The sequence below is a fragment of the Oncorhynchus tshawytscha genome, linkage group LG17 (genome assembly GCF_018296145.1).
Source record: "Oncorhynchus tshawytscha isolate Ot180627B linkage group LG17, Otsh_v2.0, whole genome shotgun sequence".
NCBI lineage: Eukaryota > Metazoa > Chordata > Actinopteri > Salmoniformes > Salmonidae > Oncorhynchus > Oncorhynchus tshawytscha.
In genome coordinates, this window is record NC_056445.1 from 19,291,849 (window position 1) to 19,422,450 (window position 130,602).

Sequence of the window (130,602 nt, forward strand, 5' to 3'; positions counted from 1 at the left end):
CAATATAATACAATAGGGACTGATTGTACTGAAGTACTAGTATAATACAATAGGTACTGATTCCACTGAAGTACCAATATAATACAATAGGGACTTATAGTACTGAAGTACTAGTATAATACAATAGGGACTGATGGTACTGAAGTACTAGTATAATACAATAGGGACTGATTGTACTGAAGTACTAGTATAATACAATAGGGACCGATAGTACTGAAGTACTAGTATAATACAATAGGGACTTATAGTACTGAAGTACCAATATAATACAATAGGGACTGATTGTACTGAAGTACTAGTATAATACAATAGGGACTGATTGTACTGAAGTACTAGTATAATACAATAGGGATTGATAGTACTGAAGTACCAATATAATACAATAGGGACTGATTGTACTGAAGTACTAGTATAATACAATAGGGACTGATAGTACTGAAGTACTAGTATAATACAATAGGGACTTATAGTACTGAAGTACCAATATAATACAATAGGGACTGATTGTACTGAAGTACTAGTATAATACAATAGGTACTGATTCCACTGAAGTACCAATATAATACAATAGGGACTTATAGTACTGAAGTACTAGTATAATACAATAGGGACTGATGGTACTGAAGTACTAGTATAATACAATAGGGACTGATTGTACTGAAGTACTAGTATAATACAATAGGGACCGATAGTACTGAAGTACTAGTATAATACAATAGGGACTTATAGTACTGAAGTACCAATATAATACAATAGGGACTGATTGTACTGAAGTACCAATATAATACAATAGGGACTGATTGTACTGAAGTACTAGTATAATACAATAGGGACTGATTGTACTGAAGTACTAGTATAATACAATAGGGATTGATAGTACTGAAGTACCAATATAATACAATAGGGACTGATTGTACTGAAGTACTAGTATAATACAATAGGGACTGATTGTACTGAAGTACTCGTATAATACAATAGGGATTGATAGTCCTGGGTTAGGAGTATAATCTACTGAAGAATGAAGATAATACAATTTTCATATTGGATCACTGATTTACAGTATAAGGTATTTACAACATTATAAAATAGTCTGTGTCTGTATAATCTGTAAATAGTTACATGTTTAACAGTTCTGAATGTGGGGCCTTAACAGGAATATTATTTACATAAAACACTTTGCATTGGCAGCACATGCTTCAGTGCTCTGGGAGTGTTTATAGCCCTGTGAGTTTAACACTTAACGACTGAGAGCTGTCCTTCATGACAACAGAACCCACAACAACCATGACATTTTTGGTAATGTAATGGTTGTCGTCAGGAGAAAGAGAGGACCAAGGTGCAGCGTGGTAAGTAATTCATTGTAATTTAATAAAGAATGAATACTGAAACAAAAACAATACACTACAAACGAAAAGTCCTGAACGGTGCAACAAAACACAGAACAGAAGATAAACACCCACAACTCAAAAGTGAAACCAAGTTACCTAAGTTTGGTTCTCAATCAGGGACAATGATTGACAGCTGCCTCTGATTGAGAACCATACCAGGCTGAACACAGAAAATCCCAAATGATAGAAAAAAGAACATAGACAACCCACCCAACTCACACCCTGACCATACTAAAACAAAGACATAACAAAGGAACTAAGGTCAGAACGTGACATCCTCATTTGCACACTGGCATTCAACATCAAGGGTAAAAAAAAAAAAGTTCTACAGTATGTTTGTATACTGAAAAGTAAACAGTGAGTTAACTGGACAGTTGTTGATATTGTTTTATTTATTCCTGGTGATGTATAATTACTAGTTTTCTCTTTGTTTCAGAATCTAGAGGTCAGTACACTGGGACTCAGACTCCTGCTGTGAAAGCTGGTCTCCCAGGACAGTCAGTCTCTCTGAACTGTAAAACCAGCAGTAATGTGCATGGCGCAGGAGGCACTTATCCCCGCCTAGCCTGGTATCAACAGAAAGCTGGAGGAGCTCCTAAACTCCTTATTTACTATGCTAAAACACTTCAGTCTGGGACTCCATTTAGATTCAGTGGCAGAGGAACTCATAGTGACTTCACTCCGACCATCAGTGGAGTCCAGGCTGAAGATGCAGGAGATTACTACTGTCAGAGTGACCACACAGGTGCAGTGTTCACACAGTGACAAGAGCCGTACAAAAACCTCCCTCAGTCAGACTGCACAGTGACTGTCCTGCTACAGCTGGGCTCTACTGCAGGTGCTGAGGGAAGGAGATGGTCCAGTACAATGACACAGTGTGTGGTAGCGTTGAACAACAATAGAGTCAAACTAGAGCTATGTCTAGAAGACCTTTAGACCATAACTGATCACCAAATCTTTCACTTGATCATTAACTACATGTTGACTCTGTTGAGTAACTCAAGGAGAATCATCAGCCATCCTTCTCCAGGAACCCAAGACTATCTTCCTGCTTCTTGATCGTCCCGTCCACTTTCCAACTCATGATCCAGTCTGAGAGGAAGCCCTTGATGGCCAGGCACATCAGTGTGGCCGTTGTCTTACTGGACAGCTCCACACTAGAGGGGGGCAGGACAGTCAGGGTGGGGCAACTGTTACCAAGGAGAAACAACACATCAACTACATCAAAATAAAGCACTTTGGAAATGACTTCTAAAACGGTAAATGGATATAAAAGTTAGATTGCTAAAAGATGTGAAGAAAACAAACTTTTTATAAAGCAGATTACGAGAATAAAGTATACAATCAGAAAACATACAGAGTGGTGAGTGGTGAGAGGAAGAGAGAGAGCGAGAGAGAAGGAATCTGAGCGGTCTCGGAGCAGTCTCGGTTTTGTTATGGGAAAAAAGGTTCTCTTGTGACAAAGTCAAATGGAACACATTCTTTATTCAACACAGACACAATGACTCCTCCATCCCTTTGCAGGGGTGGGGGATGAACAGTGGACTCCCTCACATGAAGTGCAGGGTTCTCACCCCCTCGTCCCGTCGTGGGCGTCGCCTCTTCTGACTGCCTCTCGGCTGCCAGGGCGCCAAAATAAACGGGGTCTCTCTCGTCGGTTTCACCGCCGCCTTCTCTGGTGCTGCCGGAGGGGCTGGGCCCGCTCTCGGTACTCCAGGTGCAGCCGTTCCACGGGCTCTTCGTCTGGCCATAGACCCTGGTCTACTGGAGACGATGGAGCGATGGGGATCTTTCGTAGCTGTTCTAGACCCTCCTGCCAAAGGCAGGTGTCTAGCCAGCTGCTTTCTCTCCTCCTCAAGCTTCCCAAAATGTGCCTTCGCATCTGTGACGGCGGCTCCAAAGAGACCGCGGGTCAGAGATGGGGGCGTTCAATAGGGCGGCTTCTCCTTCATAGCCGTCAAGGACAGCCATAGGTGTCGTTCCATTACCACCGAAGTGGCCATGGCTCTCCCCGCACATACAGCCGATGCTTGTGTGAGATGGAGAATGGCGTCGGAAATCTTCGACGCTTCCTCCATCTCCTCTCCCGACAGTCCCTCTCTGCCCGTTGTGGGATGGGATAGAGAGGCTGCCAAGAGGGCAATATTATTCGCTGCTGCTACAGGTTGTGTATTCAGAACATAGGACTTCTCCGCCAGCTGTGCTGTGAGGCGATCCTTAGTCGTTGGTAATGTGGGTCTCGTGGCAGACGACCAAGAGCTCGAACCCAGAACGAGGTACGCCGCAAAAGCGGCCTCGAGCCTAGGGATCTCCTGGGGCCGTCCTCCGTCAACGTTAGTGAATGGGATATACGCCTTCACCGGCGCTCTGGCCGTCAAAGGCGTTTCCCATGCACCCTCCACATATTTGGTGAGCGAGGGCACGGTCGGTACGAAAAGTACCGCTGCCCGTCCTGGTCTGGAATAGGGGCCGCCCACCATCAAATCCACTTCCGAAACGGAGGGAATGAGGGGCAGTGTAATCTCTAGCCTGCTCGCAGCCGCTCAATGAGCCCTGTAAAATCAGAGTTCAGAGAGGCCACTGCGTAGGAGGGGGCTGATGAAAATTCAGAGCCCATCTCCTCCTCGCCTAAGGATGAGAAAATCCCTAGGGAGGGGGCTCTTTTCAACGTCGGTCGGTAGACTGGATGCTTTCAGAGAAAAACCCAGACACTTCCCAACATCCTCATCCTCTCTAGAGGCGCCGTCATCATATGACGCCTCAGAATCTGAGGCTATCATAGACACAGCGTCTTCTAGAGGGAAATCCTCACTGAAAAATGCCCATCACTGTTTCCTCTCCTTTAAAGAAAGGAGTGAACAGCTAGCGCATTCCGGAGGATCTGGGGGGCCGCCCCTAGCATGCTTTGAACCTAAGCACACAAAACATTGTTTGTGCGAGTCCAAAGCCGCCATAGTGGAGCAGCTACACTGAGCTCTTAAAAGAGCTTTTGGGGGTGGAAAAGATGTGCTCATTGAAGGGCGACGTCAACAACAGCATATCGATGACGGGTTCGTCCTGAGATTTCTTCTCTTCTAGGCTTCTTCAGTCCAGTCCTGTTGCTGTAGATAATGGGAGGCTGATTGAGGGGAAGCGTCCCCTTATATAGGGACCCCTGTACTCCTATTGGCTGCAGGTGTGTGCATAATCTCCTCTCAGGCGATTCGCTGCCTAGGCAGCGGGGTAAACCACTAGGAGCAGAGCTCCCCTATGGGACGGAGCTCCACGATGTAGAACTGCACAATGCAGCTGTTGCAAGAGCGCATTTTTCACTGGCTGTCCACTGGTTTCAAAAACAATGATTGATAGGCAGCTTAAACTTCTTGAATTCAACCATTATTGGGATCAAATACACATTTAGATTTGTGAACAGCCATCCACAACAACCACAATCCGTAAGTCGTAAATAGCTAAATGAGAGAGCAGCAGTGTCATTCACATCAGTGCGCTATGTAAATATTAATAATAATTTATCATTACACACACCTGGTTCCAATCCTCACTCTATAACTGTATTTATACTCCCTCTGTCATTTGTCTTTGTCGGTCATTGTAAATGTCACTTGTTTCCCTGAGAGGACTGTCGCCTACTATTTCCTCAGTACTTTATATTTTCACTTTGGGTTTTGCCCTGTGCCTGTTTGTTAATGACGATATATTTTGAGCACAACAGCGTTTGGGTTTCGTCCCGCTTTGATCTATGGTGCTTAAATAAATGCAGTAGTTATAAATCTGCTACCGCCTCCTGCCTACTCCTCTCTACACCAGTGACAGTGTTTAATCAAAATATGTTTTATATTTTAGATTCTTCAAAGTAGCGCCCTTTGCCTTGATGACAGCTTTGCACAATCTCGGCAATCTCTCAACCAGCTTCACGAGGTAAATGTGCTGCCTATTCATGAGATAGTGATCACCGGAATGCTGATGAAATTTACTATTGGGGTTATTTCTCAATCAAAACAAGATTTATTTGAACTCCGAGTCAAGAAGACATGTACAATTTAATCTCAAAACAGTTAATTTAACACACAGCACTACTGATATTATTCACTATTATACTATAACACTCAGCTGTAAAACACTTGTTTTACAAAACTGTTTCCAGAACTAGCACCATGTGGGGACTCTCTAATCCCCTTACAATGGCTTCTCTAGTCTCTACAAACTACAGGGACTTCAAATCAAAGTTTATTTGTAACATGCGCCGAATACAACAGGTGTAGACCTATACAGGTGTAGACCTTACAGTGAAATGCTTACTTACAGGCTCTAACCAATAGTGCAAAAGGGTGTTAGGTGAACAATAGGTAAGTAAAGAAATAAAACAACAGTAAAAAGACAGGCTATATACAGTAGCGAGGCTATATACAGTAGCGAGGCTACATACAGACACCGTTAGCCAGGCTGATTGAGGTAGTATGTACATGTAGATATGGTTAAAGAAACTATGCATGAACAGAGAGTAGCAGTAGTGTAAAAGAGAGATTGGCGGGTGGTGGGTGGTGGGACACAATGCAGATAGCTCGGTTAGCCAATGTGCGGGAGCACTGGTTGGTCGGCCCAATTGAGGTAGTATGTACAGGAATGGATAGTTAAAGTGACTATGCATATATGATAAACAGAGAGCAGCAGCGTAAAAATAGGTGTTGGGGAGGAACACAATGCAAGTCCGGGTAGCCATTTAAAAAAATAAAAAGTATTTATTTGTTATTTTACCAGGGAAGTTGACTCAGAACACATTCTCATTTACAGCAACCACCTGGGGAATGGGGAGAGGAGGGGGGATGAATGAGCCAATTGTAAACTGGGGATTATTAGGTGACCATGATGGTTTGAAGGCCAGATTGGGAATTTAGCCAGGACTTACCATGGGATCTTTAATGACCTCTGAGAGTCAGGACACCTGTTTAACACCCCACCCGAAAAACAACACCCTACACAGGGTAGTGTCCCCAATCACTGCCCTGGGGAATTGGGATATTTTTTAGACCAGAGGAAAGAGTGCCTCCTACTGGTCCTCCAACACCACTTCCAGCAGCATCTGGTCTCCCATCCAGGGACTGACCAGGACCAATCCTGCTTAGCTTCAGGAGCAAGCCAGCAGTGGTATGCAGGGTGGTATGCTGCTGGCCGGTTTTACCCCCAAGCCATTTGATTACCTGTTCACAGAGTCTTTTAGCTTGGGGGTAAAAACTGTTGAGAAGCCTTTCTGTCCTAGACTTGGCACTCCGGTAGCGCTTGCCATGCGGTAGTAGAGAGAACAGTCTATGACTGGGGTGGCTGGGGTCTTCGACAATTTTTAGGGCCTTCCTCTGTGGTGGATTAATTTTTGTATTACCAAATGAGGAGAGAGAGACAAACTTCACACACCAGTCAGAGTTATACTTAAACTACATAATGATAATTAAGCTTTGCAATAGCATATGACTTTCAACAATTCTCTATCTTGTCGCGATACGAAACCTTCAGCCCCGCCCCTTGGCCGGCAGCGGGGTGCTAGAGGTGGTTAGCATCCCGTTCCCTGGATTGGACAGGGCACTATAGATACTTCAGGTTATCTCGGTATAACCAGGACCGCTCGCGTAGCCCTGCCTCTCTTTCTTTATCGATACGTTGTCCGCGTAGAGAGGTCTTTTGCCTTGTCACTCTCAACGGTCTAGCTCTAGCTGGGATGTGTGAACCCCACGTTTATCCTCTAGACTCCTTTTACACCACTAATGGATCCTTGAGTTGTTATTAAGCCTTCTTCCTACCAGTCTCTATATGATTTCCCTCAGGTTGAGTATTTCCCTTCTGTGATGTATCTAGTTTAAAGTGTGAAGACCTTTAGTCAACTTAGTCTCACTACTCTGCCCGTCGGCTATGTATCACTTGGATAATAAAACTTAGATAGATCGATAAGACAATTAATGAATCACTACTGGACACACCTTCCTCCTTGTCTTTTAATGGTAACTCACTTTGTCATGGAGTATTGGTCTCCGTTTCCAGTGTCCCGGTAGAGGGGAGTGTCAGAGTTGTTATCTCCCGTGCCGTTAACTGTCTTGGGAGGGCGTTTTACTCGAGACAAAATAAGACTACCGTTTATTTCTGGAAACACTGTTTTTTGTCTTTTACAATCAAACACACTTCAAAGTACACAATTTGTTACTTGGTTACACACAGCGTTAATCAAAAACACGCAAATGCCTTAATGCTCTACAATGCCTGGTACAATGATAACACTTATCTCTAATCAAATATATATAATACTTCAACTTAATTACCTTTAAAAGATGACAGGGAGACCCACGAGCTCAGGAGCGGTGTTTCAATCGGTCAGAGTTCTTTAAGAATTTAGTTAGGTAGCGACTCCCCTCTACTGGCTGAGAGGTTGAATTGGAGTCGGTGGTTTACTAAATTTAGAGATTCAAGTTTGGACTGGATGAGAGAACCCGCTGGTGATTCCCTGCCCCAATGGAATATCAAAGAGTCTGTGGCACGCAACGAGGCCGAGGTACTGAGCTCAATCGAGAGGTTAAGTTACTGAGACTTTCTCTGGATGTAATTTGCATCAGTATACACGCACCTGGTCAGTAGGCGACAGGGTCAATTCAGATAACCATAGGTATAAGCAAGGGGTCAACTAAAGGACTAGAGTGCCTCTCAGTCCCGTTGAACTACCGCAGCGTCCGTGGCACACAACGAGGCCGAGGTACTGAGCTCAATCGAGAGTTTAAGTTACTGAGACTTTCTCTGGATATAATTGCAATCAGTATACACGCACCTGGTCAGTAGGCGACAGAACGGCTGTTCAATAGTTAAACGGTACATCGGAGAGTCACTTCTCAGATCCAACAAGTTAGAATCTTTAAGTAATTTGAGTCAGGTGCCAATTACCCGAAGTCAAATGGTTGTCCAAATGAATTCAGAATTCAAGAAGTCAGCGCTGAAGTATCGGCAGTTTCTCTATATATACCTTTTTATCCCTCACTCGAGGTCACGTGAGTGTCCTCCCCTCTACAAACTTGGAGGACACACAGCTGCTTTACCACACATTAACAGCAGTTCATATATGGGCATCCGTTTATGATGGTGCCCTTACTCTATCAGCAATGAGTCTAACAGCTGTTCCCATTCAGAGGTGTCACTTGAGGCAGAGGGTGGTTCTTCCTGACACCAGTCTTGTTCAGTAGTTGGTTGGCTTGAGTCATCTTCTGGTGACGTTGCCCAATCCGGTATTTCAGTAGGCGTGGTCATCTCTGTCTCTACCATTGGTGGGTAAGGCAGGGGAAGAGGACCAGGAGGTAGATCCATTTGGCGTTTCACTACAATCTCTAATGAATTGTTGAGAGTGTCAACATAATGGCAACTGAGATCTTTTAAAGCAAAGATCCACCCCCCTAGTCGACATGACAAACCACAGATAATAGGAACTGTTCACAAAGAAAGACTTTTACTTGAGAGAGGAGTATCCCATAGCCAGATAGCATTCGCTATAAATTATCATTCAGTTTGATCTCTAAGACGAGGTTCTAATCTCGTTCCTGGTACTTCATAGTACAAAAACACAGACTCATCCAATGGCATATATCAATTGTCAACTTTAGATACTCCCATCTCAAGTAAAACCCCTCTTGACCCCACTCCTGGACAAGCTCACTGAGGGGAGTGAGCCTTTAGGTCATACACTGTCCCAGGATAAGTGTAAGATCAGAGAGGACATACAATGTTTCCAGACACTGCCATACACCTCCCCAATGGGAAAAGGAGGGAGTGAACGGCGCACAGACATGGTGGAGACAAGTAATTGGTTCCCCATTAATCACGCCATCCCTTCACATGGTTTAAGAATAGGTAAAGACACATTCACATATGAAAACAATGTTCCATTCGGTCCTCTTCCCTTTCTGATATTCTGCATAGCACCAGGGACATGTGAAAGACAAGCCTGACCTCTCCCCTCTCTGGGTAGATGTCCCTCAGCTGGTGACTGTCCACCAGCTGAGGGAAAAGTTCAACTGCCAACACTTTAGTCCAAAGGGATACATTCTAATGACAATTATCTCACATAAGCATATTATGCAAAAACCCATCTTAATTATCTATGTTACCCAACTAATTCTGATTCATCCGCCACACCTCTGACACCGCCTGGTGTAGAGGTCCTGGATGGCAGGCAGCTTAGCCCCAGTGATGTACTGAGCCGTACGCACTACCCTCTGTAGTGCCCTGCGGTCAGAGGCCGAGCAATTGCCGTACCAGGCAGTGATGCAACCAGTCAGGATGCTCTCGATGTTGCAGCTGTAGAACCTTTTGAGGATCTCAGGAGCCATGACAAATCTTTTTATTTGCTGAGGGGGAATAGGCTTTGTCGTGCCCTTTGTTGTTGATGTGGACACCACGGAACTTGAAACTCTCAATCTGCTCCACTACAGCCCTGTCGATGAGAATGGGGGGGTGGCATGCACTGTCCTCCTTTTCCTGTAGTCCACAATCATATCCCCTTAGTCTTGGTTACGTTGAAGGATAGGTTGTTATTTTGGCACCACCCGGCCTGTCTCGTCGTTGTCTGTGATCAGGCCTAGCACTGTTGTGTCGTCTGCAAACTTAATGATGGTGTTGGGGTTGTGCCTGGCCATGCAGTCATGGGTGAACAGGGAGTACAGGAGGGGACAGAGCACACACACCTGTGGAGCTCCAGTGTTGAGGATCAGCGTGGCAGATGTGTTGCTACCTACCCTCATCACCTGGGGGCGGCCTGTCAGGAAGTCCAGGATCCAGATGCAGAGGGAGGTGTTTAGTCCCAGGATCCTTAGCTTAGTGATGAACTTTGAGGGTACTATGGTGTTGAACTGTTATGGGATTTTTAGCAATAATGACTAAATTAGGTATACTGCACTATAACTGGCAAGAATTCTACCCTGTCTTTCTTGTAGTATTAAATAATGTTTGTTCATTAGGAAGGGGTTATATGGCATGTACCTAGGAAGAAAGGAATGTATGTGGAGATAAGAGTAGGACAGGGAGAGCTCCTCCAGAGCCTGGAACTGTCAGCTGAGGGGTTATAAACTGTGGTTAGACTCATGAGAAAATCCATGTTGGTGTGTATGTATGTGTGTAGTTTAGGATGGTATAAGAAGGAAGGTATTTGTGAAAACTTGAGAGCTCTCGCAAATAAATTGGGATCTGATCAATTGTGAGCTGGGAATTCTGTCTGTTTTATTTAAGACCAGAACTTTACAACCTCTGGGTATCAGACAGATAAATATAATTGGAATTTATAAACACTGATTAAATAATTACATGACAAATTGGTCATTTGAGCGGATTTCCAAACCTGCATCTGTCGTCCGAAGGTAGTACGCCAAAAACCGTGCACGGGTGGGTCTTGACCCGTTATTTAAAGACTTGGCCCCTGAAAAAGGTTGACAGAGACGGTGGCGGAATCTCACGAACATTGCTTTTCCCATCCTACGAACAAGGTCAGTAAAACTTTATTTGCAGATTTGGGGAATTGACGGTTAGGCTACATTTGGAGAAATATGGTTAACCTCTCTGCGCACGGAACCCGCTAGCGGGCTGAAATTCCACAACATAAGGTAATCGTTACATAAATAGTCATATTAAACATTCAGGAAAATACAAGTGTCTCACATGTATCGAAAGCCTAGAATCTTGCTAATCCAACTGCATTTTCAGATTTAAAAAAGGATTTACTGCGAAAGAATACGATGCGATTATCTGAGCATAGAGCCCCATAAAAAACAACAATTTCAACCACCACAGGCGTAACATAATCACAAACTGCATTAAAATAAATCGTTTACCTTTGACGATCTTCGTCTGTTTGCAATTCCAATGCTCATTGTTACACAATGAATGATCTTTTGTTTGATAAAATCAGTTTTTATAGCCTAACACGAAACATTTTGTGAACCGCTTGTGTCATGAATTCCGTCTCATTCCATTTTCGACGACACATTCCAGGTAAATAACCCACACAGAACGTGACTTTTCCAGTCATGTTTGGTTTCACAGCAAATCAACTGGTTTGTTTGTAACACAATCAAACGTGATGGGCCATTTCGTGGGACGTATTGACTGAAAGAAACCGATTTGAAGACAACAAGTCATGACATCATTGTGCACCAATGATTTGCCCACTGTTTCATTGATTGACTGTATTTTAATCCAATGACCACTGATCGTCTTGAAATCTAGCTGGGTAGATAGCCAATGAGCTGAGGTAAACGGCAATAGTACATGTTTATGTGTTGCAAGACCAACCCATGTAGTAAGCTCCAGCGTAAAGAGAGTCATTCGCTATTGAAGTTTCATATCGGAAGGAGAAACACATATTACGCACTGCATTGTTTGGTAAACGCGCAGATTTAGCTGTTTATATATCAATCATTATGGCGACTAAGTCAGGGAAAGCTACATTTAAGTCTAGATATACAGATGTACACACAATTTTAGAATAAATTGATTGGGAAAGTGAGACAGAGATTGTTGTAGGACGATTAATTTAGCGATTGTGGAGGAATATTTTTTGAACGGGAGAGGACATCGTTTTGGACTGGTAAGTTCTTATCATGCCAATGCCCTTGTTTGAAATTAATAATAAAAAAAGAATAGTCCGTGTTGCCCAGCAACAGCCCGAAAACATCACTGCTCTAGAGGAGATCTGCATGGAGGAATGGGCCAAAATACCAGCAACAGTGTGTGAAAACCTTGTGAAGACTTACAGAAAACGTTTGACCTCTGTCATTGCCAACAAAGGGTATATAACAAAGTATTGAGATAAACTTTTGTTATTGACCAAATACTTATTTTCCACCATAATTTGCAAATAAATTCATAAAAAATCCTACAATGTGATTTTCTGGATTTTTTCCCCCATTTTGTCTGTCATAGTTGAAGTGTACCTATGATGAAAATTACAGGCCTCTCTCATCTATTTAAGTGGGAGAACTTACACAATTGGTGGCTGACTAAATACTTTTTGCCCCACTGTACCTAGGTGTCTGGTTAGACTGTCTACTCTTTTCAGACTCACATTGAGCATCTCCAATCCAAAATGAAATCTAGAATCGGCTTCCTATTTCGCAACAAAGCCTACTTCACTCATGCTGCCAAACATCCCCTCGTAAAACTTACTATCCTACCTGAACCTTGACTTCGGTGATGTCACTTACAAAATAGCCTCCAACACTCTACTCAGCAAATTGGATGTAGTCTATCACAGTGCCATCCGTTTTGTCACCATAGCCCCATATACTACCCAGCACTGCGACCTGTATGCTCTCGTGTCCGGCCCTCGCTACATATTCGTCGCCAAACCCACTGGCTCCAGGTCATCTAAGTCATTGCTAGGTAAAGCCCCGACCAGCTCACTGGTCACCATAGCAACACCCACCCGTAGCACGTGCTCCAGCGGGTATATTTCACTGGTCATCTCCAAAGCCAACACCCCCTTTGCCCGCCTTTCCTTCCAGTTCTCTGCTGCCAATGACTGGAACGAATTGCAAAAATCCCTCACTAACTTTAAGCATCAGCTGTCAGAGCAGCTTACCGATCACTGCACCTGTACACAGCCCATTTGTAAAAAGCCCATCCAACGACCTCATTCCCATATTGGTATTTATTGTTTTGCTCTTTTGCACCCCAGTATCTCTACTTGCACGTCATCATCTGCACATCTATCACTCCAGTGTTAATGCTAAATTGTAATTATTTCGCCACTATGGCCTATTTATTGCCTTACCTCCCTAATTTTACTACATCTGCACACACTGTACATATATTTTTCTATTGTGTTATTGACTGTACGTTTGTTTATCCCATTGTAACTCTGTGTTGTTTTTGTCGCACTGCTTTGCTTTATCTTGGCCAGGTCGCAGTTGTGGAAAATAATTTGACGTTGGAGGACGTGTGATTTCTATGATACTTTCCAACCATTTTCAAAGTTGCCCTCTACTGATCAGTGTTCCATGTCAGTGTCTTCCCCTCAGCACCTGCAGTAGGTCCCTGTTGTAGCAGTACAGTCACTGTGCAGTCTGACTGAGGGAGGTTTTTGTCAGGCTCTATATCACTGTGTGAACACCCAGGCACTTAAGTAGTGTGCACTCTGACTGTAGTAATCTCCTGCATCTTCAGCCTGGACTCCACTGATGGTCAGAGAGAAGTCACTCCTAGATCCACTGCCACTGAATCTAGATGGCATCCCAGAGTTACGGGTACTAATGAAATATGTAAGGAGTCTAAGAGTGTCTCCAAGTTTCTGTTGATACCAGGCCAACCTCTGTCTATGTCCGTAAAGGTTTACAGCCCTGCTGGTCTTACAGCTGAGACTGACTGAGTGACCCACTGAAACAGTTTTCACCTGGCACTCCTCCCCAATAGATCCACAGACATTGCAATCACCATCGCACTGCACACTGCCCTATCCCATCTGGACAAGAGGAATACCTATGTAAAAATGCTGATCATTGACTATAGGTCAGCCTTCAACACCATAGTACCCTCCAAGCTCATCATTAAGCTATGGGCCCTGGGTCTGAACCCCGACCTTGACACTGAATAGTAAATCTTAAATCTGAATCTGTTTACCTCATGTCTTTGTAGACTTAGGGGCAGTTTCCTGGACACATTCATCCTAGTGCTGGACTGAAAGCAAGCTCAGTAGATAATCTTCATTGAATGTTCTTTTTAGTCTAGGACTAGTCTTCATCTGTGTCCAGGAAACCTCCTCCTAGTGTTTTACTGCTCTTGGTGGGCTAAACTGTAGAGCATGAATGTGACTTACATTGTTTTGTCTAAAAATATTTTCAGAGTGTCTTTTTGCCTTTATCTTTATAGATTCATTGTTATTTGGTAGTTCTCGGTATTGTAGCTAATTGTTTATCTTGTGTGTATTGCCTCTCTCTCTCCTCTCTAGCTGGCCTATCTGTCAGGCCCACAGTGTCTCTGCTCCCCCCGTCCTCTGAGCAGCTCTCTGGGGGCTCGGCCACACTGGCCTGCCTGCTGAGTACCCCCAGGGGGTGATGGTGAGCTGGGATGTGGACGGGGAGGAGGGAAGGAGGGGGTCCTGACCACCACAGACGAAAAGGGCTGCCGCTACAGCCGAAGCAGCTCCCTGACCCTGAGCAAGGCATGCTGGGAAGAGGGAGAGGTGTATAACTGCACGGTGACATCAATTATGACCATGATGACATCAATTATGGCAGCAATTATTCAGCAACCTTCCGTAGAAGTCATTGAGGAGTACACCACATCAGTCACTAGCTTTATCAATAAGTGCATTGAGGACGTCGTCCCCACAGTGACTGTACGTACATACCCCAACCAGAAGCCATGGATTACAGGCAACATTCACACTGAGCTAAAGGGTAGAGCTGCCGCGTTCAAGGTGTGGGACTCTAACCCGGAAGCTTACAAGAAATCCTGCTATGCCCTGCGACAAACCATCAAACAGGCAATGTGTCAATACAGGGCTAAGATTGAATCATACCACACCGGCTCCGATGCTTGTCTTACGTGTCAGGGCTTGCAAGCTATTCGCGAGAAGCTCGCGGGAAGCACATCCGCGAGCTGCCCAGTGACACGAGCCTACCAGATGAGCTAAATCACTTCTATGCTCGCTTCGAGGAAAGCAACACTGAGGCATGCATGAGAGCATCAGCTGTTCCGGACGACTGTCTGATCACGCTCGCCGTAGCCGACGTGAGTAAGACCTTTAAACAAGTCAACATACACAAGGCTGCCGGGCCAGACGGATTACCAGGACGTGTTTTCCGGGCATGTGCTGTCCAACTGGCACGTGTCTTCACTGACATTTTCAACATATCCTTGATTGAGTCTGTAATACCAACATGTTTCAATCAGACCACCATAGTCCCTGTGCCCAAGAACACAAAGGCAACCTGCCTAAATGACTACAGCCCCGTAGCACTCACGTCCGTAGCCATGAAGTGCTTTGAAAGGTTGGTAATGGTAACACCATTATCCCAGAAACCCTAGACCCACTCCAATTTGCATACCGCCCAAACAGATCCACAGATGATGCAATCTCTATTGCACTCCACACTGCCCTTTCCCACCTGGACAAAAGGAACACTTATGTGAGAATGCTATTCATTGACTACAGCTCAGCGTTCATGTCATGTAATTATTTAATCAGTTTTCATAAAGTCCAATTATATTTATCTGTCTGATACCCAGAGGTTGTAAAGTTCTGGTCTTAACTTCTTATGGTATAGGGGACGGTTGTGTCCCACTTGAAAAAAAAACAGGGAAAATGCAGCACGGCAAATTCAAAAATGGACATAAAAATCAAACTTTCATTAAATCACACATGTAAGACACTCAACTAAAGCTACACTCGTTGTGAATCCAGCCAACATGTCAGATTTTAAAAAGCTTTTCGGCGAAAGCATAAGAAGCTATTATCTGATGATAGCACAATGTCAACAAAGAGAAGCATATTTCAACCCTGCAGGCACTACACAAAACGCTGAAATAAAATATAAAACATGCATTACCTTTGACGAGCTTCTTTTGTTGGCACTCCAATATGTCCCATAAACGTCACAATTGTTCCTTTTGTTCGATTAATTCCGTCCATATATATCCAAATGTCCATTTATTTGACGCGTTTGATCCAGAAAAAAAACAGCTGCCAAAAAACGCAACGTCACTACAAAACATTTCAAAAGTTGCCTATAAATTTTGCCAAAATATTTCAAACTACTTTTGTAATACAACTTTAGGTATTTTAAACGTTAATAATCGATCAAATTGTAGACGGGGCTATCTGTGTTCAATACAGGAAGTAAACAAACCATGTTTTGCGCAACTCTCAATAGTGTAACGTTGTTCCAGGATGTGCTTCTTCTTCGTTGCACAAATAAATAACCTCAACCAAATTCCTGTTACGGTTTTCTTCTGTTGAAAGATAGGAGGACCAAAATGCAGCGTGGTTATCTTTATACATCTTTAATAAAGATGATAACGAACAATTACAAAAACAATAAACATAACGTGAAAAACCGAAACGGCCCTATCTGGTGCAACAAACACAGAGACAGGAACAATCACCCACGAAACACTCAAAGAATATGGCTGCCTAAATATGGTTCCCAATCAGAGACAACGATAAACACCTGCCTCTGATTGAGAACCACTCTAGGCAACCATAGAATTACCTAGACTACTCTACTAAACACAACCCCATTAATCTACAAAACCGCTAGACAAGCCAAACACATAATCACCCATGTCACACCCTGGCCTGACCAAAATAATAAAGAAAACACAAAATACTAAGGCCAATGGCGACCCTCGCCGCCGACCTTGGCCTAGTAACCCTAACAAAGGGCCCCACTGGACTGAGGGCAGCTCCGGACTGAGGGACAGCTCGGGACTGAGGTAGCTCGGGACTGAGGGGTAGCTCGGGACTGAGGGATAGCTCGGGACTGAGGGGTAGCTCGGGACTGAGGGGTAGCTCGGGACTGAGGGGTAGCTCAGGACTGAGAGGAAGCTCGGGACTGAGAGGAAGCTCAGGCAGGTTGATGGCTCTGGCAGATCCTGGCTGAGTGGTGGTTCTGGCAGATCCTGGCGGACTGGCGGCTCTGGCAGATCCTGGCAGACTGGCAGATCCTGGCTGAATGGCAGATCCTGGCTGAATGGCGGATCCTGGTTGATTGGCGGATTCTGGCTTACTGGCGGATCCTGGCTGATTGGAAGATCCTGGCTGACTGGAAGATCCTGGCTGACTGGCGGCTCTGGAAGATCCTGGCAGACTGGTGGCTCTGGAGGATCCTGGCAGACTGGCGGCTCTGGAGGATCCTGGCAGACTGGCGGCTCTGGCGGATCCTGGCAGACTGGCGGCTCTGGCGGATCCTGGCAAACTGGCGGCTCTGGCGGATCCTGGCAGACTGGCGGCTCTGGCAGATCCTGGCTGACTGGCGGATCCTGGCAGACTGGCGTATCCTGGCAGACTGACGGATCTGGCGGATCCTGGCTGACTGGCGGCTCTGGCTGCTCCATGCTGACTGGCGGCTCTGGCTGCTCCATGCTGACTGGCGGCTCTGGCTGCTCCATGCAGACTGGCGGCTCTGGCGGCTCCATGCAGACTGGCGGCTCTGGCGGCTCCTTGCAGACTGGCGGCTCTGGCGGCTCCTTGCAGACTGGCGGCTCTGGCAGCGCTGGACAGGCGGGAGACTCTGGCAGCGCTGGACAGGCGGGAGACTCCGGCAGCGCTGGACAGGCGGGAGACTCCGGCAGCGCTGGACAGGCGGGAGACTCCGGCAGCGCTGGACAGGCGGGAGACTCCGGCAGCGCTGGACAGGCGGGAGACTCCGGCAGCGCTGGACAGGAGGAAGGCTCTGACAGCGCTGGACAGGCGGGAGACTCCGGCAGCACTGGAGAGGAGGAAAGCTCTGGCAGCGCTGGACAGGCGAAGCACACTGTAGGCCTGGTGCGTGGTGCTGGCACTGGTGGTACTGGGCCATGGATACGCACAGGAAGCCTGGTGCGGGGAGCTGCCCCTGGAAGGCTGGTGCGGGGAGGTGGTACTAGATAGACCGGACCGTGCAGGCGCACTGGAGCTCTTGAGCACTGAGCCTGCCCAACCTTACCTGGTTGAATGCTCCCGGTCGCCCTGCCAGTGCGGCGTGGTGGAATAGCCCACACTGGGCTATGCAGGCGAACCGGGGACACCGAGCGCAAGGCTGGTGCCATGTAAGCCGGCCCAAGGAGACGCACTGGAGACCAGATGCGTAGAGCCGGCTTCATGACACTTGGCTCGATGCCCACTCTAGCCCGGCCGATACGAGGAGCTGGTATGTACCTCACCGGGCTATGCACCCGCACTGGAGACACCGTGCGCTCCACAGCATAACATGGTGCCTGCCCGGTCTCTCTAGCCCCCCCCGGTAAGCACAGGAAGTTGGCGCAGGTCTCCTGCCTGGCTTCGCCATACTCCCTGTGTGCCGCCCCCCAAGAAATTTTGGGGGCTGACTCTCGGGCTTCCATCCACGCCGTCGTGCTGCCTCCTCATACCAGCACCTCTCCGCCTTCGCCTCCAGCTCTTCTTTGGGGCGGCGATATTCTCCTGGCTGTGCCCAGGGTCCTTTACCGTCCAAGATTTCCTCCCATGTCCAGAAATCTGGATTTCACTGCTCCTGCTGCCGCTGCCTGTCACCACGCTGCTTGGTCCTGTTGTGGTGGGTGATTCTGTTACGGTTTTCTTCTGTTGAAAGAGAGGAGGACAAAAATGCAGCGTGGTTATCTTTATACATCTTTAATAAAGATGATAATGAACAATTACAAAAACAATAAACGTAACGTGAAAAACCGAAACAGCCCTATCTGGTGCAACAAACACAGAGACCGGAACAATCACCCACGAAACACTCAAAGAATATGGCTGCCTAAATATGGTTCCCAATCAGAGACAACGATAAACACCTGCCTCTGATTGAGAACCACTCTAGGCAACCATAGACTTACCTAGACTACTCTACTAAACAAAACCCCATTAATCTACAAAACCGCTACTGTATCCAAATCCGGCTTTAAACTTCTTCACAACAGTATCTCGGACCTGCCTGGTGTGTCCCTTGTTCTTCATGATGCTCTCTGCGCTTTTAACGGACCTCTGAGACTATCACAGTGCAGGTGCATTTATACGGAGACTTGATTACACACAGGTGGATTGTATTTATCATCATTAGTCATTTAGGTCAACATTGGATCATTCAGAGATCCTCACTGAACTTCTGGAGAGAGTTTGCTGCACTGAAAGTAAAGGGGCTGAATAATTTTGCACGCCCAATTTTTCAGTTTTTGATTTGTTAAAAAAATTTGAAATATCCAATAAATGTTGTTCCACTTCATGATTGTGTCCCACTTGCTGTTGATTCTTCACAAAAAATACAGTTTTATATCTTTATGTTTGAAGCCTGAAATGTGGCAAAAGGTCGCAAAGTTCAAGGGGGCCGAATACTTTCGCAAGGCACTGTATGGTGTCCAGGGCACAGCTGGGGGCTGAGGGTGGTCTATAACAAGCAGCAACAGTGAGAGACTTATTTCTGGAAAGGCGGAATTTTAAAAGTAGAAGATCGAACTGTTTGGGCACAGACCTGGATAGTTTGACAGAACTCTACGGGCTATCTCTGCCGTAGATTGCAACTCCGCCGCCCCCTTTGGCAGTTCTATTTTGACGGACAATGTTGTAGTCGAGGATGGTGGCCTTCCTAAGCCAGGATTCAGACACGGCTACGACATCAGGGTTGGAGGAGTGTGCTAAAGCAGTGAATAAAACAAACTTAGGGAGGAGGCTTCTGATGTTAACATGCATGGAACCAAGGCTTTTACGGTTACAGAAGTCAACAAATGAGAGCGCCTGGGGAATAGGTGTAGTACTGGAGGCTACAGGGCCTGGGTTAACCTCTACATCACCAGAGGAACAGAGGAGGGGTCGGATAAGGGTACGGCTAAAGGCTATAAGAACTGGTCATCTAGTGCGTTGGGAATGGAGAATAAAAGAAGCAGATTTCTGGGCATGGTAGAACAGATTCAGGGCATAATGTACAGAAGGGTATGGTAGGATGTGAGTACAGTGGAGGTAAACCTAGGCATTGAGTGACGATGAGAGAGGTTGCATCTCTGGAGGCACCATTTAAGCCAGGTGAGGTCTCCGCATGTGTGGGGGGTGGGTCAAAAGAGATCTCTAAGCCATGATGAGCGCTACTCTACAGTGAAATAAAACAATAAGAACTAACCGGAATAGCAGTAGACAAGACATATTTACATTAGAGAGACGCATAATGCAATCACAGGTGTTGATCGGGAGAGCAAAGACGACAACGGGTAAATGGTGATGAATGGGCAGAGAGGGTCAGTTAGGTATACCTGAGTTCGAGGCTGGGGCCGACAGATAAACTAAATGAGGTACCGTGGTAGTGAACAGTCCAGCAGGCATCATCTCTGTAGCCGAGGGATCATAGGGTCTAATGAGCAGCAATAGATGAGTCAGGGAGCCGTTCAGTAGTCGCTACTACGCTAGGTGAGCGGGAGACATGGTGTTCAGAAAGCATGCGGACTGGGGCTAGCAGATGGGTCATTGGTGTCTTCTCAACGGAAAAGCCTGTTGAAGCCACATCGGACGATTACGTCGGCAGACCAGGCGTGATGGATCGGCGGGGCTCGGTGTCGACAATAAAGGGTCCAGGCCAAATGGCAAAAGAGGTATTCTAGCCCAAGAGTTAGCTGGTATACTTTGTCGGCTTACTATCCTGAGTAACCTGTATATTTAGATCGTAGATGGAAAGCGCGATTAAAATATATACGAAAGAAACAGAATATTTACATGGGACAAGACAAACATATGTCACAACCACATCATGGTTGTGACTCGTTATATTTTTTATGACTTCAAAGATCATCTAAAAGTTATTTGAGGTTTTGAAAACACAATACCAGTCCAAATGCAAAGTAGGAAGTAAAACAAAATATGTTTTTACAACATTACCTCAATGCTATAATCACTTCAGCCCCCAAAACAAGTCACGAAATGGAGCTCACAACCAAATGTCTGATTTAAATGGATTTGATCTAAAAACATTATATTAACTATTTTCTTGAGCAGGTTCCTGACTGTTAGATCTGTGAATGAGACATGATGCTGGGTTCAAACATGAGACAAATGTTCACTACATGCTTCAAACCTAGTCTAGTCCCTCAAATCTGGCTCAGTCCAGGGTACTTCAGGCAGTGAAACTGAGATTTGCATAGACAGGGCAGGGTGGTTCTGCTTGCCCCAGAATAGAGCAGCACTGTCACCATATTAGGAATTAAACATTATGAATATATATTTCATGGAAAGTAATAATTTAGCAGTGTGAGTTCTGAGAGCAGATCTTACATGTTTATTATCAAATATCACACATTTTTCTCCATAGTATTGGAGCTACAGTATAACAGGATCATTCAGTTGTAGAAATGATTGCAGAGTATTTGTTTTATCATATGCCTTTTAAATTATGTTTGAAATCATGAGAGTAGCTAAATGCTACAATTCTGAAATTATAAATGTAGCTGATTGATCTAAATTAGTATGAAATGTGCTGCATATTCATGAGATAGTGATCACTGGAATCATGATTAAATTAAGTATTGGGGTTATTTTTCAATCAAAACAATCTTTATCTCAGAGGCAAGAAGACATATACAACATAATCTCAAAATAGTTAATTTAGCACACAGCACTACTGATATTATTCACTATTATACTGTAACATTCAGCTCTTAAACACTGTTTCCAGAACTAGCACGATGTGGAGACTCTCTTGCCCCCTACAATTTCCTCTCCAGTCTCTAGACACTACAATGACTTCTCCGGAAGGCGGCCAAATCACTGGTGTCATTCTGAGCGACCCAGCAGGTGTACACCTCCCCCTCTTCCCAGCGTGCCTTGCTCAGGGTCAGGGTGCTGCTGCGGCTGTAGCGGCCGCCCTTATCTTCTTCTGTGGTGGTCAGAACCCCCTCCTTCACCTCCGCTCCGTCCACCTCCCAGCTCACCATCGCCCCCTGGGGGGAGTAGCCACTCAGCAGGCAGGCCAGAGTAGCCGAGCCCCCAGAGAGCTGCTCAGAGGATGGGGGGAGCAGAGACACTGTCGGCCTGGCAGAGGGACCAGCTGGAAGAGAGGAGGGAGAGGAGAGGAGAAATGCAGTAAACAGATATCACATATTCAGATTTAATAATCAGGTTCAATATTCACAGTGTAAATTTCCATATCAATTTTGTCAAATCTACTCTGAGACACAAGCCAAAATGACCTCAAAATACTGGTCAAAACTATAGATGACGTTCACTTTTAAACCATGTCAGTGTTAACATCTACCATAAATAAAATACAAAGTGTTGCTCTTATTATAGAAATAGTAGTTGCTACATGTCTACAGAAAGATGAGCTGACATGCAATACTGTATTTCAAAATGTGCTCTTTTTAAATCATATGTTAGAATACTTATGATTTTATTGCCAAATTAACTTGGTGGTATGTGAATAATTCTTTCACTTTAGCCTAAGAGTCTTTCCTCTGAACGTTGTTCAATAGCATGATTACATTTTGTTTAATGAGAGAATACAAAAATATACTTATTTTTCAGCAACAGTTTTTTGCCGCTTCCAAAAGTATACAACAGTGATTCATTGTGGTGTAGTCGCTGTTCAAAAACCTCCACACGAGTGAGAACCTTCACACACAGAGCACTCTCAGTACCACCCTAATAGTGCTGAAGTACTAGTATAATACAATAGGGACTGATAGTACTGGAGTACTAGTACAATGCAATACAATAGGGACTGATAGTACTGAAGTGCTAGTACAATACAATAGGGACCGATTGTACTGAAGTACTAATATAATACAATCAAATCAAGCTTTATTTATACAGCACATTTCAGACATGGAACGCAACACAATGTGCTTTACAGGAAAAAATATATAAAAAACAATGAAAATAAAAGCTGAAATATTTACTACACAGCAAACATAAGATATAAACAAAATAATGACACAAACTGAACAACAAAGAAGCACCATAAGGAAAGGTAAAAATGTGTTTTAAGACCTCTTTTAAATATGTCCACATTTTCAGTCCCCCTCAGGTTCTCTGGCAGGTTATTCCAGAGGCTGGGGGAATAATAACTAAAGGCTGCCTCTCCATGCCACTTGGTCCTAGGTTTTGGGATAGTTAAAAGGCCAGTACCAGAGGAACGGAGGGACCTACTGGGTACATAACTTAAAAACATGTTTGACATGTATAGGGGTGCACAATAATGGATTGATTTTTTAAAAAATCTTCAAATGAATTCTAAAACTCATAGGTAGCCAGTGCAGAGACCTTTAAAATCAGTGTAATGTGTACTCTCCGTCTGGTCTTGGTCAGGACCGTGCTGCAGCATTTTGGTCACATTCCTAATTTGTGATTTAATATTGTGTTCAGAATCTAAAATAACAACTAGGTTTTTTACCTGGTGAGTGGATGGTTTGGGATTGGGCCAATCTTTCTCACACACTCTTTCCCATTGACTACGATCCATCCAGAGGCTTCGGTGGGCGTGCCAGAGGACAGGAAGAAGCTCACCTGGGCGGATGGCGAGATGGTGATCCTCCTGGAGCTCTGGGGAGAAGACACTGTGCAGCAGAACCTGAAGCGCTGCCTGCACAACAGTCACATATACTCAGAGATTTCGGGAAAGCTCAACTTCCGTGGTTATTACAGAACTGCAGATCAGTGCCACACCAGGATAAAGTGTTTGAAAGCCAGCTATCGGCAGTGCCAGGAAACCATCAGCTAACCACTGCATTTCAGTTTCTGTTATTGATACATTTGTAATTTAGCTCATGTGAATTGGATTACAGATTGATTCTAATTTTGCAATCTCTCTAACTGTGCACTTCCTAGTTCATCTGGATCTGAGCAGGTTGATTTGAAGTTCTAAGCTAATACTTGAGATGCAGCCTCCCTCCACCAGCACAGTGGTGACAGACTTGACCAATGACATATCAGAGGAATCAGACAGTGACTCACTTCAAGGTAAAAGTTCAGCTCATTTCAAACTATGCAAACTTTCTAATGACACTGTGAGTTTATCACTTCATGACTGAGAGCTGTCCTTCATGACGACAGAACCCACAACAACCATGATTTTTATCACCATCTTCATCTGGACACTTGCTTTCTGCTTTCAAGGCGATGATTGTATTTGCTTGGTTTTATGTTAAACTATTTTGGTACACTGAAATGATGATATGATTTACACACTAAGATGTGTTAAAGGATTAAAGGAGGTACTTGCTAATTGTTTGATGTCTTTTTTTCAGAATCCAGAGGGCAGAACACTTTGACTCAGACTCCTGCTGTGAAAGCTGTTCTCCCAGGACAGATCGTCTCTCTGGGTTGTAAAGCTAGCACTGATCCAGTTGGGAATTGTGGTGGTTCAGGTAAACTGTGTCTAGCTTGGTACCAACAGAAACCTGGAGCAGCTCCTAAACTCCTCATTTACTATATAAGCACACTTCAGTCTGGAACTCCGTCTAGATTCCGTGGCAGCGGATCTGGGAGTGACTTCACTCTGACCACCAGTGCAGTCCGGGCTGAAGATGCAGGAGATTATTACTGTCAGAGTTTACACATCCCCAATAGTAAATATGTGTTCACACAGTGATACAGAGCCGTACAAAAACCTCCCTCAGTCAGACTGCACAGTAACTGTACTGCTACAGATGGGACCTACTGCAGGTGCTGAGGAGGAAGAGACAGAGACATGGAACACTGACTGAACTAAAATACACTGAGCTAAATATATCAGTGATGCTGACAATATGTCAACTCTTTCACCCTCATGCTAAAGCATTTCTGAACTGATAACACTCACAGGTCCAGACTACATAAATATTACATCCTTGCAGCTATGGCCAACAAACTTTTTTGTAACGTCACACAATAAGTTGAATGGACTCCATCTATGTGCAATAATAATGTCTCACATCATTTAAGAATAAATGACCTAGCTTCTGTAATGTCCCTCAGTCAGTTATAAATGTGGGTGCTAACCAGGAAGATGATTAACTTTTTTTTGTATTGTTCTGGGAAATACCATAAGCTTATTTACACAGTGATGATACTCTGCATAGACAGCACATGTTTCAGTGCTCTGGAAGTGTTTATAGCCCTGTGAGTTTATCACTTCATGACTGAGAGCTGTCCTTCATGACAACAGAACCCACAACAACCATGACTATTATCACCATCTTCATCTGGACACTTTCCCTCTGCTTTCAAGGTTACAATGTTAAGATTTGTTTTATATTGTAGAAAGAAATCATTCAATATGCACAAAATCAATATGCACAAAATAATAATATAGATGGCTTTAATATGTATATTCCAAACTATTTATTACAATATGTATTTAATAATTAAATGTGTTTTTAATATATTTTCAAGTGGACAGTACACTTTAACTCAGACTAGTGCAGTGAAAGCTGTTCTCCCAGGACAGACAGTCTCTCTGAACTGTAAAACCAGCAGTAATGCGCATGGAAATAACCATCTAGCCTGGTATCACCAGGAACCTGGAGGAGCTCCTCAACTCCTTATTTACTATGCTACAACACTTCAGTCTGGGACTCCATCTAGATTCAGTGTCAGTGGAACTAGGAGTGACTCTGACCATCAGTGGAGTGAAGGCTGAAGATGCAGGAGATTGCTACTGTCAGAGTTACCACAGTGGTCCAGTATTCACACAGTGATTAAAAGCAGTACATAAACCTCCCTCAGTCAGACTGCACAGTGACTATACTGCTACCGCTGGGACGTACTGTAGAGGAGATCAACTCTGGCATTTGACAATGTGATTAGAAAGCGATAATGTTCTCTGTTATCATTAGCATTATCATCATCATCATTATCATCATCATCATTATCATCAGTGATCCTGATTAAATTACAGATCAAATCAAATCAAATCAAATTTTATTTGTCACATACACATGGTTAGCAGATGTTAATGCGAGTGTAGCGAAATGCTTGTGCTTCTAGTTCCGACAATGCAGTAATAATGAGCAAGTAATCTAACTAACAATTCCAAAAAAAACTACTGTCATACACAGTGTAAGGGGATAAAGAATATGTACATAAGGATATATGAATGAGTGATGGTACAGAGCAGCATAGGCAAGATACAGTAGATGATATCGAGTACAGTATATACATATGAGATAAGTATGTAAACCAAGTGGCATAGTTAAAGTGGCTAGTGATACATGTATTACATAAGGATGCAGTCGATGATATAGAGTACAGTATCAACGTGTGCATATGAGATGAACAATGTAGGGTAAGTAACATTATATAAGGTAGCATTGTTTAAAGTGGCTAGTGATATATTTACATCATTTCCCATCAATTCCCATGATTAAAGTGGCTGGAGTAGAGTCAGTGTCATTGACAGTGTGTTGGCAGTAGCCACTCAATGTTAGTGGTGGCTGTTTAACAGTCTGATGGCCTTGAGATAGAAGCTGTTTTTCAGTCTCTCGGTCCCAGCTTTGATGCACCTGTACTGACCTCGCCTTCTGGATGGCAGCGGGGTGAACAGGCAGTGGCTCGGGTGGTTGATGTCCTTGATGATCTTTATGGCCTTCCTGTAGCATCGGGTGGTGTAGGTGTCCTGGAGGGCAGGTAGTTTGCCCCCGGTGATGCGTTGTGCAGACCTCACTACCCTCTGGAGAGCCTTACGGTTGAGGGCGGTGCAGTTGCCATACCAGGCGGTGATACAGCCCGCCAGGATGCTCTCGATTGTGCATCTGTAGAAGTTTGTGAGTGCTTTTGGTGACAAGCCGAATTTCTTCAGCCTCCTGAGGTTGAAGAGGCGCTGCTGGGCCTTCCTCACGATGCTGTCTGTGTGAGTGGACCAATTCAGTTTGTCTGTGATGTGTATGCCGAGGAACTTAAAACTTGCTACCCTCTCCACTACTGTTCCATCGATGTGGATGGGGGGGTGTTCCCTCTGCTGTTTCCTGAAGTCCACAATCATCTCCTTAGTTTTGTTGACGTTGAGTGTGAGGTTATTTTCCTGACACCACACTCCGAGGGCCCTCACCTCCTCCCTGTAGGCCGTCTCGTCGTTGTTGGTAATCAAGCCTACCACTGTTGTGTCGTCCGCAAACTTGATGATTGAGTTGGAGGCGTGCATGGCCACGCAGTCGTGGGTGAACAGGGAGTACAGGAGGGGGCTCAGAACGCACCCTTGTGGGGCCCCAGTGTTGAGGATCAGCGGGGAGGAGATGTTGTTGCCTACCCTCACCACCTGGGGGCGGCCCGTCAGGAAGTCCAGTACCCAGTTGCACAGGGCGGGGTCGGGACCCAGGGTCTCGAGCTTGATGACGAGCTTGGAGGGTACTATGGTGTTGAATGCCGAGCTGTAGTCGATGAACAGCATTCTCACATAGGTATTCCTCTTGTCCAGATGGGTTAGGGCAGTGTGCAGTGTGGTTGAGATTGCATCGTCTGTGGACCTATTTGGGCGGTAAGCAAATTGGAGTGGGTCAAGGGTGTCAGGTAGGGTGGAGGTGATATGGTCCTTGACTAGTCTCTCAAAGCACTTCATGATGACGGATGTGAGTGCTACGGGGCGGTAGTCGTTTAGCTCAGTTACCTTAGCTTTCTTGGGAACAGGAACAATGGTGGCCCTCTTGAAGCATGTGGGAACAGCAGACTGGTATAGGGATTGATTGAATATGTCCGTAAACACACCGGCCAGCTGGTCTGCGCATGCTCTGAGGGCGCGGCTGGGGATGCCGTCTGGGCCTGCAGCCTTGCGAGGGTTAACACGTTTAAATGTCTTACTCACTTCGGCTGCAGTGAAGGAGAGACCGCATGTTTCCGTTGCAGGCCGTGTCAGTGGCACTGTATTGTCCTCAAAGCGGGCAAAAAAGTTATTTAGTCTGCCTGGGAGCAAGACATCCTGGTCCGTGACTGGGCTGGGTTTCTTCCTGTAGTCCGTGATTGACTATAGACCCTGCCACATACCTCTTGTGTCTGAGCCGTTGAATTGAGATTCTACTTTGTCTCTGTACTGGCGCTTAGCTTGTTTGATAGCCTTGCGGAGGGAATAGCTGCACTGTTTGTATTCAGTCATGTTACCAGACACCTTGCCCTGATTAAAAGCAGTGGTTCGTGCCTTCAGTTTCACACGAATGCTGCCATCAATCCACGGTTTCTGGTTAGGGAATGTTTTAATCGTTGCTATGGGAACGACATCTTCAACGCACGTTCTAATGAACTCGCACACCGTATCAGCGTATTCGTCAATGTTGTTGTCTGACGCAATACGAAACATCTCCCAGTCCACGTGATGGAAGCAGTCTTGGAGTGTGGAGTCAGCTTGGTCGGACCAGCGTTGGACAGACCTCAGCGTGGGAGCTTCTTGTTTTAGTTTCTGTCTGTAGGCAGGGAACAACAAAATGGAGTCGTGGTCAGCTTTTCCGAAAGGGGGGCGGGGCAGGGCCTTATATGCGTCGCGGAAGTTAGAGTAACAATGATCCAGGGTCTTTCCACCCCTGGTTGCGCAATCGATATGCTGATAAAATTTAGGGAGTCTTGTTTTCAGATTAGCCTTGTTAAAATCCCCAGCTACAATGAATGCAGCCTCCGGATAAATCGTTTCCAGTTTACAGAGAGTTAAATAAAGTTCGTTCAGAGCCATCGATGTGTCTGCTTGGGGGGGGGATATATACGGCTGTGATTATAATCGAAGAGAATTCTCTTGGTAGATAATGCGGTCTACATTTGATTGTGAGGAATTCTAAATCAGGTGAACAGAAGGATTTGAGTTCCTGTATGTTTCTTTCATCACACCATGTGACGTTGGCCATAAGGCATACGCCCCCGCCCGTCTTCTTACCAGAAAGATGTTTGTTTCTGTCGGCGCGATGCGTGGAGAAACCCGCTGGCTGCACCGCTTCGGATTGCCATGTTGTCATGACACCTCAGTGTAAATATAAAAAGTAACCCCACCGAGTCGCAGAAGTCCAAAAAATGTGAAACATTTCAGCCTCCACTTCCCCCCATGTATGAAAGAAAAAGATGTGGAGCTCAGACATTAATCAAATCAAAATCAAATCAAATTTATTTATATAGCCCTTCGTACATCAGCTGATATCTCAAAGTGCTGTACAGAAACCCAGCCTAAAACCCCAAACAGCAAGCAATGCAGGTGTAGAAGCACGGTGGCTAGGAAAAACTCCCTAGAAAGGCCAAAACCTAGGAAGAAACCTAGAGAGGAACCAGGCTATGTGGGGTGGCCAGTCCTCTTCTGGCTGTGCCGGGTGGAGATTATAACAGAACATGGCCAAGATGTTCAAATGTACATAAATGACCAGCATGGTCGTATAATAATAAGGCAGAACAGTTGAAACTGGAGCAGCAGCACGGTCAGATGGACTGGGGACAGCAAGGAGTCATCATGTCAGGTAGTCCTGGGGCATGGTCCTAGGGCTCAGGTCCTCCGAGAGAGAGAAAAAAAGAGAGAATTAGAGAGAGCATATGTGGGGTGGCCAGTCCTCTTCTGGCTGTGCCGGGTGGAGATTATAACAGAACATGGCCAAGATGTTCAAATGTTCATAAATGATCAGCATGTTCGAATAATAAGAAGGCAGAACAGTTGAAACTGGAGCAGCAGCACGGCCAGGTGGACTGGGGACAGCAAGGAGCCATCATGTCAGGTAATCCTGGGGCATGGTCCTAGGGCTCAGGTCCTCCTCCGAGAGAAGGAGAGAATTAGAGAACGCACACTTAGATTCACACAGGACACCGAATAGGACAGGAGAAGTACTCCAGATATAACAAACTGACCCTAGCCCCCCGACACATAAACTACTGCAGCATAAATACTGGAGGCTGAGACAGGAGGGGTCAGGAGACACTGTGGAGGATATAACCCCACCCACTTTGCCAAAGCACAGCCCCCACACCACTAGAGGGATATCTTCAACCACCAACTTACCATTCTGAGACATTAGACTCATGTCAGTAACTGTCAATGCCTGTCGTTAGTAATACTGTCACACCCTGACCATAGAGAGCCCTTGTTTCTCTATGGTGTAGTAGGTCAGGCTGTGACTGGTGGTATTCTAGTTAATTATTTCTATGTGATGTTCTAGTTTATTTTTCTATGTTGGTGATTTGTATGATTCCCAATTAGAGGCAGCTGGTAATCGTTGTCTCTAATTGGGGATCATATTTAGGTAGCATTTTCTCCACCTGTGTTTGTGGGTGTCACGCCCTGACCTTAGTATTCTTTGTTTTCTTTATTATTTTGGTTAGGTCAGGGTGTGATGTATGTGTTTTTGCCCCTGTCTAGGGGTTTTGTTTGTCTATTGGTGTTTACTAGACTAGGTGTTATGTATGTCTATTGTTGCCTAGATTGGTTCTCAAATAGAGGCAGCTGTTTATCACCATATTTAGGCAGCCATATTCCTTGGGTATTTTGTGGGTTATTGTCTATGGTTAGTTGCCTGTGTCTGCACTTGTTTATAGCTATAGCATCACGTTTGTTTTGTGTAGTTTGTTAAGTGTTTCTTCATTAATAAATAGAAGAATGTATTCACATCACGCTGCACCTTGATCTCCTCCATTCAACGAACGTGACAGTGGGATATATTTTGTGTGCACCACGTAGTCACGTTTTGTTGTTAGTTTATTCATTTATTGTTTTTTTGTTTTTGCTAAGTTTCACTTTATAATAAATATGTGGAACTCAACATCTGCTGCGCCTTGGTCCGTCTCTCCTCACGTTCGTGACAAATACCCATCTTATCTCATCTATTAAATTGTGTTATTCAGTGTAAGAAAGTCCCCTTCCTTGAATCCACCTCAGAGGTTACAGTAAAACTAGTTCACCCACTCACATCTGGCCCAGTCCAGGCAGTGAAACTGAAACTAGACTGGGGACTGTGGCAGTGAAACTGAAACTAGACTGGTAGCTCTGGGAGTGAAACAGATGGAAATAGACAGGGCTGGGTGGTTCTGCTTGTCCCAGAATAGAGCAGCAGTGTCACCAGATGTTCATTCTGTTCCCGGGGCTTGGACGTAGAGGAGACCCCCACATTGTTGAAAACCATAGCAAAAACATTGAATTTAGTAAAATCATATTAGGAATAAAACATGAATATATATGTTATGGAAAGTAACTGTTTGGCAGTGTGAGTTCTGAGAGCAGATCTTAGAGGTTTATTATCAAATATTACTAATTATCATCACTGGTATTGGTGCTACAGTATAACAGGATCAATCAGTCGTAAACATTATTGCAGAGTATTTGTTGGATCAGATGTGCTTTAAATTATGTTTGAAAACATGAGAGTAGCTATATGCTAAAATGCTGAAACAATAGAACCTGATTGATATCAATTAGTATGAAATGTGCTGCCTATTTAAGAGGTAGTGATGACTGGAGTGATGATTAAATGAACAATTGGGGTTAGTTTTCAATCAAAACAAGCTTTATTTTAATTCAAAGGCAAGAAGACATGAACAACTGAGTCTCAAAATAGTTCATTTAGCACACAGCACTACTGATACTATTCACTATTATGCTGTAACATTCAGCTGTAAAACAGTAATGTTTCCAGAACTAGCACCATGTGGGGACTCTCTAGACCCCTACAATGGCTTCTCCTGTTTCTAGACACTACAGTGACTTTTACGGAAGGTGGCCGAATCACTGGTGTCATCATGGGCGACCCTGCAGGTGTACACCTCCCCTCTTCCCAGCGTGCCTTGCTCAGGGTCAGGGTGCTGCTGCGGCTGTAGCGGCCGCCCTTCTCTTCTTCTGTGGTGGTCAGGATCCCCTCCTTCACCTCCGCTCTGTCCACCTCCCAGCTCACCATCGCCCCCTGGGGGAGTAGCCACTCAGCAGGCAGGCCAGAGTAGCCGAGCCCCCAGAGAGCTGCTCAGAGGATGGGGGGAGCAGAGACACTGTGGGCCTGACAGAGGGGCCAGCTGGAGGAGGGGAGAGATGAGAGAGGAGGGTCAGCTAGTACTACTCCTTGATGGAATATATTAGGAGAGGAGACGAGAGCATATGAGAGAGAGAGAGAGAGAGAGAGAGAGAGAGAGAGAGAGAGAGAGAGAGAGAGAGAGAGAGGAGGCGAGGAGAGGCAATACACACAGGATAAACAATTAGATACAGTACAGAGAACAACTGACAACAACAAAACCAGGAATCTATAAAGATAAAGGCAAAAATATAAATATTTTTGGACAAAACAATCCATCAGAAAAATGCATGTTGCATTCATGCTCTACAGTTTAGTCCACCAAGAGCAACAAAACACTAGGAGGTGGTTTCGAGGACACTAGGAGGGGGTTTCCAAGACTTAAAAGCACTTTCAATGAAGATTATCCATTGAGCTTGCTTTTTAGTCCAGGACTAGGTTTAATGTGTCTGGCAAATGGCCCCTATTTATACAGAGACATGCTGTAAAGAGATATCACATATTCAGATTTACTAATCAGAATGACTATTCACAGTGTAAATCTCCAAATCAATTTAGTCAAATCTGCTCTGAGACACAAGCCACAATGACCTCAAAATACTATTCAAAACTATAGATGACGTTAAACTTTAAGCCATGTCAGTGTTAACACCGACTGTGATGACAATACAAAGTGTTGCTTTTAAATTAGAAATAGTAGTTGCTACATCTTGACAGAACAGTGAGGAGATATGTAATCCTGTATATCAAAATGTGCTCTTTTTAAATCGCATGTCAGAATACTTTATTGCCAAATAAACTTGGTGATATGTGAACAATTCTCTCACTTCTCTGCCCTCTACCAATCTGCCAATCTGTCCACAGACATTTCTAAAAAGATATAGCCTAAAAATATTTCCTCTGGAGAACATAACATTTCCTAACTTTGTTCAATAGCAAGATTTCATTTTTTTGTATAATAGAAGACAAAAAGTGTACTTACTTTTCAGCACCAGTTTTGTGCCTCTTCCAAATGTCCACCACAGTGATTCATTCTGGTGAATTCACCGTAGTACAAAAACGTCCTTCACACAAGAGTGAGCACCTACACACAGAACACTCTCAGTTCCACCCTAATAGTTCTGAAATACTAGAATAATATAATAAAGACTTATAGTACTGAAGCACTAGAATAATACAATAGGGATTGATAGTACTGAAGTATCAATATAATACAATAGGGACTGATTGTACTGAAGTACTAGTATAATACAATAGGTACTGATTCCACTGAAGTACCAATATAAAACAATAGGGACTGATTGTACTGAAGCACTAGAATAATACAATAGGGATTGATAGTACTGAAGTATCAATATAATACAATAGGGACTGATTGTACTGAAGTACTAGTATAATACAATAGGTACTGATTCCACTGAAGTACCAATATAAAACAATAGGGACTGATTGTACTGAAGTACTAGTATAATACAATAGGGACTTATAGTACTGAAGTACCAATATAATACAATAGGGACTAATTGTACTGAAGTACTAGTATAATACAATAGGGACTGATTGTACTGAAGTACTAGTATAATACAATAGGGACTAATTGTACTGAAGTACTAGTATAATACAATAGGGACTGATTGTACTGAAGTACTAGTATAATACAATAGGGATTGATAGTACTGAAGTACCAATATAATACAATAGGGACTGATTGTACTGAAGTACTAGTATAATACAATAGGGACTGATTGTACTGAAGTACTCGTATAATACAATAGGGATTGATAGTCCTGGGTTAGGAGTAAAATCTACTGAAGAACCAAGATAATTACATTTTCACCTTGGATCACTGATTTACAGTATAAGGTATTTACAACATTATAAAATAGTCTGTGTCTGTATAATCTGTAAATAGTTACATGTTTAACAGTTCTGAATGTGGGGCCTTAACAGGAATATTATTTACATAAAACACTTTGCATTGGCAGCACATGCTTCAGTGCTCTGGGAGTGTTTATAGCCCTGTGAGTTTAACACTTAACGACTGAGAGCTGTCCTTCATGACAACAGAACCCACAACAACCATGACATTTTTTACCATCCTCATTTGCACACTTGCATTCAACATCAAGGGTAAGAAAAAATAAAGTTCTACAGTATGTTTGTATACTGAAAAGTAAACAGTGAGTTAACTGGACAGTTGTTGATATTGTTTTATTTATTCCTGGTGATGTATAATTACTAGTTTTCTCTTTGTTTCAGAATCTAGAGGTCAGTACACTGTGACTCAGACTCCTGCAGTGAAAGCTGTTCTCCCAGGACAGACAGTCTCTCTGAACTGTAAAACCAGCAGTAATGTGCATGGCGCAGGAGGCACTTATCCCTGCCTAGCCTGGTATCAACAGAAAGCTGGAGGAGCTCCTAAACTCCTTATTTACTATGCTAAAACACTTCAGTCTGGGACTCCATCTAGATTCAGTGGCAGTGGAACTCATAGTGACTTCACTCTGACCATCAGTGGAGTCCAGGCTGAAGATGCAGGGGATTACTACTGTCAGAGTTTACACTACCCCAATAGTAAACATGTGTTCACACAGTTATACAGAGCCGTACAAAAACCTCCCTCAGTCAGACTGCACGGTGACTGTACTGATACAGCTGGGACCTACTGCAGGTGCTGAGGAGGAAGAGACAGAGACATGGAACACTGACTGAACTAAAATACACTGAGATAAATATATCAGTGATGCTGACATTATGTCAACTCTTCCACCCTCATGCTAAAGCATTTCGGAACTGATAACACTCACAGGTCCAGACATAAATATTACTTCCCCGCTGCTATGACCAACAAACTTTTTCGTAACGTCACACAATAAATTGCATGGACTCCATCCATATGCAATAGTAATGTCTCACATCATTTCAGAATAAATAACCCAGCCTCTGTAAGTTATGTCAGTCAGATAGTGAATTTCAAGCTACGATTCGACCACATGTATTGAGATAAACATGATTGTAACTCCCTAAAATGTCCCGTGGTTCTGTCAAGTTAAAATGTCTCTCCTGCCAACCTTTCAGCATCTTCCCAGCCTTTCATTGAGCCCAGCTGAGGCTTGTTTACCAATGAAGACCATGACATTGATGAACCTCAACCTTATTTAATTGCTGCTAATCACACAGATCTCTTCAACTACAGTTTCCCAGGGGGATCAAGAAAGTCTGTTTGCAAATAGAGGACACTTTGCATAGACAGCACATATTTCAGTGGTCTGGGAGTGTTTATATTCCTGTGAGTTTAACACTTCATGACTGAGAGTTGTCCTTCATGACAACTGAACCCACAACAACCATGACTTTTATCACTATCTTCATCTGGATATTTGCCATCTTACTCCAAGGTAATATATTTGACAGAAAATGACCCGGATAATAGCAATACATTTATGACCTCATTACAGTTTTAGTGAATATGCTAAATTGACAAATTAATTAACAATTCATTGCTAATGATACATTTCATCTCTGTTTCAGAGTCCAGAGGCCAGATCACTGTGACTCAGACTCCAGTAGTGAAAACTGTTTCAGTGGGACACTCAGTCAGTCTCAGCTGTAAGACCAGCAGTGCTGTATACAGTGAGGGCAATGGACACTATTTGCACTGTTATCAACAGAAACCTGGATGAGCTCCTCAACTCCTGATGCACACTTCCAACCAACGTCAGTCTGGGACTCCATCTAGATTCAGTGGCAGTGGATCTGGGAGTAACTTCACTCTGACCATCAGTGGAGTCCAGGTTGAAGATGCAGGAGATTACTACTGTCAGAGTGCACACTACTTAAGTGCCTGGGTGTTCACACAGTGATACAGAGCCGTACAAAAACCTCCCTCAGTCAGACTGCACAGTGACTCTACTGCTACAACAGGGTGCTGAGGGGGAAGACAGTGACATGGAACACTGATAGAGGAGAGCAGGGGAGGTCAACTTTGGAAATGGTTGGAAAGTATCATACAAATCACACGTTCTCCAACGTCGTCATCATCGTCTTCATCATCATTATTATCATCATCATCATGGCTGTAACTTGTTATATTGTTCATGAACTGAAAGTGTATATAAAAGTTATTAGATGTTTTGGAACACATTACCAGTCCATATGTAGAATACAATCTACCAATGTTAAATCAGCATCAGCCCACCAAACCAAATCCCTACATGCACTTCACAACCAATTATTGATGTGACCATCTAGCATGTATTAATTAGCTGTTAGATCTGTGAATGAGACATGATGCTGGGCTCAAACAGGAGACACATTTATGTTGAGACATACACAACACACTGTTATCATAAAGTTTAATATCCATTTGATCTGTTATTAATTCCCCCATAGATGTTAAACCTGTCCACTCTCTCACATCTGGCCCAACCCAGGGTATTTCACTCAGTGAAACTGGTCAACTGCTAGACTGGTAGCTGTGTGAGTGAAACTGAGATTTACATAGACAGGGCTGGGTGGTTCTGCTTGTCCCAGAATAGAGCATCACTGTCACCATATTAGGAATGAAACATTATAAATATAAACTCAGCAAAAAAGGAAACCTTCTCTTACTGTCAACAGCATTTATTTTCAGCAAACTTAACATGTGTAAATATTTGTGTGAACATGATAAGATTCAACAACTGAGACATAAACTGAACAAGTTCCACAGAGATGTGACTAACAGAAATGGAATAATGTGTCCCTGAACAAAGGGGGGGTCAAAAGTAACAGTCAGTTTCTGGTGTGGCCACCAGCTGCATTAAGTACTGCAGTGCATCTCCTCCTCATGGACTGCACCAGATTTGCCAGTTCTTGCTGTGAGATGTTAACCCACTCTTCCACCAAGGCACCTGCAAGATCCCGGACATTTCTGGTGGGAATTTCCCTAGCCCCCACCCTCCGATCCAACAGGTCCCTGTCGTGCTCAATGGGATTGAGATCCGGGCTCTTTACTGGCCATGGCAGAACACTGACATTCCTGTCTTGCAGGAAATCACACACAACACGAGCAGTGTGGCTGGTGGCATTGTCATAATGGAGAGCCATGTCAGGATGAGCCTGCAGGAAGGGTACCACATGATGTCTTACATGTAATGCACAGCGTTGAGATTGCCTGCAATGACAACAAGCTCAGTCCGATGATGCTGTGACACACCACCCAAGACCATGATGGACCCTCCACCTCCAAATCGATACCGCTCCAGAGTACAGGCCTCGGTGTAACGCTCGTTCCTTCAACGTTAAACGCAAATCCGACCATCACCAGAAAAAGGGACTTTTCTTTTTTTGCTGAGTTTATCTGTTATGAAAAGTAATTGTTTAGCAGTGTGAGTTCTGAGAGCAGATCTTAGAGGTTTATTATCAAATATCACTAATTATCATCACTGGTATTGGAGCTACAGTATAACAGGATCATTCAGTTGTAGAAATGACTACATAGGATCAGATGTCCTTTTTATTCTGTTTAAAAACATGAGAGTATGCTACAATGCTGAAATGAAAAAAGAAGCTGATTGATCTAAATTAGTATGAAATGTTCTGCATATTCATGAGATAGTGATCACTGGAATCATGATTATATTAATTATTTGAGATATTTTCTAATAAAAAAAGCTTTATTTGAACTAGATGACATGAACAACTTAATCTCAAAACAGTTCATTTATCACACAGCGCTACTGATATCATTCACTATTATACTATAACATTCAACTCTAAAACACTGTTTCCAGAACTAGCACCATGTGGGGACTCTCTTGCCCCCTACAATTTCCTCTCCAGTCTCTAGACACTACAGTGACTTCTCCGGAAGGCGGCGGAATAACTGGTGTCGTCATGGGCGACCCTGCAGATGTACATCTCTCCCTCTTCCCAGCGTGCCTTGCTCAGGGTCAGGGTGCTGCTAACGACCACCCTTCTCTTCTTCCCTTCCCTCCTCCCCCATTTCCTCCCTGTCCACCTCCCAGCTCACCATCGCCCCCTGTGGGGAGTAGCTACTCAGCTGGCAGGCCAGTGTGGCCTAGGCTTAATATGTCTGGCAAACAGCCCCTAAGTCTACAAAGACATGCGGTAATAATAACGTGCAATTTTTTTCAATTGCACGTTATTATTGCCAAATAATCTTGGTGGTATGTGAACAATTCTCTCACTTCAGTGACTCTGCCATTTACCATTCTACCAAGGTGTCCATAGAGATCTCTAAAATGATATAGCCTGAAAGTATTTCCTCTGGAGTAGATGATAACATCTCATAACGTTGTTACAGATGATTACTACTGTCAGAGTGAACACTACCCCAACAGTGTCTGGGGTTTCACACAGTGATATAAAACGTACCTCTGCTTTCACAGTGACTTCACTTGTTGAGTATGACTGCAGGTTTATTTTTGTATTTAACCTTTATTTAACTAGGCAAGTCTGCTTAGAACAAATTCTTATTTACAATGACAGCCTACCCTGGACAAACTATAACCCAGATGACACTGGGCCAAATGTGCACCGCCCTGTGGGACTCCCAATCACAGCCTGGAATCGAACCAAGGTCTATAGTGACGCCTCTAGCACTGAGTAGCAGTGCCGTAGAAATCTGCGCCACTCGGAAACCCCTAAACTCCTGAGTTTGAAGAGACAGTGGCCAAACTGGCCATGTCCGAATACTAGCGTACTAAATAGTAATAGTTTTATTGAATGTTCAATTTGGAAAATAGTAGGCCTACTACGCATGCATCATCTAATGCGCTACTGCATTGACTCCCGTTATTCATTCATTTTGGTACAGCGCGTCAATTTATCTGATTATCAGCTGTTGTCAAACATGTGAGTCGGAAAAGAGGAGTGAATTCTACTAGATCAAACGCCGAAAATAGTATGCAGTTTAAGTATGTAGTACGCTAGTATGGATATATTTGTACACGGCCACTGACCTGGAACACTAACTGAACTAAAGTACACTGAGCTAAATACACTGAGTGTACAAAACATTAGGAACACCTTTGTAATATGGAGTTTCACCGCCTTTTGCCTTCAGAACATCCTCAATTTGTCGGGGCATAGACTGTACAAGGTGTCGAAAGCGTTCCACAGGGGCTCTGGCCCATGTTGACTACAATGCTTCCCACAGTTGTGTCATGAAGGCTGGATGTCCTTTGGGTGGTGGCCCATTCTTGATACACACAGGAAACTGTTGAGCGTGAAAAACCCAGCAGCGTTGCAGTTCTTGACACAAACCAGTGCCCCCTGGCACCTACTATTATACCCGAGCATCTTTGTGACACCCAGCATCATAACCATGTCATAACAGCTGACATAACTTGTCATAACCTGTCATAATTGGTAATAACACTATCATGACCCATATATTTACACCTGTTGTGACATATATTGCATTATTTCGTCGCTGGTTTTGACACCTACATAAGAGTTTGTTTTGTTTGGTAAATCCTTTGTTATTGTTGTAATGAATGCTTTACAGTCATGTTTTGTTTGGTAAATCCTTTGTTATTGTTGTAATGAATGCTTTACAGTCATGTTTTGTTTGGTAAATCCTTTGTTATTGTTGTAATGAATGCTTTACAGTCATGTTTTGTTTGGTAAATCCTTTGTTATTGTTGTAATGAATGCTTTACAGTCATGTTTTGTTTGGTAAATCCTTTGTTATTGTTGTAATGAATGCTTTACAGTCATGTTTTGTTTTCTTTGTATTTGAAATAACTTGTCGGAGATAACGTTACATTTTGTGACTATCATGAAGCATTATGACTATCCTGTGTCACTTTACATGAACTAAGAAAATGCACTTTATGACACTGTCGAGAAGCATTACGACCGTCATAATCGAATAAGCCAGATAGGCTTATGACGAACATGCCCTTATGTCAGTCATCAGTAAAAAGATGGTGTCTTGTCCTGCTCCTGAAATCTGCTCCTGCATTTATTCCGGTCATCAGCAACAGAGCATTTGGTACAGTAGGTGCATGTCTGACATCAACATGTGTGACATCAATTTCAGACAATGTTATACAACATAAACCTACTGTTGACAAGTAGGCTATGGTGTAATGGAATGCTTTGCCTTGTGTGGTAGGTTGTGTGGGTTTTGGCACTCTTGTGTAGGTGTCAAAACCAGCCATAAAATAAAGCAATATAAATGTCACAAGCGGTTAAAATATATGTGTCATGACAGTGTTATGATCATGGTCATGACATGGTTATGACCGTGTCATAGTGTTAAGACACTAGGTGTCAAGTAAAGTCTTACAACACAATCCGTGTCTCAAAATCCTTGTTTAACCTGTCTCCTCCCCTTCATCTACATCGATGGAAGTGGATAAGGGAAAAATGGCAACATAAGGGAAAAAAAGCTTTCACCTGGTCAGTCTATGTAACGGAAAGAGCATGTGTTCCTAATGTTTTGTACACTCAGTGTATATCAGTAATGATGACAATATGTCAACTCATACACCGTCATGTTAAATCATTCCTGAAGTAATAACAGCCTAGTCTTCCTACGCTGAATTAGTTGATATGCAAACATTGCCTCAAAATGTCACACAATATTTTGAATGGACTCCATCTGTGTTAAATAAGTGTCTCACATCATTTCAGAAAAAAAGTCTCTGTAAGGTCCCTCTGTCGAAGAGTTAATTCCAAGTAAAAATTCAACCATCATTGTACTTCCTGATGGCCATGTCGAAACACATCAGAATTTGAGAGATTTTAAAAACAAGTTATGATCCAATAGGCTTTGATTAAATTTCCAATATCCTCGCTCACGTGAAAATTCTATAACAGTATTATATATGCCAATTACAGTGGGGCAAAAAAAGTATTTAGTCAGCCACCAATTGTGCAAGTTCTCACACTTAAAAATATGAGAGAGGCCTGTAATTTTCATCATAGGTACACTTCAACTATGACAGACAAAATGAGAAAAAAAAAATCCAGAAAATCACATTGTAGGATTCTTTATGAATTTATTTGCAAATTATGGTGGAAAATAAGTATTTGGTCAATAACAAAAGTTTATCTCAATACTTTGTTATATACCCTTTGTTGGCAATGACAGAGGTCAAATGTTTTCTGTAAGTCTTCACAAGGTTTTCACACACTGTTGCTGGTATTTTGGCCCATTCTTCCATGCAGATCTCCTCTAGAGCAGTGATGTTTTGGGGCTGTTGCTGGGCAACACGGACTTTCAACTCCCTCCAAAGATTTTCTATGGGGTTGAGATCTGGAGACTGGCTAGGCCACTCCAGGACCTTGAAATGCTTCTTACGAAGCCACTCCTTCATTGCCCGGGAGGTGTGTTTTGAGATCATTGTCATGCTGAAAGACTCAGCCACTTTTCATCTTCAATGCCCTTGTTGATGGAAGGAGGTTTTCACTCAAAATCTCACGATACATGGCCTCATTCATTCTTTCCTTTACACAGATCAGTCGTCCTGGTCCCTTTGCAGAAAAACAGACCCAAAGCATTATGTTTCCACCCCCATTATTCACAGTAGGTGTGGTGTTCTTTGGATGCAACTCAGCATTCTTTGTCCTCCAAACACGACAAGTTGAGTTTTTACCAAAAAGTTATATTTTGGTTTCATCTGACCATATGACATTCTCGCAATCTTCTTCTGGATCATCCAAATGCTCTCTAGCAAACTTCAGACGGGCCTGGACATTTACTGGCTTCAGCAGGGGGACACGTGTGGCACTGCAGGATTTGAGTCCCTTCGCGGCGTAGTGTGTTACTGATGGTAGGCTTGGTTACTTTGGTCCCAGCTCTCTGCAGGTCATTCACTAGGTCCCCCCGTGTGGTTCTGGGATTTTTTCTCACCGTTCTTGTAATCATTTTGACCCCACGGGGTGAGATCTTGCGTGGAGCCCCAGATCGAGGGAGATTATCAGTGGTCTTGTATGTCTTTCCCAATAATTGCTCCCACAGTTGATTTCTTCAAACCAAGCTGCTTACCTATTGCAGATTCAGTCTTCCCAGCTTGGTACAGGTCTACAATTTTGTTTCTGGTGTCCTTTGACAGCTCTTTGGTCTTGGCCATAGTGGAGTTTGGAGTGTGACTGTTTGAGGTTGTGGACAGGTGTCTTTTATACTGATAACAAGTTCAAACAGGTGCCATTAATACAGGTAACGAATGGAGGACAGAGGAGCCTCTTAAAGAAGAAGTTACAGGTCTGTGAGAGCCAGAAATCTTGCTTGTTTGTAGGTGACCAAATACTTATTTTCCACCATCATTTGCAAATAAATTCATAAAAAAATCCTACAATATGATTTTCTGGATTTATTTTTCTCATTTTGTCCGTCATAGTTGAAGTGTACCTATGATGAAAATTACAGGCCTCTCTCATCTTTTTAAGTGAGAGAACTTGAACAATTGGTGGCTGACTAAATACTTTTTTTGCCCCACTGTATGTGATGGTCTGACAGCATTCTGTCCCCTATCAACGCTTTTTAAACGTTTGGTGCCAGAGAGAATTACATAACAAAGTAATGAAGATGACTAGCTTGATTGAGCCTCTGCCATGCATATCTCACAAGGTCAGGATATTTAAGCCTCCATATATCCACTAGTTCCAATATATCCATGACATTCATGATTTCCTTATTTATTTATTTTATTTTTATTTCACCTTTATTTAACCAGGTAGGCCAGTTGAGAACAAGTTCTCATTTACAACTGCGACCAGGCCAAGATAAAGCAAAGCAGTGCGACAAAAACAACAACACAGAGTTACACATGGGATAAACAAACTTAGTCAATAACACAATAGAAAAATCAATGTACAATGTGTGCAGATGTAGTAAAATCAGGGAGGTAAGGTAATAAATAGGCCGTAGTGGCGAAATAATTACAATTTAGTATTAACACTGGAGTGACAGATGTGGAGATGATGGTGTGCAAGTAGAGATACTGGGGTGCAAAAGAGCAAAACAATAAATACCAATATGGGAATGAGGTAGTTGGATGGGCTTTTTACAGATGGGCTGTGTACAGGTGCAGTGATCGGTAAGCAGCTCTGACAGCTGATGCTTAAAGTTAGTGAGAGAGATATAAGTCTCCAGCTTCAGTGATTTTTGCAATTCGTTCCAGTCATTGGCAGCAGAGAACAGGAAGGAAAGGCGGCCAAAGCAGGTGTTGGCTTTGGGGATGACGAGTGAAATATACCTTCTGGAGGGCGTGCTATGGGTGGGTGTTGCTATGGTGACCAGTGAGCTGAGATAAGGCGGGGCTTTACCTAGCAAAAACGTATAGATGACCTGGAGCCAGTGGGTTTGGCGATGAATATGTAGCGAGGGCCAGCCAACGAGAGTATACAGATCGCAGTGGTTAATTTTGGATTGGAGATGCATAATGTGAGTCTGGAAGGAGAGTTTACAGTCTAACCAGACACCTAGGTATTTGTAGTTGTCCACATATTCTAAGTCAGAACCGTCCAGAGTATTGATGCTAGTCAGGCGGGCGGGTGCGGGCAGCAATCGGTTGAAGAGTATACATTTAGTTTTACTTGCATTTAACACAGTGTCCAAAGAAGGGCCAGAGGTATACAGAATGGTGTCATCTGCGTAGAGGTGGATCAGAGAATCAGCAGCAGCAAGAGTGACATCGTTGATATATACAGAGAAAAGAGTCGGCCCGAGAATTGAACCCTGTGGCACCCCCATAGAGACTGCCAGAGGTCCGGACAACAGGCCCTCCGATTTGACACACTGAACTCTATCTTAGATAACTGCCTCTATCCAGGCGATGCAGTTATTTGAGAAACCAAGGCTATTGACTCTGCCGATGAGAATGCGGTGATTGACAGAGTCGAAAGCCTTGGCCAGGTCGATGAAGACGGCTGCACAGTACTGTCTTTTATCGTTGGCGGTTATGATATCGTTTAGGACCTAGAGCGTGGCTGAGGTGCCCCCATGACCAGCTCGGAAACCAGATTGCATATTGGAGAAGGTAAGGTGGGATTCCAAATGGAGATTAAAATATATACGAAAAAAACAGAAGAAACCATCTACTTACATGGGACAAGACAAACACACATTCGACTGCTATGCCATCTTAAGTGCTTGAGGTGATAGTTTGTAGTGTGATTTCCTTTACGGTCCATGGAGGTATTTAATACCGGAATTGTATCGCCAACCATAATAAAAATAGAGTCTGTATTGCTTGTAGAGTTTATAAATTATTATATATACTGTATTTTCAAAGAAGTGTGGATAATCATTATTTGGACTATATAGGTGAATGGGCCATATCTGTTTATGGTCCACCTTGAGGATCTGTTTGGACAATTTGTACATTTGGATCAAAATTACTGTTAATTAATATCATCACTCCTATCATCACTCCGGGTTGGCATCCCCCCTCCCTCGGGTCATGCCGTGGGGGAGATCTTTGTGGGCTATACTCGGCCTTGTCTCAGGATAGTAAGTTGGTGGTTGAAGATATCCCTCTAGTGGTGTAGGGGCTGTGCTTTGGCAAATTGGGTTGGGTTATATCCTGCCTGGTTGGTCCTGTCCGGGGGTATCGTCCTCCCAACCCCTCCTGTCTCAGCCTCCAGTATTTATGCAACAATAGTTTATGTGTCGGGGGCTAGTGTCAATCTGTTATATCTGGAGTATTCCTCCTGTCTTATCCGGTGTCCTGTGTGATTTTAAGTATACTCTCTCTAATTCTCTCTCTCTCTTTCTCTCGGAGGACCTAAGCCCTAGGACCATTCCCCAGGACTACCTGGCCTGATTACTCCTTGCTGTCCCCAATCCAACTGGTCGTGCTGCTGCTCCAGTTTCAACTGTTCTGCCTGCGGGTATGGAACCCTGACCTTTTCACCGGACGTGCTACCTTGTCCCAGACCTGCTGTTTTCAACTCTCTAGAGACAGCATGTGCGGTAGAGATACTCTGAATGATCGGCTATGAAAAGCAAACGGACATTTACTCCTGAGGTGCTGACCTGTTGGAACCCTCTATAACCACTGTGATAATTATTATCTGACCCTGCTGGTCATTTATGATCTTGGCCATGTTCTGTTATAATCTCCACCCGGCACAGCCAGAAGAGGACTGGCCACCCCTCACAGCCTGGTTCCTCTCTAGGTTTCTTCCTAGGTTTCGGCCTTTCTAGGGAGTTTTTCCTAGCCACCGTACCTCTACACCTTCATTGCTTGCTGTTTGGGGTTTTAGGCTGGGTTTCTGTACAGCACTATTGGGCGGCAGGTAGCCCAGTGGTTAGAGCGTTGGACTAGTAACTGAAAGTTTGTAAGATCGAATCCCTGAGCTGACAAGGTAAACATCTGTTGTTCTGCCCCTGAACAAAGCAGTTAACCCACTGTTCCTAGGCCCCCATTGAAAATAAGAATTTGTTCTTAACTGACTTTCCAAGTTAAATAAAGGTCAAATTAAAAACATCAGCTGATGTAAGAAGGGTTTAATAAATACATTTGATTGATTGCTTTTGAATTTCTTTGCCCATGGGAGAAATATATTTTGTCCCCCCCAGTCATTTTTCTAAAATTGTTGAATAGATATTATAGATATAGATATTATATTCCTTCTCTTTTAGCCAGGGGAATACTGATTGTCTTTACTTATTATCTGTTAAGCCATTATAATTATAACTGGCTATACTTATTTCACCATTTACCATAATGAGATTCAAGTCTCATTAAGTTTCAAATCTGTTTATCGTAACATATGTTTGTAAACTCACCAGTAAAAAGTAGCATGCTGATTGAGTGCCCTATACCATGATAATTGCATTGCTACAAAGTAAACCTCCAATTGTTCCCCACTATTCCTCCCACTAAAACCCCTCCCCATCCCAAGTTGGGTTGTCATCCCAGTGACCAGCAGACCACCCCCGTATCCCCGGGTCCCTGGGCCCCCGAGCGACCGGGACCCATCCTTGAAAAGAGCACACAGTTCCACCTACATAACAGAAGCAGATAAACAGCCAAAAGCATTTCCATCACCCTCACCACAATTTGCATTATCTACAGCTATTAACAAATGTATTAATATTAAAAATCCTGCTTATCTTCCTTTCCATAATTAACAAATAATTTTCATAATAATGGAGGCAGTTCATGCTAAGGATTGTTACCTGTAACCAGGATTGCCATCACAAAAATTACATTATTGGTAAGAAATTATTATTTTAGCAAACAATTATTGTGATTCATCCTATATTGTCCCAAACATCTTTACTTCCTAGCAACAGTTGTGGGATACTTACACACACACAAACACATACACACGGAACCCCTTTCCCCCACAAACAACCATAAACTCAGATGCTCAACAGTTGTTCCATCCCAGAGCCCAACTCAAGAAAGGACTTGATTTACGAATGCATATACAGTTGCAGATGTTTGAGAAGGCATGCAAATTTGAGCATAAACTGTAAAAAATTGGGAGATTTGATTAAAAACTTCTTATGGATCGATTCAAATGAAATTATTAGAAATATTTAATATTTAATATTCATTCGGACGTGAAAATACTGCCCCCTATCCCAGAGAGGTTTTAACCACTGTCAAGTCCTCGGTGACTGAGATCAGATACACCCCCATCCCCTGAAACACATACACAAGGGTCCCCCGTTGTGACCATTTTCCCAAGCATCTCTGTGCAGTCAGACCTTTGATTATTTTGTGCCACCAGGGCCACAATAATATGCCCCCTCTCTGAATGTCTGAGTGTGACCTCCTCCCCATGGGTTACTGCAGATAGTGTTGCCAGCACTGCCACTACCTGGGTGGGGGAACCCCACCGGAATCCCCACCAGCTAGGTACAAGGTCGTAAAGGTTCTCATTAGCAGCTTTGAGAATTTCCTTGTATATTATGCTATCCCATCAGGGGGCTTTGGCTTTGTAGGACAAACCCTGCCAGGCAGGCTCAGAAACTTGAGAGGGCAGTGCTGCTTTAGTAGGTCCATGACCACATTCATCTTTCTGATTTGGCTGCGTATAGGGTACTTACAGCAGGCCCATAACACAGATAAGGATTTCTCCTTAGTATATGGGTTGCTCAGGTGGGTGTCCATGGTATAGGGTTGACACCATTCCATCATGATAGAACAATACATAAATAAACAATATTTATAATTCATTTAAAAATGTATATCTCACATCTGCACAAAATTGAAAGCTCTCTGGCAATACCTCTGCTCACAAACACACATGGGCTCTGGGATTTGCAAACTTTATCCTTCTTCACTCACTTAACACTTGTCCAAACACAAAAAACACACCCCACCTTCCATCACAATACATCTGCACATACCCACACATTGTGCCTTCTATGTCCTCTGTTTGCTGTGTTTTATCTCTCCCATGTTGATTGAGTACTTTTGTGTTCCAGTTCCTTATATTTAATAATGCATTATTTCTCTAATTATCCTTTCCTCTAATGCTGTCTTATCAATTTATGAAATACTATAAACAGAAACTCTAAAACTAATTATTTTCCAACATTCTGCTTATCTAGAATGGTATAGCGTAGTTGTAGTTTGATGTATTTTATTGCTTTTCTATATATTTTTTAAAATTACAATCTCTAACTTGGCTAGTATTGGGTGTTGCAACATAACCAATATCCCACTGTATCTTTAATAGGGGCTGAGTTGAAAACCGACAAGCCTCAGATTTCCCACTTCCTGTTTGGATTTCTTCTCAGGTTTTTGCCTGCCATATGAGTTCTGTTATACTCACAGACATCATTCAAACAGTTTTAGAAACTTTAGAGTGTTTTCTATCCAATACTACTAATAATATGCATATATTAGCAACTGGGACTGAGGAGCAGGCAGTTTATTCTGGGCACCTCTGGGCACCTTTTTCATCCAAGCTACTCTATACTGCCCCCAGCCATAAGAAGTTAAAGATTGGGTACAGAAATTTGCGGCGTTCTGGAATTTCATTCATGCCTATTTTCATGCCATTAAGACCTTTACCCAGGTTTTTAACCATTATTTTATCTTTAAAAAAAGCAAATTTGGCAACGTTTGGGCGCTCTTATCTCTGTCGTCTCAGTTTGAAACAATGTACATTTTGAGTTGGATTTTGTCGACAGCTTCGCGTGGGATCTGAAGCGCTGTAAGGAGGAACTCCCTCACTACACCCTCAGGAATTCTCCTTCTTTCTCTTGGATACCAGTAAGTACCAGATTTTCTCTCATAGTTCTAGTCTGTATGTTAAGTAAGGCTTCTCTCAGAAAGAGGTTCTCCTTTTTAAGTTCATTAATGTTCATTTCAATCTTACTGACTGTCCCTTTTAGCTTGTTTTTTTCTTTCTCCATTGTTACAGCTTTTTTGTCACTAATCTCGAGGCTCGCCTTCAACTCATTTATATCATTACTGGGTAATTCAATTATGCCCAGGTTGTCACTTATTGATTTTAACAGATAATTTTCCACCCTTACCATTCCCCGGGGTGAAAAGCTTGAATCGTCTGTGTCCATCGAGAAGTGGCGTTTTCTTTTGGAGATTGGTTCTCTTTGTTTACTCTCCGTCATGTTTGGGTGTCGCTTGTTTTCCTAATATTTGTAGATACATTTCTCTAGCCTTATGATTTGTTTTGTGTTGTTATCCAGATTGAAGGTTATTACCAGTATTAGGTGTTAATATTGAGTCTAACTTATAGATATTGAATATTAAGTTTTTATCTTGAGTTGTTTTGCACTGCTGTGTTCAGTCCGCCATCTTGCCACCTAGCAGTTGTGTCTTTAGTAATACCCATTTTATATGTAATCTATTACATGCTGGTTTATTCATTGTAAGAAAGTCCCCCTCGTTGAATCCACCATAGAGGTTACAGTAAAACTAGTCAACACACTCAAATCTGGCCCAGTCCAGGCAGTGAAACTGAAACTAGACTGGTAGCTGTGGGAGTGAAACAAATTTGCATAGACTAGGCTCGGTGGTTCTGCGTGTCCCAGAATAGAGCAGCACTGTCACCAGATGTTCGCCCTGTCCCCAGGGGCTTGGAGGTAGGGAAGATTATTATTCTACCATATCTTGAAGTAGTGGCACATGTAATGTTAGTCATTTTTATTATGTATTTAGCTTCAAATCATAGACTATAACACACGTCCAAGATACCGGTAGACTGTGTGATAGTTCTTATTTTATTGCTGGAAATCTGTCTAATTAAACATGTCTGACACAGACTCAGTATCCTGATGAATACAGATAGTCATCAACTACTACCACGGCAGAACCTCTTCTATTATATCATAGTATATTGTGATGGTATTAATTACTGGTCAATGATGATGTTCAGTGAGAATGAGGTTTAGGCCTAACAGTTTTCAAAGACACCATGAAACAGCCTTACTGAATGCATTTATTTTTCCAAATATTCCAAATATATATATGATCCAGTTAACTAATAGAAACAACACAAATATGCATTGCAAAAATACATCTTTATTTGAATCCATTATTACATAATTGAAGCATCAAAGCAAACATGATAGTGAATAAAACACATCACATCAAATCTAAATCTAACAAAATCTCAGTCTACAGAATGGATTGACACATGAACTCAAGCCAAGCCCCCTGTTAGTCTATACGAGAGTGATCACTAAATCAGAGAATGAAGCAAGTCAAAGCAGAGGAACCAGCAATCTCTCTCCACAGGGGTGTGTGACTGGTGGGTCCTACCCAGAACAGTCAGCCTTCCTCAGGGTCTTGGTGACTGGAGTCTGGGATTTCTGCTGGGCTTCACAGGTCACCTCTCCTGCATTGGTCCACTCCTGGGCAGTGAGAGTCAGGGTGCTGCTCCAGCTGTACAGACCATCCTTCTCCAGGACCCCGGGACTGGTGTCCTGCTTTTTGCTGGTCCCATCCACTTTCCAGCTCATGGTCCAGTCTGAGGGGAAGCCCTTGTTGGCCAGACACATCAGTGTGGCTATTGTTGTACTGGACAGCTCCTCACTAGAGGGGGGCAGGATGGTGAGGGTGGGGGCACTGTTGCCTGGAACAAACAGAACACAACAACTTATTAACTACATCAAGTACAACTACAGTAAGAGCTCATCTTCAGCAAAGTACACATCAAAATAAAGTGAATTGGAAATGCCCTCTAAATATGAATGTAAAAGTTAGATTGTTTAGTAATATGATAAAGCAGATTTATGAACCGAACAAGTATTAAATAAGTAGAGTTATTAGTTACACGACGTCAGTTATACATGTCATACAGATATTATTTAGGAATGGATCTGATGTGAATGGCCTAGTCATTTTCATAGTATTTGCATAGTAACAACCATGTTAGTTCATGAACTTGGTTACAAAAATAACTGAGACCCTTTGTCTTCACACTAACAGTGAAGGCTACCATGAACTCAATGCAACAATAATGACTACTATATCCAATACTGTTAAATAATGGTCACACCAGAACAACAGTTATATTCTGCAATCATACAAATCAGACATAAATAAACCTACAATTTAACATTTTGATTCAATAAAATGTTTGTTGAAAGAAGGCCCAGTCAAAAGCAATTAAAACATTTAGAAAATCTAAAATCGCAATATTTTCATAGAGACAGAGTGTAAGAATAATATACTTGGTGTAATCAGAAAGAAATATCAAGAGATCTTGTTACTTACTTCCAACATCTAGTCTGGTGCCGCTACCAAAAGTGTACCACAGTGATACAATCCCTATTACTGCTGGTACAAAAACATCCTGACCATTGGACAAGCTGAATTTCTTTAGATTGTGGTTCAAATCATTGACTCTAATATGGTATGAATACTTGCCAAAGATGATTTTATCTTGTTCATTTGAAATAAAGTGCTTTTTCTTTTGTTTTTGATGAAACTACTGTTTATTGAACATTTCCTACAAGGTGCAGTATGTTTATTCATACACCTAATCTAGAATGTAGGCTAATCACTCTCATCTCTGAAAGGCAGGTCAAATTGAATATGATGTAATAACATACTTATGAAAATTGTCCATATTATGTGTAGGCCTTGTATATTGTTTCCCAAAAACATGTAGAAAAGGTAAGTACAAAAATCCTCAATATTGAGGCTAAATTGATAGAGAAATTGACTCACAAGATCAAAAAGTGAACAAAACAGTTCATTTAGTTGTTTACTTACTTCCAACATCTAGTCTGGTGCCGCTTCCAAAAGTCCACCACAGTGATACAATCACTATTACTGCTGGTACAAAAACCTCTCTGTGTTGTGTTGCTGCAGCTGTTACAGTGAAGATCAGTCATACAGAATCATAATCAACACAGATACACTTTAACATCTTCCAGGTAGAACAAACACTTCATATTAGCTGTTTCTAGATAATACAAATGAATTGTATCTTAAATCCAGATAATAGTATGTTTTCCTTCCTCTGTGTATCAGGTGTTCTCCTAGTCTGTAGATACAGTCCAGCATTAGATCAGTGTTGCTAGTATTCCTCCATATTGTCCATATGAAAGACAACAGCAGCAGCAGTAGTGATAGTGATCCATGTTGTATATTCCTTTATTAAACACGTTGATCTCACATTTAACAGTGGAGGTAAAGTCACAGAGGACAGACAACACTACCAGAGGAATCCTAGCAGCTTTAGTTTAGAGAAGTGTTCACTAACTGATTAGAGGAACTTACATGAGAGACCGAGCATGAGTGAACAGACAGTTCATTATATCTGATCATCATCAGAATAACAATACAATGGCGGTGTGACATAAAAGGTACCATACATTACTGATCTGAGTAAACAGTTACTGTTTAATGATATTATAGGGGTGGCAAGTAGCTAGCGGATAGAGCATTGGCCTAGTAACCAAAAGGTTGTTAGTTCAAATCCCCAGGCCGACACAGTGAAACATCTGTCAATGTGGCAATTAGGCACTTAGCCCTAATTGCACCAGGGTCGTCGTTAATAATGCCAGATGCTGGCCTTAACCACAGTAGTGGAGTGTATAATACATGTGTTTGAAATAGGACAAATATAAGCACCCACCTAATTACTGTTATTATTAAAGCAAGCTCATGCAGGACAAAATATATTCTAATGATGGGAGCCTACATTGACACTGAAATAGAGTTGAAGCACTCATTTGCTAATGCATCTGACCAGGTGCTATACGAGTGTTCATAGCCCTGTCAGTTGAACGCTTCATGACTGAGAGCTGTCCTTCATGATAACCCACAACAACCATGACTTTTATCACCACCTTCATCTGGACACTGGTTCTCTGCTTGGAGTTGTACCTGTGGATGTATTTCAAGGCCTACCTTCAAACTCAGTGCCTCTTTACTTGACATCATGGGAAAATCAAAAGAAATCAGCTCAAGATCTCAGAAAATAAATTGTAGACCTCCACACGTCTGCTTCATCCTTGGGAGCAATCTCCAAATGCCTGAAGGTACAACGTTCATCTGTACAAACAATAGTGCGCAAGTATAAACACCATGGCACCACGCAGCCGTCATACCGCTCAGGAAGGAGACGCTTTCTGTCTCCTAGAGATAAACGTACTTTGGGGCGAAAAGTTCAAATCAATCCCAGAACAACAGCAAAAGACCTTGTGAAGATGCTGGAGGAAACAGGTATCTATATCCACAGTAAAACAAGTCCTATATCGACATAACCTGAAAGGCCGCTCAGCAAGAAAGAAGCCACTGCTCCAAAACCGCCATAAAAAAGCCAGACTACAGTTTGCAACTGCACATGGGGACAAAGATCAGCATCATGTTCTGAATCATGTTCTGAATGTTCTGAGTACTATGGTGTTGAAGGCTGAGCTATAGTCAATGAACAGCATTCTTACATAGGTATTCCTCTTGTCCAGATGGGATAGGGCAGTGTGCAGTGTGATGGTGATTGCATCGTCTATGGATCTATTGGTGCAATAGTCATTTAGTTCAGTTACCTTTGCTTTCTTGGTTACAGGAACAATGGTGGCCATCTTCAAGCAAGTAGGGACAGCAGACTGGGAAAGGGAGAGATTGAATATGTCCATAAACACTCCAGCCAATTGGTCTGCACAGCCCAATTCAGATCTTTTTTTCACTAGTTGGTCGTCTGACCAATTCAATCAGCTCTGATGTCAAAAGATCTGATGTGATTGGTCAAGAGACAAATGAATGGGAAAAAGATCAGATTTGGTCTGTCTGTGTAGACGCACCCAGTGTCCCTCTGGGATCATGAAGGTATGTTTGCATAGAGAGGACACTTTGCATTGGCAGCACATGCTTCAGTGCTGGGCGTGTTTATAGCCCTGTGAGTTTAACACTTCATGACTGATAGCTGTCCTTCATGACAACAGTACCCACAACAACCATGACTTTTATCACCATCTTTATCTGGACACTTGCTTTATGCTTTCAAGGTTAATATTTTCTGAATCTATTTTTGAACAATTATGAAATCTACACCATCGACATATATCAATGTTAATATTTCTATTCAGAACTATTCATTACTATGTGTAATATTTCATTCATATACATGTTTTTATTCTATTTTTCAGAATCCAGTGGACAGCACATTGTGACTCAGACTCCTGCAGTGAAAGCTGTTCTCCCAGGACAGTCAGTCTCTCTGAACTGTAAAATCAGCAGTAATGTGCATGGAAATAACTATCTAGCCTGGTATCAACAGAAACCTGGAGGAGCTCCTAAACTCCTAAACTTTTCAGTCCGGGACTCCATCTAGATTCAGTGGCAGTGGATCTGGGAGAGACTTCACTCTGACCATCAGTGGAGTCCAGGCTGAAGATGCAGGAGATTACTACTGTCAGAGTTTCCATGGTGATACAGTTCACACAGTGATACAGAGCCGTACAAAAACCTCCCTCAGTCAGACTGCACAGGGACTGTACTGCTACAGCTGGGACCTACTGCAGGTGCTGAGGAGGAAGAGACAGAGACATAGAACACTGATCAGTAGATGAGGTCAACTGTGACATGTGACAATATGGTTAGAAAGACATTATTCAGATCACATGAAAATTATTAACATTATCATCATGGTTATAACTTATATTATCTTTCATCATGGTCTGAGAGTATATATAAACGTTGTTTGAAGTTATGAAACACATTATCTGTCCATATGTAAAGCAAGATCTACAGGAGTAAAACAAAAGGTGTTATGACCTCAACATTACTTCAAAGTTACAATCACTTCAGCCCCCCAAAACAAGTCCTCATATGGACCTCAACCAAATGTCTGATTTAAATGGATGTGATCTTCTAGCATTATATTAACTGCTTTTATGAGCAGATTACTGACTATTCGATCTGTGAATGAGACATGATGCTCAGCCATGAGACAACAATAGACACTACATACACCATATACCAGGGTTAGGGTAAATTCCATTTACATTCCAGTCAATTCAGGAAGTATACTGACACTCCAATTCCATTTTTTTATTTCAATTGGAGTTTGGTTAACTTTTTGAGTTGACTGGAATTTAAATGGAATTAACCTCAACCCTGCAATCTACACTACACTATCTACACTACATACACTATCCTAATATATAAAGTATAATATCCATTTTATCTGTCATTAATTACATGGTGGCATATCTGTTATGTCTCCCTCAACGAATCCACGAGATAGATGTAAAATCGATCCACTCCCTCACATCTGGCCCAGTCCAGGGTATTTCAGGCAATGAAATTGGTCAACTGCTAGACTGATAGCTTTCGGAGTGAAATTGAGAGTTTCATAGACAGGGATGGCTGGTTCTGCTTGTCCCAGAATAGAGCAGCACTGTCACCAGACGTTCACCCTGTCCCCAGGGGCTTGGAGGTAAAGAAGACTCTACTCTATACCTTGAAGTAGTGGCACATGTAATATTAGTAATTTTTAAAAATGTATTTATCTTAAAATCACAGACTATAACACACGTGAGAGTCCAAGATATCGGTTGACTGTTTGATAGTTATTTTATTATTGTAAAGTCTGCCTAGTCAAACAGGTCTGACACAGACTCAGTATCCTGATGAATACAGACAGTCATCAACTACTACCATGGCAGAACCTCTTCTATAATATCAAAGTATATTGTGATAGTAGTAATTTCTGGTCAATGATGATGTTCAGTGAGAATGTTTTCAAAGACCATTAATCAGCCTTACTGAATATATTTATTTTTTCCAGAATATTACAAATATACAGTATATTTTATGCAGTTTATTAATAGAAACAACACAAATATGCATTCCAGAAATAAAAATTTATTTTAATCCATTATTACATAATTGAAGCATCAAAGCAAACCATGATAATGAATAAAATCAGATCACATCAAATCTAAAACAAACAAAATCTCAAGCTACAGAATTGATTGACACATGAACTCAAGCCCCCTGTTAGTCTACACTAGAGTGATCACTAAATCAGAGAACGACGGATTTTAGAGCAAAGCAGGTCAAAGCAGAGGAACCAGCAGCCTCTATCCACAGGTGTGTGACTGATGAGTCCTACCCAGAACAGTCAGCCCTCCTCAGGATCTGGGTGACGGGAGGCTGGGAGCTCTGGTGGGCCTCTCAGGTCACCAACAACACCATGGTCCACTCCTGGGCAGTGAGAGTCAGGGTGCTGCTCCAGCTGTACAGGTCGTCCTTCTCCAGGACCCCGGGACTGGCCTCCTGCTTCTTGCTGTTGCCGTCCACTTTCCAGCTCATGGTCCAGTCTGAGGGGAAGCCCTTGTTGGCCAGACACATCAGTGTGGCTGTTGTCTTACTGGACATCTCCTCACTAGAGGGGGGCAGGACGGTTGAGGGTAGGGGAACTGTTACCTCGAAGAAACAAAACACATCAACCACATCAAAACAAAGTACTTTGGAAATGACTTCTAAAATTGTAGATGAATATATAAGTTACATTGCAAAAAGATATGAAGAAAACACAAACAGTAACATGATATGAAGTAGATAGCAAGTATAAAGTTTACGAGCAGAAAGCGTACAAGTATGCAACTACTAGGCAAAACTGGTTGAATCAACGTTGTTTCCACTTAATTTCAACTCTAAAAATCTATGTGATGATATTGAATCAATGTGGAAAACTGATTGGATTTGCAAAAATTCATCAACGTAACGGCATTGTCTTTTTTCCCCAAAACTTTTGACCTAAATCCAATGACGTGATATTTCTTGTTGATTTCACATTGAATTCAATTTAGTTGACAACTCAACCAAATGTAAATCTAAACAAAACGTTGAACTGACGTCTGTGACCAGTGGGAAGTGTTATATTTGTTTCTGATCAGAATAACCTCATATTTATAGTATTTTGTAGAATCCACATTGACAGTGAAGGCTATCATGAACTGATTGCAATAATGACTACAACAATTCATACTATAGTTATCATACCAGAATAAGAGTTATATGGTCTGCAATCACACAAATCAAACCAACAATTTAACATTTTGATTAAATAAACTGTTGAAAGAAGGCTCAGTCAAAAGCAATAAATATAACAATCTTTTTGGAAAGTGAAATATCTCAAGCCTAAATGTTTTAATTAGGGATTAAAGAGTTTAAGAAAAAAAATGGAATCAGACAAATGTCAAGAAACTTACTTCCAACATCAAGTCTGGTGCCGCTACCAAATGTGGACCACAGTGATACAAACCCAATTACTGCTCGTACAAAAACCTCCCATTCATTGAGCAAGCTGAACACTTACAAGTTTTAGACTGTGGTTTAAATCATCAACTCATATGAATACTGGCCAAATATAATGCTTTATTCTTAATTTGAAATCTTTATCTAAATAAAAAAAATACAGTTTTATTAATTAAAATATATAAAGTCATAAAGCAAAGAAAAAATGTCTCAACATAAAGTAATACAATACAGTGACCGCTCTTTCCTGTGGATTTCTGAACATAACGCGCCAAACAAATGGAGGTATTTTGGATATAAAAATAATCTTTATGGAACAAAAGGAAAATGTATTGTGCAACTGGGAGTCTCGTGAGTGAAAACATCTGAAGATCATCAAAGGTAAACGATTCATTTGATTGCTTTTCTGATTTTCGTGACCAAGCTACTTGATGCTAAGTGTACTTAATGTTTTGTCGAGCGATCGATAAACTTACACAAACGCTTGGATTGCTTTCGCTGTAAAGCACATTTTCAAAATCTGACACGACAGGTGGATTAACAAAAGGCTAAGCTGTGTGTTCCTATATTGCACTTGTGATTTCATGAATATAAATATTTTTTGTAATATTCATTGAATGTAGCGCTATGCAATTCAGCGGTCGTTGATGACAATTATCCAGCCATAACAAGTTAAACAATTTTAAGGCAATGCCACCAAATACTAATTGAGTGTATGTAAACTTCTGACCCACCGGGAATGTGATGAAGAAATAAAAGCTGAAATAAATTCTTCTCTCTACTATTATTTTGACATTTCATATTCTTAAAATAAAGTGGTGATCCTACCTGACCTAAGACAGGGATCCTTTACTAGGATTAAATGTCAGGAATTGTGAAAAACTATCGTTTGTTAACAAGAAATTTGTGGAGTGTTTGAAAACTTCCGACTTCAACTGTGTATTTCACTGGTCATCCCCAAAGCCATCTCCTACTTTGGCTGCCTTTCCTTCCAGTTGTCAGAGCAGCTTACCGATCATTACCCACCCAACTACCTCATTCCCATATTGTTATTTTTTTCTCCTTTGCACCCCAGTATCTCTACTTGCACATTCATCTTCTGCACATCAATGACTCCAGTGTTAATGCTAAATTTGAATTATTTTGCCACTGTGACCTGCCTCCCTAAAATTACTACATTTGCACACACTGTGTATAGACTTTTCTATTGTGTTATTGACTGTATGTTCGTTTATCCCATGTGTAACTCTGTGTTGTTTGTGTTGCACTGCTTTGCTTTATCTTGGTCAGGTCGCAGTTGTAAATGAGAACTTGTTCTCAACTGGCCTACCTGGTTCACTAAAAGTTAAGTATTTTTAGTATTTTTATAATGTCTGACATAAGTTGGAGTGCACAATCGTGGATTGATTTAAAAAACAATCTTCAAATTAATTTTAAACCTCAGCCAGTGCAGAGACCTTAAAACTGGTATAATGTGTGCTCTCCGTCTGTTCTTGGTCAGTACCCATGCTGCAGCATTCTGGATGTTTTGCAGTTTACCAATGGCCTTCTTCGGTAGACCAGACTGTAGCTCATTACAGCAGTCATGCCTGCTTGTAATGAAAGCATCGATGAGTCTCTCTGTAGTAGCATGAGAGAGAAGGTCACACCTTGACAATGTGGTAAAAAGCTATTTTGGTCACGTTCCTAATGTGTGATTAAATATTTTGTTCAGAATCTAAAATAACACGTAGGTTTTTTTACCTGGTGTTTTATCTTTAGTGCCCGTGAATTCAAATGTGCGGCTAGATTGTCACGTTCTGACCTTTATTTCCTTTGTTTTGTCATTATTTAGTATGGTCAGGGCGTGAGTTGGGGTGGGCAGTCTATGTTTGTTTTTCTATGATTTGGGTATTTCTATGTTTCGGCCTAGTATGGTTCTAAATCAGAGGCAGGTGTCATTAGAAAGTCTCTGATTGAGAATCATACTTAGGTAGCCTGGGTTTCACTGTGTGTTTGTGGGTGATTGTTCCTGTCTCTGTGTTTGCACCAGATAGGGCTGTTTTAGGTTTTCACGTTTCTTGTTTTTGTTAGTCTGTTCATGTATAGTTTTCTTCATTAAAGAACCATGAATAGAAACCACGCTGCATTTTGGTCCGCCTCTCCTTCACCGCAAGAAAACCGTTACAGAATCACCCACCACAACAGGACCAAGCGGCGTGGTAACAGGCAACAGCAACAGCGGCGCAAAGAGGAATGGACATGGGACGATGTATTGGATGGCAAGGGTTGCTACACATGGGAGGAGATCCTGGCGGGAAAAGATCGCCTTCCATGGGAACAGGTGGAGGCAGCTAGGAGAGCAGAGGCAGCCGGAGAGAGGAGCCGGCGATATGAGGGAACACTGCTGGCAAGGAAGCCCGAGAGGCACCCCCAAAAATGTCTCGGAGGGGGGCACACAGGAGGTGTGGCGAAGCCAGGTAGGAGACCTGAGCCAACTTCCTGTGCTTACCGGAGGGCGAGAGAGACCGGGCAGGCACCGTGTTATGCGGTGGAGCGCACAGTGTCCCCAGTGTGGGTGCATAGCCCGGTGCGGTACATTCCAGCTCCGCGTATCGGCCGGGCTAGAGTGGGCATCGAGCCAAGTGCCATGAAGCCGGCTCTACGCATCTGGTCTCCAGTGCGTCTCCTTGGGCCGGCTTACATGGCACCAGCCTTGCGCACGGCGTCCCCGGTTCGCCTGCATAGCCCAGTGCGGGCTATTCCACCTCGCCGCACTGGCAGTGCGACCGGGACCATTCAACCGGGTAAGGTTGGGCAATGCTCAGTGCTCAAGAGCTCCAGTGCGCCTGCACGGTCCGGTCTATCCGGTACCACCCCCACGCACCAGCCCTCCGGTGGCAGCTCCCCGCACCAGGCTTCCTGGGCGGGTCCTCGGCCCAGTACCACCAGTGCCAGCACCACGCATCAGGCCTACAGTGCGCCTCGCCTGTCCAGCGCTGCCGGAGCCTTCCTCTCCAGTGCAGCCGGAGTCTCCCGCCTGTTCGTTCGGCGCTGCCAGAGCTCCCGCCCCTCATTCCAGAGGCGCTAGAGCCCCTCATTCCAGAGGCACCAGAGCTACTCAGTCCAGCGCTGCCAGAGCCTTCCTCTCCAGCGTTGCCGGAGCTTCCCGTCTGCCCAGCGCCATCTGAGCTACCCGTCTGCCCAGCGCCGCCTGAGCCACCCGTCTGCCCAGTGCCGCCCGAGGCGCCAGAGCTCCTCAGCGCCGCCTGAGGCGCCAGAGCTCCTCAGCGCCGCCAGAGGGGCCAGAGCTCCTCAGCGCCGCCAGAGCTCCTCAGCGGCGCCAGAGCTCCTCAGCTGCCTCTCTGTCTAGTGGGGTCATTTAGTAGGGTCGCCGTGGTTAGGAGGCGACGGAGGCGGACAATAAGGCGGACTAAGACGATGGCGAAGTGGGGTCCGCGTCCTGCGCCAGAGTGCACGCCCAATTTTTCAGTTTTTGATTTGTTAAAAAAGTTTGAAATATCCAATAAATGTCGTTCCACTTCATGATTGTGTCCCACTTGTTGTTGATTCTTCACAAAAAAATACAGTTTTATATCTCGATGTTTGAAGCCTGAAATGTGGCAAAAGGTCGCAAAGTTCAAGGGGGCCGAATACTTTCGCAAGGCACTGTATAAACTGAACAGTACCGGACCGAATCGAAGCTTGTGGAACGCCACGTGATGAATGGTCAAAATCACTGATTTACAGTAGAAGGTATTCAAAGCATGATAAAATAATCTGTATAATCTGAATCAACATGACCTATTACCAAATGTTGACAACATTATCACACAAATAATGATGAAATCTTAAATGTATCTGTTTCAGAATCCAGTGGACAGGTCACTGTGACACAGACTGCTTCGGTCACCAACAACACCATGGTCCACTCCTGGGCAGTGAGAGTCAGGGTGCTGCTCCAGCTGTACAGGTCGTCCTTCTCCAGGACCCCGGGACTGGCCTCCTGCTTCTTGCTGTTGCCGTCCACTTTCCAGCTCATGGTCCAGTCTGAGGGGAAGCCCTTGTTGGCCAGACACATCAGTGTGGCTGTTGTCTTACTGGACATCTCCTCACTAGAGGGGGGCAGGACGGTGAGGGTAGGGGAACTGTTACCTCGAAGAAACAAAACACATCAACCACATCAAAACAAAGTACTTTGGAAATGACTTCTAAAATTGTAGATGAATATATAAGTTACATTGCAAAAAGATATGAAGAAAACACAAACAGTAACATGATATGAAGTAGATAGCAAGTATAAAGTTTACGAGCAGAAAGCGTACAAGTATGCAACTACTAGGCAAAACTGGTTGAATCAACGTTGTTTCCACTTAATTTCAACTCTAAAAATCTATGTGATGATATTGAATCAATGTGGAAAACTGATTGGATTTGCAAAAATTCATCAACGTAACGGCATTGTCTTTTTTCCCCAAAACTTTTGACCTAAATCCAATGACGTGATATTTCTTGTTGATTTCACATTGAATTCAATTTAGTTGACAACTCAACCAAATGTAAATCTAAACAAAACGTTGAACTGACGTCTGTGACCAGTGGGAAGTGTTATATTTGTTTCTGATCAGAATAACCTCATATTTATAGTATTTTGTAGAATCCACATTGACAGTGAAGGCTATCATGAACTGATTGCAATAATGACTACAACAATTCATACTATAGTTATCATACCAGAATAAGAGTTATATGGTCTGCAATCACACAAATCAAACCAACAATTTAACATTTTGATTAAATAAACTGTTGAAAGAAGGCTCAGTCAAAAGCAATAAATATAACAATCTTTTTGGAAAGTGAAATATCTCAAGCCTAAATGTTTTAATTAGGGATTAAAGAGTTTAAGAAAAAAAATGGAATCAGACAAATGTCAAGAAACTTACTTCCAACATCAAGTCTGGTGCCGCTACCAAATGTGGACCACAGTGATACAAACCCAATTACTGCTCGTACAAAAACCTCCCATTCATTGAGCAAGCTGAACACTTACAAGTTTTAGACTGTGGTTTAAATCATCAACTCATATGAATACTGGCCAAATATAATGCTTTATTCTTAATTTGAAATCTTTATCTAAATAAAAAAAATACAGTTTTATTAATTAAAATATATAAAGTCATAAAGCAAAGAAAAAATGTCTCAACATAAAGTAATACAATACAGTGACCGCTCTTTCCTGTGGATTTCTGAACATAACGCGCCAAACAAATGGAGGTATTTTGGATATAAAAATAATCTTTATGGAACAAAAGGAAAATGTATTGTGCAACTGGGAGTCTCGTGAGTGAAAACATCTGAAGATCATCAAAGGTAAACGATTAATTTGATTGCTTTTCTGATTTTCGTGACCAAGCTACTTGATGCTAAGTGTACTTAATGTTTTGTCGAGCGATCGATAAACTTACACAAACGCTTGGATTGCCCCTCATTCCAGAGGCGCCAGAGCTACTCAGTCCAGCGCTGCCAGAGCCTTCCTCTCCAGCGTTGCCGGAGCTTCCCGTCTGCCCAGCGCCATCTGAGCTACCCGTCTGCCGAGCGCCGCCTGAGCCACCCGTCTGCCCAGCGCCGCCTGAGGCGCCAGAGCTCCTCAGCGCCGCCTGAGGCGCCAGAGCTCCTCAGCGCCGCCAGAGGCGCCTGAGCTCCTCAGCGCCGCCAGAGGCGCCTGAGCTCCTCAGCGCCGCCAGAGGGGCCAGAGCTCCTCAGCGGCGCCAGAGCTCCTCAGCTGCCTCTCTGTCTAGTGGGGTCATTTAGTAGGGTCGCCGTGGTTAGGAGGCGACGGAGGCGGACAATAAGGCGGAATAAGACGATGGCGAAGTGGGGTCCGCGTCCTGCGCCAGAGTGCACGCCCAATTTTTCAGTTTTTGATTTGTTAAAAAAGTTTGAAATATCCAATAAATGTCGTTCCACTTCATGATTGTGTCCCACTTGTTGTTGATTCTTCACAAAAAAATACAGTTTTATATCTCGATGTTTGAAGCCTGAAATGTGGCAAAAGGTCGCAAAGTTCAAGGGGGCCGAATACTTTCGCAAGGCACTGTATAAACTGAACAGTACCGGACCGAATCGAAGCTTGTGGAACGCCACGTGATGAATGGTCAAAATCACTGATTTACAGTAGAAGGTATTCAAAGCATGATAAAATAATCTGTATAATCTGAATTATAGTTAACAGTTGAATGTGGGTCCTTACCAGGAAGAATATTTACATATGACACTTTGCATTGGCAGTGCATGCTTCAGTGCTCTGGGAGTGTATATAGCCCTGTGAGTTTAACATTTCATGACTGGGAGCTGTCCTTCATAACAGCAGAACTTTAACTATGACTTTTATAATGAGCTTTGTGTGGATATTGATGTCTTTAATTCAAGGTAAGATTTTACAATTTGTTGGTCTCAAATCACTTTCTTATTGAAATGTCTATTCTTAATTTTGCCTCAATATTGGTAATGTATCTCAAAAGAGAGACATTACCAAATGTTGACAACATGACCTATTACCAAATGTTGACAACATTATCACACAAATAATGATGAAATCTTAAATGTATCTGTTTCAGAATCCAGTGGACAGGTCACTGTGACACAGACTGCTTCGGTGAAAGCTGTTCTCCCAGGACAGACAGTCTCTCTGAACTGTAAAACAAGCAGTGATGTGCATCCTAACTGTGGTTCATCTTTGCCCTGTATGGCCTGGTACCAACAGAAACCTGGATCCATTCCCGAACTCCTTGTTTATCAAGGAAGTACTATTAACTCTGGGACTCCATCTAGATTCAGTGGCAGTGGATCTGGGAGTAACTTCACTCTGACCATCAGTGGAGTCCAGGCTGAAGATGCAGGAGATTACTACTGTCAGAGTTTACACTACCCCAACAGTGTCTGGGTGTTCACATGGTGATACAGAGCTGTACAAAAACCTCCCTCAGTCAGACTGCACAGCTGGAACCTACTGCAGGTGCTGAGGGGAAAGAGAAAGTGACATGAAACACTGATTAGTAGAGGAGGTCAACTTTGAATAAGGTTAGAAAGTATCATTCAGATCAAACGTTCTCCAACGCTGTCACCATAGCTCTCATCATCATCATCATCATCATAATTTCATTATTATCATCTTCATGGCTGTAACTTGTTATATTGGTCATGAACTGAAAGTGTATATAAAAGTTATTTGACGTTTTGGAAGACATTACCAGTTCATATGTAGAGTAAGAACTACTGAAGTAAAAAGAAAAGTGATGTTAAATCAGCATCTACCCCTCAAACCAAATCCCTACATGAGCTTCACAACCAATTATTGATGTGATCATCTAGCATGCATTAACCCTTTTCTTGAACAGTTAGATATGTGAATGAGACATGATGCTGGGCTCAAACACATCAGGATAAAGGTAAGACCCAGATGCAGACCGTGTCGAAGTAACAATGTTTATTACAGCAACGGGCAAAGGTACAGGACGGCGAGCGGGCTCAGGGTCAGGACAGGCAAGGGTCAAAACCAGGAGGATGAGAAAAGAGAGGCTGGGGAAAAGCAGGAGCGGATACAAAAAACACTGGTTGACTTGACAAACAAGACGAGCTGGCAACAGACAAACAGAGAACACAGGTATAAATACACAGGGGATAATTGGGAAGATGGGCAACACCTGGAGGGGGTGGAGACAATCACAGGGACAGGTGAAACAGATCATGGCGTGACAAAACATGAGACACATTCCTGTGGAGACATACACTACACACTATTATCATTATGTAGAATATCCCTTTTATCTGTCATTAATTACATGGTGGAATATCTGTTGTCTCCCTCTCTGAATCCACTATGGAGGTTAAACCAGTCCAATCCCTCACATCTGGCCCAGCCCAGGGTATTTCAGGCAGTGAAGCTCTTCAACTGCTAGACTGGTAGCTGTGGGAGTGAAATTGAGAGTTTCATAGACTGGGCTGGGTAGTTATAATATATATATATTTATAATGTTTAAACTATTTTATGATTTTCAACAATGTGTGGTCTAAACTTCTCCATTATATTTCTTTACCTCCAACCCCCTGATAACGGAGTGAACATCTGGTGACAGTGATGCTCCATTCTGGGACAAGCAGAACTACCCAGCCCAGTCTATGAAACTCTCAATTTCACTCCCACAGCTACCAGTCTAGCAGTTGAAGAGCTTCACTGCCTGAAATACCCTGGGCTGGGCCAGATGTGAGGGATTGGACTGGTTTAACCTCCATATATGTTATGGAAAGTAACAATGTAGCAGTGTGAGTTCTGAGAGCAGATCTTAGAGGTTTATTATCAAATATCACTAATTATCATCACTTGTATTGGAGCTACAGTATAACAGGATCGTTCAGTTGGACAAATGATTGCAGAGTATTTGTTGGATCAGATGTACTTTTTATTCTGTTTAAAAACATTAGAGTAGCTATATGCTACAACATTGAAATTATAAAAGAAGCTGATTGATGTAAATTAGTATGAAATGTGCTGCATATTTATGAGATAGTGATCACTGGAATCATGATTAAGTAACCTTGTGTGTGCCTGATCAAAACCTTACAAAGAGCAACAAGTGAGTGATTTGTCACGAGTTGTACTTTCATCCTCCTCCATGTTGTCTGACTCGTATATTCAACCACTCTCAACGAGCAGCTTTTGTTGTCACTCTCTCTCTCGCTCGCGTGCACACACACACACACACACACACACACACACACACACACACACACACACACACACACACACACACACACACACACACACACACATACACACACACACACACACTATGTGACTGAGTGACAGTGGACTGGTACACAATACTGTCCTTGTGCCGTACACAAAAGGTCAGATGAATCAAAGCATATGAATCACAGACAGCTGTCTCTCCTCTCAGGCTCTCAGACTCACTTCTAATCCACATCACAGCCAAATATCCTCCTCATATTCTTGGATACTACACTGGATATTGATTCACAATCCATTTGATAACATTTATGATAAATATTTAGCTGGAAATGTTAGCGAAACAGCACAGAAACGTTTTGTGAGATGACGGCATGGTGCTTGAAGAGGCTCAGGGCAGGTTATGAATGGATAGGGGACTACAACTCTTTAAAAAAAAACGTTTGTCCCCATTTAGATAGAACACAAATATCAAACAAGTAAGAATTTCTACAATGTGTGCGTGCGGGTGAGTGTATGAATGGTAGTGACAGACAGTAGTGCCCGTAGGCGGCCCTTGTGACACTAGTCCGCCGGACCCTGGTCTATAGTATTCACATATCATCATGACAAGTCCTCTGCCTGAAGAAAGAAACATTGGATTTCAAGTCTTCCTTGTTAACTTCTCAAGTTCCATATGAAGAGCAAAGTGAGTAAAAATCCATATTTTTATGTATGATATCAGATTTTCCTGAATATTATTATTATTATTTTTTAGAACGTTTCTAGAATTAACTTGAGGTTTGATGAGAAAGTGAAGCCATATACAGATTCAGAAAAGAAAGCAATGTACGGAGGGGTTGGGAAAGGAAAATCTTCCCTTTCTGATGTGCTTCCTCTGTCAGATTCGGACAACTACGTGTGTACTCCTATTTCTATTCACAAGTCTTGGAGTATGCTCAGGAGGATTTGGGAATCCTGTAACAGATGATGTGAGCAGGCTGATCTTATTGGTAAGAACTTCTACATCTAACCTGAACTGTACTATACAAAACTAGTCTGGTGATAGTTTATAGTTTATTTAATCATAAAAACTACTTTAAATCTCTTCTTTTGATGCAGAAAATGGGCCAAACTGGGCAAAAAATAAATGACCAAATAATCCTAATTTATTTTTACAGAAACACAATATTCCAAAGGATTATAACATTTCTATACATTATATTCCCAAAGAGAGGGTGAGTAGAATTTCTCAAAAACAAAACATCATGCAGAAACTTTTTTCACAAGAGAAGTTGCGCTGGGTGGTCTTAAACTTTGGCAGCATTTTTGTTGATGAACATTTTTGTTTTATTTGGAATCTGTAGAATGGAATTATATGTAACCTAGTCGGTTTTCTCCCTTTTCTTACTCCAGAGTGGTGTGTGCTGCGTTCTATTGAATATCTATCCACTGGAACAAAGCCTTAGGGAACTGGCCCGAGTGTTTGGTGCCATTTCTTCCAACAAAGATAATATTATGATCTTCATCACCATGCTGCAAAATCTACGTTTCCAATTTGATCATGAGGAGCTGGTAATGCCTGTCAGTTCTGCCAAATGTAGACCCAGTTACTGTAGACCCAGTTACTGTAGACCCAGTTTATTGACTGTATTAAGTGGTGCAACCATCCTGATGTTTACTTTGTTTGTCTGTACTTCCAGGAGGCAACAATGCAAGTCTTTAAATGCCACTATAGGGCGGTCAAATGGCCATCTGGGCAGTATTTTGACTATATCAGAGATATTTTGAATTCTGCAGCTCAGGGAGAAGGAGGATTCCGCTGTGTGCCTCCACCCTGCCCTGCCCCTACTACACCAGGTAAGAAACACGCCCCAACACACAGTATCGATTTAGCCCCAACATACAGCATTCATTCAGCCCCAACATTCAGCATTCACAAGTCTCTTCCTCACAGAGTGTGTTGTTTTCTCTCTCAGGAAGTGAAGCACAGGATCATGAACAGACTCGGTCAAGGGGGAGTCTGCTGTCCCTGCTTCCGATCCCAGTCACAGCCTGCGTGTTCCTCATTGTGTGGATGGTAAGTTAACAATGTGGATGGCTTGCTCAGGCTGTATGACATGGTCTGGTCCAGAAGACCTACAGGGTATGCAGACTCTTGTTCCAGCCCAGCACTACTACTACGTACCTATATCAACACTAATACTAATCATCAAATGTGTTAGGACTCACCAACAAACTAACATGGTCCAAGCACACCAAGACAGGCGTGAAGAGGGCATGACAAAACCTATTCCCCCTCAGGAGACTGAAAAGATTTAGCATGGGTCCTCAGATCCTCAAAAGGTTCTACAGCTGCACCATCAAGAGCATCCTGACTGGTTTCACCACTGCCTGGTATGGCAACTGCTCGGCCTCCGACCGCAAGGTACTACAGAGGGTAGTGCGAACGGCCCAGTATATCACTGGGGACCAAGCTTCCTGCCATCCAGGACATCTATACCAGGCGGTGTCAGAGGAAGCCCCTAAAAATTGTCAAAGACTCCAGCCACCCTAGTCACAGACTGTTCTCTCTGCTACCGCACGGCAAGTGGTACCGGAGCGCCAAGTCTAGGTCCAAGAGGCTTCTAAAACAGCTTCTACCCCCGACCCATAAGACTTCTGAACACCTAATCAAATGGCTACCCAGACTATTTGCATTGCCCCCCCCCTCTTTTACACCGTTGCTACTCCCTGTTGTTATCATCTATGCATAGTCACTTTAATAACTCTACCTACATGTACATATTACCTCAACTAACCGGTGCCCCCACACATTGACTCTGTACCGGTACCCCCCGTATACAGTCTCGCTATTGTTATTTTACTGCTGCTCTTTAATTATTTGTTGCTTTTATTTCTTATTCTTATCTGTATTTTTTTAAGTGCATTGTTGGTTAGGGACTCGTAAGTAAGCATTTCGCTGTAAGATCTACACCTGTTGTATTCGGCGCATGTGACTAATACGATTTGATTTGATACTTGGCTAGAACAAAAGCCTGCACACTGGCTCTCCAGGACTAGGACTGAAGAGCACTGGTGTATGGTTTTAGATGCTTCAACATGATACTCTGTTCCACAGATTCAATCTAGAAGAGAAGGCTCCCCAGAGAGTAACCCAGAGAGAGGCCATAGAAGGCTGTCCACTAATGTGGAACGGACCATAAACATCCTTATTCCACCAGTCACCAGTACAACTGACACACCAATAATGGGGGAAGCCTGATCACCACTGAGGGAGCAGATGAAGCCAACATCAAGAACTGCATAGAGAGCAGAAAGCTCCCCCTCTGAACAGGTGTCACTCTGAACAGGTGTCACTCTGAACAGGTGTCACTCTGAACTGGTGTCACTCTGAACTGGTGTCACTCTGAACTGGTGTCACTCTGAACTGGTGACACTCTGAACTAGTATCACTGATTCTTCTTGGGTGATATCCCTGAGAGAACGGAGCTGAAATCTCTTATTTAGTATCTTTGACATATCGGAGCTGATATCTCTAAAATATAGGGGTCTCACTTAAACAAGGGACAACGGTGATAAGACAATCAACTGCTTACTCGAACTATATCATTTGGTCTGTCATATATTTTGACACAACACCATGTATCACAGCTTCCTACCTTGTCTATCTCTGTCTAATCAGAGATTTTGACATGTCAACATATCAGAGATATTCTCCACCGAGACTGGACTTTGTTGTTGCCGAAAGATCTATTGCTGCTGTGTGGCCACAGAGTGTGTGCTGTCTCACCCCCTCTTTGAGTCACATCATCAGTGTGTGTGCGACTACAGTATGACAGTTTAACTGCCAGCTGTGTGTGTATGTATGTGTGTGTGTGTGTGTGTGTGTGTGTGTGTGTGTGTGTGTGTGAGAGCTACCCTGCTCTGGATGATCTCAGTGAGGGCCATAAGAAGGGCTTGTTCTCGCCACAAAAGAAAAGAGCCGTAGGCTGAAGGAAATACCAGTTCCATGCTAACCGACAGAGACAGATCCATATGAATCAAAAACCGTTTGATCCTCAATCCCCAGACAGCAGGAAATCAGGATTCTCTGCCATCTCCTCTCAGGCTGCACTATCACACGCATTATGAAGCCTTCTCACTGGGCACAGACGTCAATTCAACGTCTATACCACGTTGGTTCAATTTAATTTTATTGAAATGACGTGGAAACAACTTTGATTCTACCAGTGTGTGCCCAGTGGGTTAGAACTAACTGATTTCAAGCATAAGTTATGGCTGCTTTTTAACAGATACAGATACAGTTTCTATGCTTGATTCCCTCAGAACCTGCAGTTGGTCTCAGCTGTAGCAGGACAGTCACTGTGCAGTCTGGGAGGTTTTTTTGTACAACTCTGTATCACTGCGTGAACACCTAGACACTTTGTGTATATAGTGTATTGTAGATAGTGTATGCAGTGTAGTGTAGATAGTGTATGTAGTGTAGATAATGTATGCAATGTAGATCATGTATGCAATGTAGATAATGTATGCAATGTAGATAGTGTATGTAGTGTACAGTACATGTGTCTCATGTTTGAGTCCAGCATCATTCACAGTCTCATTCACAGATCTCACGGTCAGTAATCTGCTCATGAAAATAGTTAATATAATGCTAGAATATTGCATTCATTTAAATCAGACATTTGGTTGAGGTCCATATGAGGACTTGTTTTGGGGGGCTGAAGTGATTGTAACTTTGAAGTAATGTTGAGGTCATAACACCTTTTGTTTAACTTCTTTAGCTCTAGCTTTGCATATGGACAGATAATGTGTTTCAAAACTTCAAATGATTTTTATATACACTTAAACCATGACAAATACTGTAAGTCATTACCATGATGATGATGATGATTATGGTCATGTGATCTGAATGATTGCTTTCTTACCATATTGGAACATGTAACAGTTGACCTCCTCTAGTGACCAGTGTTCCATGTCACTGTCTCTTCCCACTCAGACACTGCAATCTGACTGAGGGAGGTTTTTGTACAGCTCTTTATCACTGTGTAAACACATAGGGATTGTGGTAACTCTGACAGTAGTAATCTCCTGCATCTTCAGCCTGGACTCCACTGATGGTCAGAGTGAAGTCACTATGAGATCCACTGCCACTGAATCTAGATGGAGTCCCAGATTGAACGGTGCTTGTATAGTAAATGAGGAGTTTAGGAGCTCCTCCAGGTTTATGTTGATACCAGGCTAGATGGTTATTTCCATGCACATTACTGCTGGTTTTACAGTTCAGAGAGATTGACTGTCCTGGGAGAACAGCTTTCACAGCAGGAGTCTGAGTCACAGTGTACTGTCCTCTGGATTCTGAAACACAGAATAAAAACATTTATATGAATGAAATATTACATATAGTAATGAATAGTTCTGAATATAAATATTATTATTGATATACATTACTGTGGTATAAATGTAATACATTTTCTACAATAAATTCAGAAAAGTTTCACCTTGAAAGCAGCAAGCAAGTGTCCAGATGAAGATGATAAAAGTCATGGTTGTTGTGGGTTCTGTTGTCATGAAGAACAGCTCTCAGTCATGAAGTGTTCAACTCACAGGGATATAAATGCTCTTAGAGCAGTGGGGCAGAGGCATTATGCAAATTAATGTTTCAAATCTATTTCAGTTTCCAGGAAGGCTCACATCTTCAGAATGTATTTTATCCTGCATGTGCTAATTTATATAACATCAAACAGCAACTTTTTAATCACATCACTAATGCATGATGTTTTTTTAGGCACACCACCATTGTATTGTTATTCTGATGATGATCAGATATAATGAACTGTCTGTTCACTCACGCTCATCTCTCATCCTCTAATCAGTTAGTGAACACTTCTCTAAACTAAAGCTGCTAGGATTCCTCTGGTAGTGTTGTCTGTCCTCTGTGACTTTACCTCCACTGTTAAATGTGAGATCAACATGTTTAATAAAGGAATATACAACATGGATCACTATCACTACTGCTGCTGCTGTTGTCTTTCATATGGACAATATGGAGGAATACTAGCAACACTGATCTGATGCTGGACTGTATCTACAGACTAGGAGAAAGCCTGATACACAGAGGAAGGAACAAATACTCATATCTGGATTTAAGATACAATTAATTTGTATTATCTTGAAACAGCTAATATGAAGTGTTTGTTCTACCTGGAAGATGGTAAAGTGTATCTGTGTTGATTATGATTCTGTATGACTGATCTTCACTGTAACATCTGCAGCAACACAACACAGAGAGGTTTTTGTACCAGCAGTAATAGTGATTGTATCACTGTGGTGGACTTTTGGAAGCGGCACCAGACTAGATGTTGGAAGAAACTAAATTAACTGTTTTGTTCACCTTTTGATCTTGTGAGTCAATTTCTCTATCAATTTAGCCTTGATATTGAGGATATTTTTAAATACTTTTTTTAGAAGCAGAAAGCTTAAATGATACGAATTATTAGTCTACATTTGAGATGAGTTGTATGAACAAGCATACTTCACCTATTAGGGACTGTACAAGAAAAAGTAGGTTTTGCTAAATGTAAGGGAAAACAAAACAAAAAACTATTCATTTAAAATGAAGAAGATAAAATAGTATTTGGCAAGTCTTCATACCATAGTAGAGTTAATGATTTGAACCACAGTCTAAAGACATTCAGCTTGCCAAACGTGCATGAAGTTTTTGTACCAGCTGTAATAGGGATTGTATCACTGTGGTACACTTTTGGTAGCGGCACCAGACTTGATGTTGGAAGTAAGTAACAAGCTCTTGATATTTCTTTCTGGTTACACTTATTAAGTATATTATTCTTCAACTCTGTCTCTATTAAAATATTTTATTTAAGTCTTATTTGTATGATTGCAGAATATAACTCTTAATTCTGATATAATAACTATTTCACAGTATTGGATATAGTAGTCATTATTGTTGTATTGAGTTCATGGTTACCTTCACTGTTAGTGTGAATACAAAGCTATGTTTGTAACAGACTTCATGATCTACCATATATTTTATAAAAATGTATTTACGCTCTAAGTCTGCAAATACTATGAATATGAGTATGCTACTCTGATCAGATCCATTCCTAAACAATATCTGTCACTATGACTAGTATCTCTAGTTATTTAACCACTTTATACTTGTTTGGTTCATAAATCTGCTTTGTACCATGTTACTTTAGTGTTTTCTCCACATACTTTAAACAATCTAACTTGTATATTCATATTTAAAAGGCATTTCCAATTAACAGTGGATTAACTGCCTGTTGAGGTGCAGAATGACAGATTTGTAACTTGTCAGCTTGGGGGTTTGAACTTGGAACCTTCCGGTTACTAGTCCAACGCTCTAACCACTAGGCTACCCTGCCATAGTTCCTCAATTGATGTGTTCTGTTTGTTCCAGGTAACAGTGCCCCCACCCTCACCATCCTGCCCCCCTCTAGTGAGGAGCTGTCCAGTACAACAATAGCCACACTGACGTGTCTGGCCAACAAGGGCTTCCCCTCAGACTGGACCATGAGCTGGAAAGTGGATGGGACCAGCAAAAAGCAGGAGACCAGTCCCAGGGTCCTGGAGAAGGACGGCCTGTACAGCTGGAGCAGCACCCTGAATCTCACTGCCCAGGAGTGGACCAAGGCAGGAGAGGTGACCTGTGAAGCCCAGCAGAAATCCCAGACTCCAGTCACCAAGACCTTGAGGAAGGCTGACTGTTCTGGGTAGGACCCACCAGTCACAAACCCCTATGGAGCGAGGCTGCTGGTTCCTTTGCTTCAACTCTGTTCTGAGATCAGATGTTCTCTGTCTTATTGATCCCTGACATGTAGACCAAAGGGGGCTTTGCTTGAGTTTATGTGTCAATCCTCTCTGTAGACTGAGGTTGTATCAGTGTTAGATTTGATGTGTTCTGTTTTATTACTATTAGATACTGTAGGAATGTTTGCTTTGATGCTTTAATTAATGGATGAAAATAAAGATTTCCCTTTTGGACTAAGATTCTTGTTGTTGTCAATAATTACATTTTAGTCTTAAATGTTGAATGAAATAGAAATAGATTCATAAAACCTATCAGACCTAAATGTCATTGCTTCGTTATTTAGGTTTTCACTTGAAATTAGATCGTCATCAAACTGTAGTTCATAGTAACACAAGATACAACGATGTTTACAGATTAACAGAAGAACTATCCACTTGTAGCAGATGGTACGTTTTATTAATATTTTCGGAATGTTTATGACCTGCTTGACTTCTAGACTTATAAAGACAGTAATCTAACATGTTATTGCTATCTTGGACTCTCACCAATGTGATCATGCCTGCATTTAACTCAAATAAATAATAATGTTGTCCACAAAATATTACAAGTATCACAGCTTCAACATAGTCATAGAGTCTTCTCTACCTCTATCCCCCTGGGGACAGAGTGACCATCTGGTGACACTGCTGCTCTATTCTGGGACAAGCAGAAACACCCAGCCCAGTCTATGTAAATCTCAGTTTCACTCCCACAGTTCCCAGTCTAGTTTCAATTTCACTGCCTGGACTGGGCCAGATGTGAGTGGGTGAACTAGTTTTACTGTAGGAACGGGACTTTCTTACACTGAATAAACCAGCATGTAATAGATGACATATCAGATGGGTATTACTAAAGAGCCATTGACAGTTACTGATGTGTCTAATGTCTGAGCTCCACATATTTTTACTTTCATACAGGGGAAGTGGGGGCTGAAATGTTTTGACTTCTGTAACTCGGTGGGGTTACTTTTTATGTTCACACTTAGGCGTCATGACAATATAGCAATAATCATCTGTAATTTAATCAGGATGACGATGATGATGATGACAGAGAACATTGTATCTGAATGATAATCATATTGTCACATGCCAGAGATGACCTCCTCTACTGATCAGTGTTCCTTGTCACAATCTCTGCCCGCTTAGCACCTGCGGTACGTCCCAGCTGTAGCAGTAGTCACTGTGCAGTCTGACCGAGGGAAGTTTTAGTACAGCTCTTTATCACTGTGTAAACACATAGGGATTGTGGTAACTCTGACAGTAGTAATCTCCTGCATGTTCAGCCTGGACTCTACTGATGGTCAGTGTGACGTCACTCCCAGATCCACTGCCACTGAATTTAGATGGAGTCCCAGACTGATGAGTTTAGGAGTTCCTCCAGCTTTGTGTTGATACCAGGCTAGGTTAGTAACTCCCCAAATACAGGTGTGCCAAGCTTGTAGCATCATACGCAAGAAGACTCAAGGCTGTAACCACTGCCAAAAGTGCTTCAACAAAGATCTGAGTAAAGGGTCTGAACACTTACGGAAGTGTGATATTTCAGTTTTTTAATTTATAAATTAGCATAAAAAAAAAAGCTTTTGTTTTGTCATTATGAGGTATTGTGCGTAGATCGATGAAAAAACAAACATTTAATCAATTTTAGAATAAGTCAAGGGGTCTGAATACTTTCTGAATGCACTGTACATAGGAAATGGTTAGAGCTAGGTTTAGAGTGAGTAGATAGTTAGTTGAAATGTTACTAATAGTCTGTAGAGAACACTTTATTTGGATAGTCCGGATATTCCATCTGTAAATACTCTACAGATGGTCATACGATCAACAAACTATCTGTTGACAAGCAACTGCTGGTCAAGGTTACAGTTAGGGTTAGGTTTACAATAAGGGTAAGGGTTAATGTTAGGGTTAGGGTAAGGGTTACTGTTAGGGTTAGGGTAAGGGTTAATGTTAGGGTTAGGGTAAGGGTTAATGTTAAGTTTAGGGTAAAGGTTAAGTGTAGGGTTAGGATAACGGTTAAGGTTAGGGTTAGAATAAGGGTAAGGGTTAATGTTAGGATTAGGATAAGGTTAGGGTTCGAGATAGGGTTAGGGTTAGGTTTTGTAGATAGTTAGCTGAAATATTACTCATAGTCTGTAGAGCATTTACCGATGAACTATCCAAAGAATGTTTTAACTTTATATTTTTATGCATTTTATGGTTTGTTATTTACACTTTGGAGAATGATGAACATAATAACTTTGTTATTAGATTTAAAAAACTATTTCAAATGAAGAACAAAAAATGGTATTTGACGAGTATTCATACGGTTTGAGTTCATGATTGAAATCCCAGCCTAAAGAAATGAAAGTATTTAAACTGGGTGGAGGTTGTTGCAGTAATAGGGATTGCACCACTCTGGTACACTTTTGTTAGCGGCGCCAGACTAGATGTTGGAAATAAGTGGCTCACAAGCTCTCTTGATATTTATGTCTCATCACATATTTAGTATTTCACTTTCTTAAACGCTGTCTCTATTAAAACATTACTATTTGAGGTATTTGTATCTAAAGAATATACAGTTGAAGTCAAATGTTTACATGTACTTAGGTTGGAGTCATTAAAACTCGTTTTTCAACCACTACAAATTTCTTGTTAACAAACTAGAGTTTTGGCAAGTCGTTTAGGACATCTACATCGACATCTATCAATTGACAACAATTGTTCACAGATTATTTCACTTATAATTCACTGTATCACAGTTCAAGTGAGTCAGAAGTTTACATACACTAAGTTGACTGTGCCTTTAAACAGCTTGGAAAATTCCAGAAAATGGCTTTAGATGCTTCTGATAGGCTAATTGGCATCATTTGAGTCAATTGGATATGTACCTGTGGATGTATTTCAAGGCCTACCTTCAAACTCAGTGCCTCTTTCCAAACGCCTGAAGGTACCACGTTTATCTGTACAAACAATAGTACGCAAGTATAAACACCATGGGACTAAACAGCCGTCATACTGCTCAGGAGGAGACGCGTTCTGTCTCCTAGAGATGAACGTACTTTGGTGCGAAAAGTGCAAATCAATCCCAGAACAACAACAAAGGACCTTGTGAAGATGCTGGAGGAAACAGGTACAAAAGTATCTATATCCACGGTATAAAAAGAGTCCTATATCGACATAACCTGAAAGGCTGCTCAGCAAGGAAGAAATCACTGTTCGAAAACCTCCATAAAAGAGCCAGAAAACGGTTTGCAACTGCACATGGGGACAAAGATTGTAATTTTTTTGGTGTGATGAAACAAAAAACTAAAATATAACTATTTGGTCATAATGACCATTGTTATGTTTGGAGGAAAAAGGGGAGGCTTGCAAGCCGAAGAACACCATCCCAATTGTGAAGTACAGGGGTGGCAGCATCATGTTGTGGGGGTGCTTTGCTGCAGTTTTGACTGGTGCACATCACAAAATAGATGGCGTCATGAGGAGGGAAATGATGTGGATATATTGAAGCAATATCTCAAGACATCAGTCACATCAGTTGTTCGCAAATAGGTCTTCAAATGGACAGTGACCCCAAGAATACTTCCAAAGTTTTGGCAAAATGGCTTTAAGAACAACAAAGTCAAGGTATTGGAGTGGCCATCACAAAGCCCTGACCTCAATCGTATAGAACATTTGTGGGCAGAACTGAAAAAGTGTGTGCGAGCAAGGAGGCCTACAAACCTGACTCAGCTCTGTCAGGAGGAATGGGCCAAAATTCACCCAACTTATTGTGGGAAGCTTGTGGAAGGCTACCCAAAATGTTTGACCCAAGTTTAACAATTTAAAGGCAATGCTACCAAATACTAATTGAGTGTATGTAAACTTCTGACCCACTGGGAATGTGATGGGAAAGCTGAAAGAAATCATTCTCTCAACTATTAGGGGGGGGGATTCTTTTGTTTTTTAACTTATGTTTGCTGTGTAGTATATATTGAAGCTTTTATTTTCATTGTTTTTTATATATTTTTTCCTGTAAAGCACATTGTGTTGCATTCCATGTCTGAAATGTGCTGTATAAATAAAGCTTGATTTGATTGTATTATACTGGAACTTCTGTACGATCAGTCCCTATTTTATTATACTAGTACTTCAGTACTATCAGTCCCAACTGTATTATACTAGTACTTCAGTACTATCAGTCCCTGTTCTATTATACTAGTACTTCAGTACCATAAGTCCCTATTTTATTATACTAGTACTTCAGTACTATCAGTCCCTGTTCTATTATACTAGTACTTCAGTACCATAAGTCCCTATTTTATTATACTAGTACTTCAGTACTATCAGTCCCTGTTCTATTATACTAGTACTTCAGTACCATCAGTCACTATTGTATTATACTAGTACTTCAGCACTATCAATCAAATGTATTTATAAAGATATTTTTACATTAGCAGATGACATAAAGTGCTATACAGTAACCCCTCCTAAAACCCCAAACAGCAAGCCATACAGATGTAGAAGCATCAGTCCCTATTGCATTATAGTAGTAGTGCTTCTGTAGTATCAGTCCATATTTTATTGGGGACACTGCCTGACAGCTTGAAAGATGTTTTGGACACCACAGTGAATAGTACTTCAGTACTATCAGTCCCTGTTCTATTATACTAGTACTTCAGTACCATCAGTCACTATTGTATTATACTAGTACTTCAGCACTATCAATCAAATGTATTTATAAAGATATTTTTACATTAGCAGATGACATAAAGTGCTATACAGTAACCCCTCCTAAAACCCCAAACAGCAAGCCATACAGATGTAGAAGCATCAGTCCCTATTGCATTATAGTAGTAGTGCTTCTGTAGTATCAGTCCATATTTTATTGGGGACACTGCCTGACAGCTTGAAAGATGTTTTGGACACCACAGTGAAAATGGTTCACTTTGATAAATCAAGGCCCCTGAACTCTTGTGTATTTTATGCACTATGCAATGATATGGGCAGTGACCATGTAACACATTTATCAACATACAGAAGTGCGCTGGTTACCACCACAGAAGAAGAGAAGGGTGGCCGCTACAGCCGTAGCAGCACCCTGACCCTGAGCAAGGCACACTGGGAAGAGGGAGAGGTGTACACCGAACGGTGATTTGGCCTCTTCTGGAGAAGTCACCGTAGTGTCTAGAGACCAGAGAAGCCATTGTAGTGGTGTAGAGAGTCCCCACATGGTGCTAGTTCTGGAAACAGTGTTTTAGATCTGAATGTTACAGTATAATAGTGACTAATATCAGTTGTGTATGTCTTCCTGCCTCTGAGTTAAAATAAAGCTTAGTTTGATTGGAGAACAAATTAATCCAAATAGTTGATTTAACAAAGTACATTTTTCTGTGTATGACGTTAGGAGCCAATAGGGGCCAGATGTATTTACAAGGGAAGGGAAATACTGTAATTCGAAAGTGAACAAAAATATATCTAGACAATGTTTTTATATTAGTGTCTGTCTTACAATATTGGACAGTATTGATTTTTTATGAATAAATAAACCACACAAAAATTCTGGTCATCTCACTGATGATTTGTCAACAGCATTCATATCACAGGTGTCATGTATCATCAGACTGTTTGCTATTTGCACATGAAGACAATTTGCATTGACAGCACATGCTTCAGTGGTCTTAAAGTGTTTATAGCCCTGTGAGTTAAATGTGTCCTTTACAGAAGCAACACAACATAAGACAAAAATGACTTTTATCTCCGTAACTATCATGGTCCTTGCATTGTACACAAATGGTAAGTTTGGAATTACTTCAGTAATTAACCGTAAAGCTATTGATTTTAATATCATTATCCTATTTCAAACAACAATTATTTATTAAAATATCCATATTTGAACTAAAAAAGTTTAATCTAAATCAAAGACTGCAAATTCATATTGTTTTATCTCTTCCAGGCTATGCAGGTGACATTTTATTGACCCAGACTCCTGCAGTTGCCATGGCACAGTCTGGAGAGTCTGCCACGATCAGCTGTAAAGCTAGTAGTGCCATTGACAATGATTTAGCCTGGTACCATCAGAAACCTGGAGAAGCTCCTAAATTCATCATCAACTTTGACAGTGGTTTAACATCTGGTCGATTTCATGGCACTGGATATGATATTGATTTCACTCTGACCATCAGTGGAGTTCAAGCTGAAGATGCAGGAGATTACTACTGTCAGCAGCATGAAGCTGCTCCGTTCACACAGCGATACAGAGCCATACACAACCCTCCCTCAGCTGTAGAGAAAGTGATCTAAACCTGCTTACTGGGGACTTTCACAAATGTGTTGAAATACAATATTAATATTTACCATGACAAGGATTATCATGACAAACACAGGTAAGGTCAAGGCCCAATTTGAATATAGTATCAGTTAATATGCCTGTTTGTGGGTGTGTTTATGCCTATTTAGGTAAGGTTGTTCCAGACAGAACGCAGACAATTAACACTAACAGTGTGCAAAGTGTACAAACCATCCAGAAATTTGTGTAGGCCTAAAAAGTATATGTGTATTCAAGACTAGGCCTCCCCTGCGCTATATGATTTTCAATGTTTTTCGTAGTCTACGCGTCAAATTCCTCCAGCACGCTAGGTGGCGGTAATGCTGCCAGTTTCTATGCTGCCCGAAAAAAACTTCTGGTTGGATGTTTAAAATATTTTCTGATTCACGGCAGCAACGCTACCTGGATCACTGAGGTATAATAAGAACTGGGAACAACGTCCAACTACATCCGACCGTTGTTTTCAAGGTAATCTACTCACATTCACATACACCGCTTCATGGACTGTCTGTACGGGCTGCATCCAGTTTATATGGACCAACCACAGGGGTTTTGTGGCACCTTAATTGGGGAGGATGGTCTCGTGGTAATGGCTCGAGCGGAATTAGTGAAAAGGTTTCCATGTGTCTGATGTCATTCCAAAAACTCAGTTCCAACCATTATTATGAGCCGCCCCTCAGCAGAATCCACTGGGGCATGAACATCACATTCATGAGCAGCGACAACATCATCACGTCATCCAAAAATATAGCAAACATTGGATGAATATAAAATGTTAATGGTCTTACTTGAGTGGTAAGGATGAGGCAAGCGACTGCAGATGAAAGTCGAGGATGGCGATTGTATCATGCGCGAAGATGGCTGAAGTTTTACATGCTCCTAAACAAATGTGTTTTTTTGTTAATTTTTTTCATTGTTTGTAACTTTTTTTAAAACTTATTCTGTACATAATGTTGCTGGTACCATCTCTTATGACAGAAAATAACTTTTGGACATCAGAACAATAATTACTCACCACAAACTGGAAAAAGCTTTTTTTCCATGAACAAGTCCGATGAGCCCGACATGAAGGACATACTGATTTCCCGGGAACAGGCACAAATCCCCGTCATTTGCGTGACGAGAAGACGGAGAAAAAGAGGACGGAGATCGGCTGCCTTCTGAGAATTCGTTGGCAATCGAACAAACCCCCACTGCCTTCCGTTCAACTAGCTAACATGCAATCATTGGAAAATAAAATTGACGACCTACGAGGAAGATTAAACTACCAACAGGACATTAAAAATAGTAATATCATATGCTTCACGGAGTCGTGGCTGAACGACAACATTATCAACATACAGCTGGCTGGCTGGTTACACGCTGTATTGGCAGCATAGAACAGCGGCGTCTGTATATTTGTAAACAACAACTGGTGCACGATATCTAAGGAAGTCTCAATGTTTTGCTCGCCTGAGGTAGAGTAGCTGCTAGGCGACCTAAACTGGAACATGCTTAACACCCCAGCCATCCGACAATCTAAGCTTGATGCCCTCGACCTCACACAAATGATCAATGAAACTACCAGGTACCACCCCAAAGCCGTAAACACGGGCACCCTCATAGATATCATCCTAACCAACTTGCCCTCTAAATACACCTCTGCTGTTTTCAACCAAGATCTCAGCGATCACTGCCTCATTGCCTGCATCCGTAATGGGTCAGCGGTCAAACGACCTCCACTCATCACTGTAAAACACTCCCTGAAACACTTCAGCAAGCAGGCCTTTCTAATCGACCTGGCCGGGGTATCCTAGAAGCATATTGATCTCATCCTGTCAGTAGAGGATGCCTGGTTGTTTTTTTAATGCCTTCCTCACCATCTTAAATAAGCATGCCCCATTCAAGAAATTTAGAACCAGGAACAGATATAGCCCTTGGTTCTCTCCAGACCTGACTGCCCTTAACCAACACAAAAACATCCTATGGCGTTCTGCATTAGCATCGAACAGCCCCCGTAATATGCAACTTTTCAGGGAAGCTAGAAACCAATATACACAGGCAGTTAGAAAAGCTAAGGCTAGCTTCTTCAAGCAGAAATTTGCTTCCTGCAACACAAACTCAAAAAAGTTCTGGGACACTGTAAAGTCCATGGAGAATAAGAACACCTCCTCCCAGCTGCCCACTGCACTGAAGATAGGAAACACTGTCACCACCAACAAATCCAAGCGTTTTTCTATGGCTGGCCATGCTTTCCACCTGGCTACCCCTACCCCGGTCAACAGCACTGCACCCCCAAAGCAACTCGCCCAAGCCTTGCCCATTTCTCCTTCTCCCTAATCCAGTCAGCTGATGTTCTGAAAGAGCTGCAAAATCTTGACCCCTACAAATCAGCCGGGCTAGACAATCTGGACCCTTTCTTTCTAAAATTATCTGTCGAAATTGTTGCCACCCCTATTACTAGCCTGTTCAACCTCTCTTTCGTGTTGTCTGAGATTCCCAAAGATTGGAAAGCAGCTGCGGTCATCCCCCTCTTCAAAGGGGGGGATACTCTTGACCTAAACAGCTTCAGACCTATATCTATCCTACCCTGCCTTCCTAAGGTCTTCGAAAGCCAAGTCAACAAGCAGATTACCGACCATTTAGAATCCCACCATACCTTCTCCGCTATGCAATCTGGTTTCAGAGCTGGTCATGGGTGCACCTCAGCCACGCTCAAGGTCCTAAACGATATCTTAACCGCTATCGATAAGAAACAATACTGTGCAGCTTTATTCATTGACCTGGCCAAGGCTTTCGACTCGACTGTCAATCACCACATCCTCATCGGCAGACTCGACAGCCTTGGTTTCTCAAATGATTGCCTCGCCTGGTTCACCAACTACTTCTCTGATAGAGTTCAGTGTGTCAAATCGGAGGGTCTGTTGTCCGGGCCTCTGGCAGTCTCTATGGGGGTGCCACAGGGTGGTGCCACAATTCTTGGACCAACTCTCTTCTCTGTATACATCAATTTTTTTTATTTTTTTTATTTTACCTTTATTTAACCAGGTAGGCAAGTTGAGAACAAGTTCTCATTTACAATTGCGACCTGGCCAAGATAAAGCAAAGCAGTTCGACATATACAACGACACAGAGTTACACATGGAGTAAAACAAACATACAGTCAATAATACAGTATAAACAAGTCTATATACAATGTGAGCAAATGAGGTGAGAAGGGAGGTAAAGGCAAAAAAGGCCATGGTGGCAAAGTAAATACAATATAGCAAGTAAAACACTGGAATGGTAGTTTTGCAATGGAAGAATGTGCAAAGTAGAAATAAAAATAATGGGGTGCAAAGGAGCAAAATAAATAAATAAATTAAAATTAAATACAGTTGGGAAAGAGGTAGTTGTTTGGGCTAAATTATAGGTGGGCTATGTACAGGTGCAGTAATCTGTGAGCTGCTCTGACAGTTGGTGCTTAAAGCTAGTGAGGGAGATAAGTGTTTCCAGTTTCAGAGATTTTTGTAGTTCGTTCCAGTCATTGGCAGCAGAGAACTGGAAGGAGAGGCGGCCAAAGAAAGAATTGGTTTTGGGGGTGACTAGAGAGATATACCTGCTGGAGCGTGTGCTACAGGTGGGAGATGCTATGGTGACCAGCGAGCTGAGATAAGGGGGACTTTACCTAGCAGGGTCTTGTAGATGACATGGAGCCAGTGGGTTTGGCGACGAGTATGAAGCGAGGGCCAGCCAACGAGAGCGTACAGGTCGCAATGGTGGGTAGTATATGGGGCTTTGGTGACAAAACGGATTGCACTGTGATAGACTGCATCCAATTTGTTGAGTAGGGTATTGGAGGCTATTTTGTAAATGACATCGCCAAAGTCGAGGATTGGTAGGATGGTCAGTTTTAATCAATGATGTTGCTCTTGCTGCTGGTGAGTCTCTGATCCACCTCTACGCAGACGACACCATTCTGTATACTTCTGGCCCTTCTTTGGACACTTTGTTAACAACCATCCAGGCGAGCTTCAATGCCATACAACTCTCCTTCCGTGGCCTCCAATTGCCTCGAACCCTAACACTAACCCTAACCCAAATGACAAATTACATGCATGAGAGCACCAGCTGTTCCGAACGACTGTGTGATCACGCTCTCCACAGCCGATGTGAGTAAGATCTTTAAACAGGTCAACATTCACAAGGCCGCATGTGAGAATGCTATTCATGGACTACAGCTCAGCGTTCAACATTGCCCTCAAAGCTCATCAATAAGCTAAGGACCCTGGGACTAAACAACTCCCTCTACAACTGGATCCTGGACTTCCTGACGAGCCGCCCCCATGTGGAAAGAGAATGTAACAAACATCTGTCACACTGATCCTCACCACAGGGGCCCCTCAGGGGTTTGTACTCAGTCCCCTCCTGTACTCCCTGTTCACGCATGGCCAGGCACGGCTCCAACACCATCATTAAGTTTGCCGATGACACAACAGTGGAAGGCCTGATCACAGACAACGACGAGACAGCCTATAGGGAGGAGGTCAGAAACCTGGCCATGTGGTGCCAGGACAACAATCTCTCCCTCAACGTGATCAAGACAAAGGAGATGATTGTGGACTACAGGAAAAGGAGGACTGAGCACGCCCTCATTCTCATCGATGGGGCTGTAGTGGAGCAGGTTGAAAGCTTCAAGTTCCTTGGTGTCCACATCACCAACAAACTAACATGGTCCAAGCACACCAAGGTACCAGAGAGCCTAACATTGTCCAAGCACACCCAGGTACCAGAGTGCCAAGTCGAGATCCAATAGGCTTCTTAACAGCTTCTACCCCAAACCATAAGACTCCTGAACAGCTAATCAAAGGGCTACCAAGACGCCTCTTTTACGCTGCTGCTATTCTCTGTTTATAATCTATGCATAGTCACTTTAACTCTACCTACATGTACATATTACCTCAATTGCCTCAACTAACCGGAGCCCCCGCACATTGACTATGTACCGGTACCCCTCTATATAGCCTCTCTTGTGATTTTACCCGCTGCTGTTGAATTACTTCTTACTTTAATTTTACATGTTTAACTTATCTATTGTTTATTTAACACTTATTTTTTATTTTTTTTCCTTATCTTCTTAAAGCATTGTTGGTTAAGGGCTTGTAAGTAAGCATAATCAATATTACTCGCCAACGTGCAATCATTGGACAATAAATTAGATGAGGTACGATCATGAATATCCTATGTTTCATGATCGTATATCATGATCCTATATCCTATGTTTCACGGGATAGTGGCTGATTGATGACATGGATATTCAGCTGGTGGGATACACGCTGCCTTGTTCAGGGGCAGAACGACAGATTTTGTACCTTGTCAGCTCGGAGATTCAATCTTGCAACCTTTCGGTTACTAGTCCAACGCTCTAACCACTAGGCTACGCTGCCGCACTCAGTCCGCACTCAGTCAGCTGTATAAGGAAATAAGCAAAAAGGAAACCATTCACTCAGAGGCGGCGCTCCTAGTGGCCGGAGACTTTAATGCAGGGAAACTTAAATCAGTTCTACCAAATCTCTATCTACATGTTAAATGTGCAACCAGAGGGGAAAAACATTTCTAGATCACCTATACTCACAGAGATGCATACAAAGCTCTCCCTCGCCCCCCATTTGGTAAATCCGACCACAACTCTATCTTCCCGATTCCTGCTCACAAGCAAATATTAAAGCAGGAAGCACCAGTGACTCTGTCTATAAAAAAGTGGTAAGATGAAGCAGATGCTAAACTACAGGACTGTTTTGCTATCACAGACTGGAACATGTTCCGGGATTCTTCCGATGACATTGAGGAATACACTACATCAGTCACTGGCTTTATCAATAAGTGCATCGAGGTCATCGTCCCCACAGTGACTGTATGTACATACCCCAACCAGAAGCCATAGATTACAGGCAACATTCACACTAAGCTAAAGGGTAGAGCTAAAGGGTAGCGGTGCGGGACTCTAACCCGGAAGCTTACAAGAAATCCTATGCCCTGCGAAGAACCATCAAACAGGCAAAGCGTCAATACAGGGCTAAGATTGAATCACACTACACCGGCTCCGACGCTCGTCGGATGTGGCAGGGCTTGCAAACTATCACAGACCACAAAGGGAAGCACAGCCGAGAGCTGCCCAGTGACACGAGCCTACCAGACGAGCTAAATCACTTCTATGCTCGCTTCGAGGCAAGCAACACTGAGGCATGCATGAGAGCATCAGCAGACTGTGTGATCACGCTCTCCACAGCCGATGTGAGTAAGATCTTTAAACAGGTCAACATTCACAAGGCCGCATGTGAGAATGCTATTCATGGACTACAGCTCAGCGTTCAACATTGCCCTCAAAGCTCATCAATAAGCTAAGGACCCTGGGACTAAACAACTCCCTCTACAACTGGATCCTGGACTTCCTGACGAGCCGCCCCCATGTGGAAAGAGAATGTAACAAACATCTGTCACACTGATCCTCACCACAGGGGCCCCTCAGGGGTTTGTACTCAGTCCCCTCCTGTACTCCCTGTTCACGCATGGCCAGGCACGGCTCCAACACCATCATTAAGTTTGCCGATGACACAACAGTGGAAGGCCTGATCACAGACAACGACGAGACAGCCTATAGGGAGGAGGTCAGAAACCTGGCCATGTGGTGCCAGGACAACAATCTCTCCCTCAACGTGATCAAGACAAAGGAGATGATTGTGGACTACAGGAAAAGGAGGACTGAGCACGCCCTCATTCTCATCGATGGGGCTGTAGTGGAGCAGGTTGAAAGCTTCAAGTTCCTTGGTGTCCACATCACCAACAAACTAACATGGTCCAAGCACACCAAGGTACCAGAGAGCCTAACATTGTCCAAGCACACCCAGGTACCAGAGTGCCAAGTCGAGATCCAATAGGCTTCTTAACAGCTTCTACCCCAAACCATAAGACTCCTGAACAGCTAATCAAAGGGCTACCAAGACGCCTCTTTTACGCTGCTGCTATTCTCTGTTTATAATCTATGCATAGTCACTTTAACTCTACCTACATGTACATATTACCTCAATTGCCTCAACTAACCGGAGCCCCGCACATTGACTATGTACCGGTACCCCTCTATATAGCCTCTCTTGTGATTTTACCCGCTGCTGTTGAATTACTTCTTACTTTAATTTTACATGTTTAACTTATCTATTGTTTATTTAACACTTATTTTTTATTTTTTTTCCTTATCTTCTTAAAGCATTGTTGGTTAAGGGCTTGTAAGTAAGCATAATCAATATTACTCGCCAACGTGCAATCATTGGACAATAAATTAGATGAGGTACGATCATGAATATCCTATGTTTCATGATCGTATATCATGATCCTATATCCTATGTTTCACGGGATAGTGGCTGATTGATGACATGGATATTCAGCTGGTGGGATACACGCTGCCTTGTTCAGGGGCAGAACGACAGATTTTGTACCTTGTCAGCTCGGAGATTCAATCTTGCAACCTTTCGGTTACTAGTCCAACGCTCTAACCACTAGGCTACGCTGCCGCACTCAGTCCGCACTCAGTCAGCTGTATAAGGAAATAAGCAAAAGGAAACCATTCACTCAGAGGCGGCGCTCCTAGTGGCCGGAGACTTTAATGCAGGGAAACTTAAATCAGTTCTACCAAATCTCTATCTACATGTTAAATGTGCAACCAGAGGGGAAAAACATTTCTAGATCACCTATACTCACAGAGATGCATACAAAGCTCTCCCTCGCCCCCCATTTGGTAAATCCGACCACAACTCTATCTTCCCGATTCCTGCTCACAAGCAAATATTAAAGCAGGAAGCACCAGTGACTCTGTCTATAAAAAAGTGGTAAGATGAAGCAGATGCTAAACTACAGGACTGTTTTGCTATCACAGACTGGAACATGTTCCGGGATTCTTCCGATGACATTGAGGAATACACTACATCAGTCACTGGCTTTATCAATAAGTGCATCGAGGTCATCGTCCCCACAGTGACTGTATGTACATACCCCAACCAGAAGCCATAGATTACAGGCAACATTCACACTAAGCTAAAGGGTAGAGCTAAAGGGTAGCGGTGCGGGACTCTAACCCGGAAGCTTACAAGAAATCCTATGCCCTGCGAAGAACCATCAAACAGGCAAAGCGTCAATACAGGGCTAAGATTGAATCACACTACACCGGCTCCGACGCTCGTCGGATGTGGCAGGGCTTGCAAACTATCACAGACCACAAAGGGAAGCACAGCCGAGAGCTGCCCAGTGACACGAGCCTACCAGACGAGCTAAATCACTTCTATGCTCGCTTCGAGGCAAGCAACACTGAGGCATGCATGAGAGCATCAGCAGACTGTGTGATCACGCTCTCCACAGCCGATGTGAGTAAGATCTTTAAACAGGTCAACATTCACAAGGCCGCATGTGAGAATGCTATTCATGGACTACAGCTCAGCGTTCAACATTGCCCTCAAAGCTCATCAATAAGCTAAGGACCCTGGGACTAAACAACTCCCTCTACAACTGGATCCTGGACTTCCTGACGAGCCGCCCCCATGTGGAAAGAGAATGTAACAAACATCTGTCACACTGATCCTCACCACAGGGGCCCCTCAGGGGTTTGTACTCAGTCCCCTCCTGTACTCCCTGTTCACGCATGGCCAGGCACGGCTCCAACACCATCATTAAGTTTGCCGATGACACAACAGTGGAAGGCCTGATCACAGACAACGACGAGACAGCCTATAGGGAGGAGGTCAGAAACCTGGCCATGTGGTGCCAGGACAACAATCTCTCCCTCAACGTGATCAAGACAAAGGAGATGATTGTGGACTACAGGAAAAGGAGGACTGAGCACGCCCTCATTCTCATCGATGGGGCTGTAGTGGAGCAGGTTGAAAGCTTCAAGTTCCTTGGTGTCCACATCACCAACAAACTAACATGGTCCAAGCACACCAAGGTACCAGAGAGCCTAACATTGTCCAAGCACACCCAGGTACCAGAGTGCCAAGTCGAGATCCAATAGGCTTCTTAACAGCTTCTACCCCAAACCATAAGACTCCTGAACAGCTAATCAAAGGGCTACCAAGACGCCTCTTTTACGCTGCTGCTATTCTCTGTTTATAATCTATGCATAGTCACTTTAACTCTACCTACATGTACATATTACCTCAATTGCCTCAACTAACCGGAGCCCCCGCACATTGACTATGTACCGGTACCCCTCTATATAGCCTCTCTTGTGATTTTACCCGCTGCTGTTGAATTACTTCTTACTTTAATTTTACATGTTTAACTTATCTATTGTTTATTTAACACTTATTTTTTATTTTTTTTCCTTATCTTCTTAAAGCATTGTTGGTTAAGGGCTTGTAAGTAAGCATAATCAATATTACTCGCCAACGTGCAATCATTGGACAATAAATTAGATGAGGTACGATCATGAATATCCTATGTTTCATGATCGTATATCATGATCCTATATCCTATGTTTCACGGGATAGTGGCTGATTGATGACATGGATATTCAGCTGGTGGGATACACGCTGCCTTGTTCAGGGGCAGAACGACAGATTTTGTACCTTGTCAGCTCGGAGATTCAATCTTGCAACCTTTCGGTTACTAGTCCAACGCTCTAACCACTAGGCTACGCTGCCGCACTCAGTCCGCACTCAGTCAGCTGTATAAGGAAATAAGCAAAAAGGAAACCATTCACTCAGAGGCGGCGCTCCTAGTGGCCGGAGACTTTAATGCAGGGAAACTTAAATCAGTTCTACCAAATCTCTATCTACATGTTAAATGTGCAACCAGAGGGGAAAAACATTTCTAGATCACCTATACTCACAGAGATGCATACAAAGCTCTCCCTCGCCCCCCATTTGGTAAATCCGACCACAACTCTATCTTCCCGATTCCTGCTCACAAGCAAAAATTAAAGCAGGAAGCACCAGTGACTCTGTCTATAAAAAAGTGGTAAGATGAAGCAGATGCTAAACTACAGGACTGTTTTGCTATCACAGACTGGAACATGTTCCGGGATTCTTCCGATGACATTGAGGAATACACCACATCAGTCACTGGCTTTATCAATAAGTGCATCGAGGTCATCGTCCCCACAGTGACTGTATGTACATACCCCAACCAGAAGCCATAGATTACAGGCAACATTCACACTAAGCTAAAGGGTAGAGCTAAAGGGTAGCGGTGCGGGACTCTAACCCGGAAGCTTACAAGAAATCCTATGCCCTGCGAAGAACCATCAAACAGGCAAAGCGTCAATACAGGGCTAAGATTGAATCACACTACACCGGCTCCGACGCTCGTCGGATGTGGCAGGGCTTGCAAACTATCACAGACCACAAAGGGAAGCACAGCCGAGAGCTGCCCAGTGACACGAGCCTACCAGACGAGCTAAATCACTTCTATGCTCGCTTCGAGGCAAGCAACACTGAGGCATGCATGAGAGCATCAGCAGACTGTGTGATCACGCTCTCCGTAGCCGACGTGAGTAAGACCTTTAAACAGGTCAACATACACAAGCCTGCGGGGCAAGACTGATTACCAGGATGTGTGCTCCGGGCATATGCTGACCAACTGGCAGGTGTCTTCACTGACATTTTCAACATGTCCCTGATTTAGTCTGTAATACCAACATGTTTCAAGCAGACCACCATAGTCCCAGTGCCCAAGAACACAAAGGAAACCTGCCTAAATGACTACAGACCCGTAGCACTCACGTCTGTAGCCATGAAGTGCTTTGGAAGGCTGATAAGGGCTCACATCAACACCATTATCCTGGCATCCTGGCATAAGACTCCTGAACAGCTAATCAAAGGGCTACCAAGAACCCTCAGTCCGGAGCTGCCCCTCACTCCGGAGCTGCCCCTCAGTTTGGAGATGCCCCTCAGTCCGGAGCTGCTCCTCAGTCCGGAGCTGTCCCTCAGTTCGGAGCTGCTCCTCAGTCCGGAGCTGTCCCTCAGTTCGGAGGCGCTCCTCAGTCCAGTGGGGCCTTTAATTAGGGTCTTAGACCCAAGGTCAGAGGCGAGGGTCGCCACTGTAAAGAGGCCCTTGAAGAGGGAAATGACTATGGTGGATGGGGTCCACTCCACTTGTGCCCAGGGTCCTTCGCTGTCTAGAATCTCCTCCAAAGTCCATGAGTCCTGCGTTCTTTGCCGCTGCTGCTGCTGGCCGTTACCACGCTGTTTGGTCCATTGTAGGTGGGTTATTCTGTCACGATCATTGTATTGAGGAGACCAAAGCGCAGCATGATGTGAATACATCTTTTAATGAAAGACGAAAAAACACGAAGTACACTAAACAAAACAACAAACAAAATAACAAACAAAATAACAAACAAAATAACAAACAAAATAACAAACAAAATAACAAACAAAATAACAAACAAAATAACAAGACGACCGTGACCGCTATCAAAACTGAATACAAACATACAACATCACATAGACAATAACCCCCAAACCACAATACAAAACAGGCTACCTAAATATGGTTCCCAATCAGAGACAACGACAAACACCTGCCACTGATTGAGAACCATATCAGGTCAAAACACATAGAAACAGACTAACTAGACATGCAACATAGAATGCCCACACCCTGACCAAACAAAACATAAAAACAAACAACTCAAATAATGGTCAGAGTGTGACAGTCCTAACCGAGTTGCCAAAACTGTAGTTTGTTAAATTAACAAGAAATTTGTGGAGTGGTTGAAAAACGAGTTTTAATGACTGCAACCTAAGAGTATGTAAACTTCCGACTTCAACTGTATGTCTACTGTAGCTAAGAAAGCAATACTAAGTGTTAGTAGCCCATATCCCTCACCCTAAAAATGTAGTCTATTTTCACCAATGCGGTATTGTAAACACATCTTTCGTGGCCGGAGTGTGCTTTTTTGCCAACATTTTTTGTACAGCTTTGACAGTGTTACTGATAATTATGGTGGCGCTTGGCTTGCACCTGCAAATTCAGCACACATAACATTCTATAATAGAATTGTGTTAAATGACATGTATGTTTTTTGACAAGCAAAGACACACATTTTTTATTTATTTATCTAGGCAAGTCAGTTAAGAACATATTCTTATTTACAATGATGGCCTACACCAGCCATCATGTGACACAGCCTGGATTTGAACCAGGGTGTCTATAGTGATGCCTCTAGCACTGAGATGCAGTGCCTTAGACCGCTGCGCCACTCGGGAGCCCAAATGGTGTTCAATGTGCCTCACCCTAATAATTTGGTCTATTTTCACCTCTTAACCTCTTTACTTCCAGCAGCATACCGTCCTGCATACCACTGGTGGCTTGCTTCTGAAGCTAAGCAAGGGTTGGTCCTGGTCAGTCTTTCGGATGGGACGTTAAATGCGTGTCCTGACTCTCTGAGGTCATTAAAGATCCCATGGCACTTATTGTAAGAGTAGGGGTGTTAACCCTGGTGTCCTGGCTAAATTCCCAATCTGGCTCTCAAACCATCATGGTCACCTAATAATCCCTAGTTTACAATTGGCTCATTCATCCCCCTCCTTTCCTCTGTAACTATTCCCCAGGTCGTTGCTGTAAATGAGAACGTGTTCTCAGTCAACTTACATGGATAAATAAAAAATAAATACTTTTTTTTGCCTACTATTCTAACATGGTGGTGCACATGAAGCCTATAACCTGTTTTAGAAAAATGTAATCATCGAATAAATCATTAAATCATTTAATTGTCTGTTTATATGCCCCCTTTATTTATCCTACGGTTCTGACATGTTGTACAGGGAGTACACTGTAAGAACGGCTTATGTTCTGAATTCAGTCGCTGCACATTTCAAAAAGGCTGAACAAATAGTTATATTGACTACGTCTGTCGTCGCTCGCTCATTAATGTCTTAATCGAAATTACGGATTGCCTCTTATCCGCTTGTCCTACCCTTATGCCATAGTTTGTACATCTCAATTGTCAGTAGAAATTACATTTGTTTAAGCAAATCAGCCATATCAGCTATGTTTTTTTAAAAGGCAGTAAATTAGTCTGAATTAACTGTTTCGCTGCCAGACAAGGCTACGCTGAAAGCCAAGTGTAGCAGTGCTAAGGTGTTGGGACTGCTGTTGGGACAGCTTTATGTAGGCCCTAACAGTTTGTGGGCACTGTTTGTCACCGCTATAGTGCAATTGATGTATTGTTTAGTGTTGAGTTGTGTAGTGGCTTTGCTGGCATGCATCTCCCATAAAATGTGTTTGCCCCACCAAGATTTACATGCTAAAATCGCCACTGAAATAGAGGTGAATTACTTTTGTTCTATTACGTGGTTACTTTTATTTTGAAATTTCCTGAAACAGTGACCCGGAAATACTTTTCTAGTGTTGCTGACGAGACACTAATTATTTCTGAATGTACGGTTGTTGTTTCCATTTCCACATTTATTTTATTGCATGTTGATATACAGTTGTACGCTGTTAATTATCCATACATACTTTTGATAACAACTTTTCCATCATGGACAAACGAGTCAAAGCGACTGCCAGTACGGGTAGGGGTTGTTTCTAAAAGTAACGTTACAGTCTATGCTATTAACCCTGGCTAACGTAAGCTAGAGTAGCTCAAATTCAACATACAGGCAGCCCCAAGTGAACTGTAAAGTAACTTACTAATATAGCTAACTACATTCATTTCATGTTAATATCATGTTGGCTTTCTTTCTAAATGTTGCTGCTAAATATAGTAAAACCAAAGATTCTAACTCTCATCTGTGGTTTTGTCTTATCATAATATTTTGTCTAGCCTTGATGTTGTAGACGAATATGTTTTTTTGTTATGCAACAACCAGTACAGCCTAAATATTTATTGGTTCCGTCTTCTTTCCATAGGCCCCCCTCTTCCTCTCTCCTCTTTACGACTCATGGTTTCTCCTCTGCGGCTGATGTATTCCTTTGTATGGCATGTGGTGAATCAACGAAATGTGATGCACTATGGGAAGGTCGAGGAATTTGTAACTGTGGTGACTGAAGCTGTTCCGAAGTTGCTGAGTTACAAACAGAGGGCTCAACTCATCCTGGGCCTGAGAGCAAGGGTGAGTGACATGTTGTGTGGTCATGGGAGGAGTAGTTGATTATGCTTTGATTGACACATGTATATCAATGCCAGTAGAAACTATATGTGTGTAAGGAGGGCAGGGATGTTGCAAGTTTACTCAATATCTCCATGATTCCCATTATTTAGATGATCTTGGAGATGTTCCGCAAGGATTGTCCACCGAACCCTCAGGCCATCCAATGTCTCCTGGGAAAGATGAACATCAGTGCATCCGCAGGGGTAAGAATATTTTTCTCTCTCCTGCATACATTCAAAGGGTGTAACAGCTACTCATTTTAATAGCTCAATTCAGATAACCAAATAAGTTATACTTGTATCAAATTATTCACATTATGTGTTACAGCAGCAAGATATTGAAGTGGAGGAGTCGCAGGCTAACTTTGTGGCGCTGGTCCAAACCCTTCTGACAAACCCTTATGAGAGGAAGCACTTCTTCCAGGTTCGACATACTTTCTCTCTGTCCCTTTCGTTTGACTTGCTTTTAGCGGCTCGTCATTCATGTAGGTTATCTCAGATACTGTCAATCTTTCCTTCCCTGTAGGAGGAGTTCCATACACAGTATGGCTCCAAGTATGACACAGCACTGCAGGCCCTTGTGGGAGGCTTGGTCTTCAGACTGGAACAACTGCTATCTGTGCCAGATCTCTCCCAGGTAATGAACTGGTGCATGGCAATTCTATAACTAACAGTTCACTGATCATACCAAATTTTGTCATTATTAGATAACAGTTTATGTCAACACATGCCATATTATTGTCTTGACCTCACATGCTAAGCCACCCCCCTGGTTGCTGATCTTAGCTTCTACCTCTCCTTCTCAGATAGCGTCCATCATCAGTGCTGCCCCCTCTGACCTGGAGGAGTGTGGACAGTCTGTGTCTGACCCTGAGCACCTGAAGATCCTCCTCCAGCACCAGAACCTGCTACATAAAACCCAGTTAAACAGAAATGGTAGGCTTGAAAACAGTCCATAGAAAGCTTTGGAGTCTCTACTTCAATCATTATCTGTTATCCTCTCTGTGTGTATGTACAGTAGATTTAAAAACAGATAAACAAAGAACATTACAAGTTTTATTTTTGACATCTATAATTAAAAGTACAATGTGGAGAAATTGCTCAGCCATTACCTGGTTGGTAAAATTCTGTAGTGTTCTTCTACTTTCAGTTAGTTACAAAACAAGCAATTTAAATAATGGCTGTACAATATAAACCACTGTGAAATATAATTTCAATGATCATGAATATAATATTTTTAGCTGTATGAATTTAGTTTACAAAACCTTAAATAAAAATATTAAAAACCTAAACTTAAGGATGGAAGGCATAGAAATAGCATGCATAACACTGATATAGCACTTTTCAGACTTGCTTACAATGAGAAAGACAGATCTATAACTCATATTTCTATGTACATTTGGTTGGGTCACACACAAAACTACATACGGGACCTTTCAGTTCATTACGAACCATTTTATGATTTTATTTAAACAGGAATGGAAATAAAAAGCATAGTATTTTTTTTAATTTGCAGAATATCCTTAACTGTGATGTACTTAAATATTTTTATATATTTTATTTTTTCTCAGTACCTCTCACTTCCTCTGTGGGTGACTGTGTGCTGTCTTCGCTGTCCTTCCGCCTCGCCTGTGGAATGCCACCAATGGAGCCAGATTTTGATGAGCCATCAGAATCATTAGAAGCCGCTTTAAGCGTCATGAACCCTGCCTCCTTCAGTGACTTGGAGGATCTGGGAATGATGTCAGAGGACTCGCCACATGCTGGAGAAGATAGTACTGTAGAGAGAGAAGAGGATGCCAGGGACAGTGGAAGTGTGGTGAAAAATGCAGTGCGTGACAATGCACTGCCAGAAAGCGTGTCTAGTCCTCAAGGTGTTAGCGGACCAGTAGGAGGGGCACCATCAAAAGGGGCACCAACAGTAAGGAGTATGTTGCCAACACAGAGACACCAACAGCTTGTATCACTGATGAGTAGTTCCTTCACCAAATCTTCTCCTTTACAGATAGTCAAATTAGTCATCCCTGCCACGGTCACCAATGGGAACAAACCATGTAACCCACCGGTCAAAGTAGCGAGTGTCCACCAGTGGGTCTCCCACATTGCAAGTAACTCGATCTCGCTCCCTTCCTTGCCACCCCTTCCACAAAACAATGATGTAGACCAGGAGATCTGGTCAGGTGACACATGTCTTGGAAGCAGTGTGGTAATTGGGGGTCAGGAAACAGAAGCCAATCTCTTTGAGAAGGCTGTTATCCGAAGGAGACTGCCCAAGCCACAAAGAATAACGGTACCCTCGAAGAGGAAAATCCCTGAGGCAACCATCATTTGCCAGGAGTGTGGGAAGAGTTTTGTCTATCCGTCTCAGCTGGAAAATCACCTCCGCATTCACACAGGAGAGAAACCTTTCAAGTGCACTGAGTGTGGCAGGGCCTTCAGGTCCTTAGGAGGCATGACCACTCATATGAAAAATCACTCTGAAGCGCGGCCATTTAAGTGTGATGAGTGTGACAAGGGCTTTCGGAAAAAGGCTGACCTGAAGAAGCATCAGCTCATCCACACGGGTGCAAAACCACATAAATGCACCATCTGCGGAAAGGGCTTCAGCCAAGCATTCTATTGCAGAATACACATCCAGTCTCATGCAAGTGAAAATAACTTTCCCTGCACTCATTGTCCGAAGAGATTCCCAACCCAATACAAGCTGTCTGTCCACGAGCGCTGGCACACCATGGAGCGCCCGTTCATCTGTGAGCAGTGTGGGATGCGCTTCTTTCATCCCAGTGGGCTGAAGAGGCACATGGGCTATCACATTGGGAACCGCCCGTTCCTGTGTGCCCAGTGTGGAAAGACTTTTGTTTATGAGTTTGACCTGAAGAAACACCAAAGGGACCATGGCCCCAAGCCCAAGATCCCATGCCCTGTCTGCCAGAAGGTGTTTGGCAGCAACGGACTCATCAAGGCCCACATGTTTACGCACACCTCTGTAAAACCTTACAGATGTGACATATGTGACAAGACCTTTAAACAGAGCAGCAGCTTGAGCAGTCACAAACGTCTGCACACGGGCGAACGCCCTTACCACTGCGACATGTGTGGGAAGACATACAAGCTAAATCAGCACCTGAAGGAGCACATAATTGTCCACCACACGGCGGAGGGGCACCCCTGTGACCAGTGTGGAAAGGTCTTCAAGTTACCACGTCTTCTGAAGGCGCATGAGCGGTTGCACTCAGGAGAGCGATCTGAACAGACAAGGAAATACAGTCACACCAGCCGTCGCAGGAGAAATTCGTCCAAAATGAGTTGATTTACTGCACAGTGGCTGCCTTCCATAGACACCGACTGGAATGCTAGTTTTATTGTTCTGACACAAGTTTAACTTTGTCACAATGCCATGCCATTGGCTGTAATCATGTCCTTGTTTTTTTTTTTTGTAAACTTGACAATTTTGGCCCATAATCCAGGATTTCCTAGACTGAACATTGACAAATGGTAGAATGCCTGGCTTAATTCATACAGAAACAAACATATGTCCTGTTAGATACCAACAATGAATGATTGTGTCATTAAAACATATTTGTTTGTGATGCTTTTTGGATAGTTTGAAATTCCAATGACATAAGATGTAAATTGACAGCTACTCACATATCTCTTTTTGAGAGTAGTCAATGATTGCCTGAAGCCTTTACAAAAAATATGCACAACATTTGGTGTTGGATAAAGGCAAATAAAGTCAAAATTGTGTAACACAACTTTCTTGTTTTGCTATTTTATTCACAGCAAGGGAAACTAAATGTATGCTAGAATGGTCCTGTGCGATTACTTTTTATAATACATTTAAAGATTGTATTAAGCCACAAAAGTTCATTAATAAAGATTAATACTCATCCAGATATATAACGTTATACAGGAAAAATTATGAAATTCATGTTTTTACCTAAAATGTAATTTCAAGAAAAGAGCAGAAGGATTCACTTGCGGCTCTTATTCCAGCACGATAGGTGGCGGTAATGTTGTTATGCTGCCAATCTTATTGTAAAATAGTCCGGTCAAAACTCTTATTCCAGCACGATAGGTGGCGGTAATGTTGTTATGCTGCCAATCTTATTGTAAAATAGTCCGGTCAAAACTCTTATTCCAGCACGATAGGTGGCGGTAATGTTGTTATGCTGCCAATCTTATTGTAAAATAGTCCGGTCAAAACTCTTATTCCAGCACGATAGGTGGCGGTAATGTTGTTATGCTGCCAATCTTATTGTAAAATAGTCCGGTCAAAACTCTTATTCCAGCACGATAGGTGGCGGTAATGTTGTTATGCTGCCAATCTTATTGTAAAATAGTCCGGTCAAAACTCTTATTCCAGCACGATAGGTGGCGGTAATGTTGTTATGCTGCCAATCTTATTGTAAAATAGTCCGGTCAAAACACTTATTCCAGCACGATAGGTGGCGGTAATGTTGTTATGCTGCCAATCTTATTGTAAAATAGTCCGGTCAAAACTCTTATTCCAGCACGATAGGTGGTGGTAATGTTGTTATGCTGCCAATCTTATTGTAAAATAGTCCGGTCAAAACTCTTATTCCAGCACGATAGGTGGCGGTAATGTTGTTATGCTGCCAATCTTATTGTAAAATAGTCCGGTCAAAACTCTTATTCCAGCACGATAGGTGGCGGTAATCTTGTTATGCTGCCAATCTTATTGTAAAATAGTCCGGTCAAAACTCTTATTCCAGCACGATAGGTGGCGGTAATGTTGTTATGCTGCCAATCTTATTGTAAAATAGTCCGGTCAAAACTCTTATTCCAGCACGATAGGTGGCGGTAATGTTGTTATGCTTCCAATCTTATTGTAAAATAGTCCGGTCAAAACTCTTATTCCAGCACGATAGTTGGCGGTAATGTTGTTATGCTGCCAATCTTATTGTAAAATAGTCCGGTCAAAACTCTTATTCCAGCACGATAGGTGGCGGTAATGTTGTTATGCTTCCAATCTTATTGTAAAATAGTCCGGTCAAAACTCTTATTCCAGCACGATAGGTGGCGGTAATGTTGTTATGCTGCCAATCTTATTGTAAAATAGTCCGGTCAAAACTCTTATTCCAGCACGATAGGTGGCGGTAATGTTGTTATGCTGCCAATCTTATTGTAAAATAGTCCGGTCAAAACTCTGTTCTGGATTTGGTTCCGTTTCCCTCTGTCCCGTTGTTGTCACCATTTTCACACAAAAAAAATCGTCAGTGAGTCGATGATAGCTGTCTACCATGCTAGTTACCTTTACTGTTAGATTTCTGCTTATCATACATATTTGGTAACATTCCGGCATGGACAAACGAGTCAAGAAGAGTAGAGCCAGTACTGGTAGGTTACATTATGACACTTACTAGCCATGTATTAGCAATCTAACAAATGTGAACCTGGCTGGATCCAAGTCACTGCAGAGGGTTAGCGTATGAAGCTAATGTCCGTTTCGGCTTGCCTTCTAAATTAAGTTTGCTAGCTAGTTAGCCATGTTGCTGGAGGTATTTTTTGCTAAAGAAAGGATGAAGCCACACAAGCTAACATTTTGTCCTATCGTCTTGCTATAGGTCCCCCACTTCCTCTCTCCTCTTTGCGATTATTGGTTTCTCCTCTGCGGCTGATGTATTCCTTTGTATGGCATGTGGTGAATCAACGAAATGTGATGCACTATGGGAAGGTCGAGGAATTTGTAACTGTGGTGACTGAAGCTGTTCCGAAGTTGCTGAGTTACAAACAGAGGGCTCAACTCATCCTGGGCCTGAGAGCAAGGGTGAGTGACATGTTGTGTGGTCATGGGAGGGGTGGTTTTGACACATTGTGTATTAGAAAAATCATAGACAATTTTGTCCCATTATTTTAGATGATCTTGGAGTTGTTCCGCAAGGACCCACCCAACCTTCAGGACATCCAATGTCTCCTGGAAAAGATGAACATCTTGGGGGTACGAATATTTCTCCTGTGTGGAAATTCCACCCCATACCAGTGAACAACTCACATGTAACACAACATATTCAAGAATGACTCGATACCATTAAACCAGAAAAACCAAGGCTGGAGCGACATCACTTAAGAGAGGGTCAAATATACGCTGTAATCTGATTTGAAAATAGCCTTTAGCTCTGTAGTGTACAGATCTGAGGGGACTGCATAAGTTGAAATGTCATACAAGTGTTAACACCTTCTAGTGGTGTTGCGGGAGCTTTCTGCCATTTGTCTTGCTTTGCTGTCACTCATTTGATTCCTGAGATCTGCAAACATGGATAGGGTAAGAGATTTGATTTGATTTGAGATTTTTTTTAAATTCAGGCTAGACTTGTGACTTTTACAAACCCAGTCACCCATGCACTCAATACTCCTCTTTTTAGTGACATGTAATTCTGATGGCTGAAGTGGCTGTACTTTGTATCAAACTATACCTAATCTGTGTTACAGCAGCAAGATGCAGAAGTGGAGGAGTCGCAGGCTAACTTTGTTGCGCTGGTCCAAACCCTGCTGAAAAATCCTTATGAGAGGAAGCACTTCTTCCAGGTTCAGCAGGCTTTCTCCCTTTCCTCTCTCACTGTCCACTTTGTCTTGTCATAGACACTGACTTTAACTTTTTATTTCCTTCCGTGTAGGAGGAGTTCCATACACAGTATGGCTCCAAGTATGACACAGCACTGCAGGCCCTTGTGGGAGGCTTGGTCCTCAGACTGGAACGGCTGCTATCTGTGCCAGATCTCTCCCAGGTAATAAACTGGTAAAAAAAAAAAAAGCCTATAACTAACAATTTACCAGTCATATCTAATGTTGACATTGTTAGACAACTATATACACTACCGTTCAAAAATTTGGGGTCACTTAGTAATGTCCTTGTTTTCCATGAAAACATACATGAAATGAGTTGCAAAATGAATAGGAAATATAGTGAAGACGTTTACAAGGTTATAAATATTTTTTATATAGACTTGTTTATACTGTATTATTGACTGTATGTTTGTTTTACTCCATGTGTAACTCTGTGTCGTTGTATCTGTCGAACTGCTTTGCTTTATCTTGGCCAGGTCGCAATTGTAAATGAGAACTTGTTCTCAACTTCCCTACCTGGTTAAATAAAGGTGAAAAAAATAAAATAATAAATAATGATTTTTAATTGAAATAATAATTGTGTCCTTTTAAAGAATCCTCCATTTGCAGCAATTACAGCCTTGCAGACCTTTGGCATTCTAGTTGTCAATTTGTTGAGGTAATCTGAATAGATTTCACCCCATGCTTCCTGTAGCACCTCCCAAAAGTTGGATTGGCTTGATGGGCACTTCTTACGTACCATACGGTCAAGATGCTCCCACAATAGCTCAATAGGGTTGAGATGTGTAACCTTTATTTTACTAGGCAAGAGATCCAGTGACTGTGATTGCCACTCCATTATAGACAGAATACCAGCGGACTGCTTCTTCCCTAAATAGTTTTTGCATAGTTTGGAGCTGTGCTTTTGGTCATTGTCCTGGTGTAGGAGGAAATTGGCTCCAATTAAGCGCCGGTCACAGGGAATGGCATGGCGTTGCAAAATGGAGGGATAGCCTTCCCTTTTACCCTGTACAGATCTCCCACTTTACCACCACCAAAGCAGCCCCAGACCATCACATATCCTCCTCCATGCTTGACAGATGGTGTCAAGCACTCTTCCAGCATCTTTTCATTTTTTTCTGCATCTCACGAATGTTCTTCTTTGTGATGCAAACACCTCAAATGTAGATTTGTCTGTCCATAACACCTTTTTTCCAATATTTTTTTCCAATCTTCCAGTGTCTGTGTTCTTTTGCCCATCTTAATCTTTTACTTTTATTGGCCAGTCTGAGATATGGCTTTTTCTTTGAACTCTGCCTAGAAGGCCAGCATCCCGGAGTCGCCTCTTCACTGTTGAAGTTGAGACTGGTGTTATTTAATGAAGCTGCCATTTGAGGACTTGAGGCATCTGGTTCTCAAACTAGACACTAATGTACTTGTCCTCTTGCTCAGTTGTGCACCGGGGCCTCCCACTCCTCTTTCTATTCTGGTTAGAGACAGTTTGTTCTGTTCTGTGAAGGGAGTAGTACACAGCGTTGTACGAGATCTTCAGTTTCTTGGCAATTTTTCACATGGAATAGCCTTCATTTCTCAGAACAAGAATAGACTGAAGAGTTTCAGAAGAAAGTTATTTGTTTATTGCCATTTTGAGCCTGTAATCGAACCCACAAATGCTGATGCTCCAGATACTCAACTAGTCTAAAGAAGGCCAGTTTTATTGCTTCTTTAATCAGAGAAACAGTTTTCAGCTGTGCTAACATAATTGCAAAAGGGTTTTCTAATGATGAATTTTCCTTTTAAAATGATAAACTTGGATTAGCTAACACAATGTGCCATTGGAACACAGGAGTGATGGTTGCTGTTAATGTACCTCTGTACGCCTATGTAGATATTCCTTTAAAAATCATCAGTTTCCAGCTACAATAGTCATTTACAACATTAACCATGTCTACACTGTATTTCGGATCAGTTTGGTGTTATTTGAATGGACAAAAAAAATCTGCTTTTCTTTCAAAAACAAGGACATTTCTAAGTGACCCTAAACCTTTGAACGTTAGTATACGTGCCAACACATGCCATAGTATTTTTCATCCTGCACACTCTAAGAAACCCCCTGGTTGCTGATCTTAGCTTCTACCTCTCCTTCTCAGATAGCGTCCATTATCAGTGCTGCCCCCTCTGACCTGGAGGAGTGTGGACAGTCTGTGTCTGACCCTGAGCACCTGAAGATCCTCCTCCAGCACCAGAACCTGCTAAATAAGATTCAGTTGGGTAGGGTTACTTTAATTAGTATATCTTCTCCATGTTAATGTTCAGTAGAATTATCAACAAGCTGAACAAAGAACAATGTAGTTTCCCCTTTTTGTCAAACTGCCATGGTTCAATCTATTGATAACTTTGAACCTGCTGTATTTACAGGAATTTTAATTATTTTGAAATGGTATTAATCTAAACATGCCCAATACTTTCAAATTCAAACAATCAGAATGTGGTGTAATATAAAATATTAATAGATTTCTGTATTTGTCCCTTTTTCTCAGTACCTGTCACGTCCTCTGTAGGGGACTGTGTGCTGTCCTCGCTGTCTTTCCGCTTAACCTGTGGAATGCAGTCCATACAGACAGATTTTTACGAACCAGCGGAATCATTAGAAGCCGCTCTAAGCATCATGAGCCCTGCCTCCTTCAGTGACTTGGAGGATCTGGGAATGATGCCAGTTGAATCGGACCACGCTGGAGCAGTAACTACTGTGGAGAGAGAAGAGCAGAATGCCAGGGATAACGGAGGTCGGGTGAGAAATTCAGTAGTCGACAGTGAAGAAGACAATGCACTGTCAAAGAACGACATAGTCTCACCTACTCCTCAAAGTGTAAGCAGGCCAGTGGGAGGGGCACCAACAGTAAAGAGCATGCTGCCAACAGAGAGAGACAAGGAGCTTGCAACACTGATGAATACTTTCATCACCGAAGCCTCTCCTTCACATATTGTCACCCCTGCCACAGTCACCAATGGGAACCAGCCAGATAACCAGCCGGTCGAGCTAGCGAGTGTCCACCAGTGGGTCTCCCACATTGCAAGTAACTCGATTTCGCTCCCTTCCTTGCCACCCCTTCCACAAAACAATGATGTAGACCAGGAGATCCGGTCAGGTGACACGTGTCTTGGAAGCAGTGTGGAAATTGGGGGTCAGGAAGCAGAAGCCAATCTCTTTGAGAAGGCTGTTATCCGAAGGAGACTGCCCAAGCCACAAAGAATAACGGTACCCTCGAAGAGGAAAATCCCAGAAGCAACCATCATTTGCCAGGAGTGTGGGAAGAGTTTTGTCTATCCGTCTCAGCTGGAAAATCACCTCCGCATTCACACAGGAGAGAAACCTTTCAAGTGCACTGAGTGTGGCAGGGCCTTCAGGTCCTTAGGAGGCATGACCACTCATATGAAAAATCACTCTGAAGCGCGGCCATTTAAGTGTGAAAAGTGTGACAAGGGCTTTCGGAAAAAGGCTGACTTGAAGAATCATCAGCCCATCCACACGGGTGCGAAACCACATAAATGCACCATCTGCGGAAAGGGCTTCAGCCAAGCATTCTATTGCAGAATACACATCCAGTCTCATGCAAGTGAAAATAACTTTCCCTGCACTCATTGTCCGAAGAGATTCCCAACCCAATACAAGCTGTCTGTCCACGAGCGCTGGCACACCATGGAGCGCCCGTTCATCTGTGAGCAGTGTGGGATGCGCTTCTTTCATCCCAGTGGGCTGAAGAGGCACATGGGCTATCACATTGGGAACCGCCCGTTCCTGTGTGCCCAGTGTGGAAAGACTTTTGTTTATGAGTTTGACCTGAAGAAACACCAAAGGGACCATGGCCCCAAGCCCAAGATCCCATGCCCTGTCTGCCAGAAGGTGTTTGGCAGCAACGGACTCATCAAGGCCCACATGTTTACGCACACCTCTGTAAAACCTTACAGATGTGACATATGTGACAAGACCTTTAAACAGAGCAGCAGCTTGAGCAGTCACAAACGTCTGCACACGGGCGAACGCCCTTACCACTGCGACATGTGTGGGAAGACATACAAGCTAAATCAGCACCTGAAGGAGCACATAATTGTCCACCACACGGCGGAGGGGCACCCCTGTGACCAGTGTGGAAAGGTCTTCAAGTTACCACGTCTTCTGAAGGCGCATGAGCGGTTGCACTCAGGAGAGCGATCTGAACAGACAAGGAAATACAGTCACACCAGCCGTCGCAGGAGAAATTCGTCCAAAATGAGTTGATTTACTGCACAATGGCTGCCTTCCATAGACACTGACTGGAATGCTATTTTTATTATCCTGACAAATTGCCATTAGTTGAAATAATATTTCAATTTTTTTGTGGTAGACTTTAGATTTTGGACCAGAATTCAGGATTCCTTGATAGACTGAACATTGAAAAATAGTAAAATGTCTGGCTTAGTTAATGCAGCAACAAACATATCTCCTGTTAGATAACAATTAATGATTGTGTCATTAAAACATATTTGTTTGTGATGCTTTTTGGATAGGTTATTGAAATTCCAATGACATAAGATGTAAATTGACAGCTACTCACATATCTCTTTTTGAGAGTAGTCAATGATTGCAGGGAGCCTTTACAAAAAATATGCACAAAATTTGGTGTTGGATAAAGGCAAATAAAGTCAACATTGTGTGCCACAACTTTCTTGTTTTGCTATTTTATTCACAGCAAGGGAAACTAAATGTATGCTAGAATGGTACTGTGTGATGACTTTTTATAATACATTTTAAAGTGTTCATTAAACCACAAGTTAATTAAGCCACAAAATAAAAATTCATACTCATCCAAATATATATATACAGAAAAATGACGAAATTCGTAATTTTACCTAAAATGTAATTTCAAGAAAAGAGCAGAAGGATTCACTTGCGGCTCTTATTCCAGCACGATAGGTGGCGGTAATGTTGTTATGCTGCCAATCTTATTGTAAAATAGTCCGGTCAAAACTCTTATTCCAGCACGATAGGTGGCGGTAATGTTGTTATGCTGCCAATCTTATTGTAAAATAGTCCGGTCAAAACTCTGTTCTGGGTTTGGTTCCGTTTCCCTCTGTCCCGTTGTTGTCACCATTTTCACACAAAAAAAATCGTCAGTGAGTCGATGATAGCTGTCTACCATGCTAGTTACCTTTACTGTTAGATTTCTGCTTATCATACATATTTGGTAACATTCCGGCATGGACAAACGAGTCAAGAAGAGTAGAGCCAGTACTGGTAGGTTACATTATGACACTTACTAGCCATGTATTAGCAATCTAACAAATGTGAACCTGGCTGGATCCAAGTCACTGCAGAGGGTTAGCGTATGAAGCTAATGTCCGTTTCGGCTTGCCTTCTAAATTAAGTTTGCTAGCTAGTTAGCCATGTTGCTGGAGGTATTTTTTGCTAAAGAAAGGATGAAGCCACACAAGCTAACATTTTGTCCTATCGTCTTGCTATAGGTCCCCCACTTCCTCTCTCCTCTTTGCGATTATTGGTTTCTCCTCTGCGGCTGATGTATTCCTTTGTATGGCATGTGGTGAATCAACGAAATGTGATGCACTATGGGAAGGTCGAGGAATTTGTAACTGTGGTGACTGAAGCTGTTCCGAAGTTGCTGAGTTACAAACAGAGGGCTCAACTCATCCTGGGCCTGAGAGCAAGGGTGAGTGACATGTTGTGTGGTCATGGGGGGGGGTGGTTTTGAAACTGTGTATTAGAAAAATCATAGACAATTTTGTCCCATTATTTTAGATGATCTTGGAGTTGTTCCGCAAGGACCCACCCAACCTTCAGGACATCCAATGTCTCCTGGAAAAGATGAACATCTTGGGGGTACGAATATTTGTCCTGTGTGGAAATTCCACCCCATACCAGTGAACAACTCACATGTAACACAACATATTCAAGAATGACTCAATACCATTAAACCAGAAAAACCAAGGCTGGAGCGACATCACTTAAGAGAGGGTCAAATATACGCTGTAATCTGATTTGAAAATAGCCTTTAGCTCTGTAGTGTACAGATCTGAGGGGACTGCATAAGTTGAAATGTCATACAAGTGTTAACACCTTCTAGTGAGGTTGCGGGAGCTTTCTGCCATTTGTCTTGCTTTGCTGTCACTCATTTGATTCCTGAGATCTGCAAACATGGATAGGGTAAGAGATTTGATTTGATTTGAGATTTTAAAAAAATTCAGGCTAGACTTGTGACTTTTACAAACCCAGTCACCCATGCACTCAATACTCCTCTTTTTAGTGACATGTAATTCTGATGGCTGAAGTGGCTGTACTTTGTATCAAACCATACCTAATCTGTGTTACAGCAGCAAGATGCAGAAGTGGAGGAGTCGCAGGCTAACTTTGTTGCGCTGGTCCAAACCCTGCTGAAAAATCCTTATGAGAGGAAGCACTTCTTCCAGGTTCAGCAGGCTTTCTCCCTTTCCTCTCTCACTGTCCACTTTGTCTTGTCATAGACACTGACTTTAACTTTTTATTTCCTTCCGTGTAGGAGGAGTTCCATACACAGTATGGCTCCAAGTATGACACAGCACTGCAGGCCCTCGTGGGAGGCTTGGTCCTCAGACTGGAACAGCTGCTAACTGTGCCAGATCTCTCCCAGGTAATGAACTGTTACACAACAAGTCTATAACTATCAATTCACCAATTATATCTAATGTTGACATTGTTAGACAACTGTATATGTACAACACATGCCATAATATTTTTCATCCTGCACACTCTAAGAAACCCCCTGGTTGCTGATCTTAGCTTCTACCTCTCCTTCTCAGATAGCGTCCATTATCAGTGCTGCCCCCTCTGACCTGGAGGAGTGTGGACAGTCTGTGTCTGACCCTGAGCACCTGAAGATCCTCCTCCAACACCAGAACCTGCTAAATAAGATTCAGTTTGGTAGGCTTACTTTAATTATATATTATCCTTCTTGTTAATGTTAAGTAGAACTATCAACAGATAAACAAAGAATAATGTAGTTTTCCCCAAACTGTCATGGATCACTTTGAACTAACTGTATTTACAGGATTGTGAAATAGTTTTTCAATGGTATTAATGTAAACATGCTCATTCCTAGCCTTTCAAATTTAACCAATCAGAATATCATTTTTCTACATTTGTCCCTTTTCCTCAGTACCGGTCACATCTTCTGTGGGTGACTGTGTGCTGTCCTCGCTGTCCTTCCGCCTCGCTTGTGGAAGGCCATCAATGGAGCCAGATCTTGACAAGCCATCAGAATCATTAGAAGCCGCTCTAAGCCTCATGAACCCTGCCTCCTTCAGTGACTTGGAGGATCTGGGAATGATGTCAGATGACTCTGACCATGCTGGAGAAGATAGTACTGTGGAGAGAGAAGAGGATGCAGTGCGTGCCGGTGAAGAAGAGAATGCACTTCCAGAGAGCGCCGTGGTCTGCTCTTGTCCTCAAGGTGTTAGCGGACTGGTGGGAGGGGCACCATCAAAAGGGGCACCAACAGTAAGGAGTATGCTGCAAACGATGAGACAGCAACAGCTTGTATCACTGATGAATACTTCCATCACTGAAGCCTCTCCTTCACAGATAGTCATCCCTGCCACGGATAACCAGCCGGTCGAGCTGACGAGTGTCGACCAATGGGTCCCCCATATTGCCAGTTACACTTTATCGCTCCAGTCCTTGCCACCCCTTCCACAAAACGATCATTTGGACAAGGAGATGGAGTCGGCCGACACAGGTCTCGGGAGCAGTGTGGTGATCGGGGGTCAGGAAACAGAGGTCGATCTCTTTGAGAGTTCCATTATCCAAAGGAAGAGGGTGCAAAAGCCACTACGAGTAGCGTGCTCTAGAAAGAGAAACCCTGCAACCAACTCCTGCCAAGAGTGTGGGAAGCGTTTTCTGTCTCGGGGACGGCTGGAGGATCACCTCCGCATACACACCGGAGAGAAACCTTTCAAATGCACCGATTGTAGCAGGTTCTTCAGGACGTTGGCACTCCTGACCAACCATATGAAAATTCACTCTGACGTGCGGCCCTTTAGCTGCGACGAGTGTGGCAAATGCTTTCGGAGAAAGGTTGGCCTTCAGAATCACCATCGTGTCCACACGGATGCGAGACCATACAAATGCACCATCTGTGGAAAGGGTTTCACCCAAGTACAGTACTGCAAAAGACACATGGATTGTCATACAAGTGAGAATACCTATTTCTGCACTCATTGTCCGAAGAGTTTTCCAACTCAATTCCAGCTGTCCGCACACCAGCGCTGGCACACCACGGACCGCCCGTACGCCTGTGAGCAGTGTGGGTTGCGCTTCTTTATGCCAAGCTTGTTAAAGAGACACATGGGCTACCACATCGGGAACCGCCAGTTCCTGTGTGCCCAGTGCGGAAGGACCTTTGTCTATGAGTTTGACCTAAAGAGACACCAAAAAGACCATGACCCCAGTCCCAAACTCCCCTGCCCTGTCTGCCAGAAGATGTTTGGCAACAACAGCCTACTCCAGGCCCACGTACGCAGGCACTCTTCAGAGAAACCTTACAGATGTGACATATGCGACAAGACCTTTAAAGACAGCGGGGGCCTCCGCATACACAAGCGTGGGCTGCACTCGAACGAACGCCCTTACAGCTGCGACGAGTGTGGGAAGACCTACAAACTACACACGCACCTGAGGGAGCACAAGTTTAAACACACGGGGGAGGGCCACTCCTGTGGCCAGTGTGGAAAAGCCTTCAGGTACCTGCGTCTCCTGAAGGTGCACGAGCGGTCGCACTCCGAGCCTTCTGAGCTCACACGGCGAAACAGTCACACCAGCCGTCGCAGGAGACATTCTTCCAAAAGGAGTTGATTTTCTCACATCTGCACACCCTTTACTGTGGCTACAGTAATATACAACCGTATTCAACTTTGTCAATTCCATGTCATTAGCTGTAGGGTTGTTATGTAGGGCAGCCCAGGGTTCCTCTGTGTTGTCTTAGGAATGCTGCATTATCCCACCATTCCCCCATTCTGTCACATCGCTGTGGTGCAGAGGGGTAACATGATGGGGGATGGTGAGATATTTGACTTGAATGGAGAAGAGGGTCTCTGCTGTTCAGGACTGCTGCTCACGGAGTTTAGCTTCCTCTGTCCCTCTGATCAGACATACTGGGACTATACATGCCCTTAGATTTCAAATCATGGAATGACATACATGGTCTATTTTGGGAGGTAGCAGCATTGCTGTCCTAACAGCCATGCATACAAAACCGGTTGTTCGTCTGAAGGCTCCCAGAAAACCTGTGGACCTGCAATTCATATTGTGAATCTGTGGAAGTGTGTTCAGTGAGGTGTGTTAGGTAAACCAGTGAAACAACCACTGTCAGGTGCAGTATGCTCTCAAGAGAACGCGGTTTTTACCTGTTAACTTGGATCAGGATTGGGGATCAATTACATTTGAATTCGGGATCTTTCTAAAATAAAACAATTTAAGTTACTACCTGAATTGACGGAATTGATATGTCATTGAATCCAACCCTGGTTTCTCTCACAGTATAATCATCAGTGTTTGATAGTCACATGTACAGGGTTGCAGATGTAATTGCGGGGTACAGTGACAATCTTAGGGTTCGAACTCCAACAGAGTGTAGTTCTTCAATTTGTGCTTCTTGCTCTATCACAATGTTCTTGTTTAATTCAAAAGCTTATAGGCTACATTAATTTGTGGTGTTTCCTTTGGACATGAAACCGTCTCCAACAAGTGTGTGCCACACATTTCCTGTTCTGCAACATTTATTTCCTGTAGCTGCCATTTAAACCTTCAGAGAGAGAGATGTTTTTCTTCTTCCAGATGCAGCATTACCCTTCTTGTAGGCACATCAGAAATTGTGTGAACATACGTGTTATGGCTATGCTGGAGTTGTCATTTATATTTCTTTTTATGAATCATGAGATTTATCTGGTGGATGTCAGTTTGCCTCATCAGTCTTTTGACATCAACAATATTTTGTGGTAAGCAATACACTAAGTTAATATTGTTTTAATAGTTATAGCTAACAAGATTGCAACAGATGTCTGTAATTTTTCTGGGTGAAATATTGGTTCACTCCAAAATATGAACTACTGACAAATATCTATTTTTGAATGTATTTCACACATTTCTCTGGCAAACAATAGTCCACAAAACTACACTTGTAGTCAACAAAACTAAGAGAACCTGTGCGCACACATGCATTATTCTGGAAACTGTAAGCATCTACCCGTGAGGGAAATCTAATAGGCTAGGTCATACATTGTTTATTTGTGCATGGCGAAAAAGAGCTACGGTACCCTGCTCTGTACTGCAATGCAGGTCCGACAGAATTCCAGCCGTCTTTGAAAATATTTTTGTTTGTTAAACAGGAATACGTTATTTTTCAGAATTGGAACAGATTACATTTTGATCTTGTTGAATGTTGTTCTCCAACTCCCAATCCCACATCTTTTTTGTTTAATCTCATGTCATTCCTCATGCCTTGTGGTCCTAAGAGGAAGAGCAGTGAGTCTGATAGTCATTTATTTTGAAAAGTATGAATTCCTAATAAATAACACTATTATACATGACTTAAATGGTTATAACAACTATGAATGCAATCACATGCATTCCTCATACGAACAAAATGTCAGGATTCAATTAAATCAACAGTAGGCTTAAGCCTTGTTCGCCAACAAAGCACAGCCTTTCTTTGTTTTTGTTTAGGCTGTGTCAGAGGTGGAAGAGCTTACTAAATAACTGATTAGCTGCTCTTGCGGTCATTGTCACGAAACCACACCCGTGCTTATCCCACCCACGTTTACGTTCTGAACAAGAAGTGAAGGCTATATAAAAATGACACTCAAATTTATGATGGGGATTTATATCAACCTAATTGAGGTGTAGGGGCTCCCGAGTGGCGCCGCGCTCTACGGCACTGCATCTCAGTGTTGGTCTGATTTGTTATTGTTACCCATCTACCTATCACTGACCTTCTTTATGAGGCTTTCAAAAAGCTTCCAAGTCTTTGCAATTGAATTTGTGCTTGAAATTTAACGCTTGATCTAGGGACCTTACAGATATTGTATGCATGGGGGACAGAGGAAGGGTAAGTAAAAAAATATAATAATGTTTTTTTTTTAAGTCCATTTAAAAAAATTCCACACAGTGATTCCATGAAATGTATTTATGTGATTTGTTAAGCCAAATTTGACTCCTGAACTAATTTTGGCTTATCTGAACAAAGGGGCTTCATACTTACCGTATGCAACGAGTATATTTTAGTTATCAAATTTGTATTGATCTTAAAAAATTATCTAAATGTGGCATTACAGAGTATTTTGAGTAGATTGTTGACAACAAATGACATATATTTTAATCCCACTTTGTAACAATAAAATGTGAAGAAATCCAAGGGGTATGAATACTTTTGCAAGGTACTGTAGATGTTTGACTGATTAAATTCTTGATTGCTGTTTCTCATGAGTAGCTCTTGTTACAGATGGCTTCAACAGTTGATGGAAAGTACATACCCTCGCCAATAAATACAAATGGCAGAACCCTTCAAAATATTCAACATTGATAATCCCCTTTGTTATTTGGGGGATTTTAGTTACATTCATTATAGTCATCAAATGTTATGGTAAGAATTTAAAATAAGTTTTTAACTCAATCAATACTTCTGTAGATGTTTTTTTCTTGAGTCTATTTTGAGCAAGCATGACTTCACTTTTTTTTAATGTAAATCACCAGAGGTTTGAGCTCACTCAAACAAATCAGAGCAAAGCAATCCTAGCTAAAATAAATCACAACTTAAATCAAAATGTTTTATTGTGGAGTTATGTTACCATGAAAATAACTATACCGTACCTATCTAAAAGTGATAACCACTGACTTCCATCTGCCTTTTCTTACAGACCAGAAAAAGCCCAAACCTGCAGTTGAGGATCCCAAAGTAAAAGGCTGGTTTCTTCAAGTCATTAAGGAAACAATGCACCATGTCTTGAGGATCATTCTTGGAACCATGGCATTTGGCACAGACTTTCCAGAGGCCTACAGAAACATCCATGAGGAATGGGTGGAGGTGCAGACAAGGACATTGAATGATGAGTATGACATGGAGGACTGTCCCATCTGGGAAATATGCAAAGTTACAGGTTGTAGTGTAGATAACACATAGTATTGAGCCATCGTTTTTACTAACATGGTTTAAAGGCATTATTCAAGATTTTGGCAACTAAATCCTTTTAAAAGTTTAAGGTAGCATGCTACGTGCTCCTTATAGACTTGCAGTAATTGTGCTAACGCTAGTTAGCAATGGCTCCAGAAACAAATTGACCTTTAACTTCCTTCAAACTGCACACCGATGTAAGAATTGTATCCATGAGTTAATCTGACTCTGGGTAAATAGAAAATAGGGCTTAATTGCAAAACTTCAAACTATACCCTATTAAAAGTCATGCAAGTCTTTGCGCTACAATACTGACAGGATCGGTTGCTCATGCCAGAACCAACAGGTGGACTGTCCTGATATTTGTTTTGCTTCCATGGGGTCCTTAATTCTCTGGTGTTTGTATTGAAGTATGTCACTTCCCATAAGGGAAAGGGGGATACCTAGTCAGTTGTACAACTGAATGCATTCAACTGAAATGTGTCTTCCGCATTTAACCCTCTGATTCGGAGAGGTGCGGGGGCTGCCTTAAATCAACATCCACATCTTCGGAGTCTGGGGAAAAGTTGGTTAACTGCCTTGCTCGGGGGCAGAACGACAGATTTTTACCTTGTCAGCTCGGGGATTCAATCCAGCAACCTTTCAGTTACTGGCCCAATGCTCTAACCACTAGGCTACCATAAGGCATGGTAATTGAGTAAACATAGAAAACAACACTGTTGTTCAGAGAACATATCTAAAGTTACACATGAGTGTTATATGTTGCATACACAGTCGGAGGTTTACGTACACCTTAGCCAAATACATTTAAACTCAATTTTTCACAATTCCTGACATTTAATCTTAGTAAAAATTCCCTGTCTTTGGTCAGTTAGGATCACCACTTTATTATAAGAATGTGAAATGTCAGAATAATAGAGAGAATGATTTATTTCAGCTTTTATTTATTTCACCACATTCCCAGTGGGTCAGAAGTTTACATACACTCAATTAGTATTTGGTAGCATTGCCTTTAAATTGTTTAATTTGGGTCAAACATTTCGGGTAGCCTTCCACAACCTTCCCACAATAAATTGGGTGAATTTTGGCCCATTCCTCCTGACAGAGCTGGTGTAACTGTGGCCTCCTTGCTCGCACATGCTTTTTCAGTTCTGCCCACAAATGTTCTATAGGATTGACGTCAGGGCTTTGTGATGGCCACTCCAATACCTCGACTTTGTTGTCCTTAAGCCATTTTGCCACAACTTTGAAGGTATGCTTGGGGTCATTGTCCATTTGGAAGGCCCCTTCGCGACAAAGCTTTAACTTCCTGACTGTCTTGAGATGTTGCTTCAATATATCCACAAAATTGTCCTGCCTCGTGATGCCATTTATTTTGTGAAGTGTACCAGTCCCTCCTGCTGCAAAGCACCCCCACAACATGATGCTGCCACCCCGTGCTTCACAGTTGGGATGGTGTTCTTCGGCTTGCCTTTTTCCTCCAAACATAACGATGGTCATTATGGCCAAACAGTTCTATTTTTGTTTCATCAGACCAAAAAAGGTACAATCTTTGTCCCCATGTGCAGTTGCAAACTGTAGTCATGCTTTTTTATGGCGGTTTTGGAGCACTAGCTCCTTCCTTGCTGAGTGGCCTTTCACGTTATGTCGATATAGGACTCGTTTTACTGTGGATATGGATACTTTTCTACCTGTTTCCTCCAGTATCTTCACAAGGTCCTTTGCTGCTGTTCTGGGATTGATTTGCACTTTTTGCACCAAAGTAATGTTCACATCTTGGAGACAGAACGCATCTCCTTCCTGAGCAGTATTACAGCTACGTGGTGCCATGGTGTTTATACTTGCGTACTATTGTTTGTACAGATGAATGTGGTTCCTTCAGGCGTTTGGAAATTGCTCCCAAGGATGAACCAGACGTGTGGAGGTCTACAATTTATTTTCTGAGGTCTTGGCTGATTTCTTTTGATTTTCCCATGATGTCAAGCGAAGAGGCACTGAGTTTGAAGATAGGCCTTGAAATACATCCACAGGTACACCTCCAATTGACTCAAATTATATCAATTAGCCTATCAGAAGCTTCTAAAGCCATGACATCATTTTCTGGAATTTTCTAAACTGTTTAAAGGCACAGTCAACTTAGTGTATGTAAACTTCTGACCCACTGGAATTGTGATGCAGTGACCTATAAGTTAAATAATCTGTCTGTAAACAATTGTTGGAAATATTACTTGTGTCATGCACAAAGTAGAGGTCCTAACTGATTTGCCTAAACTATAGTTTGTTAACAAGAAATTTGTGGAGTGGTTGAAAAACGAGTTTTAATGACTCCAACGTAAGTGTATGTAACCTTCTGACTGTATACTGGACAAAATATGATTTTACTTAGTTACAGTTCATATAAGGAAATCTGTCAATAGAAATAAATAAATTAGGACCTAATCTATGAATTTCACATGACTAGGAATACAGATATGCATCTGTTGGTCACAGATACCTTAAAAAAAAGTAGGGTCATGGATCAGAAAACCAGTCAGTATCAGGTGTGACCACCATTTGCCAACACATCTCCTTCGCATAGAGTTGATCAGGTTGTTGATTGTGGCCTGTGGAATGTTGTCCCACTGCTCTTCAATGGCTGTGCGAAGATGCTGGATATTGGCGGGAACATGCTGTTGTACACGTCGATCCTGAGCATCCCAAACATGTTCAATGGGTGACATGTCTGGTGAGTATGCAGGCCATGGAAGAACTGGGACATTTTCAGCTTCCAGGAATTGTGTACAGATCCTTGTGACACGGGGCTCTGCATTATCATGCTGAAACATAAGGTGATGGCGGCAGATAAATGGCATGACAATGGGCCTCAGGACCTCATCACGGTATGTCTGTGCATTCAGAATGCCATCTATAAAATGCAATTGTGTTCATTGTCCGTAGCTTATGCCTTCCGATACCATAACCCACACCACCATGTGCACTCTGTTCACAACGTTGATATCAGCAAACCGCTCGCCCACACGATGCGATACAAGTGGTCTGCGGTTGTGAGACGTAATGCCACATTCTCAAAATCGCTGTTGGAGGCAGTTTATGGTAGAGAAATTAGCATGACATTTTCGGGCAACAGCTCTGGTGGACACTCCTGCAGTCAGGGATGTAAACAAAAATTGAGAGAAATAAGCCTTTTTGGGTATGGAAAAGTTCTGGGATCTTTTATTTTAGCTCATGAAACATGCGACCAACACATGAGTTTTATTTTTGTTCAGTGTTCCTCAACATTTGTATTTATGGATGGCTCGACACTTCTCTTTTTCTCACCAGCTTTATTTCATTGGTTTCAGTATTGTAGAAATGTACACAACACATGTCTTACATTAGGCCTACCTCAGTCTTCACAGCTGATTTGTGCATAACCTTTGTAACAGTGTATTACTTCGATGCATTACTACAGGGATCATCAACTAGAATCAGCCGTGTGCCGATTTTTTTTCTTGAGCAGATGGTCGGGGGGGCCGGAACATACATAACAATAATTTGTAGACCGCAAATTAATCGCAAGAAGCCCAAACAGATATAACATTGGATTAAAACGTAATAATTTCAAACCTTGCTTACGATCATTATTAGTGGAAATAGATGGGAACAGATTTCCATAATTAAAATGACTTGAAGCTGATTTCCTGGTGTTTTTACAGTTTTTATATCCAACAATGAAATTTTTAACAAAAAAATAAATAAATATATATATATATTTTTTTTTTGTTGTTGTTAAATTTTCATTGTTGGATATAAAACATATATTTTTTGCTCAGAAAACTTTGGGGGCCTAATAAAACCACCCGCGGACCAAATTCGCAGGCCGCCAGTTGGGGAACCCTGCATTAAAATGTATTAATAGAACTACTTAATAACTATATGCGAATTTATCTAACACTGTTCATTTTCAGTATGTGTGACTTGTTATAGTAAGTATCATTTACCTTACGCAGACTTTTAAGTAACAGTGCAAACAGATGGATATATTTTTATGATTCAACCTTTTCTATCATGCTATGCTATTTTTAGCCTTGAATTAAGTTGTGAGGGAATGATAACCATGTGCCTGGGTATCGTGTTAAAACAACGTGAACCAGGTCATACACTACTGTCCCTCCCCGGAAGGAATGCTCTTCCTGGTGAATGTCACAAGTCTGACAAAGTGACACTAAACATCACAAAAAACTGAATGTACAGTGCCCTCAATGTATTCAGCCCCCTTGACAATTTCTACATTTTGTTACATTACCACCTTATTCTAAAATGGATTAAATATATTTTTTTTTCAGTAATCTACACACAATAACCCATAATGACAAAGGGTAAACAGGTTTTTAGAAATGTTTGCAAATGTATATAAAAAATGAAATACCTTATTTACTTGCATAACTATTCAGACCCTTTGCTATGACTCGAAATTTAACTTGGATGCATCCTGTTTCCATTGATCATCCTTGATGTTTCTACAACTTGATTGGAGTCCACCTGTTGTAAACTCACTTGATTGGACATGATTTGGAAAGACCCATACCTGTCTATATAAGGTTCCACAGTTGACAGTGCATGTCAGAGCAAAAAAAAAATGTTTGTTAGAAGTTTTAACTTTTGTATTGAATAAATGTTTTTTGGTGACATGAAATGTGCTTATGATGCATTGTAAATTGCATACACTCTTAGAAAAATAAAGGTGCTATCTAGAACCTTAGTGTTCTTCGGGTGTCCCCATAGGAGAACCCCTTGAAGAACCCTTGTTGGTTCCAGCTTAAACCCTTTTTGGTTCCATGTAGAACACTCTGGACCAACAAGGGCTTCTCCTATGGGGACAGCCGAAGAACCCTTTTTTTCTAAGAGTGTAGGTATAGGTAAAGAGCTATGTGGTGGCAAGTCACAAATAAATGGCACTCAAACAGAGGACTCATCTGTTATAAGTTTTATTTTTTTAAACTTGACGTTATCAAGTCAATCCAGCCTACAAGGGACCTATACCAAAATGTGTGCCAATTAGCTTAAACGTAAAAATAACACAGCACATTTCTTTACATCAATGATTCCAGTTAGTATTTAGCATAACAGTGTGAAATACTTGGATCTTTCACACTGTCTCGATAATGCTGTCAGTAGAGTTCATACACATTTAAACCATAAGGTGCAAGGGATACCATTTCATCAATAGATACAAATATGAAAACTTGGAACATTATTCTTTCTCATCTCATAGAGTATAGAACAGTGGCTGTTGATAGGTGACTCAGGCTAATTGAAACAAACACAGCCATTTCCTGACAATGATTGGATGATCCACCTACTTCTGGAGACAGAGGTCTCCATAGCAAACCCATTATACGCAATACACATTGGGGAAATGTATAGCTCACGCCAACAGAGACATAAGACCTCAGTATCCAATCAGTAATTACAGTAAAACACCCATAGCTTGTTCTGCAACCGTGCAGTATTCATCCCATCCCCTTAAAACATCAAGATGTGGTCCATTGACATTCACTCCTCTGCGGTTCTGAGGGGGGCAACAGGGTTGAAGAGTGGTCGTTGTTGCCTTAGCTGCAGTTTACTATAGGTCATCTCAAAGTCCTTCTTGGTGCCGACGATGACGTCCAGGCTGCCACCTCGCACGTCATAGCCGTAGGAGGCTAGTTTCTGGATGCGGTAGAGCACAATCTGAGTGGTGAGCTCTAGCACGTTGGGCGTCTCCCTCACTTGGTCCATGCTCACCCCCACGTCCAGCAGCCCCTTGAACCGGCCCACCAGAGTAGGCACAGAGTAGTACAGTACAGCAGGGCAGCGGAGGACTATCTCCCGGAGCTCATCTTCAGAGCACACGAGCACCCCCTGGGTGTAGTCCAGAGCCTGTTGCATGGCCTCCGGCTGCAGCTCTGCGATGGAGGCCCTGAGGCTGGAGACCAGGACCAGGAGCTCCTCTGTGGTGAAGCCCTTCTCCCTCAAGAAGCCCAGACTGTCCCTCCACGCCTCAGCCGGCCGCATCAGGATGTAGGGGTTCTGGCTGAGCAGCTTTTGGAACCATAAGCGCAGGTTTCCCTCGTCCCCTCCCAGGTCCAGGTAAGTCTCTCGCAGCGTGTGGATGACCTCCTGGTTGCTCTCCACAGGCCGGCTGAAGCTCTGGGGGGCGCTGGCCATCAGCTTCCCGATGATGCGCTTGCTGAGGCGCAGGCTCTGGAGATAGCGTATGTTGTCACGCTGGTTGGTGTGGTGCGTGAGCGTGAAGAAGGAGGCAGGGAACTTCTCAATGATGTCTACCAGCTCACGCCGGTTGGGGCATACGGAGGACCAGAGGTCCCGCTGAGCTGCCACGTCCTCGGGACGACACAGGATAGCCTCGGGGTGGGTCTCCAGCACACGGGCAATGGAAGCAGTGTCAGCGCCCATGTCCCGCAGCAGGTCCGCCGTCTCGTACACGTACACAGAGTTCTCTGACAGCACCCATCCCTTGAACTTACGCACTTTACGGATGTCCACCGATAGGTCATAAAGGGAGTCGACAGTTTGCTGGTTCTCTGGCCGCTTGTTGGTGAGGGTAGAGGCAGAGAAGCCCATATGAGGGGTTAAGACACTCCTCTTCTGGCAATAGGAGCACAGGAAGGCAGTGGTGGCACGGAGCATTGTTAAGGCACTAAAGTACAGATGACCTGTATAAGACAAAAACACACACTGGGCAGAGTTACATCACTCAAGACCACTACGTCCTTTGTCAGTATTGTGTACCACTTAGTCCTATACTACTGTTCTATGCTTTCAGTACATATACTTGTTTTCTCCTGCTCTAAATTAGACCATTAATTAACAGTAAGGCACATTTTATTTAGGATGATCACATAACAAACATTGCTTTCCTCACTGCAAAGCCTGTCAAAATCAAACAATGTTGAACTGATCTATTGAGGGCAACATCAGTAAATGTAAGTATATTTGGCCAGTAGATATCAGAGTAGTGTTCGTGTGGGAACACGATGTACTAAACGTGTTACTGAGTGGTGGAGAATGTGTACTTAAACTCATAACCAATTCGCCCTCTATATTACCGCCAGTAGCAAGTCACTATAGGTCTATAAGTATCAAGTTCGTAAAAGGTATAGAGACCACCTGAATCAACTATAGTAATTCAAATACAGGCTATACATTCTATATTGTAAACACCTGAATCAACTATAGTCATTCAAATACAGGCTATACATTCTATATTGTAAACACCTGAATCAACTATAGTCATTCAAATACAGGCTATACATTCTATATTGTAAACACCTGAATCAACTATAGTCATTCAAATACAGGCTATACATTCTATATTGTAAACACCTGAATCAACTATAGTCATTCAAATACAGGCTATACATTCTATATTGTAAACACCTGAATCAACTATAGTCATTCAAATACAGGCTATACATTCTATATTGTAAATAAAACCAGTTGTTTACCAGTTTATTGTCCGGGGGAATACACAAATTGACGCTGGAAGTTGTTCAGGCATTTGTACCATTATGAAAGATTCTAAACGCCCTCTGCTCACGTGTTTCATAACGCGTGTGATTGGCTCTTTTCCCGTCCGCCTACATTGCTGTTGTGCTGCGCAGGTGCTTATATTTGTCCTATTTGTCCTATTTCACACATGTAGGCTACAAGTGTGTATTATACGCATATAATACGCACGCATATCCCAACTCTCCCTGAGACACCCTCAGAGAGTGGGGTCACGGTGGGGCCGGTGTGATTTGGGGGGCCTGGTCCGCCCTACTTTACCTCGTTGCCCATCCAAATACAATTTTGAAATATGCATAATTTATTTGACGGAGATGCGCGCCAACAGAAAGACGCATCAATCTCAGATGAAGCATCCGAACAAGCGAAACAGCGCCCCTCTGTCTCAGTATGTAGGCCATGTATTTAATACTGTCTGGACCAAAAGAGTATGGCATGTCATACTATTTCTGTCCAGACAGCATCAGATACATGGGCTACATAGGGGCGCTGTTTCGCTCGCTCGGATACTTTCTTCTGTGATGTAGTTTCAGCAGAGAGGAAGAGGGGAGGGCTCACTCGTTAAATTCTGTCCAGTATAAGCCCAATGCGTTTCTATGGGGATAATATGCAGACCTAAACTTGTCGCCTGCCTTCCTGCCTTTGGGACGAAAACTAATTGTTAGGGCGGAGACATGAGCATCTCGTCATTATATGCAGATATCTGGTGTCAGCCTCTTGCGAATTGGAAAGGAAAGTTGGCGGGTATACAGTGCACTGTTAAAATGCTGGATTGCCCAAAAGTAAAATGATGTTCCGACAAAATTATACAATTATCCTGTCTAAATAAAATAATTCAAAATACTTCACACGTGAGCATTACTTAGCCACATAGGATAATTAGCTTCTTCAAAAAAGGTTTGCTGTGGTTGCTTTAAATCACCAGTGTGTTTGAGAAGCCCGCGATTTGGGTAATGGGTGTGGCAATAGGTCCAGCTGATTGAGTCGCAGCTGTCAGTGAACATAAGAATGAGAGGGTTGTGGTGAAGATATGGCGCTGTCAGTGAACATAGGAATGAGAGGGTTGTGGGGAAAATATGGCGCTGTCAGTGAACATAGGAATGAGAGGGTTGTGGCGAAGATATGGCGCTGTCAGTGAACATAGGAATGAGAGGGTTGTGGGGAAGATATGGCGCTGTCAGTGAACATAAGAATGAGAGGGTTGTGGGGAAGATATGGCGCTGTCAGTGAACATAGGAATGAGAGGGTTGTGGCGAAGATATGGCGCTGTCAGTGAACATAGGAATGAGAGGGTTGTGGGGAAAATATGGCGCTGTCAGTGAACATACGAATGAGAGGGTTGTGGAGAAGATATGGCGCGTTCCTCTCTATAATGCATGCATATGTAGGAACGTGTCCATTTGGCAATTTCTGATTGACATACAGCACTATTTTTTTATTCGCCTCACACGTCTGCGAAGTCTGTTTTTTAAACATCCACTGCGAATGATAGTTATTCAGTATTTGAAAAATCTTTCCAACACTCCCGGCCTCGAAAACGCAAAATATCATGATCTGATGATCCTATATACTTTTTTTTTTAGCTAGAGACAGCTTCGATCTGGACCAAGTGATGATTTAACGTACTTCACTAGCAATAGCTCAAATCAAGACAGAAAGGAGGCAGACAGCCTGATTAGATAGATTAATGTTATTGAAAGAACCGGGATTTTCATCAGGATATTTAAATTTTACTTCCGATTTTTATGATTAACCACGTGACAATGATTTTGAGAAAACAAAACGTTATTATTGAAATTAAACTCACAAGCTGCCTATTACAGGTAACAACATCTCCTCCCCGCTGATCCTCAACACTGGGGCCCCACAAGGGTGCGTTCTGAGCCCTCTCCTGTACTCCATGTTCACCCACGACTGCGTGGCCACGCACGCCTCCAACTCAATCATCAAGTTTGCGGACGACACAACAGTGGTAGGCTTGATTACCAATAACGACGAGACGGCCTACAGGGAGGAGGTGAGGGCCCTCGGAGTGTGGTGTCAGGAAAATAACCTCACACTCAACGTCAACAAAACTAAGGAGATGATTGTGGACTCAGGAAACAGCAGAGGGAACACCCCCCTATCCACATCGATGGAACAGTAGTGGAGAGGGTAGCAAGTTTTAAGTTCCTCGGCATACACATCACAGACAAACTGAATTGGTCCACTCACACAGACAGCATCGTGAAGAAGGCGCAGCAGCGCCTCTTCAACCTCAGGAGGCTGAAGAAATTCGGCTTGTCACCAAAAGCACTCACAAACTTCTACAGATGCACAATCGAGAGCATCCTGGCGGGCTGTATCACCGCCTGGTACGGCAACTGCTCCGCCCTCAACCGTAAGGCTCTCCAGAGGGTAGTGAGGTCTGCACAACGCATCACCGGGGGCAAACTACCTGCCCTCCAGGACACCTACACCACCCGATGTTACAGGAAGGCCATAAAGATCATCAAGGACATCAACCACCCGAGCCACTGCCTGTTCACCCCGCTATCATCCAGAAGGCGAGGTCAGTACAGGTGCATCAAAGCTGGGACCGAGAGACTGAAAAACAGCTTCTATCTCAAGGCCATCAGACTGTTAAACAGCCACCACTAACATTGAGTGGCTGCTGCCAACACACTGACACTGACACTGACTCAACTCCAGCCACTTTAATAATGGGAATTGATGGGAAATGATGTAAATATATCACTAGCCACTTTAAACAATGCTACCTTATATAATGTTACTTACCCTACATTATTCATCTCATATGCATACGTATATACTGTACTCTATATCATCGACTGCATCCTTATGTAATACATGTATCACTAGCCACTTTAACTATGCCACTTTGTTTACATACTCATCTCATATGTATATACTGTACTCGATACCATCTACTGTATCTTGCCTATGCTGCTCTGTATCATCACTCATTCATATATCCTTATGTACATATTCTTTATCCCCTTACACTGTGTATAAGACAGTAGTTTTGGAATTGTTAGTTAGATTACTTGTTGGTTATTACTGCATTGTCGGAACTAGAAGCACAAGCATTTCGCTACACTCGCATTAACATCTGCTAACCATGTGTATGTGACAAATAAAAAATTGGACAAATAAAATTTGATTTGATTTGATTTAAAAGTCCCGTAAAAAAACATGCCCTCTATGGAAATCAAAGGCTAGTCGAACTGATTCGTTCCGCTGCCAGGTCTGGGTCACAGTTATGGTCTGACATTATCAACTGCAACCATGGAGCAATTAAGGCTAAGTGCCTTGCACTAGGGCACATTGGCAGATTTCCCCATACCTAGTTGGCTCTGGGATTTGAACATATCGCCCATATCGGTGGCCATTTTAGGGTTAGGGTTGTACCTGTATGTCAGGTTAGCTCAAGCACCAACTTCTTAGCCTCTGAGCAGGGGCGGAACCAGAGGGGTGTCAGGGTGGCACTGGACACCCCTATCATTTTAAATCCATTAACTCAGTTAGATTTTTGCACTTGAACTCAAAACGAACAACCGCTATTATCTATCTGTTAACGTTACTCAAAAGATGACCACAATTTCCAGATAGCCTGTTTGCTATCGTAAAGGTGTAAGAAATCATAGCAAAATTTCTTACTGCAGAGTAGGGGCTCGATGACATCTCCTGGCAGCTCTGGCTCACTGTCCTGCTCAGAGCCAGAGGTCTCTGTGTCGTCCCTTGATACATCTATTACATTAAAATAACACAATGGCATGATCTATCTAGAAACTTAGGCTGGTAGTTGGTTTTAAGGTACAGTTATGATAATGGAGATTTGTAATTGAGATTGGACTCAAATGTGGATTGGATGCTTAGATGTATCCATAGACTGTCTTATTTTTGCAACAGTGTCAATTAAACATGAAAAGAAAGGGAGCGATATCAAACTTCTTTTTAAAGAAGCACAACCAGGCAGATCAGGTGCAAACAGACCCCAGGCCTTGCATGACCACCGGACCCCAGAGCAGCTCCCTACCTGAGGCTAGTCAGAGTCAGTGTGGTCAGACTTCACAAGGACCCAGTCTACCACCACCAGGTCAGAGCATCTACCACGCAGTCAGTCACATGCCCAGTTCAGAGTTTAAATTTAGCTTCAGCTTGTAATAGATGCTTTTGTCAGATTAAGCCTCACTTTAAAATGTTGGTTGTGTTCTTGTTTTGATGGCTGTGACATTTTTATTGTGATTATACACTAATGGTTCTTGTGTCATTTTAATGTAATAGATGTATCAAGGGACGACACAGAGACCTCTGGCTCTGAGCAGGACAGTGAGCCAGAGCTGCCAGGAGATGTCATCGAGCCCCTACCAACTTGCATCAAGCACCAGATGTGCTGTTCCAAAAGGACCCAGTGGTAGGCCAGGCCTAAACTTTAAACTACACATTTTATTTAGCAGCTGTTAGTATCTAATCTTGTGAATCTCTTAATTCTACATTTCCATAGAGATATGACACATTATTTAACGTGTATTTCAGACGTTTCAAGATCCAGAGAAGAGGGTCCCGTATAGCCGTGTTTGAAAACATTTCCCAGAACTCAGCATGGTACTAGGAAAATGGCTTTCAACAGCTCCTGGTATAAGGACAATTCATGACTGGAATATTCTGTAAGTCAAGATAACGACTTATTGTTGGCTCTGTTTAAATATTCTGGATTTAAGCTCCATTCGAAGGCAGAGCATCGTATCAATGCTATGTATGCTTGGAATCAACACAAAAGGTCTAGTGAAAGCAACTCATCGATGTTAGATGTCATAGATGAGGACTGGAAAAAGAAAGTGGAGGAAAACTGTACTTGCATTAAAACAATTGTAGATGTGCTCATATTAACTGCCACTCAAAATATAGTGCAGTCATCGAGAGTCTGATGACTCTCACAACAAGGGTAATTTTGACCCTCTCATAGAGAAAAGGATGAATGCATGTGGCAATAGTAAGTACACAAGCCACCAAATCCAGAATGAAGTTCTTGAGGGCTTAGCTGAGATGGTAAAAATGAAATAATAAGAGAAGTAAAAGAAAGTTAAGTTTTTAGTGTAAATGCAGATGAAACCAAAGATAACATTTTTTTTTTACACATGTCTTTAGTTGTGAGGTACTATTACAATGGGGCCATCCACGAAAGCTTTTTACACTTTCAGTCAGCTGAAAGCATAGATGCAGCAGGTCTCACAAAAATGATCATTGATTGCCTTAATAATCTTGTGGGGCAAGGCTGTGACGCTGCATCCGTCATGAGCGGAAAGCATTCTGGTGTGTCTGCACGGATTAAAAACAGTGCAACATTTGCATTGTATGTGCACTGTAATGCACATTGTTTGAATTTGGTTCTTGTCGATGCTGTAAAATCAGTGCCTGAAGCAGTTCACTTTTTTGCTCTCCGGCAGAAGCTTTATAACTTGGTATCTGGTTCGTACGTTCATCTCAAGTGACTTACAGTTCAGAAAGAGCTGTATCCACAGCAGCAGCCCAGGGAACTACAGAGACTTACAGATGTAAGGTGGGCATGCAGAGACATGGCATGCCGTAATCTGAGGGACAGGCTTCCAGCAGTTGAGTGCCACAGGATATCACACTTGAAAATAGTGGTGATGTCACACCCTGATCAGTTTCACCTGTCAGAGGCTTCCCGGGTGGCGCAGTGGTTAAGGGCGCTGTACTGCAGCGCCAGCTGTGCCATCAGAGTCCCTGGGTTCGCGCCCAGGCTCTGTCGTAACCGGCCGCGACCGGGAGGTCTGTGGGGCGACACACAATTGGCCTAGCGTCGTCCGGGTTAGGGAGGGCTTGGTCGGTAGGGATGTCCTTGTCTCATTGCGCACCAGCGACTCCTGTGGCGGGCCGGGCACAGTGCGCGCTAACCAAGGTTGCCAGGTGCACGGTGTACCCTCCGACACATTGGTGCGGCTGGCTTCCGGGTTGGATGCGCGCTGTGTTAAGAAGCAGTACGGCTGGTTGGGTTGTGTATCGGAGGACGCATGACTTTCAACCTTCGTCTCTCCCGAGCCCGTACGGGAGTTGTAGCGATGAGACAAGATAGTAGCTACTACAACAATTGGATACCACGAAATTGGGGAGAAAATGGGGTAAAATTCAACAAAAAAAACAGTTTCACCTGTCCTTTTTATTGTCTCCACCCCCTCCCGGTGTTGCTTGTTATCCCTGATGTATGTGAGATGAACGTACGAACCAGATACCAAGTTATAAAGCTTCTGCCGGAGAGCAAAAAAGTGAACTGCTTCAGGCACGGATTTTACAGCATCGACAAGAACCAAATTCAAACAATGTGCATTACAGTGCACATACAATGCAAATCTTGCACTGTTTTTAACCCTGTGTTTCCTGGCTCGCTGTGCCAGTTTGTCTTGTATGTTCCAAGTCAACCAGCGTGTTTTTCCTGTGCTCCTGCCTTTTTCTATTCTCTTTTACTAGTCCTCCCGGTTTTGACCCTTGCCTGTTTTCTGGACTCTGTACCAGCCTGCCTGACCATTCTTCCTGCCAGCCACACTGTACCTCCTGGACTCTGAACTCGTTTTGACCTTTTGCCTGTCCACGACCATTCTCTTGCCTACCCCTTTTGGACTCAAACCATCTGCCTCCCGTGTCTGCATCTGGGTCTCACCTTGTGCCCTTATAGATGATAGATCAGTGGAGGCAAGGGGCCTTCTTTCTCAGATAGATTTACATTTCAAAAATGCCCTCTAAACTTCTCTCTTCTATGGGATGCATTCAATTTTCCAATTTTCCATTTTTTTTCAGTCAATTTCTAATTTGTCCATGTGCATGCTGAGCATCATTTATTTGTATTGCTCTAGTTACAGGAGGGCATGCAAGGTTTGTGGCAATAGAGTTTGCAATTTGGATTATGGAAGAGTGGTCATCACAGACAGAAAGAGTGTTTATTACTGGAATGTACTGCTGCGGTCGTCTATATACGTACGTGTCAAGTTTCAACATTGTGCAGACATTGTATTAGCCTACTGTAATGTTTATTTTTTCAGTGTGTCTGTCCTTAGTTCCCCGTAATCCATTTGATGACAAAGCAAAGAGAGCAGTCCAATTCATTGTGGGAGAAATCAGGTCAGAACTCCACAGAGACCAGGGGAAATTAGCTGCTTCCAAAACTGAGTTGATGAAAGGCAGTCGTGCGTCCCAGACAGGCGTGTGAAGGAAGTCCTTATTATCCAATGTCCTGCATCAATGTTTCGTTGAGATACATGTCTTAAACACTTTTTAAAGACTTTATTTTCATAGAATTAGGAGGTAGCCCTTACCGACTAGGTACCCCCCCCCACACACACACATACATATAAACACACACTGCTGGCTAGTAGCAGTGAGAAAAGCTCAGAAAGAGAACCTGAATGAGTAATGTTGCATAAGGAAATGACTCTTAGTCATTGAACAGAGATGTTAATATGTGTAATGAAATACAGCCACAACATCTATTTATTTGGGATGTTGACGCACATACCTTGTTGATCTGATACAGGGCATCCTGTACAATCTGAGTAATCCAGATGAGGCACACTAAACTTTGACGCACAAGTCAAAATTAACAAAGAGAAAGACGAAACGTGTTGTCAGGTTGCAATATTCCATGTGTAGCAGTAGCTTGCTTGGGTTATAGAACAAGGTAAATCTTTTTGAACTATGGGTCGTATCAGTGTCTATCTTTCAAATGCACTGATAACGTCAAGTCTCTCAATCAATAAAATGGTTCACCTCATCCACTGCTATAAAACTCTGCTCAACAGCATCCGCAGGTGGAAGATAAAGGTGAAAACACAATTGAGCAGCGACATCAACGTTCAGACTGACAATTGGCAAAGATGAAAAGGATCAACCAATTAGCACATTCAACCTGACATTCTAAAATGTCACTTTTTTTTAATGAGAGAAAAACACCTCTAAATCGCAAACTCAGTACAGTTACACAAAGTGATGTGTTCCCACCATATTTGTTGCAAGCATTTGAATGTCCATCAGATTTGGCCTTTAGGTCAGTGCTGACCACAGAGAGCCACATGACTCAGTGGTGTCGAGGAGCTTTGTGCCTGGGGATGATGGGAATGGGCCTGCTGTTCACGTGGGATAGAGGAAGTGGGGAGCCTCTTTGACATCAAGCATCCGACCATACGACCTGCAGTGTATTGGTTGAGTCTGTGGTTGTTTGCTTTCCCATGATTTATTGTGGCATTGCAGTTGACAGAGCAGCATGTCAATGGAAATAAACAGAGTGATTTTGTAGGATGTGTTCATCTGTGTTTTCTGCTGCTGACACCAGAAGCATTTATTGTGTGAAGACTCACAGGCTGCATTTACACAGGCAGACCAATAAATAAATGCAAATCCCCACTTATTGGTCTTTTGACCAATCACATCAGCTCTGAAAAAAATATCTGAAATGATTGGTCAAACGACCAATTAGTGGAAAAAGATATCAGAAACGGGCTGCCTGTGTAAACGCAGTGACTTTGGGCCTGGGCACTTTGTTTACCACACTGTTGTATGCATTAGAACAGAGCACATGACAAGGCAGAATGGAAGGTTACATTACACAGAGCAGTGGAACAGCCTATATGAATGACAACTCTGTCTGTCTGGAACCAGAGAGAAGAGAGGAAAGTAGAGTCTGCGTCTGGTCATACTCTTACCCTTAAAGGAGGGAAGCGGTCAGGCCATACCCGGGGCAGGGGAGGGCTGAAGATAAATAGCGTCTTGGGAATCTGTATACAGTGGCATGAGTCATGCGAGTGCCGTGCAGCACCTACCTATGCCTGACATTTACAGCAGGGAGAGAGGTGTTTACAATGCCGGACGCGGGTGAACAGGCACCTGGCTCCTTTTATTGTCAGGGAGAATTCCCACTTCCCTGCTCCAATGACCCAGTGCAGTGTGGATGTGTAGTGATGGTAATGATGTTACCGTCACTTCTTCCAGACTGACCTCCACTTTAGGGTCCTCTTCAACCTGGCTTTGGCTACCCTACTGAAAGTTTTACACAAAATGAATAAATTACATTTGCCATTCCAATGTGTTAATATATTTTAAATATATGTGGTGAAAAACTTGCAAACTAAAAATGCATTTCAAACCATATTTCTTTGTGTTTGTTTACAATAAATACATTTTCAACACATTTTGATGGGTACATTTCCTGTAGGGTTGGCATAGCTGTGCCGGGCATGCCAGTTTTGAGTCAGCCAATGCCCTCACCAGTCTCCAGTCTATTCATAGCACCACCACCACTCTCCCGTTTAGGCACACAGGCCAAGGGGGCCCATATGCATTTTTAAATTGCATTTGTTTTTCTCCTCTGAGTTGGGATACGGTCCTCTTTTAAATCCAGGGGCCTGCTATTTTCATGCAGTGTGTTGGAGTTGGATGAGAGGAATGAAAAGAGGCCCTCTGTGTTTTAGAGTGACAGTTAATGTGAATGAGGACGTACCGCATGTGTTTGACTTCTGGGTTATTATGTGATGGACTCAGCTTCACAGTCAACACTGTATGTGGTGTGTGAGATGTCTTAAGCGGGTAGGTGTGATTCAGAAGCCCCGCTCACTGCGGCTCACTGTGCTCTTTCCATCAGGGCTGCAGCCATGGTTCATGCGTGACAAACCCATAGAGTAATCAGCCTACAGATAACTTGGAGGGATGTTCCGCCACCATGTAAGCGTGCCAATGTCTACACCCCAGTGTCAGACAGAGGAAACTCTGTGCGAGGAGACGACCCAGGCTGGACATCAAGCAGGACAGATAGACCTGTGTGGTCGTGTTGAGGGTTGCTGGGGCCCCCCTTGCCGTCTGCATAGGAAACACGTTAGGGCCACAGAATCGCCCTCGATTTCCTGCTTCGCTCAGCGGCCCGCTAAAGCACACAATCCCTTTGTGTTCACAACTGTCAAGTTCTCCTTACATTGTCCAGGCCACTCCGTGATCTCAAGTTCAACGCTCTCAGATTACTGCTTTGGGTATGGTATTTCAAGCACAGCATTTGTAGGGTACCGGGGTACCGGGGGCCTGCACAATAACCTCAGCACCGCTTCATAACAGGATAAAAAGGATAGGAACAGGATAAAAAATTGTATTTTTCATACGTAAAGAGTGTTGGAGTTGGTTAACTAAAACCTGCATTGCTAGAAGAGTTAGCTGAGTCTCTACTGTACTGTGTCAGAACAGAAGTGCAGGACTCTGGGAGAGAAGAGTCTGTAGCCAGTCACCCAGTAAAGCCAGGGAACAGGCATTAAATAAAGACAATACCATATATGTGCATTCCCTCTCCACAGCCTTATGGAAACACATCACCTGGAGGTGCGACCCCGTGACCTTATCTTGTCACACCACCCCGAGCATGAGACAATGGCTCGCAGATTTACAGCAAAGGAGCAGGCTTTTCGGTTCGAAGTTATGCTCTCATTTGACCATAATAGGTTGAGGCGAGGTAGAAAAAGTGTTGCTGGTAACTGAAGTTTCCCTGAGCAGAGGGAGAGAGAGGGCTGCCAAGCTGGGGGTGGGGGTGAGGGGGCGAGAGGGGTTCTTTGGAGTTTTGTGAGGAATACAGTAGTACGGTTGCCATGGAGACGGGGAAGCACTCTTCAGGGCCAGCTTATGAAGAAGAAAAGCGACGTCGGCGAAGGGAAATAACGATTA

At 42.8% G+C, this 130,602-nt stretch overlaps 4 protein-coding genes, 1 long non-coding RNA gene, 1 pseudogene and 2 gene segments (V, D, J or C); 4 read left to right on the forward strand and 4 right to left on the reverse strand.

Annotated features, from left to right (window-relative positions):
* Positions 1–31,468: 31,468 nt before the first annotated feature.
* On the reverse strand, positions 31,469–33,194 carry LOC121839783. The gene is made up of 2 exons (XR_006079230.1): positions 32,968–33,194; positions 31,469–31,989 (listed from the first exon to the last, which is right to left on the reverse strand). It is a non-coding gene; the product is annotated as an uncharacterized LOC121839783 (long non-coding RNA).
* An 810-nt stretch (positions 33,195–34,004) lies between these two features.
* Positions 34,005–73,388, forward strand: LOC112217027. The segment is given in 4 exon segments: positions 34,005–34,115; positions 34,245–34,569; positions 71,688–71,725; positions 72,799–73,388. Coding segments are annotated over 4 exon segments (753 nt in total).
* On the reverse strand, positions 49,434–70,965 carry LOC112217029. The segment is given in 4 exon segments: positions 49,434–50,006; positions 51,152–51,189; positions 70,412–70,715; positions 70,859–70,965. Coding segments are annotated over 4 exon segments (729 nt in total).
* On the reverse strand, positions 55,233–62,970 carry LOC121839782 (annotated as a pseudogene).
* On the forward strand, positions 66,002–70,292 carry LOC112217028. 2 transcript variants are annotated; one of them, XM_024377250.2, is made up of 7 exons: positions 66,002–66,063; positions 66,260–66,367; positions 66,536–66,592; positions 66,771–66,929; positions 67,058–67,214; positions 67,334–67,434; positions 68,476–70,292. In XM_024377250.2, exons 1-7 carry the CDS (start codon positions 66,052–66,054, stop codon positions 68,617–68,619), a joined length of 738 nt encoding a protein of 245 aa, XP_024233018.1. In that variant the 5' UTR covers positions 66,002–66,051; the 3' UTR covers positions 68,620–70,292. The 2 variants fall into 2 exon arrangements, with proteins under 2 accessions (XP_024233018.1, XP_024233017.1); XM_024377249.2 differs by having other exon boundaries at positions 66,034–66,367.
* Positions 73,389–78,862: 5,474 nt separating the features above from the next.
* On the forward strand, positions 78,863–104,846 carry LOC112217033. Of its 4 annotated transcripts, XM_042300364.1 has the most exons (13): positions 78,863–78,941; positions 79,102–79,531; positions 93,337–93,539; positions 93,689–93,781; positions 93,906–94,001; positions 94,104–94,214; positions 94,384–94,513; positions 99,166–99,368; positions 99,459–99,539; positions 100,031–100,126; positions 100,216–100,326; positions 102,295–102,415; positions 102,685–104,846. In XM_042300364.1, exons 2-13 carry the CDS (start codon positions 79,504–79,506, stop codon positions 104,421–104,423), a joined length of 3,012 nt encoding a protein of 1,003 aa, XP_042156298.1. In that variant the 5' UTR covers positions 78,863–78,941; positions 79,102–79,503; the 3' UTR covers positions 104,424–104,846. The 4 variants fall into 4 exon arrangements, with proteins under 4 accessions (XP_042156298.1, XP_042156295.1, XP_042156297.1 ...); XM_042300361.1 differs by lacking the exons at positions 78,863–78,941; positions 79,102–79,531 and adding an exon at positions 92,844–92,999; XM_042300363.1 differs by lacking the exons at positions 78,863–78,941; positions 79,102–79,531 and adding an exon at positions 92,844–92,999 and having other exon boundaries at positions 100,034–100,126.
* A 184-nt stretch (positions 104,847–105,030) lies between these two features.
* LOC121839784 (zinc finger protein 184-like) lies at positions 105,031–110,753 on the forward strand. Of its 2 annotated transcripts, none has more exons than XM_042300366.1 (7): positions 105,031–105,419; positions 105,647–105,849; positions 105,939–106,019; positions 106,514–106,606; positions 106,696–106,806; positions 106,976–107,096; positions 107,332–110,753. In XM_042300366.1, exons 1-7 carry the CDS (start codon positions 105,383–105,385, stop codon positions 109,023–109,025), a joined length of 2,340 nt encoding a protein of 779 aa, XP_042156300.1. In that variant the 5' UTR covers positions 105,031–105,382; the 3' UTR covers positions 109,026–110,753. The 2 variants fall into 2 exon arrangements, with proteins under 2 accessions (XP_042156300.1, XP_042156299.1); XM_042300365.1 differs by having other exon boundaries at positions 105,032–105,419; positions 106,511–106,606.
* A 6,536-nt stretch (positions 110,754–117,289) lies between these two features.
* On the reverse strand, positions 117,290–119,946 carry LOC112217274 (transcription termination factor 2, mitochondrial). Of its 2 annotated transcripts, none has more exons than XM_024377537.2 (2): positions 119,829–119,946; positions 117,290–119,036 (listed from the first exon to the last, which is right to left on the reverse strand). In XM_024377537.2, the coding sequence occupies exon 2, from the start codon at positions 119,008–119,010 to the stop codon at positions 117,874–117,876; it is 1,137 nt and encodes a 378-aa protein (XP_024233305.1). In that variant the 5' UTR covers positions 119,011–119,036; positions 119,829–119,946; the 3' UTR covers positions 117,290–117,873. The 2 variants fall into 2 exon arrangements, with proteins under 2 accessions (XP_024233305.1, XP_042156301.1); XM_042300367.1 differs by having other exon boundaries at positions 117,290–119,058; positions 119,829–119,912.
* Between the last annotated feature and the right edge of the window lie 10,656 nt (positions 119,947–130,602).

Excerpts from the sequence above, each read along its gene's own strand:
- LOC112217274 (XM_024377537.2), bottom strand. The coding sequence starts at position 119,010 with ATGCTCCGTGCCACCACTGCCTTCCTGTGCTCCTATTGCCAGAAGAGG.
- LOC112217033 (XM_042300361.1), top strand. The coding sequence starts at position 92,966 with ATGGACAAACGAGTCAAAGCGACTGCCAGTACGG. Across the intron at positions 94,514-99,165 it reads AACCCAGTTAAACAGAAATG|GTCCCCCACTTCCTCTCTCC; the intron begins GTAGGCTTGAAA and ends GTCTTGCTATAG. Across the intron at positions 102,416-102,684 it reads GCTAAATAAGATTCAGTTGG|TACCTGTCACGTCCTCTGTA; the intron begins GTAGGGTTACTT and ends CCTTTTTCTCAG.
- LOC121839784 (XM_042300365.1), top strand. The coding sequence starts at position 105,383 with ATGGACAAACGAGTCAAGAAGAGTAGAGCCAGTACTG. Across the intron at positions 106,020-106,510 it reads AAAAGATGAACATCTTGGGG|CAGCAAGATGCAGAAGTGGA; the intron begins GTACGAATATTT and ends TCTGTGTTACAG. Across the intron at positions 106,807-106,975 it reads CTGTGCCAGATCTCTCCCAG|ATAGCGTCCATTATCAGTGC; the intron begins GTAATGAACTGT and ends TCTCCTTCTCAG.
- LOC112217028 (XM_024377249.2), top strand. The coding sequence starts at position 66,242 with ATGTGCTTCCTCTGTCAGATTCGGACAACTACGTGTGTACTCCTATTT. Across the intron at positions 67,215-67,333 it reads CCCTGCCCCTACTACACCAG|GAAGTGAAGCACAGGATCAT; the intron begins GTAAGAAACACG and ends TTTCTCTCTCAG. Across the intron at positions 67,435-68,475 it reads TGTTCCTCATTGTGTGGATG|ATTCAATCTAGAAGAGAAGG; the intron begins GTAAGTTAACAA and ends TCTGTTCCACAG.